This window comes from Pinus tabuliformis, chromosome 7, assembly GCF_031772625.1.
Source record: "Pinus tabuliformis cultivar Carrire ecotype Pingquan chromosome 7, CPIR1, whole genome shotgun sequence".
NCBI classification, from domain to species: domain Eukaryota; kingdom Viridiplantae; phylum Streptophyta; class Pinopsida; order Pinales; family Pinaceae; genus Pinus; species Pinus tabuliformis.
Window position 1 is genome coordinate 697471631 of NC_142293.1, and position 144179 is coordinate 697615809.

At 39.3% G+C, this 144179-nt stretch overlaps 2 protein-coding genes across 2 annotated transcripts; one reads left to right on the forward strand and one right to left on the reverse strand.

Moving 5' to 3' along the window:
- The first annotated feature begins 7888 nt into the window (after window positions 1–7888).
- On the forward strand, window positions 7889–119918 carry LOC149249418 (peroxidase 12-like). Its single transcript, XM_089452853.1, has 5 exons — window positions 7889–8224; window positions 117533–117784; window positions 117935–118129; window positions 119319–119490; window positions 119596–119918. The coding sequence occupies exons 1-5, from the start codon at window positions 7889–7891 to the stop codon at window positions 119916–119918; spliced, it is 1278 nt and encodes a 425-aa protein (XP_089308979.1).
- Window positions 119919–126419: 6501 nt separating this feature from the next.
- On the reverse strand, window positions 126420–127519 carry LOC149249419 (uncharacterized). Its single transcript, XM_089456245.1, has 2 exons — window positions 127333–127519; window positions 126420–127232 (listed from the first exon to the last, which is right to left on the reverse strand). Exons 1-2 carry the CDS (start codon window positions 127480–127482, stop codon window positions 126591–126593), a joined length of 792 nt encoding a protein of 263 aa, XP_089312371.1. The 5' UTR covers window positions 127483–127519; the 3' UTR covers window positions 126420–126590.
- Between the last annotated feature and the right edge of the window lie 16660 nt (window positions 127520–144179).

A 144179-nucleotide genomic window follows, 5' to 3' on the forward strand; every position in this document is an offset into this window, starting at 1 on the left:
AACTTCAATGTCCTACTTTTATTTCGAGGCATCCCGGGAGGTGAAGACAAATTTCGAAGTACATATACAATATCAGCATACCAAGGAGAAGAAATAAAGATGTCAAATACCTGTTGTACTGAATTCTCCTCATATTCATCGGACATGGCAGCTATCAAGTTGATGTCTAGGACATGTAGATTTGTTTCAGCCATCAATTTGGCAAGACCTTGCCCTTTGATCAGCTTAGTGCGTTTAATTTCCACATCATACTCTAATAATGCAGCAATCCACTTTCCCCGCCTTCCTTCCGGTTCTGTCTGTACCAACACATCCTTTACTGCCGCGTTAGGAACATAAGCTATAATGTGGGAATGCAATACATACACATGGAAATCCTTCAGGGCCTTCACAAGTGCAAGTGCTTGTTTTTCAATGATGTTATACTTTAATGCTCCATATCTAATAATACGGCTGAAAAAAGCAATGGGCTTCTCAACTCCATCTCTTTTTTGCATTAATACAGCTGCCAATGTGTGCTAAGAGGCAAATGAAAACAAAATAAAATCTTGTGTGTAATCCGGACAGATTAGAGTAGGGGCTGAAGATAAAACCAACTTTACCAAATTGAAAGATTTTACCGCCTCTTCGGTCCACTTGAGCTGGTTGTCCCTTTTCAGCATGTTTGTGATCTCTCTAAGGTGCTCAGCAAGATTCGGCATGAAGGGACGCAGAAAATTCAGCTTACCATTAAAAGACTGTATTTCTTTTTTGCTCCGGGGCTGCTCAAGTTGCTGAATAGCTTCAACACGTGCAGGATCTATACGGATGCCATCTTTGGAAATGATGTGACCCAAGAGCTTGCCTTCACTCATGGCGAAAAGACTCTTCTTTGGATTCAGTGAAATACCATATTTTCTGCACTTTTGAAAAACAATTTGCAAGTGATATAAATGTTCTTCATCAGATTTTGAAAATACAGTCAAATCATCAAGGTAAACAACTAAAAAGACATCTTTCTCATTGGCAAAGGCCATGTCCATTGCACGCTGAAAAGTAGCACCTGCATTTTTCAAACCAAATGGCATTTTTGAATAATGAAATGTTCCCCATGGAGTAGTGAATGCGGTTTTGTCACGGTCATCCTCATGCACCAAAATCTGATTGTATCCGGAATAGCCATCGAGTAGCGACATCCTTGATGCTCCAACTACTCGCTGCAATATATGATCCATTTTGGGTAGTGGATAATTGTCCTTTAAAGACACCTTATTCAAATTTCTAAAGTCAATGCATAAACGGATCTCACCGGTCTTCTTTCTTACGGGTACCAAATTGGATATCCAATCGGAAAATCTGATAGGTACTATGATTCCAAACTTGTACAACCTATTCACTTCTTTTTCTATCAATGGCAGCAATTTAGGATTGATTCTCCTCAACTTTTGGTGGAAAGGCTTTTGATTTGGCTTTATAGGAATAGTATGCTGAATGATACTAGTATCATATGTTTTCAGATCTGAATAATCCCATCCAAAGACATTAGAAAACGAAGACAACAATCTGACATACTCCTTCTTTACCTTCGGTGACAATGACTTAGATAACTTTACCATCTTAGGATTCTCAGCTGCTCCAATGTTTACCTCCTCAACACCTTCTTCAGTTGGTCTCAATGTTGACTTGCGGGCCACATCATCTTGATCAAACAGCTCTTCCAAAGGAATCAATCCTTTAGGAATAAAATTATCCTTAAGTTGCAGCACATCCATTTGATTTACCTCATCTAGTTCAGTATCTATGGAGATGTCCTTAAACTCACCTTCAATCTACAGAAAATCTTTGATTTCTTCATCATCCTGGAAGACTTGCCAACATCGTTGATTATCGAGAACTGTGGGGCGGTGTTTCACATAAATCTCAAATTTGTTGCTGGAATTCATTGGAATTTTTAAGTTACTTGTTGCCTTGGCCAATGCATCAGCAACACCATTTTGTATGCGGGGCACACATGTCAAAGTATGTTCAGAAAATAATTTCAAAATATCTAGGACAGCATTGTGATATGCTCTCATGCGAGGATGCTTGGCTTGAAACTCACCTTTAACTTGCTTTATCACCAACTCGGAGTCGCCATAGACTGCAATCTTCTTTGCTTTCAGCTTGCGAAGAATTTTAAGGCCAGCAATAAGAGTCTCATATTCTGCCTCATTGTTTGAACAATCAAATGCTAGTTTATAAGAGCACACTCTCACCTTGCTTGGGACTTTGTCTCAGGCAGAAAAGGGACTTCGAATCCACACACCAATACCAGCACCATTGTTGCCCACAGCACCATCGAAATCCATGGTCCAAAGACCATCTTCATCTTCCTCCAACTGCTGAAACTGTGTTGCCTCTGTTTTTTCTGTTTGCTCCCCCTTAGCTTTAGCTGTTTGCCTCATGGAAGCTGACTTTTCTTCTCTTTCCTTTTGCAGAACTTCTCTAAAATTTTCAGTAATCTCTGGTATATCCTCTGCCTGAACTAACTGACTATCTACCTCATTAAAATTATCAGCAAACAAAACAAACGACTCCAAATCTGTATGTACATAATTTACAGGATGATTTATTGGCTTTTCTTTGCTAGTTATCATGTATTTCATCTTTTGCTCCCGATATAATTTTCTCATTTGACCGAAGACTGGAATTGTAGCATAAGAAAAATCTAGCTGAAGTGTACCTTTCAACTTAGCTCCCCAAGATCTTGAAAGCAACATACCAAAACGCGGAGGAATATTCGCCACAACCACATCCATCAAGACATTTTTAGCTGGAATTTGATCTAAGCTTACCACCAAGTCCTTGATCAATCCAATACACTTTACCCGGCTGGAATCAAATGAATACAAATCATGATATCTTCTTGTGATGTCCAATCCCAGCCTTTCCATGATTGCTTTCGGCATTAAATTGTGCGAAGCACCCGAGTCAAACATAGCATTATGTAAAACATACTCGTGCAACCTCAAACTGATATAAAAGGGAGGAACATCATTTTCAGGAGACTCACCATTTAAAGCAGGCCCAAAAATTAATTCCGGCTGATCATCTTCTACATTTACCGTGTCAAGCATTGGATCAATATTCAGAATTTTGGAAATTTGACCTCGGTAGGTGGTGTTCTTCATGATTTTGGTCAATGGAATAGACATTTTCAGCTTTAAAATTTCATTCTCCAAACTAAATTCTAAAACCTTTTCACCTTCTTTGGCCGAAACTTCTCTTCTTTCAACTCTATCCTTCATTGTGCTTGGTGGCTGATTTACCTTATCCGCTGAAGATGATTGACTTGCTGGGGGATCAATTATATGTTTTCCTTTTGTCTGTGGGGAAGCTGAATCATTTTTTGCTGAAGTATCTTTCCTCCTCTAAATGGGATTTATGGGAACAGCTCGATTCCTTAATTGTCTCTGCTGAGCAGACAAAGCATTGAGATATCCTCTTTGGTATTCCTCCGATTCTTCCACGAGGGCTGCATCATTTGATAAGATATAATCCTCATCCTGATGTATGATGGAATTACTCACCAATTCTTCTTCTTCTGTAATATAAGTAGGCAAATCATCAGGAGTGAAAAAGTGATTTTCCTCTCCTATAGTATCACCTTCATCCTCGGATTCTTGGCTAACAAAATTCTGCTGAAGTGGAGGTTTTATTTGCTGCTGTACTGTTGTTTCTTGTGCCCTTGTTTCGCGCTGCTTAATTCTGTATTGTGGCTGCTGCGGACCTCGAAAATTAGCATTACGGATCTGCGGTTCCGGCTTGCTGAGATGAGTATTTTCAAGCAACCTTTCTACCCTTTCTACCTTGCGAAGGAGCTGATCTGATGTAGAAGCTTCTTCTTTGATTGTCACTCGCTTTTCGGCTTTCATCTTTGCTCTTTTATCATTCAAATTCGCTTCAACACTAACAACGATTTTCTGCATATCCTCCAAGGTAGGCGGATCTCTATCTCGCAATGAATAGGCCATCTCTGGATCAAAGCCATCCGGGAATTTGAGAAGTGCTGATTTTCTAGATGGTCTTAAATCATCTGGAATAGCATTGTAAACTGTGTTAAATCTGATAATGTAATCTTGGACAGACTCACCATGATTACGTTTGAGATTGTTGTACTCAGCATTGATCTGAAGTGGATCTTTTCTGATTTCCCATCGATCTAGAAACTACTTCTAAAGTTCTTCCAATGTGGGTATGCTTCTAGCTGTCAAACCTCTAAACCATTTTCTTACTTCTCCTCCGAATATTTGTACAAACAAACGCATAGTTACATCCTCTTCATCTATCTCATATAGATCAAAGAAAGTTGTCATCTTGTCTATATGCTGCTGAGCGGAAACACCCTGAGGAGTGCCATCAAACATGGGAATTTTACTCTGATAATCAGTTGGCATATCATGCAGATTTTGAGGAAGAGCAAGTGGTGCAAACCGGGCAGCCATTGCTTTAGGTAGATTGGGTCTAGGAGTAGCAGGTGGAGTAGGTGTAGCTGTAGTATGAGGGGTATAGGGAGGTGTAGGCAGAGGAGAAGCGATATGTGATGAGGAAGGAGAATTGACTGTGGATTCAGGATGTGTAACTATAGGGGATATAGAAATAAAAGGAGGATTGGTCTGTTCATGCAGAACTGAAGCCGTGATAGTAGATCCAATATTGCTAGATATAGTTTCGAGGAACTCAGCAAGATTAGTGACTTGGATATCTGTCTGAAGGTGTCTTAGGATGAAATTTTCAACCAATTTATTGTGTCTCTCGATTTCAAGGGCAGCAGCAAAATCAGGGTTGGGAACTAGAGAATCAAGTGCACTTTCAGATTTGGTTTTGAACAAGGACAACTCAAAACTCTCGTCAAAATCAATGTCTTCAAGATACTCAAAAACAGCTGGACATGAATGAGATTTGAATATATGATTAGAATCTGAAGCCAGTTTGGATATCAAGGAACAAATAACCAATCAGCCTGTGAAAACTCTCAACTAATCATCCAAAAGTTCAGAGTTTGCAAATGAACTGGGGTAAAATGCAATCGTATCTGTGTTTTTGATTACATTTCTCTATTCAAGCTGTTTCTTTGCCCCATGCAGCCTAGAAAAACCCCATTATTTATTAAAAACCCCTTTTAATCAGTTTACTAGCCTAAAATCAGTGTTCTTTATTGGTCATCTCAGCCCTTTGAAAACTTTTTGCCGAGATAGACCCAGAGAGAGCCCTCTCCTATCCTCGTAGGGCTAGCTACGAGGCTAAGTGGTTTGATGTTGCCTTGGATTTTTCCTTCCTCAGCCTGAGGCCAAATTCGAGCGCTAACATATTGGCGACCATACTGGGGAGAACATTCGACTTGTTGATTGTCTTGTCCCAGTACATGAAATCAAGTTGCAGATCTGATGCTGATGGTGGACAGTAGTCAGACACATATGCAGGCTGAACCATTCACCTGGCGACTCCAATTCGATCCAGACATTCCAGTGCTTGTTGATTCACTCATGCAATGGTGGGGTATGTGGCAAACCCTGCATGGCGAGAAGAAGTAAGAAATGAGTTAGCAGATTCTGAAATTGATGAAGATTTTTTCAGTGCCTTGCTTTATTGGTTGAAATCTCCAAAGTTCCCTTTTGAAACTAAAACTAGATTTTGTGAGTTAGTTGTTGAAAGAATCGAAAAGGAGATTCAATGTTTAGATGAGAAAATCCAGTCATATGATTTCCAAGACCCTAAAAAGTTCTTGGAAATCCTTCCTCCATCGAAACAAGAAATAGCAGACTTGCCTACAAATGTTTACATTGACAGTGTGCAGCTAGAAGCATGTATTGCAGAGTTGGGGCAGCCAACAGAGTCCGGCTTCCGCGATCCAATGGCAACATACATGGACACGTTTTTCAGTTTGATTGATAGATCAGGCTGTCTTGTACGTAACCAGGCTCATTACGTGCATGAAGGGCTGCCAGCAATTACATCTGTGTCCTGGCGGAAGCATTCTCGAGCGGCATCATTCTCAGGTTTACTTGAATGGTTGATCTGGCACTTCAGTATTACCTGATCTAGTGTTTTTACAGCAAAGTAGGGTAGATTTTGTAAATAAATAAGCAGCCAAAAGGCAGCATTTTGTTCCAGTTTCATTACAGTTTAGTTTGAAGTTTGCCGAATTAGTCTTTCAATCAATTCAGTCAGTTTCCAGTTAATAAGTTGAGTCTTCAGTTGTGTTGATTTGTTGAAATAATGGACTCCATTGCCCAATGGATGGAGGCACTGTCTGCTCTCCCAAAGTTCTGCGGTTCTTGGCACCTCCACGAAGCGGCAGCTGCCATCCCAATTGGAGCCAATGTTAGACTCCGTCTTGCTAGTCTGTTGTCTTGGAAAAGAGGAGTGCAACAAAATGTGCTTTAAAAGTTGTCTTGAAGATGATACAGAAAAAGACTCTGGTCAAGTAGTGAAGATTATGGAAGTGTAACACCAGATGTTTTCAATTATACAGCTCGTTCTCAAGAAATGAAGAAAAAGATGCAGGAAATGCTCTCTGAGATTAACAGAACTGGACTAATTGGTCAATCAGTGAATCTCTTAGCTTCAGGATCCCCTCTAACCTTGAGAAATAGCTCAAGGCATGGTTTACCTCAGGACACTGAGGAGAAGTATTCTTGCAGAAAAGTTCTTTTCCCGTGTTCCCCAGGTTCCTCAAGCATTGATGGTCTCAAAACTATCTCTGTAGGCTCTTTAGATAAATCAAGTACATTGGATTTTGGATCTTCAATACAACATGATTATGATAAGCATCTTTCTGGCTCCCCAAAATCCTTGGATGTTTCAGGCACTGTTTTTCCTCTGCTAGAGTCTGGCTCAGATGTAATAGAATGTCGAGACATGGTTATTCAAGAAGGAGCTAAAATTTCCCAGGAGGATAATCTTCTCAGTTCGGAACCTGCAAGTGAGAAAAATGGAATGACAAAGTTGAGCATTTCTGAAGAGGTGTTGGAAGATTTATCAGCAGAAAGTACTGATGATGTAGACTGTCTACTCCTGAATAAAAACAACTCACCGCAAGGGAAAGGGAAAAAACTTTGTCTTGTAGATGACACATGAGTGCTCGGATTTTTTCAGCTGTCTGCAGGCATGTGAATTATGAATGAATTGACAACTTCAGATATAAGTTGATTCCTCTAACTTTCCGGGTTTTGCTGAAATAATTGTGTATCATGTAAATCACTGGGTGAAAGCAAAACATGCTCTCTGAAAACTTCATCAAATCCAGAGGTGCGTGCTACCCATTGGGCAGGCGTGCTACCCACGCAGAGACAGGGGATTTTCTTGGGAAGCTGCTATAGAACGAGGCACATCAATGGATTTCATTAATTTGATTAGTATCGAAGGAGTTGCTACTTTGCCATACAAAAGGAAATCAGGATTTTTGCAATGTTTTGGAGACCTTTGATGAATCAAGAATGAGGGCGAGACTAAATCTTCTGTTCTACATTCATCTGCGGATGAGGTGAAAGATCAGAGGATCTTGAAAATCTACAATGCAAGGTTGATTTTGCTTGTAAGACAACACCAACATGTCAAACTCAAAATTCTTCGAGCCAACCCACATGCTTGTCGAATAAAAAATGGATAACGATGCTTTGGGGCACTTTGGTAGACTGAACTGTAGACAAGATATGAAGCCATCATATCAGAAATGTGTAGTTGGTAAATGGCTTGATAAACTGCCATCATTATTAGAAATGGTTCGATCTGCTTTTATTACAGAGGAAGCCGCTGAAGCTGAGGGAGCAGGGGCTATGGCTTCAATAACAACCCCTCGAAAAGTCACACACAAAAAAAAGAGCTATCGATTTCACCGGCTTCTTCAGGAGGTTTAGTCCATGAACAGATGAATGGCCAGGGAAAGTGCTACAAAGACAAATGTTATGAGGAGATCCGGAAATCTGTCGAAGCCCGCTCTGACAATTTGCTTTCTACGCTTGTTTTTGAGGATTTAAAGGCTGCACTAAAAGAGGCACGCGTGGTTGCAAAGGAGCTCGCTGATATCTATGACTTTGTGGCACTCTGTTTTCATCCAAGATATGAAATATTTCAACTTACAGTGCAGCTTTATACTGAGAGATTCATTCAAATGCTTAGGTTGCGAAGTGACAGAGCAAATGAGTTGTCGAACATTGAGATTTTGAAGGTAACAGGATGGGTTGTTGAGTACCAAGACCTCCTTGTAAGTTCGCTTATTCTCTGTGGCTCGCACTTGTAGCTTACACGCACCCTTCTTTGAGACTCGTTAAATTCTCAACGGCCCAGTGACGAATATCATAACTCTATTGCAAAATCTTGTGGCTCATAAACTTCACAGCAGAGAACAAGATGCGATTGCCTATGTTTATTTTTAGTAATGGGATTGACACCTGTAATGCCACCGCTTCATCAGTTTTCAACAGATTCGAGTAGAAGAAGGAGCGCTTTTCTATTTTCAGAAGAGCTGATTGTTTTTTAGTTTTATTTATTAATAATGATAAAAACAAATTCCTGGTCTTGGGGTCGATTTGTTTTCCCCCAGCGGAGTTTATTTCATATATTAAAAGAAAAAATCATTTGAAAAGGGAAAAAAAGAGAGTTCTGAGCGCTGGTGGAGGAGAGAGAACAGAGCTTTCATTGTACAGTCTTTGACAGAGATTTTAATGAAAATACACAGCTCTGGCTTCTGAGATTCCTGTGGTATGAGATTTAACATTTCTGTCCTCTTTTGTTTCATATGTAGCCTGTTATGTGTTCATGTCATTTCATGATCATTTCCATTTGAAAAAATGAAGTGTTAAGGTAGAATTCATATTTTGTATGCTTTGCCTTTAAGTTTGTTCATATTTAATGTTTTCCTCTATTTGACAAGGATTCATCCTCTATGCCCTTGTCAGATCCTCAGCAGTCTTGCCATTCCATTTAATCTCAATTTGATGTTAAAATTTCTTGCCTACCTTGCCTCAGGAGACAATCTGTGTTTTTAATTACATTTCTCTGTTCAAGTTGTTTCTTTGCCCCATGCAGCCCAGAAAAACCCCATTATTTATTAAAAACCCCTTTTAATCAGTTTACTAGCCTAAAATCAGTGTTCTTTATTAGTCATCTCAGCCCTTTGAAAACTTTTTGCCGAGATAGACCCGGAGAGAGCCCTCTCCTGTCCTTGTAGGGCTAGCTACGAGGCTAAGTGGTTTGATGTTGCCTTGGATTTTGCCTTCCTCAGCCTGAGGCCAAATTCGAGCGCTAACACGTACCCCACCACCTCACGGGCGTAGCATGCAGTACCCAATTCAAGGCCTGGAAATGTTGGCTTTTCAGCACCTCTCTCTCAAATCTATCCAAGAAGGCATCTACCTCACCTAACCCATCATAGGTAGGCAGATCTCGCACTTCCATTGGTACGCAATGCAATGATCTTGTCATCATATTACATTTTAATGTGGTTACCTCGTGTAACTTGTTCTACCATCGCTCTATCTCTTCATCCAAATCTGAAGTAGAGGAGCTTTCACGCTCTCATGAAATTCATCCATCTGCAGTGGGATTTACCTAGTCTTTCTCTCGCATGGTTATCTGGTAGATGTAGTCGAAATCGTTGTCACTTTCATAGTCGTGCATTGGCTCAGTGTAGCGTGATCCCTCAGTAGGGTCCAACAGTATTACTACGCACAGAGACTTCTTCTTGAAAATCATCTTGCACTTTTTCAAATTAATCACCCCATTCATGTCAGTGGCCCAATCAATTCCTAAGAGCGCGGGGTAGGGATTGCTATCATCAACAATATCTATCACTTCAAAGTTTGCTAGTGTGCTCGCTCCCTCAACATCCACAGTGATTCCCTATAATCACCCTAGGGGTATTATCTTTTTTTGATTCGCCATGCATAGTTGAATAGGATACCATTATAGCGTAGGCCTCCCCATGTGCTCCCATGTCTGCTTCGGTAGAACGTTCACGTCCGACCCTAAATCCAAAATTACTTGGTCCATCTCATATTCTCCAATCTGTGTGGTTAACCTCATTTCTCTTCCTGTTCTTGTATTGTGTTTTCCAATCTTTCGAACCATGTGTGGTTCTCCTTGCGCGGTCCCAACACATCTATTAATTAGTTCTTGGAATCCCTTTACACCGTTACTGTCACATAGTAGCTTGATGCACATTTCCAGGAACATTGTGAGCATCGATGGGTCCATCTCCGGCTCCGGTCTATCTTTGCTTCCTGAAGTGGAGGCATCAGCGAAGATCTTCTTAGCTTCCATAAAGGTTTCTCAAGCACGCTCCAAATTAAACTCTGCTTCCTTCGCCAAAGCTTTGCGAACCCAAGCACTATCTTCTAGCCATTTGCCTTTATCATCTCCTGTCATAATTCCACTTCGAAGCATAATGTTCACATTGGGGTCTTCCTCACGTGGCTCAGACCTCATCATCTGTATGTTGTGAGTCATGGGAGGTGGTAGCGCTCCCTTGTCATGAAGCCTAGCTATCAGCGTAGGACAATCCTTCCTCTCATGATCAAACAAGGTACAATACAAACATGATGGATGCATTGGATTTGTACAATCGCAGGCATAATGTCCTCGCCCTTCACAATTGTAGCATATCAGTTGTCTGCAACCTCTCCCCAGTCCTCCTCCACCTCGGCCTCATTTGCGCCCCTGGAACCTAGTTCGCACCATCCCTACACCCTAGGCTAGTGGCCATGTTTCAGCCTGAACCCTATAGGTGGGAGTTCTATCCATCATTAGCTCATAACTTCTACATGTGTGCTCATCGTGTCCCACTGATCTACAAAAATTACAGAACAATTGTTGCGATTTCTGCGTGTACTTTTGCAACAAATGGCAATTGTTTATAGCATTCTTTCCTCCTATTTGACAAATCGCGCACCACAGAGCAGGCACCGTGCTTGGTCCTACTTGTGCTTCCGGTCTTAATGGCATCGGTCCCCCTCCCGCAAGGTAATTTGTGAATACCAAGCAATGGTCTTTATCATGACCCTGACCTTTGCATTTCACACACCACACCTCTTCGCGTGCTTCTGGTCGGACTATTCTGTCCTGTTTTAGACTCTGCATCTCAAGGCATAAGTTTTTCAACTACGCATGGATCTGTTGAACTCCCAAGTTAGGATCCTGTATTGGGGTCTCATGCAACCTCATCGCGATCTCTAAAGCCTCTACCTGAGTTGTTAACCTTTGCTGTGATAGCGCATTCCTCAAATGCGGTGATAGTGATGCTACAAACCAACCGTGGTGTTGTCCATTCGTCAGAGTCATGTTAGCTTCACGAATCGTGCACTTCAGCCTTTAATCCAACTCCCAAGGAGTCTCGCTTGGTAGCATCATGATCTCTTTGAACCCAATGATCGACTGTGCTTCTGACTTCAACCTACTAAACTCCCTAGTTAGCGTAGCTTGGATAACCGCAATTCCTGCATTTGAATTATCACTTGAGTGCTTGATGTACCAAGTCAGCACGCGATCCTGCAGAGTGCTAACCAATGTCTCTTTCTTGATATTATCATCTATAACTCCCTGCGCTTCCCATATGGCTTTTACAACAAACCAAAACTGGTCTGGATCTTCATTTCCCACTCCCTTGAACACAGGCACCCTTATCGAGCTCGCCATATTAAAACGCGCTGGTGTCAGAGGTGGTACGGGTGAAGATGGAGGTGATGACGGTGAAACTAGTGGTGGTGTGGGTGGAGGTGGTATGCATGGAATCCTCTGCCTTATCAAATGGATCGCACTTTGTAGAGATACCTTCGTGAGCTCTTCCTCATCTCGCGGAGGTGAAATCAAAGGGCTATTCTCTAGTCCCTTACTACCTTCGTTCCTGTAGGTTTTTCCACTTCGCATAGCCCCAAACATCAATGTAGCTGCATAATCCTCTTTTCACACAATAACATTTTAATCCAAGTATTCAAGGACTTTACGTACTTACCTCACGGTCCTTTGAGGAAGCATTGTTCTACCTCACTATAGCTGACTGAAGTGTCTACTGTGAATTCATTGATAAATCCTCCTATAATCTGATCAAGCCAGTGATCAGCAGCACTCGTGACCTTATCTTCCGATGCTTCCAATCTGCGCACTAACTCTGGAGTCCACACAATAAGACCGTCAAGCTTCCACCTTCCTTGGCTATCTACTGGCTTTGCAATCCACTCATACAACTCATTAGGGAAATACGCGAAGAAAATTTCATGGATCTCTGTGTACATGTAGTAGTCTAACCACTCTTCCTTCGATAGTCATGGATTCCTGCTCTCCTGCAACGCGAATTCGTGAATTTTCCTATCTAACTAGCCTTCAATTTCATTCTTAATTGGATTCCAGTGATGTGACATCAGACATCTCTATGCAGATTCCGGTCCTGGCAATGGAACCATTTGTTGGCTTGATGGGGCCTGACCCAGGTTCAGAGTTAATTAGCCAAACAAATCCCTATACTATTGGCCCTTTCGGAAATATCCTGTGGGGTGTAAACTAAGGTCTCACCCGAAGCAGTATGGGGGGATGTTGGAACCAAGTTTCCGCACCCTTTAGATGTCTGAGGAGTCGACTTAGTCCAACTAGGAATGGCTTCACGCAGGTCACTTCATGCACTCTCCTTTCTTGCGAGACCTTCGTGCTCTGTTACGATCGCCTTCGCGCAACCCTAATTAGGGGCTGAGGTGATTTTGTGCTACCCAGGCAGCGATCTATGCTCTTTCCCTAAGTTCCACCATGGATCTTACTTATCTTCTTATAACTGTGATTTAACTTCACAAAAACAGATACCTAGCTTATACTCGCTTATTCAACACATTCATATAAGTTCGCACAGCAAATAAACATTAAACTTGCAATTCATATCCAATATATTTCAATGCGAAAAACAAGAAAAAAGGTACACAGAATGATAAGAACTTCTCTTTATTACTTCTTCAATCGGTGATAGACTCAACTCACCCTGTGCACTCAACTGCAGGAGTCTGCGCACTCAGTTGCGGACTATTAGGCCTCTACGCACTCAACTGTAGAGCCTTCTCCTACTCTACGACCCAAGACATGACCTTACACTTCTACTTAAACTCAATGCTTCATCTTCTGTTAGATTATTCGATTAGATGTCTCTACAACTTAGAGCCTCACTCTATTTACATAATTCCATGGTCTGCGAACCATGGGTAGAAATCTCAATCCGACATTACATTACAAAAGTAAGGGCGAACAACCTTATGACTCAATTACAACTTTGCGCTCCACACCCACAAATCACAGAGTCTTTACATCGGACTTAGTCAAATTGGGCTTTAAGCCCCAAAACTTGCCTTGGGGGATCCCGTGCCCAACAATACTAAAGCATAATAGGTAGCTTGATGTATTTTACCGCCACTAGGCCGAATATAATGTATGCAGTGAGTTTGGTGTTAAGGTTTATAGAGACACCCAAGGAGACACATTGGCAAGCAGCGGAAAGGATTTTAAGGTATGTCAATGGGACAAAACATTATGACATTTTGTACACAGCAACAACTAATTTCAGACTGGTTGGTTACACTCACAGTGATTGGGATGGAAGTGTCAATGACAAAAAGAGCATGTTAGGATATGTCTTCCATTTGGGTTCCAAAGCCATTTCATGGGCCTCCAAGAAGCAACCAATAGTGTCACTATCAACAGAAGAAGCTGAATATGTTGCAGCAACAACAACAGCATGTCAGGGAGTTTGGATGAGAAGGATGTTGAAGGATCTTCATCATGACCAAGAGGGAACGACAACTATTTTCTGCGACAACACCTCAGCAATTGCATTGTCAAAGAATTTTGTCTTTCACAAGAGGACCAAGCATATTGATGCTAAATATCATTTTATTATAGTGTTGATTAACACTAATGAAATTGTGTTGCAACACTGCAAGTCACAAGAAAAATTTGTTGATATCTTCACAAAACCATTGGCATGTGAAAGTTTTGTTTATCTCAGAAACTGTTTTGGAATTGTCAGTGACGAAAATTGTGATTAAGGCAGAGTGTTCAAAATATTAATCCCAACCACCGCGTTAAACACCCTGACAACAACCATACTTGTCAAAAGTATTTTTGCAGGTTGCGTCTCTGTTTGAATATGGAAGGATTGAAACTAGAATAGAAGTACTGCGCAAATCCTTCCGAAATGAAACAAATAATTTAATGCATTTAATGTATTTTGGTAATTAGATATGGGCAAGCATTCATTCTGCGACTATCGCCCACACTCCATAAACACCTACGCGATTCTGATCACACTCAACAACAACATCATATTAATTATTTTCTCTATCATGCATTAATGTAAAAATTGTATGTTGAGATAAATATGTATGTAAAAGTTATTTATGAGAGTAAGAGAGTTGGAGAGAAAGAGAGCGAGAGTCTCTGAGGAGAAAATGGTGGAGCAAATTTTGGTGGGCGCGTGAAAACAACAATTACTGTGTTTTACTATCTGCATGAAGTATAAATCATTGTAAACCTTTGTTTTACTTGGTGAATGAGCCGCAGTCTCATGTGAATGTATTTTTCATGATTTAGAATTCAATCCAAGGTTTTTATTGTGTTGCTCCAACCTTACTTTGTTTTACTCTCTGTTTTTTCCATGAGTGAATTCTGTAATTTTTAAGTCTCTGTAATAGTTGCGCCAAATCAGCTTCGTGAAGAGTCATAGAGTTGCGCGAAATCAGCTTCGCGAAGAGTCATAGAGCTGTGCGAAAGTAGCTTCACGAAAGTCATACCCCTATGCCTCTACGCATATTTTTTTAACACTGCACACATATTTCTAAGTCTATGTAATACTTGAAATTCTACTTGAAAAGATTGCTTTCCAATGGTTTACTCGAAAAAATTGAAAGGATTTCTTTGTTTTCCAATTGCTTACTCGAGAAGATCCACATATAAACTTGTGAATTAAATCCTGATCTTAATGAAGGAGACTAAGGTTCATGTGAATGTTTGCAGTAACAGTTCCCATGGAGTTCCTTGTGATTTTACAATTTTGTTTCACAATACAAGATCTTTTCTCTACTTTTAGCGAAATAAGCCATAAAGTAAGCAAAGAGAGTAAAATATCAATATTGTATTTCAAAAAATAAACAAAGCATATGCACTAAGAATTTTGGATAAATACAGTTCAAAACAAACAAATTTGATCCAGGTGTTCTGGAATAAGCCATAAAGTAATAGTCTAAAAACTGGCAAAGACTGTAAAATATCAATACTGCATTTCAAAACAAAACGAAAGCAAACGCACTGAGAATTTTGGATAAATACAGTTCAAAACAAACAAATTTGATCCAGGTATTCCGAAATATTCGCTTTAAATATTCAAACTCACATGCGACAGAAATAATTGAAATCTCTAGGTTGTTTTATCGAATTTGTTTCTTTAAATGAAAATGTATCATATGGAATGGAAATGATAGGCTTCACATGCTAGTAACATAACTGATTCACATTAATATATGTCAAGCATTACATAATTTATAAAATCTTGACGGAACAATTTCACTGCAAAGAAAAACAAGACAAGCGCAGGGAGAGTTTTAGGATTTGCAAGAGCCAGTGGGATAGTGACAGAACAGTTTCACTACAAAGAAAAACAAGACAAATGCAGGTAGAGTTTTGTGTAAGATTCAAATTCTTATTAAGATAAAAATTTCCACTGTTCACTCAATTTGTCAATTTAGAGGAAATTGTATCAGATAGAAAGAGAATTAATTGCTTTACATGCAGATTCACACAAATTTATGTTAAAAAGCACATAATATGCCGAATTCCTTGTCACTTCATAAATTTGTTCACCTTACAGCGTATTTTATCTACTTTTCGTGAATGAGGCATAAAATTATGGTTTAAAGACTAGCAAAGCTAGTAAAACAATATTCACTTCATAAATTTGCTCACCTTACAATGTATTTTATCTACTTTTTGCGAATGAGGCATAAAATTATGGTTTAAATACTAGCAAAGCTGGTAAGACAATATGTTCTTCACTGCAAAGAAAAACAACAATCAACTCTTCACTGCAAAGAACAACAAGACAAAGGCAGGGAGAGTTTTGTGTAAGATTCAAATTCACATGCTATTAAAATAATTGAAAATTTCTAGTTCCTTACTGAAATTGTTCATTCAAATTGTTAATTTAGATGAAAGTGTAGCTGATGCAAATAAAATTAGTTGTTGTACATGCAGATTCACACTCATTTATGTTAAGAAGCACATAATACCTTTTCAAAATTAGTGAAACAAAGCCAAATTCCTCTTTATTTTACAAATTTGCTTCACATTACATCATACCATTCCTACTTTTCACTTTTCATGCACCAAGCCATAAAAATCTTATTTAAAGATTACCAAATGCATTGCAAAACCAAATAAGGCAAACACAATGATAGTTTTGTGTAAATACTTTGCAATAAAACAAACTTTATACAACTGTCAAATATTCACTTCTATTAAAATTCAAATTTAGTTAAATTTAACATATTGATTGTTAGAGCCTAAATCTACCTCAAGCTGAGAAAGGTAGGATCCAGGGCCAACATCAAACCATGCTTAACCTAGTAGCTAGCCCTACCAGGTCGGGAGAGGGCTCTCTTTGGGTAAATCTTAGCAAAATATGATCACTAAGGGCTCGAGATGACTGATATAACTACTGATCTTAGGCTAGGTATATGTGGAAAAGAGTTTGATTGAATAAAATGATGTTTTTGCTGGCTCAAATGGAAAAGTAGATTTTGGGTGCGGCGAATGAGGCTTAGTTTTGCGGAGATCTCAATGGGGCAATGTAGGCAACTGATTTTGGCACTTCAAATCGAATGAGGTGGAGGGATTAGATAGGTGAGGAGTTGAAGAGGGCAATAGAAACCATGGATCCTCTCCAAACAACTGAAAACATTAAGAAACTAATGCAAACCTCAAGTAGAGCACTGCAACTTCAATGGATTCTACTTACACTCTTGTTTGATTTAGTTAGGAAGAAACAAGATAGATAATGTCATACATAACACATAAACAAATACAAAAGAAAGCACTGTACCAAAACAAAATGCCAAAAGGATCCCAAAGAGTGCTGCGAACCCTGGTCTCAATTCCTTAGCCAAAATGTTGATATGAGTGTACAATGAAGCCCTTTGCTTTCTCAAGAGTCCAACCATGCTAATGACTGAAAAAATACATAGTATAGACAAACCATAGCTCATCCTAGCCTCTAGGGGTCGACACTAAGCATGTGAAAAAGTCAAACTAGCAAAAGACAGGCGAAAACAGAGAATTCCTGGTCAAACTGGGCCAAATTTCCTCTATGCGTCGCGCCTGATTCTCTATGTGTAGTGCTTGTTTGGAATCACTTTTCGAGGCCTTACTTGTGCTAAAATTTGCTCCAAGTGTGCTTGTTGGAAAGGTCTGGCTGTCTACTTTCCAACCCAAGTGAATTTTTCAATTTGGCCTCCATTTGCCCCTCCAAAAGTCAGTTATCCCAACACTGCTTCCTCTGTGTCAAAATAGGGGCAGTGAGGTCATTTTTTGAGTGTTTTTGACCTTTTTGAGGGCTCAAAACCTATCCAAATTTCTTGGCCATTGGTAGGCAAAGATATTTTTCCATGCCAAATCCAAAAATGCTGAGTTTTTGTGATTTGGAGGCTCCTATCAAAAGCGAGCACCAGGTGGCGCGACGCATAGGGCAGAAAATCCTCTTTTTTGTGCCAAAAATTTCAAAAATGCAAAACATGCCCCAAATTTTTTGAAATTTGGGCTGAGTCTTCTCTATCAAGCATTGTTGGGCCAAGGAATCCTCAGCCAATATCTAAAGTCCTTCATGCTCCATTCGCCTCTTTGATGCCTTCTTCAATTTTGCCTTTAAGCTCCTGATCCTAGCTTCGCACACCATATTCCTTGACAAATAATGATATGCCATGTTTCTCAACATATTCTTCTCATTGATGGCCTTTTATAACCTCCTCTCCAAGTGGATATTTGCTCTTTCAAGCCATGACTCCTGATCAACATTAACCTCTTGCTCAAGTGAAGTGAGCTCCACCCCCCTCCTTTGGGCAGCTTGGTGATTCTCCCGAATGTTTTGCAACTCCATAATCACTTGCTGATCTTCAGGCTGCTTATTTCTTTGCTCCAGGTAATTTATTTTCCATTTATCCCTCTCCAAGTTGAGGGACAAGGCATTGATGCCTGCCTGCTTCTCTTAGATGATTTCTTTGAGATTTGTGCTTTGCAGGCCCACATCAGTATCATCACCATCAATGAGAATGAAATCAGTCTCCTGCTCACTTGATGGTCCTTCCTCCTGTAATGGCCTCTTACCTTTTTTCTAAACCTGTTGTGCTGATGATGGAAGTGAGACCCCTTCCACCCCGGGTGGAGATAATACTTGCTTAGCAGCTGCGAACAACTGTCTAGTGCCCTTCTGATAAGTGATAAACACCGGCATACTAGCAATTTGTGTCTCATGAACCTCATGCTGATATTAAGGTCCACCTGTCTCGTGTAAGGTCTCTGAAGGTCCCTGAGGAGCTGTGAAAAACTCACGAGAAATGAAGTCCTGCCAAGTGATGCCCTGTAAGCCAAGCTGATGGATGACCACAATTTTAATGAGAGCAAAATGATATAGACTGTTGAACTGCTATTGAGGATTTTTGTGTTGTACTAGGGTGGTCATCTTCTCAATGATTTGGCACATGAAGTATGGGAGGTTCATCATCCTCACCCTGGTAAAATGCATCAACAACTTGATATGATAAGCATATAAACAGGAAAATCGACCCTCACAGCTAAAATACTTCATTATCAATTTCATCAAAGGAGCATAATAATCTTTGAGGTACCGGAAAGGAAACACACTGCTGAGTTGTCTCAAATAACTGGGCTTGACGTATGGTTCATAATGCTGCCTCTTGTTCCATTGCTCTCCAATGTTAGGAATACCAGTTGCTAGTGAAATAGATTCTGGTGTTAATGTGAATGTGACACCGGCTAGAGTGGCTTGACCATCATGTAAATGAAGCAAAAACAAACGAGCCAACTCATGATGAAATTGAATTCTAGCAACCATCTCACAAAATTCATAGCAGGACTGGTGTTGGAAACAAGTGATGGCAAGAGGGTAGGCCTCTAACTCAGCAAGAGTGGTTGGTTCTTCTCAAATATGTCTGCCACCTTTGTGAGGCCTCCTGCGTGCATGTACCTCTGTAGGTGAGTCACTATGTGTCTCCTCTTCATAAGCATATGAGGGATCAGATTCCATCTCTGCTAGGTGGATGAGCTGTCTTGATGAGAAGTAGGTGATTTATGATGTTTTTTTTACTTTTGCCACCAAGGGAAAAGTGATATGAGGGACTGTAGAGGGAGGGAAAAATGAGGGATTTAGGGACTATTGGGACAGGGTTTAGTTAAGGGAACAGGGAATTAGAGAGTAATTTGGGAGCTTTTGGTATAGGACTAGGGTTTGGGAATTTGTATTTGGGATTTTGGGAAATGGGAATTGGGGTAGGAATAGATGATGTTTTAGGAATGTGTGAATTTAGGGAATAGGGGAATCAGGGAAAATGAGTGAGGGAGTGGAAAGGTGAGGGAATAACAAGATTGACTTGGCAGCCAAAACAACAGTTCAAACCCTAGGCAGCAGTTTCCTTTGAGAGATTTCAAGAGATAGGGTTTGATTTCTTTTTAAACAATCACCATAAGACAACCACCATAAATTGCATAAAAAATTGTTTCACTAGCAGTGATAAAGGCTCAACCTACTTGCACAAATGAAGATCCAAGCATTTTGGGCAATTTGGAATGAGTTGTTGAAGATTTTGGGCTTGCCGGCTCTATGCACCGCGCCTCAAACCCAACGCGTTGCGCCCTGTGTATGCGCCACGCCTGTTCAGTTTAACACTGGAAATCATGGCCCAATGCGCCGTGCCTCTGTGTTGGGGCAATTTTTCACTGATTTCTCTTTCTTGCTCTAAAACACGGCTTTTCTTTGCTTCCAACTTTGTATTTGAGTGCAAATGAGCTTTTCAATTTGAAGAAATAACTTATATACATGGAGCCTTTAATTTTTATTTCACAAATACCCACTTTCATAATGTTTGGAATTTGACTTTATTTTTTAACTCTGTTTTTGAGCTTTCTCACTTTATTTAAGCTTGTGATGAACTAAATGACTTATGTTTTGTTTTCTTTGCAGGGGATTGGAGCTACTGAGGCTAGGAAAGTGACCAGGGTTATAGATGAAGTGATTTACATATGAAGGAAATAAAATTACATGAATTTGTACAATAAAATCTAAAGATACCCTGTTTTTCCTCAAAACAGAGTTTTGAGGGAAAACACATCTCTGAACACTGGATCACGAAATTTATTGATGCTGGAACATCCTCATGTACCTGCTGGTTATTATTGGACTTTTTGAAACCCTTTTTGATGAAACCCTAATGAAACCCTAAACCTAAATGACAATGAAACTCTAGAAAAGACTTCTGCAATCTATAAGACAAAAAGGTGACTGTATACAATTTTTGATGAATAAACATGAGCCAGCGGGTAAATGACATGAGGGAAACTGTAGGAGAAGCCACTACCATCAGATGATCCATGCGCCTAATGGAATGCAACTGACTGGGCGGGACACCTAATATGCAATGCAACAAGAGGATTTCATCTCTGACGAAGGGATGAAGATACCGACACTAACATTGGATCCAATGGGGATGGTAGCTCCTTGGAGGTGCCAAGAACTATAGATCTCTGGGAAAGCAGGCAGTGCCTTCGTCCATTGGGCTATGGAGTCAATAACTTCGACAAACCGAAACCAAAATCTTGACTCAATGACTCAATTTCAGGACTGAATGTGACTCACAATTGACTCATTTTTAAGACTGAAATTGACTGAAAGGCCTAACTCTATTAAACCAAACCAAAACTGAAATCAAGCCTCAGCTTTATAGCCTTCACCTCAGGCCCCAAATTGAAGAATGAAAATAGTACACACTTGCAATGGAATTTAAACAAATCAAAATATACAATGATGAGTAGGACAACCGAAAACATTTCACAAATAATACCATTTGAGGAGCTGACCATTGACTGGCCCACCAAGATAGTCTTCACCATTTGTTTCTTGCAAAAGAAAATCATTCTGGCCCCGATTTGCAGCGATCTTGTACGGTCCTTTCCAAATATTTTCAAATTTTCCATGTTTACCTTTCTCTTCATTCCTTGCATCCCATTTCAGCACTATGTCTCCTATTTCAAAGCTGTCTGCCTTTGCCTTTCGATCACATATCCTCTTAATTCTCTCCTGTAGCTTGAAAGTGTTCTGAAATACCCCCTCTCTAGTTTGCTACAAATGAATCATTTGATTGATCCTCTACTGCAAACTATCATCTTCGCTGTTGGATTCTTGCAAAATTTTGACCACCGGGACTGCCAGAGAGGTTGGGAAGACTGTGTCCACACTGTACACAAGCTCAAAAGGAGACATGCCTATAGATTTCTTTTGACTTACCTTGTCTGCCCAAAGTTCATTGACCAGCTTTTTGTGCCAACTTTTCTTGTTAGTTTCTAGCAGCTTTTTGATAATGTTGAAAAGGGATTTATTTGAGGATTCCGCCAATCCATTGCCTTGTGGGTAATAGGCAGTCGAGTGCCCCAAAGTGATTTGATACTTATGACAAAATTCAATCATTCCTTTTTATTTGAAGGTTGTTGCATTGTCAGTGATCAACTTATTTGGACAGCCAAAACGAGACAAAATGTTGGTTTCGGGAAATGAGATAATTACCGAATCAGTAGCCTGCCTCATAGGAATTGCCTTAATCCTTTTGGTGAAATAATTCGTCACTGTGAGGATCCACTTATGCTACGCTGAAAAAGAAGGATGGATATCAGCAATGAAATCCAAACCCCACTACTGAAATGGAGCACTTACTTCAATGGGCTTGAGTGGTAAAGGCTGCAACTTCCTCTTACCTTGAAAAATCTGACATTCGTGGCAGTTGGCCACTGTTTTGTACACATCAACAAAAAGAGTTGGCCAATAATACCCCGCTCTCAATATTTTATTGGCCAACTCTTCCATAACCTGTTTTGCCTCTTCTTCCACTAAACAATCGAGCAAGACACCACTGACGTCTTTCCAATAAAGTGCACCATTCATAATACAAAACTTTGCAGCCTTCAATTTCAGTTTCCTACTTTTGTTCTTAGCCATTTCAGGTGGTGATGACAAATTTTGGAGTACATAAACAATGTCCGAATATCAAGGAGAAAGAAGGAAAATTTCTGATACCTGAGAGGGCAGATTGTCTTCATCTTCCTCAGACATAACATCAATTAGATTAATGTCCAATGCATGCAAATTTAACTAAGCCATTAGTTTAGCCAGCCCCTGTCCTTTAATGAGCTTCGTCGGTTTGATTTCCACATCATACTCCAGCAAGGCAGCAATCCATTTGCCTCTTCTTCCTTTCGGATCTGTTTGCACTAAGACATCCTTAATAGCAGCATTAGGGACATAAGCAAGGATGTGAGAATGAAAAATATAAACCCGAAAATCTTTCAATGCTTTTACCAAAGCAAGGGCCTATTTTTCAATTATATTGTACTTCAATGCTGCATCCCTTATGGTTCTGTTGAAAAATGCAATTGGTTTCTCAAGTTGGTCTCTTTTCTGCATCAAGACCGCTGCCATAGTATGATCCGAGGCAAATGAAAACAAAATAAAATCCTGAGTATAGTCCAGGCTTATCAAAACCAGAGCTGAAGAAAGAGCTAATTTCACCAAATTGAAAGATTTAACTGCTTCCTCAGTCCATCTTACTGCACTATCTTTTTTGAGCATGTTTGTGATTTCTCTTAAATTTTCTACAAGATTGGGCACAAAGCGATGTAAGAAATTTATCTTACCATTGAAGGATGGATTTCTTTCTTACTTCATGGGAAATCAATCTTTTGAATGGCCTCCACCCAAGCTGGATCAATGCAGATGCCCTCCTTTGAGATAATATGCCCAAGAAGCTTGCCTTCATCCATGGCAAACAAACTTTTCTTTGGATTAAGAGAGATGCCATAGTTCCTACGCTGCAGAAACACAATATTCAAATGATAAAGGTGATCTTCATCTAAATTAGAGAAAACAATCAACTCATCAAGATAAACAACTAGAAAGACATCTTTTTCATTAGCAAATGCGATATCCATCGCTCGCTGAAAGCTTGCACTATCATTTTTCCATCCAAAAGGCATCTTCGCATAATGAAAAGTTCCCCATGGAGTGGTGAACGATGTTTTGTCTCTATCATCCTCATGGACCAAAATTTGGTTATAACACGAATAACCATCAAGTAGCGACATGCAAGATGCTCCAACTACTCTCTGAAGTATGTGATCCATATTAGGCAATGGATAGTTGTCTTTCAAGGATACTTTGTTCAGATTTCTAAAATCAATGCATAACCGGATCTCACCTATTTTCTTGCGGACAGGCACCAAGTTTGAAATCCAATCTAAAAATCTTATGGGGACTACAATACCAACTTTATACAACCAATTCACTTCCTTCTCGATTGAGGGTAGCAACTTCGGATTTATTCTTCTTAGCTTCTGACGAAAAGGCTTTTGATTTGGCTTGATCAGAATGACATGTTGAATTATGCTTGTATCATATGCCTTCAAATCTGAATAATCCCAAGCAAATACATTTGTAAAAGAGGATAACAAACTAATATACTTTGATTTTACCCGTGGAGGCAAAGCCTTTGATAATTTTACCATCTTAGGATTTTCAGCTGATCCAATGTTCACATCCTCAACTCCTTTCTCAGTTGGCAGCAAACTCAGTTTTTGAGCCACATCATCCTGATCGAACAGCTCCTCTAAAGGTATTAGACCTTTAGGAATGATGTTGTCTTTGAGCTGCAAAACTTCCATTTTATTGACTTCTATATCCGCTTCACCATCATCGTACTCCACATCAATAGAAGTGTCTTTGAACTTACCTTTGTTTTGCAGAAATTCATCGATATCATCATCATCTTGAAACACTTGCCAATACCTTTGATTGTCGGGGATAGTTGGGCGATGCTTCACGTGAATCTCAATCTTCTTATTTGAATTCATCAGAATTTTCAAATTACTTGCTGCTGTTGCAAGTGAATCTGCAATGACATTTTGAGCACGGGGGACACATGTTAAAGTATAATCAGAAAATACTTTCAAGATATCCAACACCGCATTGCGGTAGGCCCGCATTTGAGGATGCTTAACTTGGTATTCCCCTTTCACCTGCTTGATAACTAACTCAGAGTCGCCATACATTGATATCCTTTTAGCATTCAGTTTTCTAAGAACTTTCAAACCATCAATTAAAGCTTCATATTCAGCCTCATTATTTGAACAGTCAAAAGCTAGTTTATAAGAACAGACCCTTACATTGCTTGGCACTTTGTTTGGGGCAAAAACAGGGTTGCGTATCAAAATGCTAATTCTAGCACCTTCTCTTCCTGCTGCGCCATCAAAATCCATGCTCCATAGGCCTGCTTCATCCTCTTCCAGATGTTGAAATTTTGTTTGTTCTCCTTACTGTCCATTAATATGTTGCTGCTGTTGGAACGCTGCTTACTCAGCGGTACTGTCAAGTCTTTGCCTTTCTTGCTTTAATACTTCTCTGAAATTTTCAGTGATCTCGGGAATGTCTTCTACTTCAACTACTTGGCTATTTACATCATTAAAGCTATCTGAATACAAAACAAATGATTCTAAATCAGTATGTACATAGTTGATTGGATGATTTACTGGCTTCTCCTTGCTAGTAATCATGTACTTCATTTTTTGTTCCCGGTATAGTTTCCTCATCTAACCAAACATGGGAATGGTAGCATAGGAGAAATCAAGCTGCATTGTCCCTTTAATCTTTGCTCCCCAAGATCTGGAAAGAAGCATGCCAAATCTAGGAAGTATATCTGCCACAACCACGTCCATCAAAGAATTTTTAGCTAGAATCTGATCCAAACTGACCACCAAATCCTTGATAAGACCAATGCACCTTACTCTACCAGAATCAAAAGAGTAAAGGTCATGATATTTTCTAGTGATATCCAATCCCAATTTCTCCATGATAGCCTTAGGCATGAGATTATGAGAGGCTCTGGAATCAAACATAGCATTATGTAACACAAAGTCATGCACCCTGAGACTGATATAAAAAGGAGTGAAATCAATATCTTGAGACTGACCTTCCAATGCTGGCCCAAAAATCAACTTGGGACTATCATCCTCCATGTTCACCATGTCGGATGATGGATCTAAATTCAAAATTTTAGACACCTGACCTTTATAATTGTTGTTCTTCATCAACTCAGTCAAAGGAATGGATATTTTTAATTTAGCAATTTCATTTTCTAAGTTAAAAAATATAACTTTTTCTACCTCTTTCGCTAAAACATCCTTCTTTTCCATTTTCTCCTTTGACACATTTGGCTGATTGGGTCTTTCACTCGCTGATGGCATTTTGTTGGTGTTAGGATAAGCTGTCTCTTTTCCCTTTTTCTGCACATTGGGAGGATCATTCTTTGACGCTGTTGTAGCCTTCCTTTTCTTAATTAGATTTACGGGCACATCTCTACTTCAGAGTGAATATTGTCACTGCTGAGCTGACAAAGCATTCATGCATCCTCTTTGGTATTCATCGGACTCTTCCTCAAGAGCTGAATTCTCGGAGTACTCTTCATCTTCAGTGATGAAAATTGGCATATCATCGGGCGTAAAGAAATGATTCTTTTCTCCGATTACATTCTCCTCCTCATCTGATTCCAGACCATGTACAAAATTTTGCTGCAAGGGTGTCTTCACCTGCTGTTGTGCTGCTTGATCTTGTGCTCGCTGCTTTCTTTGTTTTATCCTAAATTGCGGCTATTGCTGGCCACAGAAGTTAGGATTTTTGACTTATGGTTCAAATTTGTCAATTGTCAATCTGTCAAACATCTTCTCCATCTTCCGAAGCACTTGATCTGAAGTAGAAACCTCTTCCTTTATTGTCACCTTCTTTTTAGCCTTTGCTCTAGCTCTCTTGGCAAGGAGATTAGCTTCAACGTTGACTGCAATTTCCTGCATGTCTTCCAAAGTAGCCGGATCTCTCTCTCTTAATTGATAGGCCATATCAGTATCAAAACCGTCTAGAAACTTAATCAAGGCCAGCCCCATAGGTGGCTTTATATGATAAAGAATTGCATTGTAAACTGAATTGAATCTAATACAGTAATCTTGAACAGACTCACCAACATTTCGCTTGATGTTCTCATATTCGGAAAGGATTTGAAGAGGATTTTTCTTCACTTCCCAGCAATCCAAGAATTGTCTTCGCAGATTAGCCAATGTAGTGATACTTGTAGCCGGCAAAGCTTTGAACCATTTCCTCACTTCACCAGCAAAGGTTTGTACAAACAATCTCATGGTCACATTTTCTGCATCAATCTCATTGAGTTCAAAGAAATTTGTCATCCTGTCCACATGTTGCTGAGCTGTAACACTTTGAGGAGTGTCGTCAAACAATGGAATTTTGCTTTGATAATTGGTGGGCATATCATCTAAATTTTGAGGCAGCATAAGGGGTGAAAAACAAGCAGCCATTACTCTTGGTGAATTCGGTCTGGGAGATGTTGGGGGAGTGGGTGCAGCTGATGTATGGGGAATATGAGGTGTGTGTGGAGGCGAAGAAATTTTGGATGCTTGAGGAGTAGAAGGAGTAGACGGAGGTGATACTACTACAGACTTTTGATCAGAGATAGTAGGCTGCACAGGGATGGTGGGAATGAAAGGCGGTTCGGTGGGAATTTTTGAGCTAGATGCAATTGCGGATGACCCAAGGGTTGCAGAAGTAGTCTCTAAGAAATCAGCAATATTAGAAGCCACAATTGAAGTCTGGAGCTGATTCAAGATATAATCGTCAATGGATTTATTGGCCCTTTCAGTTTCAAGATTTCTAACAAACTCTGGATTTAAGGCAGTTGAAGCAACAGTGCTTTCAGATTTGGTTTCAAACAAAGACAACTCGAACTGTTCATCAAACTCAAGATCTTCAAGATACTCAAAACCAATAGGACATGAATGAGATTTGAACACGGGAATCACAGAACTTTCTTGGTGAAGGATTCTCGGAATAAGATTGGGATTTTCGTACACATGAGGAGGATCTGGATCTGGATTAGCTCTGGTATATCTTCTGGAAGCCAGTGTGCTATTATTTCCAAGAAATCAAATGGACATTAACAACTTGTTCAGTCTATCAAATTCTAAACTTATCATCCAAAAGCTTAGAATTATGAGATGTACTAGGGTGATTATCAAGTTAGATATTTCATTTATAAGACTAGACCAGAGATTGACTGAAGTAGCTTTTATCTACTTGCGCTAATGCAAAGCAAAAGCGTTTCGAAGGCTACCTGGCTAATCTTCAAACTCCATCTGTAGTTTATAAAATGAAGAACACTAACAAACAAACAATATTTCCCCAGTGGAGTCGCCACTATGTTATAGCCTAAACCTACCTCAGGCTGAGAAAGGTAGGATCCAGGGCCAACATCAAACCATGCTTAACCTGGTAGCTAGCCCTACCAGGTCGGGAGAGGGCCCTCTCCAGGTCAATCTCAGCAAAATATGATCACTAAGGGCTTGAGATGACTGATATAACTACTAATATTAGGCTAGGTATATGTGGAAAAGAGTTTGATTGAATAAAATGATGTTTTTGCTGGCTCAAATGGAAAAGAAAATTTTGGGTGTAGGGAATGAGGCTCAGTTTTGCAGAGATCTCAATGGGGCAAGGTAGGAAACTTATTTTGGCACTTCAAATTGAATGAGGTGGAGGGATTAGACAAGTGAGGAGTTGAATATGGCAAGAGAAACCATGGATCCTCTCCAAACAACTAAAAACATCAAGAAACTAAAGCAAACCTCAAGTAGAGCACTGCAATTTCAATGGATTCTACTTACACTCTTGTTTGATTTAGTTAGGAAGAAACAAGATAGATAATGTCATACATAACACATAAAAAAATACATAAGAAAGCACTGTACCAAAACAAAATGCCATAGGGATCTGAAAGAGTGCTGCAAACCCTGGTCTCAATTCCTTAGCCAAAATGCTTATATGAGTGTACAATGAAGCCCTTTGCTTTCTCAAGAGTCCAACCATGCTAATGACTAAAAAACTACATAATATAGAAAAACCATAGCTCATCCTAGCCTCTAGGGGTCGAACTCACATGTTTAGGAGCTATTTCAACTAATTCTAAACTAAGAACTAGAAATTAGGCAACAGAACAACATGCCTCTAGAAAGAAGGGAACTGATTCATTCTGTTTCAAACAACTTTTTAATAAATGAATCTACTTCCATAAGTGAAAGTTTGACATATTTACATCATGATCCATCAATTTATATTAAATTACATCACAAATTTGACACTAAGCATGTGAAAAAGTCAAACTGGCAAAAGACAGGTGAAAAACAGAGCATTCCCGGTCAAACTGGGCCAAATTTCCTCTATGCACGGCGCCTGATTCTCTATGCATAACACCTATTTGGACTCACTTTTGGAGGCCTTCCCAGTGTCCAAATTTGCTCCAAGTGTGCTTGTTAGAAAGGTATACCTATCTACTTTCCAACCCAGGTGGAATATTTCAATTTGGCCTCCATTTTCCCTTCCAAAAGTCAGTTCTCCCAACACTACTTCCTGTGTGTCAAAATAGGGGCAGTGAGGTCATTTTTTGAGTGTTTTTGACCCTTTTGAGGGCTCAAAACATGTCAAAATTTCTTGGCCATTGGTAGGCAAGCATATTTTTCCATGCCAAATCCAAAAATGCTTAGATTTTGTGATTTGGAGGCTCCTATCAAAAGCGAGTGCCAAGTGGCACGGCGCATAGGGCAGAAAATCCTCTTTTTTGTGCCAAAAATTTCAAAAATGCAAAAAGTGCCCCAAATTTTTTGAAATTTAGGCTGAGTCTTCTCTATCAAGAATTTTTTTGGGCCAAGGAAGCCTCAGCCAATATCTAAAGTCCTTCATGCTCCCTTCGCCTCTTTGATGCCTTCTTCAATTTTTCCTTTAAGCTCCTGATTCTAGCTTGGCACACCATATTCCTTGACAAATAATGATATGCCATGTTTCTCAACATATTATTCTCATTGATGGCCTTTTCTAACCTCCTCTCCAAGTGGATATTGGCTCTTTCAAGCCATGACTCCTGATCGGCATTAACCTCTTGTTCAAGTGAAGTGAGCTCCACCCCCCTCCTTTGGGCAGCTTGGCGATTCTCCCGAATGTTTTGCAACTCCATAATCACTTGCTGATCTTCAAGCTACTTATTTCTTTACTCCAGGTAATTTATTTTCCATTTATCCCTCTCCAAGTTGAGGGACAAGGCATTGATGTCCGCCTGCTTCTCTTGGATGATTTCTTTGAGATTTATGCTTTGCGGGCCCACATTGGTATCATCACCCTCAATGAGAATGAAATCAGTCTCCCACTAACCTGATAGTCCTTCATCCTGTGATGGCCTCTTGCCTTTGTCCTGAACCTATTGTGTTGATGATGGAAGCGAGACCCCTTCCACCCCGGGTGGAGATAATACTCGCTTAGTTGCTGCGAACAACCGTCTAGTGCCCTTCTGATAAGTGATAAACACCGGCATACTAGCGGTTTGTGTCTCATGACCCTCATGCTGATATGAAGGTCCACCTGTCTCATGTAAAGTCTCTGAAGGTCCCTGAGGAGCTGTGAAAAACTCACGAGAAATGAAGTCCTCCCAAGTGATGCCCTGTAAGCCAAGTTGATGGATGACCACAATTTTAATGAGAGAAAAATGATATATACTGTTGAACTGCTGCTGAGGAGTCTTGTGCTATACTAGGGTGGTCATCTTCTCAATGTTTCGGCACATGAAGTAGGGTAGGTTCATCATCCTCACCCTAGTAAAATGTATCAGCAACCTAATATGATAAGCATATAAACAGGAAAACCGGCCCTCACAGCTGAAATACTTCATTATCAATTTCATCAAAGGAGCATAAGAATCTTTGAGGTACTGGAAAGGAAACACTCTGCTGAGTTGTCTCAAATAACCGGGCTTGATGTATGGTTCATAATGCTACCTGTCAATTTGCTACCTCTTGTTCCATTGCTCTCCAATGTTAGGAATACCAGATGCTAATGAAATAGATTCTGGTGTTAATGTGAATGTGACACCGGCTAGAGTGGCTTGACCATCATGTAAATGAAGCACAAACAAACAAGCCAACTCATGATGAAACTGAATTCTAGCAACCGTCTCACAAAATTCATAGGAGGATTGGCGTTGGAAACAAGTGATGGCAAGAGGGCAGGCCTATAACTCAGCAAGAGTGGTTGGTTCTTCTCGAATATGTTTGCCACTTCTATGAGGCCTCCTGGGTGCATTTACCTCTGTAGGTGAGTCACTGTGTGTCTCCCCTTCATAAGCAAATGAGGGATCAGATTCCATCTTTGCTAGGTGGATGAGCTGTCTTGATGAGAAGTAGGTGATTTATGATGTTTTTTTGACTTCTTCCACCAAGGGAAAAGTGATATGAGGGACCGTAGAGGGATGGAAAAATGAGGGATTTAGGGACTGTTGGGACATGGTTTTGTTAAGGGAACAGGGGATTAGAGAGTAATTTGGGAGCTTTTGGTATGGGACTAGGGTTTGGGAATTTGTATTTGGGATTTTTGGAAATGGGAATTGGGGTAGGAATAGATGATGTTTTAGGAATGTGTGAATTTATGGAATAGGGGAATCAGGGAAAATGAGTGAGGAGTGGAAAGGTGAGGGAATAACAAGATTGACTCAGCATCCAAAACAACAGTTCAAACCCTAGGCAGTAGTTTCCTTTCAGAGATTTCAAGAGATAGGGTTTGATTTATTTTTAAACCATCACCATAATACAACCACCATAAATTGAATAAAAAATTGTTTCACTAGCAGTGATAAAGGCTCAACCTACTTGCAAAAATGAAGATCCAAGCGTTTTGGGAAATTTGGAATGAGTTTTTGAAGTTTTCGGGCTTTCCGGCTCTATGCGTCGTGCCTCAAACCCAATGCACCACGCCCATTCAGTTTAACACTGGAAATCGTGCCCCAATGCGCCGCGCCTGCTATGTGCATCGTGCCACCTGCCCAGTGCACCGCACCTCTGCCTTTGGGCAATTTTTCACCGATTTCTCTTGCTTGCTCTAAAACATGGCTTTGCTTTGCTTCCAACTTTGTCTTTGAGTGTAAATGAGCTTTTCAATTTGAAGAAATAACTTATATACATGGAGCCTTTAATTTTTATTTCACAAATACCCACTTTCATAATGTTTGGAATTTGACTTTATTTTTTAACTCTGTTTTTGAGCTTTCTCACTTTATTTAAGCTTGTGATGAATTGAATGACTTATGTTTTGTTTGCTTTGCAGGGGATTGGAGCTACTAAGGCTAGGAAAGTGACCAGGGTTACAGATGAAGTGATTTACATATGAAGGAAATAAAATTACATGAATTTGTACAATAAAATCTAAAGATACCCTGTTTTTCCTCAAAACAGAGTTTTGAGGAAAAACACATCTCTGAACACTTGATCATGAAATTTATTGATGTTGGAACCTCCTCATGTGCCTGCTGGTTATTATTGGACTTTTTGAAACCCTTTTTGATGAAACCCTAATGAAACCCTAGACCTAAATGACAATGAAACCCTATAAAAGACTTCTGCACTCTATAAGGAAAAAAGGTGATTGTATACAATTTTTGATGAATAAACATGAGCCAGCAGGTAAATGAGATGACGAAAATTGTAGGAGAAGCCACTACCGTCAGATGATCCATGCGCCTAATGGAATGCAGCTGACTGGGCAGGACACATAATATGCAATGCAACAAGAGGATTTCATCTCTGACGGAGGGATGAAGATATCGATACTAACATTGACAAGGTGACAAAAGTATATGAGAATTTTCACTTTTTTGGTTTTTTTTTTAGCGAATCTATATATTTATTCAGACAATTTAGATGAAAATATAGAGCTTCGATACAATGATTTCTTTTTTCTTTACATGCAATTAGGAAAACGCCATGGAGGATTCAAGAAGCACATAATTTCATGAAGTTGTGTATTTACCGTGTTAAAGATGACAACACATGGCCAAATCAATCCATGTAAAGCTAAAATCACTCAAAATTTCTCCATCAAGCCTCATCTGAATTTCAACGCCAAGACGCATTGCTCTCCATTAAAATCAAGAACAGACAACTAAAAAAAGCATATGCAAAAGTCTGCCATGCCATTTGACAGGCTTCTTCATCGGTTCATGTACCTTTCTGCGTAATTTCGTTGGCCATTGTTGTCAATCGAAATCATTCACCAACACCATTCCATCGTCCTTGTGTTGCTTATTTTCAATATATGTAATTTTATGAGATCAAGTTCATCAATTTTTAAGCTGAAAGGTGTTTTCTTTCCGGGCTTGGGGTGAGCAGACATGGTTCACCCTAGCCAATCACCGCAATCCATTTTTGTCATTCCCTCTGGTAAAAATATGACACATGGCTAACACCTGACACATTCAAATGAGCCATTCTCACCCAGCCAAGCCATTTATAACTCTATCCTCCCCCCTAGCCCCTCTGTTGGTAATGGCTTCATTCTCCATTTTCATTCTATATTCACTTATCATCGTGTAGCACTCTCCGTCTCTCCATTTTATTAATGCACACCACCCTCTGCTCTGGATGCACTAAAACATCTCACCACGTGATTCAAACTCCACTCTAGAGGTCTTGAATTTGGCAGAGAAAGCCAAAATGCAGACAAAAGGTATTGTTATTTATCTACAAATCTACAGTCATCATGTTCGTCTTTGTTTTTTCCAATGGTATCAGCCCACGGGAGAAACTTTGGCTCCAACGTTAAGACCTTTCTCTGGTGGCTAAACTTGGACCCGATTCAATTATTATCATAATTCTCCTAAGGAGGAGTTGAACCCATGTGGCTGGGCCTTTATGACGGCCTCAACGTGTAGAAAATCTGTGATAGGTTAACCCGATAATGCAATATAAATCAAAGCAGAATATTATAACCTACTTCGACTATCAATTTATAGAAGCTTGAAGATTGAGCTAAACAATATTACTAGAAGAAGAAGAATCAATGGCACAATACACATGAAAATACTTTGGGGAAAGTCCTCAGATAAAAACCCCACACTATTGTATTATTATACATGGTGGAGATATATAGGAATTATACAAAGCCTTAGCTCTCGCAGCTAGCCAGCTCTCAATACAATCCTCACAGATGCTCACAAGCAATCTTGGCTTCTCTCCAGCCTTCCTCTCTGCCCTCCAAGCTCCTACTTCCTTGTGTTGTTCCTTGTGGATGATTTTATTATTACCAAGTGGAAAAACAAGCCTTCAAAACTGCGCAATTCTCAAGGATGAATCCTTGACTTCATGCATGAGTTTTCTCCATGAGAAAACACATGCAACTGATAGTACACCATCCTTGAACGTTAATCTCAACTGGGTCTTTCTCATAATAGACATGCATGAGTTTCTGATGAGGGAATCTTCAGTTAACTGGAGTAGCACTAGTTGAGTGCATTAATGCATCAACTGACTGTTAACTTACTATTAGTTCCTCAAACCGTTTGGAACTAATTTAACTGGACTTAACTCAATAAACTAAGTTAACTAATTACAACTCAAATATAACTCAATCTTATCCCCTTAATGTTGACAATAATACTGAGAGGGGGGGTGAATCAGTATTATCTAATTCTTTTAACAAATCTTCCTTATTTGTTCTTTGAATTATTTTTGCATGTCAGTACCATAAAATAATGAGCATGAACAAAGAAAACAGATAGTCACACCAAAGAACACAAGATGTAAGGTGGAAACCCAATGTGGGTGAAAACCACCTGCTGCAATATGTCTCTATCTTCTTTCAAATTAGAAACTTCTCTTACAATGGTTTTGTACTGGTGCAGTCCTTTACCAGTACGCAGGCTGCAACCTGCGGAGAGCTACAACTCTCTCTCTCTCTCTTGTTTTCCAGTCTCTCCTGGAAGGGAGCTACAACCCCCTACTTCTTTTCATAAAGCATCAAATGATCATCAAGTACATAAAAGTTACAGACCACTACAGTTATCAGATCAGCAATAACAGAACTAACCCAGAACACCTTATCAACAGAAAAATTCAGTCAACAGAACATTTTAAGACAGATACGCAGTTTTTCCCTTCTGTGGCCTGCGTCGCTACGCAGTTCACCTTCTGCTTTCCTACGTATACCCGCAGGGATCCTTCTGCCGAACTGCGTGCCCACGCACTGTTCCTTGAACCGCGCTGCGTACTATTATTGCAGGGACGCACCGAGAGATATTATCGCGTCGCGTACTGTTACTGCACGGACGCACCTGAAAATACTATCGCGCCGCGTAATTTTACTGCATGGACGCACCTGAACCTTAGTCGCTCTGCGTACCCACGCAGTTCTCCTTCTTCTGCTCTGCGTACCGACGCAGGTCTCCTTCTTCTGCTCTGCGTACTGACGCAGGTCTCCTTCTTCTGCTCTGCGTCCCCACGCAGATCTCCTGTTTCTGCACTGCGTACCCACACAGCTCTTCTGTTAAACACCTGTGTCCTTCTGATTAGGGCCGAATAGGCAGTCTACCAGAATGGCACAGTTGCTCAGATCTGATCATGCGCTCGAGAGATCACCCTTCACAGATTCGCCTTCAACTTCCCTTTCATATAGATCAAGCTTTTAAGACCATAACCCAATATTTCAGATCTAAAGATATTCAATTGCAAAAGATGCTTAGCCAAGTGATCTCATTTGCTTTATATAGGCAAGCTCCTCCTCAAATCATGGAACAATACCACGAGCCGACACCATAATAACACAATACCGTCGGCTAGATACCAAGAGTAAAACATAAGAAACCCCCACGTGTGCTTTTCTCTGCCTTGAAATGTGTGCACTGGGGTACGCACCTCCTGAACGGCTGGCCTGCGTATCTGGACGCGGTCCCTGCATGGTGTACCTGTGGGTACGCACCTTCTGAACTGATTTCCTGCGTACTTCTTAATTTTCAACAAATTGAGAGCCTGCCACGGGAGTTGCCATCAAGTACAACATCTGTAACATATAGCCATACTAGAAACATAATGCCAACAATCTCCCCCTTTGGACTTGATGGCAACCTCACAAACTTCAGCTTCATTCTCCCCCTTTGACATCAAGGGCAAAGGGGTATGCTCCCCCTAAGGACATGCTCCCCCTGAATATGAACCAGATCTGTAACAAAGAACCATAATCCTTCATGAAAGAGATAGAGACATATTGCAGCTATTTCCAAGATCTCCTTCTGACCATCCTCCATAATGCCAACAATGCATTATATGCTCCCCCTGAACCTGTACCATCAATCAGAAAAGGTTCAACAATAAGATGATGCATCAACAACCCCCAGCTTTTGCCTGAGGTATTCAAAAGTGTCCCTGGGCAATGGTTTGGTGAGAATATCAGCAACTTGTTCCTTAGAAGGAACATACTCCAACTTGACCTTCTGTTCAAGTACTTGTTCCCGGAGAAAATGGTACTTGATTGGTATGTGCTTGGTTTTTGAATGCATAACTGGATTCTTTGAGATGCTGATTGCACTTGTGTTATCACATAAGATGGGGATAGGTGGTGTACAAGTGATTTGAAAATCCTGCAAAGTCTGCATCATCCAAAGGAGTTGAGTGCAACAAGATGCAGCAGCAACATATTCCGCTTCAGCTGTAGACAAGGCAATCGAACTCTGTTTCTTGCTGAACCAAGATACCAGTCTGGAACCCATAAAGAACGCACCACCAGTTGTGCTTTTTCTGTCATCCACGCTTCCGGCCCAATCTGCATCTGTATAAGCATGAAGTGTAAGATCTGTATCTCTAGGATACCATAAGCCATAATTTTGAGTCCCTTGAAGATATTTGAAAATTCTCTTCACTGCCTGAAGATGAGTCTCCTTCGGATTTGCCTGAAATTTTCCAACTATTCCAACTGCATGCATGATGTCTGGTCGGGTACCTGTCAAATAAAGTAAACTTCCAATCATAGATCTGTAGGTTGGTTGATGTACTGCTGCAGATTCATCATTTGCACTGAGGCTACATCCTGTGACCATGGGTGTACATACTGGTTTTGCATCTTCCATACCATATTTCTTCAAAATCTGTTTGAGATACTTGGTTTGAGATAAAAAGATTCCTCCTTCTTTTTGTTGGATTTGCAAACCAAGGAAATACGTCAGTTCTCCTAGCAAAGACATTTCAAATTCTTTCTGCATGACCGAGGCAAAGCTTTGACTCATAGCTTCTTCATTGCTCCCAAAAATAATGTCATCTACATACACAACAAGTATTAGCAATTTGTCATTTTCAACTTTTATATAAAGATTGCTATCTGCTGATCCTTTTGAGAAACCTTGTTGATGAAGATATTTGTCCAAATGGTAGTACCAAGCCCTTGGAGCTTGTTTGAGACCATAGAGAGCCTTTTTCAATCTGCATACAAGATTTGGATCATTTCCAAGAATGAACCCATCTGGTTGTTCAATGTATACTTCTTCTTCCAAGTCTCCATTCAGAAAGGCTGATTTCACGTCCATTTGAAATACTTTGAAGTTTTGAAAACTTGAGAGAGCAAGGAACATTCGGATGGCCTCAAGTCTTGCAACAGGAGCAAAGGTTTCTTCAAAGTCTATTCCTTCTTGCTGCGCATACCCTTTACAAACAAGTCTGGCTTTGTTTCTAATTACTTCTCCATTTTCATTCAATTTGTTTTTGAAGACCCATTTTGTTCCGATAACATTCTTATCCTTTGGTCTAGGAACCAGCTCCCAAGTGTTGTTCTTTTCGATTTGCTCAAGTTCTTCATCCATTGCTTTCACCCAACATTCATCTTTGCATGCCTCTTTCACATTTTGTGGTTCAGTGGAGGAGAGTAATGCCAAATAGCTTGAGGCTTCTGCAACTGTTCTTCTTGTTTGTACACCTGCTTCTTTCTGCCCCACAATCTGAGATTCTGGATGATTCTTCTGAACATATCTGGATGGGGTTTTATCTTCTATTCTTGTCTGCTCCTCTGGTTCTTCTTGAGGTTCTTCTTCTTCATCATTCTGTCTTTGAGGGTAGCCTTCATCTTCTTCGATGTCTTCATGATGTACTTGCCTAGGAATGTATCCCTTCTCATCAACCACTACATCAATGCTGTCAACAATTCTACCAAGTCTTTTATTGTAGCATTTGTATGCTTTGCTATGTGGAGAGTAACCAAGAAGAATGCCTTCATCTGCTCTAGGTTCAAGTTTTCCAAGCTGCTCATCAGTATTCTTGATATAGCATTTGCTCCCAAAGATTTTGAAGTGCTTTACCGAAGGAGTCTTACCACTCTAGAGCTCATGAGGAGTTTGAGTGCTGTTCACCCGGACATTTGTTTTGTTGAGAATAACAACCGCAGCATGTGCAGCTTCACCCCAGAAAGTTGCGGGAGTTCCTGATTCATCAAGCATAGCACGAGCCATTTGTTGGACTGTTCTGTTCATTCTTTCCACAACTCCATTTTGCTGAGGAGTTCTAGCTGTAGAGAATTCTCTTCTTATCCCATGTTCTTCACAGAAATCGAAAAATTCGTTTGAGGTAAACTCCCCACCTCTATCGGATCTGAGGCACTTAATTTTGTGACCTGATTCATTTTCAACCAAGGCTTTGAAGGATTTGAATTTTTTGAATGCTTCATCTTTGTGCTTCATAAGTCCTAGCCAGACAAACCTGGAGAAATCGTCAATGAATAATATCAAGTATTCTTCTCCTCTAGGTGTTCTTTTCCTGAATGGACCGCATGTATCTGTATGAACTAGCTCAAGAGGCATGCTAGCTGATCCTTCCTTCTCTGGAAAGTTAGTTCTGGTTTGTTTTCCAAACTGACATGATTTGCATATGGTGTTGTCAGAAATTTTGATATCTGGAAGATCACGAACTGCCTGATATTTGCATGCTTTCCTTATTTGTGAAAAGCTTAGATGCCCCAACCTCCGATGCCATAACCAGTGCTCATCATCCTTGCTCAGATAGCATTGTTGTTGTCCTTCTTCAAATATGTACAGATTATTTGGAGTTCTTTTACCTTTGATCACTGTTTTACCTGTATCAAGATCACGAACAAGACATCCATTTGATCTGAATATAACCTCGGTTCTTTGATCACACATCTGGCTGACACTTAGAAGATTATGCTTCAAACCATCAACATACAAAACATTTCCAGCCTTGACCTTTTCTTTTAACTGAGCAATGCCCTTTCCTTTTATAGTTGCAGGAGTATCATTTCCAAAAGAGACTTTCTTTCCCTTTTCTAGAGCAGAATAAGACTCAAGTTTTTCTTTATCACCTGTCATATGCTTCGAACATCCACTGTCAATGAACCATAGATTTTCCTGTCCCTCTGCATAAAAAGCTATCCCACATCTTTCTGTTTGAGGTTCCTTTATTCTCCATGTTTTGGTGCTTGAGGCTTGTTCCTTTTTCTGCTGAAACCTGCTTCTGCATTCAGAGTCTTCATGACCAAAGTTATTGCAAATAGAACATTCAACTTCATTTTCAAGAACCGAAAAGTTGTTATAGGTCCTTTTTGTAATCCCTGTCATACTTCTTTGTTTTTGAGCTTCCCTAGTCATGATCGTTTTAAATGAAACACATTGAGCTGCTTTGTGACCAAAGTTATGGCAAGAAAAGCATTGTCCATTGAAGAAACTTCTACGGTTATCGAATCTACCAGCCAACTGATTGTAATTTCTATTTTCATCTATTCTTGAACCAAATTGAGAAGATTTTACCTGTGGCTGGTTGTAGCTTTTGTTCACCCTTAAGATGGATTGCCCCTGATAGTTTCTGTTTGTAATTCGTCCCTGCTTTACCTGATGATCTTCATTGTTCTTTTGCTCATTTCTTCTTGCTGCATCAAGATAACTTTTTGAGGTGGATGCTTGAGAAGTTTCTCCATTATAGCCCAGACTTGTCTTGTTTAGTGGAGACCGCTGCACATTGATAATCTCATCCAGAGTTTCAGATCCTTTGACAAACTTGAGATTAATAGCTTTTGTTTTCTCAATCTCTTTTCTAAGACCAACAATTTCACCTTCTAATTTTTCAAGATGTTTTTCCTTCTCATCAATTTGAAATTGTAGAGTATCAATGATCATGTTCTTTTCTTCTATACATCTCTTGAGTCTAGTAATTTCATCATAAAGGTTATCCACATCTATAGCATCCATATAATCATCATCTTCAAATGCCATTAACAACTTATATTCATTACCTTGTTCACTTTCATCACTGTTTGATAGACCATCACTATCTTCATGAGTGTAGTAGCTTTTCTTATTTGCGTTCTGTTTCTTGTTCCATCTAGCAGGTTCCTTTCCTTTATCCTTATAAGGACATTTTACAGCATAATGACCTACTCTTCCACAAGCAAAGCATTTAAAAGGTAACTTACCTCTGAACCTTCCAGAACCCCTTTGAAGATTTCTGACGAAATTTGATTCTTCTTCCTCTTCTTCTGGGACGTGGCTTGCTTCATAATAATCTCCTTTGCCTGATGCCTTGAAAGCAACTTCTCTTCTGTCTGATGGACCTCCCTTTCTCATTTCATAAGCAGTTAGAATCCCATGTAGCTAAGACATAGTAAGAATTCGTAGATTTTCCTTTTCTTCTATTGCAGATACTTTAGATTCAAACTTGGGGGACAATGATCTTAGGACTTTTTCAACCACAATAGCCTCTTTTATTTCTTCACCCAAATTTTTCATACAATTAACAACCTCATCTACCTGAAGAAAATAGTTAGCCACACTTTCATCATTATACATTTTGAGAGTCTCATACTGAATTCTGAGAGTTTGAAGTTTAGCACGCTTTACCTGTTCGTCTCCTTCATAGCTCGTGACAATTTTGTCCCATATTTCTTTTGCGGATTTATAGTGCATTACCTTCATGAATTCTGATTGAGATATACATCCTAATAGAGTACTGACTGCTTTCGCATTTGTTTCATACTTCTTTTTCTCGGCTGCATCTGTAGGAGTAGCTGAAGGGAAAGCATAGCCTATCTCTACGATGTCCCAAACTTCTGTACCAAGAGATTGAAGATAGGCAGTAACTCTTACCTTCCAATAATTGAAGTTTGTCCCATCAAAAACCGGTGGCCTGATTGATGCTTCTCTCTCGTAGTTGCTCATGATGAACGATCTACCTTCAAGCGATCAAGCTTCTCTGAAGGCCCTGCTCTGATACCAATTGTTGACAATAATACTGAGAGGGGGGGTGAATCAGTATTATCTAATTCTTTTAACAAATCTTCCTTATTTGTTCTTTGAATTATTTTTGCATGTCAGTACCATAAAATAATGAGCATGAACAAAGAAAACAGATAGTCACACCAAAAAACACAAGATGTAAGGTGGAAACCCAATGTGGGTGAAAACCACCTGCTGTAATATGTCTCTATCTTCTTTCAAATTAGAAACTTCTCTTACAATGGTTTTGTACTGGTGCAGTCCTTTACCAGTACGCAGGCTATAACCTGCGGAGAGCTACAACTCTCTCTCTCTCTTGTTTTCCAGTCTCTCTTGGAAGGGAGCTACAACCCCCTACTTCTTTTCATAAAGCATCAAATGATCATCAAGTACATAAAAGTTACAGACCACTACAGTTATCAGATCAACAATAACAGAACTAACCCAGAACACCTTATCAACAGAAAAATTCAGTCAACAGAACATTTTAAGACAGATACGCAGTTTTTCCCTTCTGTGGCCTGCGTCGCTACGCAGTTCACCTTCTGCTTTCCTGCGTATACCCGCAGGGATCCTTCTGTCGAACTGCGTGCCCACGCACTGTTCCTTGAACCGCACTGCGTACTATTACTGCAGGGACGCACCCAGAGATATTATCGCGCCATGTACTGTTACTGCGCGGACGCACCTGAAAATACTATCGCGCCGCGTACTTTTACTGCACGGACGCACCTGAACCTTAGTCGCTCTGCGTACCCATGCAGTTCTCCTTCTTCTGCTCTGCGTACCGACGCAGGTCTCCTTCTTCTGCTCTGCGTACCGATGCAGGTCTCCTTCTTCTGCTCTGCGTCCCCACGCAGATCTCCTGTTTCTGCACTGCGTACCCACGCAGCTCTTCTGTTAAACACCTGCGTCCTTCTGATTAGGGCCGAATAGGCAGTCTACCAGAATGGCACAGTTGCTCAGATCTGATCATGCGCTCGAGAGATCACCCTTCACAGATTCGCCTTCAACTTCCCTTTCATATAGATCAAGATTTTAAGACCATAACCCAATATTTCAAATCTAAAGATATTCAATTGCAAAAGATGCTTAGCCAAGTGATCTCCTTTGCTTTATATAGGCAAGCTCCTCCTCAAATCATGGAACAATACCATGAGCCGACACCATAATAACACAATACCGTCGGCTAGATACCAAGAGTAAAACATAAGAAACCCCCACGTGTGCTTTTCTCTGCCTTGAAATGTGTGCACTGGGGTACGCACCTCCTGAACGGCTGGCCTACATATCTGGACGCGGTCCCTGCATGGTGTACCTGCGGGTACGCACCTTCTGAACTGATTTCCTGCGTACTTCTTAATTTTCAACAAATTGAGAGCCTGCCACGGGAGTTGCCATCAAGTACAACATCTGTAACATATAGCCATACCAGAAACATAATGCCAACACTTAATTTAAGGGATAACTCTTTCATGACTTTAGAAAGACTTCTAATTTGAATTTCTCCAACTAATTAATTTAAAATAAATTAATTAATTATTTCCAAGTAGCTGTTAAGACTAAATTCGATTTTAATTCACAATTTAATTCAAGGACAAATTGAATTGGAATATTCTTGTTGCCATATTTCAACACTCCCTCTCAAAAAGAAAGGGATTATTTGCCACCCTGATCCTATCTCTATGGAACTCGAATTTACACTTTGACAATGCCTTTGTCAAAATGTCAACATCTTGCTCCTCTATTGAAAATATTGCCGCAACATGATCCTCTCGACCTGTGAAAAGCCACGGGCAAAAAATCTTGTCTTATGCTTCTCCACACTACCATTAGCAACTTTACCCTGTAAAGCCAACGGGAACTGACAACTGACTTGTTCTCTAGTCTCAGAACCACGTCCCAAACACTGTAACGAACTATGGAGTCATACTCCTCCACCATAGCATCAACCCAAATTGGCTATTGCATTGCTTCCTCAAAGGAAGATGGCTCCGTCTCAACACACTCCCCAGCAAGGGCCATGTATCCAGTGTACCTCTCAAGTTACCACCTCTGTCTATGCTGACAAGATGGTACTCCCACATTCTCTCTTGCATCCTCCAACAATCTGTCAGCTTCTCTTGTGTGCTTCCATCCATATCTAGAAGACCTACTTGAGTGGATGTCTCCACTCCTGGAACTTCTGCATGCGGTTGCTCCACATTAGTTTGAGGCTCCTCCTCTTAGGAACTGTTAGCGTTCGAATTCGCCTCAGGCTGAGGAAGGCAAAACTCGAGGCCACATCAAACCACGCTCAGCCTCATAGCTAGCCCTACGAGGATAGGAGAGGGCTCTCTCCGGTCAATCTTGGCAAAAGGTAATCAAAGAGGCTCGAGATGACTGAATTGATGACTAATTTTAGGCTAGGTATGAAGTATGAGGACTATGGAATTTATTTTTTGAAGTTTTGTTGAATTCAAGGGAAAGGTAATTTTGGGTGCGAGGATGAGGCACAGCTTTTGCAGAGGTCTACTTGGGGCAAGATAGGCGATTGTTTTGATGCCTTTAAAGTGAGTGAATGAATAGTCCTGACAGGTGAGGAGCTAAGGAGAGCAAGGAAGTCTCAAGGATTCTCCTTAAACTGAAGAAAACATGGAAAATTAAACAAATTTAAAGGCAGAGCATAGAAAATTTATGGATTCTACCTTAACACTTCATTTGTTCAATTGCAGAAGACGAGAGAGGGAAAATGATACACATAACAAACTTACAAGTACTGAAAGAAGCACACCATCAAGACATAAAGCCACAAGAATTCCAAATAGTGCTGCAAAACCCTGGTCTTCCATTTGCCAAAATGCTGAAGTAAAATGTACAATAAAGTCCCAAAGCCTCTTTCCCAAAGAGTCCAACCCTGAAAATGACTAAGAAAATACATAATATAGGCAAGCTAACACATTCCCTTGCCTCTAGGGGTCGATCTCATCATCCTAGGAGCTGTTTCAACCAATTCTAAACAAAGCACTACAATCTAGGCAGTCAAAACAACTTGCCTCTATAAGCTAGGAAACCAATTCATTCATTAAATTTTTGCTATTTTATGAATGAATCATCTAGAATAGGTAAATAAGTGTCAATTCAACATAAATTTACATTAATTACATCAAGGAGGGTGAAAAATCCCATCACAAGTCAAAACTGGTCAAACTGGCTTCGTTTCCTGAGCTGAAGATGAAAATTTTGCAAAAAATCCTGATGCGTAGCGCGCCTGAGCCCTATGCGTAGTGTGCCTTTCCACCTGCTTTTGGGGCACTTCCCGGCATCCAAATTGAGCTCAGGTTGGCTTGTTGGAAAACCCTGGATGTCTACTTCCAACCCAAGTGGAATTTTCCAATTTGATGTCCATTTGCCCCTTCAAAAGTGCATTCTCCCAAGGCTGCTACCTGTGTGTCCAAAAAGGGGCAATGAGGTCATTTTTTGCATGTTTTTTGACCTTTTGGGGACCCAAACCTTGATGAAATGCCTTGGAAGTGGCTGAGCAGGTGTATTTCATCATGAAAAATCCAAAAATGTAAACATTTCGTGATTTGGACCTCCCAATTTTAAGGGTAGTGCGCGGCGCGCTACGCGTTGAGCCCAAAAACCTATTTTTTACACAAAAATTTCAAAATTGACAAAATTTTCCCCAAACTTGTTGAAATTTGGGCTGGGGGTCCCCAATCAAGTACTATTCGCATTCAAAGAGGCTTTGGCCAAAATCCGGAGTCTATCCTCCCTTTTTCGACGTTTTAGTGTCCTTCTGGTGCATGCAGTTTCAGTTGTAAAGTCACTGTCTATCCGCCTTCATGGTGTTTCAAAGTCTGTTTGACTTTCAATGAGATGAAGAATGAGAGTTTGGCGCAATTTCCAAATATGTCACATGTGTATCCAAGTATCATAGGAAAGCCACAATGAGAATAGTTTTTTCAAATGAGTTTGCATGAAAAAACAGTCATTGCTTTGATTATGAAGGAATTTGACAAGTGTGTAGAAAAGAGGTGGAAATGACAATGGCCATAACACTGACAGCAGGGATGTAATGGGAAAAAGAGAGTGTGAGGCTAAGGTTAACAATGAGCATGGAAACCACTGAAAATAGATGACATAGGCATATATTAACCCACATAGTCCCTAATATTTGTTTCAAACCCTAAGAAGTGAATTTGGAAATAAACATAGGGTTTTACATTTCACACTTGTTTCTCCACTTCAAAACACCATAATCATGTCTAAAATTCACTGAGAAAACATAAAGAACCTACTTGCAAGAAGTTGGAGGCAATTTGGCATGAATCTGGATGAAGGAGCAAAAACTTTTACCCAATGCATAGCGCACACCTGAATGCGTAGCGCCTGTGTATTTTTACACTCGCCAGTGAGGCCCAGTGCGTAGCGCCCACCTCAGTGCGTAGCACCGTTTCCAGGAGGCTTTTGGAGGCCTTCCTGGTGTCCAAATCAGGCGCAGAATAGCTCGTTGGAAATGGATTTGAGTCTACTTTCCAACCCAAGTGGAATTTTTCAATTTGGAGTTCATTTGCCTTACCAAAAATTAAATCTCTCAAGACTGGTCAAAATGTGCCAAATGAGGCTGCCTCAAGGCAGAGTGCTGTTGTAGTCAACTTTTGAATGCCTTTCTCAACTCCAAATTGAGCTCATGATAGCTCATTGGAAATATATTTGTGTCTAGTTATCCTTTGACTCATCAAGAAATTTATTTAGCCAACCAAGCTAGTAGAAAAACGGATTTTCCCAAGGTCACTTCAGAGGTGCATCAATTCTCCCGAGGCGATTGTATTTTTGACATTCTCTAAAACCATGACACCTGTATAAAAATTGAAGGAGGTTTTTATTCCTCAGCATGTTTTGGATAAAATCCTCTCTCATTTTTCCAAAATTCATCTTGGATTTCTCAGAAACATCATTTGAGTAAAACCTACCCCGATGTGAGGAACAAGGGATTTTGTCGAAATGAAGCGAAATGAAGGGGATAAGGGGCTTCTAAATTCTTGGGTAAATTTTTGGAAGTAGGGAGGGATGTTAGGAAGTAGGGGAAAGTGGAATCGTGGAGATCGAGTGAGGGGAAGGGGTACAAAAAGGCAAAACACAGGCCCAACCTAGAAAATTGCCAGGTTGTAGCAAGAAACTAGGGTTTGTGCGAAAATGAGGAATTTGGCGGATCTAAGGGATGGGAAGTATTTAAGAAGGTACATGAAGGATAGGGGAAGGTGTATGAACATTTGGATACAATTTTTGCTAATGATTTGACCATTTAAGAGAAATTTCCTTCAAAACCCTAGGAGAGGGAAATGAACCTTGCCTAGGCGCAACTGAAGCATGAACAAGGTGTAAAATGACCTAATGGAACCTGACATGATGATAAAAACCCTCTGAATGATGATAGACTAAGCTGAATAGTGACATAGACTGACATTTTGGAACTTTGAAAAGAGTGAAATCAAACCCTAGACCTAATGCCTAGTGACCAAATTTTGCTTGAAGACTCACTGAAATGACAAAATTTGACCTTGACACTCTGAGACCACTTTGTAAGAGCATATTTGATCACTGGAGGAAGGCTGGAAAGACTGACACTAACATTGGCTCCAATGGGGATGGTGGCTCCTTGGAGATGCCAAGAACGACAGATCTCTGGGGGAGGAGACCAGTGCTTTCATCCATTGGGCGATGGAGTCATTATTTTGAACGGATAACACAAAACCTTTGACACATTTTTTGAATAAAAACTTGACTGAAAACTGACTAAAACTTAACTGAAACTTGACCCAAACCGACTCGATGGCAAACTGAAATAACTTGAAAAAACTGACTCAACAGACCAAACACAAATGACTCATGACTGACTTAAAACAATACTTTACAAAGCTTTTGGAAAAACGACAGCAATCCATCAAGATTTGGAATCATGATGACAACCACCTGCATACTAATGAAATATGTACAATCATGTATAATTGGCTTTCCAATGTAACCAATCAAGTAGATGGCTTCTTGACTGATTTCCCTGATCAGATCTGTTGGTCAACAATACAAACTGATAACTGGGCATCCAAAAACATAGCTGACCATGATTTCCTTCATCACTGAACACTGCAATAATCACTTTCACTGCTGACTGTAACAAATATGCCATTGGATCTTGAAAAACATGGAGATTTACCTCCTGTTGAAGAAACAAGTCTTTCTCTTTTGATTCTGATCTGTCTTTATCATGTACTTCAGTAAAGGTATGCTCCTGGGCTTCAAAAAACTTTGAACAGGTAGATGAGCAGATCTCCTCTTGTAAAAACATTTCAACACATGAAACATATGAAGAATCTGAAAGGTAATCCTGTATGCTCTGATCTTCTGTAGTCTGACAATATGGTAGGTCATCTTCATATGATATCACAACCAAATTATCAAGTTCCTTATTACATTCTTCAATCATAAGGAAAGAAACTTCAGCTGATTCTTGAAGTGCAAAATCGACATTTCTATCATCTACCATAAATTCATCCAAAGGAACTGTTTCACTTACTTGAATGAAGATCTCATCTTGCTTTTCATGAACATCTGAATCCAAAACTCTGTCTATGATCTCAACAGCAGAGCTCTCTTTGATGGGCTTGAGCACAAGATATGCTTGGTCATTACAATTTGAATCTAGTTCTGAAATAGCTGACTTGACTGCATCACATTCTGAAATTGAATCTTGACTACCCTGCACGCTGTCTTCTTCTGTGGGCAGATCTGAAACGACACTTTCTCTTTCCTTATTTTCAACCATATGGAAATCTTCAGCCTGCTGATCTTGACAAGTATCCTCTAAGATTTCTGTGTGCTGCTGAAACGGATTTTCATACAGGGCTTCCATGATCTCTTCATCCATGAAATTATCATCTTCATAAAACTTCTCAAGGCTTTCAATAAAACTATAAGCATGCTTGCAACAGTCTTGAACTAAATTTAATGATGGATAAGAGTCCATATATCTTTCAATGAACATAGCATGAAAATCCTTTAAACAGTAAATACAAGCAGGCGGCAAACTTTCATACCAAGATTGGGCTTTACCTTCCAGAGTGGCCAAGAATATCTTCATCAAGCAATCTTCAGGAAAATCAACCTTCAGCTTGCGAATATCCATGTGAAATCTAACTAGATGTAGAGCAGCGTCCTTCCTACCATCATCTTTAAATGTAGGCAAATTCCTTGACTAATCCACCTTCGGAATTTTATTTGGAAAACCTGGGATGTGATCTCGGCTCATAGGAGCATATCTTCTTGCAACCCGATCCATCTTGAAAAGCTCAAAGCTACTGATCTTCCTGCAGTAAAGTCACCATGAAGCATTGATCTCTGGATTTTTCAGTGAATGAAGTCGCCAGGTGAATGATTTCAACCTTCTTATGCCTGATCGTTGTCCACCATCAACAATCAGATTTGAACTTGATACATGTACTGGGGCAATTAACAAGTTAAATGTCACGGTTACAAGCTAGACCGGAGATTGACTGAAGCAGCGTTTATCTACTTCCGCTAATTAAAAGCAAAAGCGTTTCGAAGGCTACCTGGCATAACTTCAGGGTCTGTCTGTAGCTTATAAAACAAATGACATCAACAAGAAAACCATTTTCTTCCCCAGTATGGTCGCCACTATGTTAGCGTTCAAATTCGCCTCAAGCTGAGGAAGGCAAAACTCGAGGCCACATCAAACCACGCTCAGCCTCATAGCTAGCCCTACGAGGACAGGAGAGGGCTCTCTCCGGTCATTCTCGGCAAAAGGTAATCAAACAGGCTTGAGATGACTAAATTGATGACTAATTTTAGGCTAGGTATGAAGTATGAGGACTATGGAATTTATTTTTTGAAGTTTTGTTGAATTCAAGGGAAAGGCAATTTTGGGTGCGGGGATGAGGCACAACTTTTGCAGAGGTCTACTTGGGGCAAGATAGGCGATTGTTTTGATGCCTCAAAACTGAGTGAAGGAATAGTCCTGACAGGTGAGGAGCTAAGGAGAGCAAGGAAGTCTCAAGGATTCTCCTTAAACTGAAGAAAACATGGAAAATTAAACAAATTTAAAGGCAGAGCATAATAAATTTATGGATTCTACCTTAACACTTCATTTGTTCAATTGCAGAAGACGAGAGAGGTAAAATGATACACATAAAAAACTTGCAAGTACTTAAAGAAGCACACCATCAAGACATAAAGCCACAAGAATTCCAAATAGTGCTGCAAAACCCTGGTCTTCCCTTTGCCAAAATGCTGAAGTAAAATGTACAATAAAGTCTCAAAGCCTCTTCCCCAAAGAGTCCAACCCTGAAAATGACTAAGAAAATACATAATATAGGCAAGCTAACACATTCCCTTGCCTCTAGGGGTCGAGCTCATCATCCTAGGAGCTGTTTCAACCAATTCTAAACAAAGCACTACAATCTAGGCAGTCAAAACAACTTGCCTCTATAAGCTAGGAAACCAATTCATTCATTAAATTTTTGCTATTTTATGAATGAATCATCTAGAATAGGTAAATAAGTGTCAAGTCAACATAAAGTTACATTAATTACATCAAGGAGGGTGAAAAATCCCATCACAAGTCGAAACTGGTCAAACTGGCTTCGTTTCCTGAGCTGAAGATGAAAATTTTGCAAAAAATCCTGATGCGTAGCGCGCCTGAGCCCTATGCATAGCGCGCCTTTCCACCTGCTTTCGAGGCACTTCCTGGCATCCAAATTGATCTCAGGTTGGCTTGTTGGAAAGCCCTGGATGTCTACTTTCCAACCCAAGTGGAATTTTCCAATTTGATGTCCATTTTCCCTCCAAAAGTGCATTCTCCCAAGGCTGCTACCTGTGTGTCCAAAAAGGGGCAGTGAGGTCATTTTTTGCATGTTTTTTGACCTTTTGGGGACCCAAACCTTGATGAAATGCCTTGGCAGTGGCTGAGCAGGTGTATTTCATCATGAAAAATCCAAAAATGCAAACCTTTCATGATTTGGACCTCCCAATTTTAAGGGTAGCGCGCGGCGCGCTACGCGTTGAGCCCAAAAACCTGTTTTTTACACAAAAATTTCAAAATTGACAAAATTTTCCCCAAACTTGTTGAAATTTGGGCTGGGGGTCCCCAATCAAGTACTATGCTCAGTCAAAGAGGCTTCGGCCAAAATCTGGAGTCTATCCTCCCTTTTTCGACGTTTTAGTGTCCTTCTGGTGCATGCAGTTTCAGTTGTAAAGTCACTGTCTATCCGCCTTCATGGTGTTTCAAAGTCTGTTTGACTTTCAATGAGATGAAGAATGAGAGTTTGGCGCAATTTCCAAATATGTCACATGTGTATCCAAGTATCATAGGAAAGCCACAATGAGAATAGTTTTGTCAAATGAGTTTGCATGAAAAAACAGTCATTGCTTTGATTATGAAGGAATTTGACAAGTGTGTAGAAAAGAGGTGGAAATGACAATGGCCATAACACTGACAGCAGGGATGTAATGGGAAAAAGAGAGTGTGAGGCTAAGGTTAACAATGAGCATGGACACCACTGAAAATAGATGACATAGGCATATATTAACCCACACAGTCCCTAATATTTGTTTCAAACCCTAAGAAGTGAATTTGGAAATAAACATAGGGTTTTACATTTCACACTTGTTTCTCCACTTCAAAACACCATAATCATGTCTAAAATTCACTGAGAAAACATAAAGAACCTACTTGCAAGCAGTTGGAGGCAATTTGGCATGAATCTGGATGAAGGAGCAAAAAATTTTACCCAATGCGTAGCGCACACCTGAATGCGTAGCGCCTGTGTATTTTTACACTAGCCAGTGAGGCCCAGTGCGTAGCGCCCACCTCAGTGCATAGCACCTTTTGCAGGAGGCTTTTGGAGGCCTTCCCGGTGTCCAAATCAGGCGCAGGATAGCTCGTTGGAAAGGGATTTGAGTCTAATTTCTAACCCAGGTGGAATTTTTCAATTTTGAGTTCACTTTCCTTGTCAAAAATCAAATCGCCCAAGACTGGTCAAAATGTGCCAAATGAGGCTGCCTCAAGGCAGAGTGCTGTTGTAGTCAACTTTTGAATGCCATTCTCAACTCCAAATTGAGCTCATGATAGCTCATTGGAAAGATATTTGTGTCTAGTTATCCTTTGACTCACCAGGAAATTTATTTGGCCAACCAAGCTAGGAGAAAACCTGATTTTCCCAAGGTCACTTCAGAGGTGCATCAATTCTCCCGAGGCGATTGTATTTTTGACATTTCTCTAAAACCATGACACCTGTTTAAAAAGTGAAGGAGGTTTTTCTTCTTTGGCATGTTGTGGACAAAACCTCTCTCATTTTTCCCAAATTCATCTTGGATTTCTCAGAAACGTCATTTGAGTAAAACCTACCCCGATGTGAGGAACAAGGGATTTTGTCGAAATGAAGGGGATAAGGGGCTTCTAAATTCTTGGGGAAATTTTTGGAAGTAGGGAGGGGTATTAGGAAGTAGGGGAAAATGGAATCATGGAGATCAAGTGAGGGGAAGGGGTCCAAAAGGGCAAAACACAGGCCCAACCTAGAAAATTGCCAAGTTGTAGCAAGAAACTAGAGTTTGTGCGAAAATGAGGAATTCGGCGGATCTAAGGGATGGGAGGTATTTAAGAAGGTACATGAAGGATAGGGGAAGGTGTATGAACATCTGGATACAAGTTTTGCTAATTATTTGACCATTTAAGAGAAATTTCCTTCAAAACCCTAGGAGAGGGAAATGAACCTTGCCTAGGCGCAACTGAAGCATGAAGAAGGTGTAAAATGACCCAATGGAACCTGACATGATGATAAAAACCCTCTGAATGATGATAGACTCAGCTGAATAGTGACATAGACTGACATTTGGGAACTTTGAAAAGAGTGAAATCAAACCCTAGACCTAATGCCTAGTGACCAAATTTTGCTTGAAGACTCACTGAAATGACAAAATTTGACCTTGACACTCTGAGACCACTTTGATCACTGGAGGAAGGCTGGAAAGACTGACACTAACAGGAACCAACAATTCCTCCATAGCTTGTAGTTGGAGCTCCCTCTTAAGGGAAACTCGCATGGCCTTCTGCTCATCAAACTTGAGATCTCTGCAAACCACTGTCCTCTGACTGGTAGGCAACTACACCCGATAGTTGTGAGGTGTATCAGTGTACCCCACAAATATCCCCAACTCTGCTGTTGGCTCAACCTTCTTCCATGCATCCTTTGTCACATGGAAATATACCGATGAGCCAAAGATCCTGAAGTGACCCACATCTAGTCTCTTACTGGAGAAAGCTTCCTCTAGTGTCTTCATCCCAGGTATGTGATGCGGGCTTCTATTCTACAAATAGACAACTATGTTGCATGACTTAACCCACAAGTGAAGCAGTAAGCCTTGGTCATGCAGCATTACCCATGCTACCCCTACAATAGTTTTATTCTTCCTCTCAGCCACCCCATTTTGCAATGGGTTATGAGGTGTCGTCAACTCTCGTTTAATTCCTTCCACTGCACAAAATTCCTTAAACTCTTCAGAGACATATTCTCCACCGTTGTGGCTTCTCAAGGCCTTGATCTTCTTCCCTGGCTCTTTCTCGACCAAAGCTTTGAACTCACAAAACTTTGTGAAAGTTTGGTTCTTGTTATGCATGAAATAAATCCATCATTTACAAGAATAGTCATCAATGAAAATCACATAATACCTTTTCTTTGCTGTTGATGTCATCGAGAATGGTCCACACAAATGAGTATGAACTCGCTCTAAGATATCCTCTGCTCGGCTATCTCGACCATGAAAGGAAGACTTGGTGTACTTTCCCAAGGTACAACCTTTGCATGTGTCGACTTGCTCAAGTTTACCTTTGGGAAGTCCTGTAGATATATTCTACATTATCTTCAAAGCCCCATGATGCAAATGGCCCAACCTCCTGTGCCACAACTCGCCAATGTCTTACCTTTGCACCAATTCTTCTTTCGTACTCAATGTTACACAATAATCTACCTCTAGTTTATAGAGATTCTTCACCCGAATCCCTATCCTCTTGGTCTAACCCATGGCTATGAACGCCTTTCCTTTACTGAAGACAACATCGTAGCCTTTGTCCTCCAACATCGTGATCGATACCAAGTTCTTCTTCAATCTAGACACATACATCACATCTGTTAGGTGAGAGGAGCTCCATGCCCCCTCTGAAAAGCAACCGTGCCCACTCTTGAATCATTATACCTTCAGTTGTCACCCATCTCTAAGCGCATCTTGAGGTCTTTCTCCTCCAAGGCACTAAATAAATTGTTATCATCGGTCATGTGGAATGATGCTCCACTGTCAAGATACTAGACACAACCCATCATCGATGACACCATGCATGCGATGAGGGTAATGTCCATTTCAAACTGAGAGGCTAATGCCTCACCTTCTGATCCTTCTGAGGATCCCTTCTTAGACTTCTTCGATGGGTAATTAATCGAATAATGTCCCATCTTGTGACAATTAAAGCATCTTACTTTAGAAATGTCACCCTTCTTCCCTCCATGAGAATAATTTTATTTGAAATGGGAAGCCCTCCCCTTCCCTTTCCTTGCCTTACTTGCTAAGGCCAAATTTCTTCATCATCATTCTTGAATGAAGAACCATCTCGTGTGCTCCTCCTGATCACCTCCTGCATAAGATCCGACCATAGTCGTTCTCAATCCGATAGTTTCTCCCTTCCATTCACAGAGTCCTGGTAGCTATTCCAACTCTTTGGAAGGCCAAGGAGAGTGAGGCTCACCATATCATCATTAGCAGTAGTTATTCCCACACTTCCAAGCTCATCTTTGTAGCTGGTGAGCTTGTTTAGATACGTGGAAATAGTATCACCCTTCTCCATCTTGATTCTTCGAAGCTTATCCTTGAGCACCAATTTCCTTTGGTCGCTATTGTTCTAGTAGAGATCATTCAATGTCTTCCACATTGAAAATGGATCATCCTTCCCATGGAGACTCGAAACAATATGGTGTCGAACTCCCTCAAGGATGATCTTTCTCGCCTTCGCCACACACTTCTTCCACTCAGCCAACTCTTGTGCATTAGTTGAAGCTAGCTTTGGGATTTCTTGATCAATGAATTCCTTCAAGCCATTGTCTTCTAATACAGCCTCCATTCTATCTTTCCATGCTATGTAATTCGAGCTACTTTCCAAGGCATACTCGAGTCTCAAGCCATAGAATTCCATTGGCCAACTATTGGGCCTAAGAATTATCTTTAAAATACATCCACTTTCACTCCATTCAACATCCACTTTCTCTCCATTCACACATTTTCTCACCTCTATTCCACCACCATGTCATCACATTAGCTTCACTTTCATCATTATATGGGTTATCCTTGTGTTTTCCAAAACATTATTAATTCTTAGTATTTTTAAGTGAATTTGTGGTTAAACTTTAGAAAATAATCTCCATATACTTATACCTAACAATTAGAATGATTTTGTTGACATATGTAGCTACAAAGGAAGCTTCGAAGGCATCTTTATGTGGCACTCTATGTTCAAATTCGAATTTGAGGAGATCATGGACCTCATGGAGGAGATCATGGAGGATAGGGTTATGTGTCACCATTGGCTGAGAGATATGTGGATTTGAATTGGGAATAGTGGATCGACATTTATGGGTTTGTTATCATAACTTTTGTATAAATAGGAGTGTTATCTCCTTCATTTGTAACCTTGAAATTTAGAATTTAGAACCTTAGGATCTTATAAGTTGTAATGAGAAGTTAGAATTTGGAATCATTGTAATGGAGATTTTAGAGCCTCTTGGAATGTAGAACTTGTAATTGCAATTTGCAGTTGATGATAAATAAAATGGAGCTTCTTTGATCTTCTACATTTGGCTTCTCTTTTGATGTGCTTGTGAATCCTTGGAAGGGCCCCCATTGTCTAGCAAGTACACTTTCATTTTGGTAAGCATTCATTTTATGTTTGTTTGTAAATTTCATTAGGTTCATATGTTTGAGATATTAATGAATGACCTTTCGTAAGAAAGTATTAATGTTTCTTTCAATGAATCTGATTTGTTATTTAATGTTTGATTTCATTAGTTTAAATAGTTTGTTGATTAAGATGATTAGAAATATTAATGAACACTCTCCTATAAGGGAGCTTTAATATTTCTTACACTTGTCACAATTTCTTTAGATTTCATTTTGTTCAACGAATAGACAGGTGATGGAGATCCCAATGAAAGACCTCCTGTAAGGGAGCTTTGGCATTTCTTCACCTAGCTTAGTTTAGTTTGTCTCTAAGTCCATATATATTGGATGATCCTCGAAGTTTACTTGCTCAGATTGATAGTAAATGAAACTCTAATTTTCATCCGCATTTTATACCAAACCTTTTGGCACTGTTGCAGGGGAGGATGATTTGGAGATAGACTTAGGAAGTTATTTTTATTTCAATTCATTTTTATGGACTAACTTGTGAAACCTGGTGACAACAGGATCTTCATAAAGGAGTTCAAGTTTGAGCTTTTTGATTTTTTTTTACCTAGGAAATAAAAAAAATCTTTCAAGATTAAGGTAGAATAGATTAGAAAAAATAAAATGAAATGTTGTAGAGTTTTCCTTTAGTTTTGTTTTCAAAAGATAAAAATAATAAAAAAAATCATCCACATTTCTCATAAATAAATTTAGGTAAGGCCCACTTCATCCACACTATCAAAAAATAAAAATAAAAACAAATCAATAGGTTAGTATGCTCTCTTCCTACGCTTCGACCGATCAAGAAGATTAGAAAATCTCTTCATTTATTTTCAAAATTAAATAAAAATCTCTTGCTAAGAATTTGCAAAAATCATTACTGCCATTAAAGGTTCCTGCCTGTTGGAGTTTGGAACAGTAAGGGAATTATGGATTATATAGGTCTCGAAATCTGTGTGGATTTGAAGTCTGCCAAAGATTTGAATTTTGAGTAATGAGTATTAGAAATCATAAATTGATCGTTGTGAACTGCTATTAAATATTATCAATAGTTACACTGTGGCATAATTTATGAATGATTATTGTGGACTGGTTTTCTGAACTATCAAAATTCAGTGAATGTAGTTTAGCATTGTTATCAGAGTAGTGCCTTTACAGTTGCATAGAAAATACAGAACTTACAGTATGAATAAACATTGCAGTATTGATTGAGTAAGTTAGGGAAAAATTTCACAGCTCTATTACATACTCTTTGGTTCTAAGGAAGCAGCTGATGGAGTACTCCTAAATTATATGTAGATTAATGTCGTCTTTGGAGTGAGTTTCGAAGTCTGCGAGAATATTGTCGAGAATGTATTGGAAAATCATCAAAACTGTTGGTCAACAACTAGATGGGGATAAAAAAATCAGCCCAATCTAATCGATGAGAACTAATGCACAAGTATGTAGTGAAACTAATCTTGCACAACTTCACATCTGAAATTCAACTACATCTGCCAAGCAAAGCGCATGTTCAAAACATGATTCATCTTTCCAATACTCGCCTTACCTATTTATTGCCTTCGCATCTGATTAAGGATTACCCATTTAAGGAACTTGATATGACAACTACGCCACAAGATGTTCCTGATAAATTTGACAGAAATACACAACCAGAACGTTCTCTAGTCAACTCCAACCTTAACACTACCAAGAACAACATTGTCAGAAGATGGAGCAGTTTTGAGACATCATTTTGAAACATGTTTTGTGATCAAACCAAAACAAATATGGAAAAACAAAGACATTGGTCTTTTCCATAACAAAATTAGTTACATAACCCAAAAAACGTTTCCTTGGATTCCAAAAGTTTTGAGAGGAAATCACGGTTCTTCATGACCCTATTTTGGTGACTGCGTGAAGAAAAAACGGTTTTCCATTTGGTTCAGTAAAAAAGAACCATGTGAGTTTGAAGTATTAACCTCTGTTGCTTTCTCCAAACAAATACAGTTGACCGAAAATGGATTGAGGAAGAAATAATGAGGAAGCCAATATGGAAGAATATCGAATTATGTAGCCAACGTTTTTACCATCATCAATAGCGATTGTGGCTTATCATTTTGTCAATGGTTGAAAGGCTGGGTTGGAAACTTTCCTGTTTCCTGCAACCTCAATGGACACTCTGTCCTGGATCATGTACAAGGCTTGATGCAGAGAAGGATACCAAGTTATCCACCTGAATTCACGGAGAGAGAAGGAACTGATAAGGTCCTGAAAAGTTGGGTGTTGAGAGTTCCTGCTCATGTTTTGGGTTCGATGGGTTCCAAATTTTTGCTTTCGGCCATCATCGCCATTGTCGTCTTCTTGTTTGTTGTAGGTGAAGGTGAAGTAAACATGGTGTTTTACAAGTCACCAAGGGGGCGGGCAGTTAGTGAGAATATTGGCATTGAGAGACAAGATGTATCCATCATGAGAAACAAGATCTTAATTCCTGGCTAGAACTCTCGACTCTGGTGTTTTCTGTTTATGGACATCTTCTTGTCGCGAAACTTATATCCTGCTCAGCTGGTGGCACAAGTTCACTAGTGGCATGAATCCATCTAACTGACAACCACAATTTGAGCAATTTTAGTGATTTTATCATGCAAATTTTGTGGCACAATTTGAGGGATTTGATGATTGCATGCAAATTTTGTGAAGCTACTAATTAGAAAAGATATCGATCTTGGCATCTACTGCATGAACCTATAGTTGCAACATGCTTCAACCTTTGTTGTAATATTTAAAATATTTGAGTGGCTCCACGCACAATAAATTCCTAATCCTCAGAATAACTGAGATCTGAGTTTCCAAGCAAATTTCCTGTTGCTGCCCACTAAGCGCATAGCCTCCTGAGGCAACATCAACCTCAACCAAACTACAAGAAATACCACGCTGGAAGTTAACCTGAAGTAATAAGAAAGCATGTCAGATAATTACGAAGGGGTATGAGCTCGTGAGGTCATTTACCAGCAGAAGGGAGCTGCATAGTGAGGTATGTTTCAATGTAATGTAGAGGAGTGTGGGATTTGAGCAGTCGTAAGTCACCATTGAATGGTTATTAGTAGATATGTTTCCTAGAACTTGAGCGAAAATCCTACCATTCTGTTGGGCAGCGGATCCCCCCATAGTATGTTTTTGGGGCTTGAAGCCCAAGTTTTGGTCAAAGTGTAATGTAAAGACCCCACGAAATGCGGGCACAGAGCACGAGAGTCTAGGGTTGTCCACCCTAAGATAACGTAATTTAATGTAAAGTGTGTCAGCCTACCCATGGTACGCGGACCATGGGATTATATAAATCGAGCGAGGGTCTAAGGGTAAAGTCAGTCTTAGTTTTGAGAAGTATGAGATAGATGTGAAGGCATGGTTAGAAGATAGAAGTGAAATCTGAAGGTATAGGGTCGTAGTAGTAGGAAGAGGCTCTGCAACTGAGTGCATAGAGGCCTAGTAGAGTCCGTAACTAAGTGCGCGGACCCCTACAGCTGAGTGCGCAGGGTGGAGTCAGGTCTATAATTAAACTTCAGTATTAATAAAGATAATATTGACTCAGAATATTGTGCATCTGCTTGTAGATTTGTATTTCTATGTTCTGGTTATTCTTTATGCATTTATATTATTTTCAAGTACATGTGCTAATTTGAAAATTGGACAAGTAATAAGAATATTGGGTTCACAAAAACTAAGCTAAGCACTAATATAATAGTAAGGATCGAATCGGATCGGAACAATATGGAGGTGTGCGCGGGTTGCGAAGAATAGGAAACTGTGTGGAGCAGTGCAGCGCGCAGATTAGGATCGCAAACCTCCAGAACCCTCATCAAGACATCCCTATGGTGCGAAAACCTGGTTCGAGCACCCTCCCATACTACTTCGAGTGAGACCTGAGTCCGCTCTCCGTGGACTATTGCCGAAATGGCCAGTAGTACCAGAATTCTCTTGGCTAAACTCACTGTTGAACCTGGGTCAGGCCCCATGTAGCTAACAAATGGTTCTGTTGTCGGGACCAGGATCTGATTACGGGAACTCTGATGTCCTGCCACTGGAACCCAACAAAGAAGGAAATTGAAGAGTGGTTGGAAGAAAAGATTCATGAGTTCGTGACGCAAGAAAACATAAATCTAGAGGTATCCAAGAAAAGGTGGCTGGATCACTATGTGTATACAGAAATCCATGAGATCTTCTTCGCATCCTTTCCTTCTGAACTGTATGAGTGGATTGTGTGGTTAGCCGATAGCCAGGGAAGGTGTAAGCTCAACCAACCGATAGTGTGGACTCCAGAATTAGTGCGCAGACTAGAGGCATCAGAAGATAATATTGCGCGAGCTATGGCCCATTGGCTCGACCAAAAAATAGGGGGATTTATCACTAAGTTTGCGATAGACACGACCGTGAGCTATAGTGAAGCAGAACGGCATTTTCTTAAGGGACCGCGAGGTAAGTACATTAAATCTTTGAATACTTGGATTAAGATGTTGTTATGTAAAAAGCAGGTTATGTGAATACATTAATGTTTGGAACGACACGGAGCGGAAATATCTACAAAGGTAGTGAGGGATTAGGAAATAGTCCCTTAATTTCACCTTCGCAAGAGAGTGAGGAAGAGCTCACTCGGGTCTCTTCGAGAAGTGCAGTCAGTTTGATAAGGCAGCACATTCTACAATTACCACCCCCACCCACGCCACCACCTGCTTCACCTCCCTCACCTCAATCTCCACACACTCCACCTCCACCACCCCCACAGTTCAGCATGGCGAGCACAATCAAGTTACTTGTATTCAGAGGAGTAGGGAATGAGGATCCATACCAGTTCTAGTTTGTGGTAAGAGAAGTATGGGAAGCACAAGGGGTCACAGACGACAACATTAAGAAGGCTACATTGGTGAGCGCAGTGCAGGATCACGGGTTGACATGGTATATCAAGCACTCCAATGACCACTCAAATGCAGGAATAGCAGAGATCCAGAATGCGCTAAAGAGAGAGTTTAGCTGGCCGAAATTAGAGACACAATCAATCATTAGATTTAAAGAGATTGCGATGCTTCCAGGCGAGACCCCTTGGGATCCGGATCAGCGGCTGAAGAGTACGATCTACGAGGCTAATATGATGCTCATGGATGCACAACATCACGCATGGTTAATGGCATCTCTGACATCGCACCTGAGGACGGTGCTGTCACAACAGAAACTTTCTACCCAGGCCGAAGCATTGGAAATGGTGATGAGGTTGCATGAGACACCGATACAGGATCCAGGGTTGGGAGTTCATCAAATCCACATGCAACTACAGAATATCTACCTGGAAATGCAGAGATTGAAGCAGGAGAGGGCACTGCAGCCAGAGGTGCGCGAGGAAGTGTGGTGCATAAAATGCAAAGGCCAGGGCCATGAAAGGATCACTATCCAGTATTCGCGAACTATTTGGTAGGAGGGGGGCCAATGCCATTGATACCATAGGCACAACTAGGGCCAAGTGCGACACCCACTCTATGGTGCATGATCTGTCAGATAGGAGGAAAACACATGACAAATAATTGTCATTTGTTGCAAAAGTATATGCAGACTCCCAAACAATTTTTTTGTAATTTCTGTACGTCAGTAGGCCACAACGAGCATACTTGTCGCAGCTACGAGCTAATGATGGACCAAACCCCAGCATATAGGATGCAGAGAGAAACGTAAGCCCTCGACCCAGCTGTGGGGATGGCGCATGTTGGATTTCAAGGGTGAGGTCGAGGACGAGGAGGAATGGGACCAGGAAGGGGTCGCAACCAATTAATTTGTTACAATTGAGGAGGACCAAGGCACTACGCCCGCAATTGTACCAACTCGACGAGAGTATCATGTTCACACTGTGCTCAGTTTGATCATGAAATGGTAGATTGTCCTACGTTGATCACACAAATGTGCGAGAAAGGGGTACTCCAACCTACTTCAACTCAAAATATTCAAATGATGAGGTATGAACCGCGTGAAGAGGACCCAAATGTGAACATAGTGCTCAGAAGTTGTGCGACCATGAGGGAGGATAAGGGGAAGCAGCCCGAGGAAGATACATGGGTTCGCAAGGCTCCTACAAAGGAACCTGAGTTTGACTTAGAACGCGCAAAGGAGATGTTCATGGAAGCTAAGAAGAGCTTCGTGGAAGCCTCCACTTTAGGTAGTAAGGATCAACCAGAGCCAGGGATGGATCCTTCTATGCTTACTACCTTTTTGGAGACATGCATGAAATTGTTGCATGATAATAAGGCAGTTAAGGGACTATAGGAGTTGATCACTAGGTGCGCAGGGTCAGGGGAACCGCGCATAGTTCAGAAATTGGGAAAGCATGCATTACGCACCGGGAGGGAAATGAGATTGACGACGCAGATTGGCGAATATGAAATGGATCAGGTAATCCTAGACCTAGGTTCAGATGTGAATGTGTTACCAAAGCAGACATGGGAATGCATGGGCAGGCCCACGTTACAGTGGTCCCCTATTCAATTACGAATGGCGAACCAACAGAAGATTTTTCCCATGGGGAGGTTGCAAGGGGTAACAGTTGATATTGAAGGCGCGAGCATGCAGACGAACTTTGAAGTAATAGAGATTGTTGATTACAGCAATCCTTATCCTGGATTGCTAGGAATAGACTGGGCCACTGATATGAATGGAGTCATCAACCTGAAGAAGCAGAAGATGATATTCGAGAAAAGTCCCTTTGCGTAGTCATTCCGCTAGACCCAACCGAAGGAGCATGCTACACTGAACCAGTGCATGATGATGAAAGCGACGATGAGATGGACTGTATTTACCAGATAACCATACGAGATTAGAAGTGGGTGAACTCGACTGTAGATGGGAGAATCTCATGGGAGCGCAACAGTTCCTGTACTTCGGACTCAGACGAAGAAGTAGAACACTGGCAGAACCAGTTGCACGAAGTGACAACGCTGAATTGCAATATGATGATTAGATCACTACATTGTGTGACGACATAGGCAAGGGAACTACCAACATATGATGGAGTAACAACGGTGGATGAATTCCTGGACAAATTTGAAAGTGCAGTACTGAAACAGCAGTGGTACGGTGCACTGGAATGGGCGCTGCACGCAACACCCACACGATGGTGGATTAGACATCACAAGACCATTGGAAACTGGCACAAATGTAGAAGATGAATGCGCTTGCGGTTTGGAAGTCCCTAGCGTCAAACAAGAACTAGGCAACCAGGACAGAGTAGCTTGCATGCCCACCTATGTCGATGGGTGCAAACTTGTGCTGTGCAAGCACATCCCAGACTAAGGATCGAAAATCAGAACCAAATGCAACAAGAGGAAAAGCAACGCACACCACAAATATTCCACGACGGAGCATTCAAAAAGCTATGCGGAATCATGAACAGAGCTCACCAAGCGAGACAAACTGATTGGGACCTGTGCGTACCAGCGGTTCGACAGGCCTATAGGGCCATAAGCAAAAAACAGAGCGCAGAAATGACCCCAACACTGACAAGAAGAGATGAAACCATAAGAGTAGAGAAGAATCCCCATACCACAACTCCTGTAGTTGGGATAGTACGCAAGGACCTAGGTAAAGGAATCATGCAGTTACAGGAAGCCATTTGGAGAGGGATCTTGAAACTTTGCGAACTCAATGAAGATTGGGTATGACTGAGAAAGAAGAGAATGACATTGGACAAAGAAATCAGCAAACTAGAAACCAAAGTCACACAAGCATGCTGTGCCAAAAAACTAAGCACGATGGGACAAGGTCTAGCCAGCCATACTACTGCATTAGAAGAAGTTGTGACCCTGCTACCATGGTTGCGACCGCACCTTACTAGACAAAGTAAACAGGGGAGCGTACCATACAAAGAAGAGTGCAATGCACTGACAGACGCAAGGGTAATTGAGGGGTGCCTACGGCCTGGGCTAGCAGGAAAATTGAAGCCTCACACCAGTGGTGTGACCACCTGACTATCCGTAGGAAGCACAGTCTCAGCGCTCCAAGCAGTTGAAAGAGAGTGTGGGACTATAAAAGAGTCTGTATGGGAGATGCACGGGACGGAGGTTACATGTAGGAATGGGACGTCACAGGAGTCACAACTGAGCATAAGGGGTTGCGCTGTTGTGCGGGAAGGCTAGGAGGTGACCATTGGTGTCACTGCTCATGACAAGAGGTCCTCAGGGCAACAGACTGGGGAAGTAGATAGGGAGGAGGACCACGCAAACCCCAGTATGACATCAACACAACTCAAGTGACTACGAAACCTAGAGAAAACAACCCCCAGGAAGAAAGGGAAAACCATAAAGATGTCCATCAACCCGATCACACTCACAGGAGGTGATCTAGTGGATATCAGCACAACGATTCGGGAAGTTGTGGAGGAGGTGCTCCAGGGATTGCGGATGGAGCAGAGCACTATTTTGGGGGCGCTTAGTGCACAACTATAAGGTTTATAGGTACAACACCCCCAAACAAGCACAGCTGGATGGACTTCGCGCAAAGAGCACCACACCAGCAAAGTGACTCAAGGACGAGTCACAATGATTGTGTTGGGGGCCTGTTGCATAGCAGATCCCCCCATAGTATGTTTTTGGGGCTCGAAGACTGAATTTTGGTCAACGTTTAATGTAAAGATCTCGCGAAATGTGGGCGCGGAGCGCGAGAGTCTAGGGTTGTCCATCCTAAGATAACGTAATTTAATGTAGTGTGTCGGCCTACCCATGGTCCACAAACCATGGGACTGTATAAATAGAGCGAGGCTCTAAGGGTAAAGTCAGTCTTAGTTTTGAGAAGTATGAGATAGATGCGAAGGCATGGTTAGAAGATAGAAGTGAAATCTGAAGTGTATTGGATCATAGTGGTAGGAAGAGGCTCTGCAGTTGAGTGCACAAAGGCCTAGTAGAGGCCGCAGCTGAGTGTGCAGACCCCTGCAGCTGAGTGCGCAGACCCCTGCAGCTGAGTGCACAGGGTGGAGTCGGGTCTGTAACTGAACTTGAGTATTACTAAAGATAAGATTGACTCAGAATATTGTTCATCTTCTTGTAGATATGTATTTCTATGTTCTGATTATTCTTTATGCATTTATATTATTTTCAAGTACGTGCGCTATTCTGAAAGTTGAACAAGTAATAAGAATATTGGGTCCGCACAAACTAAGCTAAGCACTAATATAATAGTAAGGATTGGATCAGATCGGAACAATACAAAGGTGCGTGCGGGTTGCGAAGAATAGGAAGTTGCATGGAGCGGTGCAACGCACAGATTAGGATCATGAACCTCCAAAACCCTCATCAAGACATCCCTAGTGTGTGGAAACCTGGTTCCAACACCTTCCCATACTACTTCGGGTGAGACTTCAGTCTGCACTCTGCGGACTGTTGCCAAAAGGGCCAGTAGTACCGGGATTTGCTTGGCTAAACTCACTGTTGAACCTGGGTTAGGCCCACGTAGCCAACACATTCGGCTAGATGCTCGGCCAAGGACAATTTGATTTTATTATGTTTCTCTAGTTTTTTTTTAATAAACATACAAAATAAATTTTAGATTCAAATTTAAGTGTTTTTAATATAAAAATAAACCATTAAAATATAAAAAATAAACAAAAATACAAAATAAATTTTTGTGACATTTATAACAATACAATACATATTTAAAATTTAAAATTTAGTTAATAAAAATTCAAAGCAATTAAAAAAAATCAAACAATTAAAAAATCAAATAAAAAAAGCAGACTATCAAAAAATAAAAAATAAATAATCAAAAATCAAAATCAAAAAATCAAAATAATTAAAAAAACATTTGGAGGATTATGCTTAGAGTTGGCATTAAAATCTATACTTTTATTCTTCTTGTACACTTTTATGTAACGTACTAATCTACAGGACACAACAAATCTTTAATGCCAAGCTTTTTGATAACAAACAGGGAGCAGATGACACATTCCATGAGTCATCTGACACAAACAGGGGGTGGAATTTTTTTTATGGATATTTATTAAAAATGGATTGTTATCAACATCAGGAATTGGACTAAAATTATGCTTTTTATTATCCATAATCCATCTCATTTGGCATTAATTTTTGCATAAGAATCATCAAGGAATTGGCCATTCCTTGTTGAACACACTAACATTTTTTTTATGCCAAGTTTTATTTGCTGATTTCGGATGATCGACTAATCATTAAGGAAACTAATTGTGCACACAATTGGTCTTCAAAAGACTAATTTCATGAGAAATTCTAAAGAACAAATCCATGAACAAAAATGAAATTTCCAGAAAATTACAAGTTCTTGCAACTTCCTGTAATAGCTTAATGATTTGACATGTTGCATGACAGATTAGCAAATACGAAGATCTGGGGTTTGTTCCTAAATGTTCAAGGATGATGAAATACCTATCCACTTTTGAATTCGAAGTCTACAGGTGGCTAGTCAACACTGGTCAAACTTAGCTATTTTAGCAGAAATTCCAGAATTAATGAGAAAATTTCCTATTTTTGAGATTTTGCACGCCATAATTCACTTTTTCCCAGCAAGATTCATTATCCATTTCCCATTACCAACCTTCACTTCATTACATTTTCATCAAACCTAACCCACCAATAAAAGCAATGAAGCTCATTTACAAGCTTTTTGTTCCACTTTGGCACAACACATTGTCAGTTTCCTATTCATTGTCAGTTTCCTTTTTCCTACCCCTGCAAATAAAACCTTGCTTCCATACACCATTGAGTCCATAGTCCTTGAGTCTAAATATTTTTCTAAAAACACCTTGAAGCTTGCATGCCTTAAGGGCAAGCTATCATGCCGATAAACAAGGGAATACATCAATGTCCCTTGTTCGTCGGATCTTCTGAGTATTCGACAACAACAAATTCATTCATACTTAGAAAGATGTGTTCGAGGCATCTTGACTCTCATCCACATCAAAGATGGGAGATCTCGTGTTGACTAGTGGCATCCATCAATGGCCACTAAGTTAAAAATTTCTTGTTATGTTCGACACCGAAACATTTATTCACATGACAAAAATTGTGCCAATGAGATTTGAAGACATGAAGACCAATCATTTTGTAGCAGAGGAAGTAGAATTACTTTCATTACTTTTTCATTCTTTGATGTAAATGACTTGAGGACAAGTCAATAAATAAGGCTGGGGGGAGAGTGTAAATTCTAAATTTTATATACCTTCCAAGCCTTATACATTTCCAGCCACATTCAGCAGCAAATTCCCAACATTCAATAGAAGATCCAGCAATAGATGCAACAACAATAAAAGATTCACTTTTTCGACTTCATCCACCATTTTCATAGCCAAGTGAAGAAGACTATGATCATAATTTTGTAGCCACACATGCACAACTCTCATCCATTTTTGAAAGGGTAAGTTGAGGTATGATATTTTCTAACTTTTAACCATTTAATTCCTTGAAAGCTAGAATGATAATTTTTGGAAAAACTTCCTTTCCTCATTTCATAAAATTGCCAAAACCATCAGTTTAGGGGGGGGGGGGGATACATTTACATTCATAATTTGTCACATTCATATTTTTCCATATTCATATCTTACATTCTAAAACCCACATATATTACATGAGCATATAAATGGCTTTGTAAAAAGTACTTAAAATCTAATTGGATGCTACGCAATCATGGTTGTTACACAAGAACCAACCATGATGCATTCCAACAAAATACTTTGCATTAAAAATCAAATTATCATTATGCAAAGTTCATACATTAAAACTGAATGCAACAAACAAAACATGGTTGAAACACAAGAACCAACCAAGTTGCAATTTATCAAAAACACTTTGCAAAAGTTAAATAAATGATATCATGCAAAGTTTAAGCCAAAGCTCAAGTATCAAAAAGTAATGTAATAGATTGCATGAGAACATGAAATACCTTTAGTTTGGGGGTATGTTGGGCCTAAGAATTATCCTTAAAATACATCCACTTTCACTCCATTCAACATCCACTTTCTCTCCATTCACACATTTTCTCACCTCTATTCCACCACCATGTCATCACATTAGCTTCACTTTCATCATTATATGGGTTATCCTTGTGTTTTCCAAAACATTATTAATTCTTAGTATTTTTAAGTGAATTTGTGGTTAAACTTTAGAAAATAATCTCCATATACTTATACCTAACAATTAGAATGAGTTTGTTGACATGTGTAGGTACAAAGGAAGCTTCCAAGGCATCTTTATGTGGCGCTCTATGTTCAAATTCGAATTTGAGGAGATGATGGACCTCATGGAGGAGATCATGGAGGATAGCATTATGTGTCACCATTGGCTGAGAGATATGTGGATTTGAAGAGGGACCACATTTATGAGTTTGTTATCATAACTTTTGTATAAATAGGAGTGTTATCTCCTTCATTTGTAACTTTGAAATTTAGAATTTAGAATTGAGAAGTTAGAATTTAGAACCTTAGGATCTTATAAGTTGTAATGAGAAGTTAGAATTTGGAATCATTATAATGGAGATTTTAGAGCCTCTTGGGATGTAGAACTTGTAGTTGCAATTTGCAATTGATGATAAACAAAATGAAGCTTCTTTGATCTTCTACATTTGGCTTCTCTTTTGATGTGTTTATGAATCCTTGGAAGGGCCCCCATTGTCTAGCAAGTACACTTTTGTTTTGGTAAGCTTTCATTTTATGTTTGTTTGTAAATTTCATTAGGTTCATATGTTTGAGATATTAACGAATGACCTTCCGTAAGAAAGTATTAATGTTTATTTCAATGACTCTGATTTGTTATTTAATGTTTGATTTCATTAGTTTAAATAGTTTGTTGACTAAGATGATTAAAAATATTAATGAACACTCTCCTGTAAGGGAGCTTTAATATTTCTTACACTTGTCACAATGTCTTTAGATTTCATTTTGTTAAACGACTAGATAGGTGTTGGAGATCCCAATGAAAGACCTCCTATAAGGGAGATTTTGCATTTCTTCACCTAGCTTAGTTTAGTTTGTCTCTAAGTCCATATATATTGGATGATCCTCGAAGTTTACTTACCCGGATTGATAGTAAATGAAACTCTAATTTGCATTCGCATTTTAGACCAAACACCAACCTTCAAGTATGATATGAATTCAATTTGCACCTGCAACCCCAAACTTCAAACTTCGAATTCTCTTCTCAGTATACTATTCACTGCTCTGATACCATGTAGAAAATCTGTGATAGGTTAACCCAATAATGCAATATAAATCAAAGCAAAATACTATAACCCACTTCTACTATCAATTTGCAGAAGCTTAAAGATCGAGTTGAACAATATAACAAGAAGAAGAATAATCAATGGCACAATACACAAGAAAATACTTTGGGGAAAGTCCTCAGATAAAAACCCCACACTATTGTATTATCATACATGGTGGAAATACATAGGAATTATACAAAGCCTTAGCTCTCACAGCTAGTGAGCTGTCAGTACAATCCTCACAGATGCTCATAAGCAATCTTGGCTTCTCTCCAACCTTCCTCTCTTCCCTCCAATCTCCTATTTCCTTGTGCTATTCCTTGTGGATGATTTTTCTATTACCAAGTGGAAAAAATCGCCTTCAAAATTGCGCAATCCTCAAGGATGAATCCTTGACTGCATGCATGAGTTTTCTTAATGAGAAAACACATGCAACTGATAGTACATTTTCCTTGAACATTAATCTCAACTACGTCTTTCTCAAAATATACATGCATGAGTTTCTGATGAGGGAATCTTCAGTTAACTGGAGTAACACTAGTTGAGTGCATTAATGCATCAACTGACTATTAAATCACTATTAGTTCTATAGAAATTCTCACTGTAGATTAAACTGATTATGCAATGTACTAAAGCAAAATACTTGATCTACTTCTACTATCAAACTTTGCGGAAGCTTAATCGATTTTGAGGAAGGTCAAATAGAACACATATAACAGAGATGAAGATTCAATCACACATGAAACACAGAAGAATACTTTTGGGAAAGCCTCAGATCAAAACCCGCTATTTGTATTATCATAAAGGTGGAAATATCTCAGGATTACATAAATATTTAGCTCTCAAGCTATCCATCTCTTAGTACAATCCCTCACTAATGCTCATAGACAGAATAGAAAACACATGCCTTCCTTCAGTCCTCCAAGCCTCTTATTTCCTTGTGCAGTTTCTCCTGGGTCCTCTCGCTGCCACCTGTGTGAACTCACCTCTCACACAACTCACCAAACTTAGAAATAACTACGAATCTCCAAGGAATGAATTCCTTCTGCATGCAAGAGATATCCTCAATGGAATATTCCTGCAACTGATAGTACATTGTCCCATCATCTGATCTCAACTGGGTCTCTGACTGAACTGACATGCATGAGTTATTTATGAGAGAATATTCAGTTATCTGAAGTGCAGCAGTTACATGCATGCATGCATTAACTAACTGAACTCACAATCAATTCCACAAACTGTTGGAACTAATCTAATTGGACTTAACTCAGTTAACTGAGCTAACTAATTACAACTCAAAGTACAACTCATCCTGATCACTTTAATTAAGGGATAACTTCCTCAATCAAAGGGAAAATTGTTGCATGTCTTCACGTAGACTTCATGTTTGGTTTTCTCCAACTAATTAACTCAAGATGAATTAATTATTTATTTTTCAAACAGCTGCTAAGATCAAATTTTAATTTTAATTCTCAATTTTAGTTCAGGGACTAACTAAAATTGGAATGTATCCCGAAATGCTATTTATAGCAATGTTATTTTTAGCACTTCTATATTTAGCATTTCTTGTTGCTATTTTCAAAACTCCCTCTCAACAAGAAAGGGATTATTTTTCACCCCAATCCTGTCTCTATGGAACTCGAACATGCATTTTGACAATGCCTTAGTCAAAATATCTGCATCCTGTTCATCAGTCGAAACATACAATAGCAACATGATCCTCTTCAACACACAGTCTCAAAGATGATGATACCAGATATCGATGTGCATGGACCTGTCATGAAATACTGGATTCTCATAGAGTTTGATACAAGTTTGATTATCACAATAAATCACAGTTGGATCCATCCTCCGACCAAATAATCCAACTAGAATTTTTTGCATCCAAATGGCCTTACATGCTACCTGACTAGAAGCCATGTATTCAACCTCTACTGAGCTAAGTGCAACTTACTTCTATTTCCTGTTGTATCAAGAAACTGTAGCTGAACCAAGGTTGAAAATTCCTCCTAATGTGCTCTTCCTGTCTGATGGACTCCCTGCCCAATCTGCATCTGTGAAGCCCTAAAGCTTCACTCCCTCTGTCCGCCTCTACCACAATCCATACTGAGATGTGCCTCTGAGGTATATCAGCACATGCTTCACTACCTTCCAAAACAATTTGGTTGGCTAAACCATAGCTTGACTCAGCTGGTTCATTGCAAAGCATAAATCTAGTCGTGTGTTCACTAAATACATCAATGAACCCACAAGCTGCCAATAAACAGTAGCAGCTACTACCTCACCTGAAGTAGCATCCTCCTTCCTCTAGTTACTAGCTAGAGGAGTCTGCATGGGCTTGCACTTCTCCATGTGGAATCGCCTGAATATCTCATTGGCCTACTTTCCCTGAGACACAAACACTTCCCTATCCTTCTGCCACACTTCCATGCCTAGAAAGTAGTGCATAAGACCCATGTCTTTCATCTCAAACTCTCTTGCAAGGTCCTCCTTGCAAGACCGAATCAATTGATCATCACTTGTCAATATCATTTCATCAACATAAAGAACAATGATCAATGGCTTACCTTCTACCATGATGTGGTAAAGGTTCAAATCTGCTTCACTCTTTATGAAGCCCAACCCAGTGAAATAATTGTCAATCCTAGTGTACCAAGCACAAGGTGCTTGCTTCAGCCCGTACAAAGCTCTCTTGAGTCGGCACACATGTGACTCATGATCGAAGGTCTCAAATCCTTCCGGCTTCTCTTTGTACACCTCTTCTTCAATCTTGCCATTGAGGAACACAGTCTTCACATCCATCTGATGGATCTTCCAACCCATCTACGCTGATAGTGCCAACATCGATTTGATAGATGAATACCTTGCTACAGGAGCAAAATTCTCATCATAGTCAATCCCCTCGGCCTATGAGAAACCACGGGAAAAAAACCTTGCCTTATGTTTCTCAACACTACCATCAGCTGCTTTCTTTACCTTATAAATCCATCGGGAACTCACCACTAACTTGTCCTTCGGTCTTGGGACAACATCCCAAACATATTTCCAAACAATGGAGTCGTACTCCTCCACCATTTCATCAACCCAGACCAGTTGCTACACTGCTTCCTCGAATGAAGAAGGTTCGGTCTCTACACACTCCCCAACTAGGGCCATGTAACCAGTGTACCACTCGGGTGATCTCCTTTGTCTGCGCTGAGAGGATGGTTGTCCCACATTCTCTCTCACATCCATCACCAATCTATCAACTTCCCTTGAGCGTTTCCACCCATCTCTGGAATACTCTACATGAGTGGATGTCTCCACTTCCGGATCCTCTGCATGTGGCTACTCCGCATAAGTATGAGGCTCCTCCTCCTTACAAACTAAAATTTCCTCCTCTGCATGCAACTTGAACTCCCTCTCAAGTGACACTCGCATGGCTTTCTGCTCGTCAAACTTTAGATATCTGCGTACCACTGTCCTCTGACTAGTATGCAAGAACACTCAATAGTTGTGAGGTGTATCAGTGTACCCCACAAGTATCCCCAACTTAGCTATTGGATCTAGCATCTTCCAGGCATCTTTGGTCACATGGCCATAAAACGATGATCGAAATATCCTGAAGTAAGTGACTCACATCTGGTTTCTTCCCGGAGAAGGCCTCCATTGGTGTCTTCATCCCCAATATATGATGAAAACTTCTATTCTACAAGTATACTGTTGTATTGCATGCCTCATCCCACAAATCAAGTGGTAGGCTTTGGTCATGCAACATCGCTCGAGCTGCTCCCACAATCGATCTATTCTTCCTTTCAGCCACCCCATTTTGTTGTGGGTTATGGGGTGCCATCAACTCCCATTTAATTCCTTTTGCTACACATAAGTCCTTAAACTATTGGGAGACATAATCTCCACTATTGTCGCTTTGTAAGGCCCTTATTTTCTTTCCATATTCTTTCTCTGCCAAGGCTTCAAACTCACAAAATCTTGAGAAGGTTTGATCCTTCTTCTGCATAAATTAGATCTAACATCTATGAGAAAAATCATCAATAAAAATAGCATAGTACCTTTTTTTAGCAGTGGAGGCTCTAGAGAATGGTCCACACACATTTGTATGAACACGCTCCAGGATTGCTCCAGATCTACTGTCTCGATCCTGAAAGGAAGATTTTGCATACTTACCCAAGGTACAACCTTTGCACGTATCCATTTGCTCCAGTTTTCCTTTGGGAAGTCCAGTAGAGATCTGTTTCATGATCTTCAAGGCCCCATGGTGCAAGTGGCCCAATCTTCTATGCCATAGCTTGCTAACATCTTGGCTCTGCACTAACTCTGCTTTGGAATTCAATGCAACACAGTCATCTACCTCCAGCTTGTAGAGATTCTTTACTCAAATCCCAATCCTCTTGGTTTGTCCAGTGTCGGTATGCCTTAGGAATGCCTTTCCTTTGCTAAAGACTACATCATAGCCTTTGTCTTCCAACATAGCGATGGACACAATATTCTTCTTCAGACCATGCACATACTTTACATCAGTCAGGGTGAGAGGAGCTCCATGTTCCCTTTGAAACACAACTGTACCTTCACCTGAAACACGATACTTTTTGTCATCGCCCAACTCGATGCGCATCTGGAGGTCCTTATCCTCCAAGGTACTGAAAATATTCTTATTGCCGGTCATGTCGAATGAAGCTCCACTATCCAGGTACCAAAACACACCCCACCATCGATGAAACCATACATGTGATGAGGCTGGAATCCAATTTGAACTATGAGGCTAGTGCCTCACCATTTGATCCCTTTGAAGATCCCTTCTTGGATTTCTTCTATGGACAATTCGTAGCATAATGGCCCACCTCATGACAATGAAATCATCTCACTTTCGATTTTTCAATCTTCTTCCCACCATGGGAAGAACTGGATTTGGAATGGGACGCCTTCCATTTCCTTTCCTCACCTTACTCGCTAAGGCTAGATATTCTTCATCATCTTTCTTTGATGAAGATCCATCTTTGGTACTTCTTCTTATCTCCTCCTACATCAGATCCGACCAAAGTCATTCCCAATCTGGCAATTTCTCTCTTCCATTTACCATGTCTTGGTAGCTATCCCAGCTCTTAGGAAGAACGGGGAGAGCAAGACTCACCATGTCATCATCAACTGTCATGATTCCTACACTTCCAAGCTCATCCCTACAGGTGGTGAGCTTGTTCATATATGTAGAGATCGTGTCGCCCTTTTCACACTTGATTTTTTGAATCTTGTATTTCAGCGCCAACTTCCTCTAATCGTTGATGTTCTCATATAGAACCTTGAATATTTTCCACATTAAAATAGTGTCTCCTTCCCATGGAGACTCGAGACAATGTGGTCTAGAACTCCCTCCAGAAGAATTCTCCTCTCTCTAGCCACACATCTCTTCCATTTCGCCAATTCTTGGGCATTAGTAGTTGCTAGCTTAGGGACTTCTTGATCAATGAATTCCTTCAAACTATTTTCCTCTAGTACGACTTCCATGTGATCCTTCCAGGCTATATAATTCAAGCTGCCATCAAGGGCATACTCGAGTCTCAAACCATTGAATGCCATTGGTGAAATTTGAGACGTGATAAGAATTCGAATTCTATAATCAAGAAATTTAAACTTTGTACTTCTCCCTTGTTTGTATACTATTCTTCTCTTTGATCACCTTTGCTCTAATACCATGTAGAAATTCTCACTATATATTAAACTGATTATGCAATGTACTAAAGCAAAATAATTGATCTACTTCTACTATCAAACTTTGCGGAAGCTTAATCGATTTTGAGCAAGATCAAATAGAACACATATAATAGAGAAGAAGATTCAATCACACATGAAACACAGAAGAATACTCTTGGGAAAGCCTCAGCTAAAAACCCCACTATTTGTATTATCATACAAGTGGAAATATCTCAGGATTAACAAAGCTTTAACTCTCAAGCTATCCAGCTCTCAGTACAATCCCTTAGTGCTGCTCATAGATAGAATAGACAACACTTATGCCTTCCTTCAATCCTCCAAGCCTCCTATTTCCTTGCCCAGTTTCTCCTGGGTCCTCTCGCTGCCACCTATGTGAATTCACTTCTCAAACAACTCACCAAACTCAGAAATAACTGCGCAATCTCCAAGGAATGAATTCCTTCTGCATGCAAGAGATATCCTCAATGGAATATTCCTGCAACAGATAGTACATTGTCCCATCATATGATCTCAACTGGGTCTCTTACTGAACTGACATGCATGAGCTATTTATGAGAGAATATACAGTTATTTGAAGTGCAGTAGTTACATGCATGTATGCATTAACTAACTGAACTCACAATCAGTTCCACAAACTGTTGGAACTAATCCAACTAGACTTAGCTCAGTTAACTGAGCTAACTAATTACAAATCAAAGTACAACTCATCCTAATCACTTTAATTAAGGGATAACTTCCTCAATCAAAGGGAAAATTGTTGCATGTCTTCACATAGACTTCATGTTTGATTTTCTCCAACTAATTAACTCAAGATGAATTAATTAGTTATTTTTCAAACAACTACTAAGATCAAATTCGAATTTTAATTCTCAATTTTAGTTCAGGGACTAACTAAAATTGGAATGTATCCCGAAATGCTATTTTTAGCACTTCTATATTTAGCATTTCTTGTTGGTATTTTCAAAACTCCCTCTCAAAAATAAAGGGATTATCTATCACCCCAATCATGTCTCCGTGGAACTCAAACTTGCATTTTGACAATGCCTTAGTCAAAATATCTGCATCATGTTCCTCGATTGAAACATACAACAAACAACATGAACCTCTTCACCACATAGTCTTGAAGATGATGATACCGGATATCGATGTGCTTGGACTTGTCATGAAATACTGGATTCTCAGAGAGTTTGATACAACTCTGATTATTGCAACAAATCACAGTTGGATCCATCCTCTGACCAAACAATCCAACTAGAAATTTTTGCATCCAAATGGCCTCACATACTGCCTGATTGGCAGCCATGTATTCAACCTTTGCTGAGCTAAGTGCAACTTACCTCTGTTTCTGTTGTACCAAGAAACTACAGCTGAAGGTTGAAAATTCCTCCTGAAGTGCTCTTCCAGTCTGATGGACTCCCTGCCCAATCTACATCTGTGAAGCCCTAAAGCTTCACTCCCTCTGTCTGTCTGTACCACAATCCATACCGATATGTACCTTTGAGGTATCTCAGTACATGATTTGTTGCCTTCCAAAATAGCTTGGTAGGTTTAACCATAGCTTGACTTAGCTGGTTCACCGTAAAGCACAAATCTAGTCGTGTGTTCACTAAATACATCAATGAACCCACAAGTTGCTAATAAACATTAGAAGTTAATACCTCACCTGAAGCAGCATCCTCCTTCCTCCAGTTACCAGCTAGAGGAGTCTGCATGGGCTTGCACTTCTCTAGGGGTGATTTTAGGGGCGAATGTTCGCCCTTTGGCGAAATTAAGGGGTTTTAAATTTTTAGTGGGCGATTATTTTGTATCATAGTACACTTTTACAAATCACCTCAAATAGCCCACCTTCTTTTAAGGGAGAGGGTAAAAAAGGTAAATTTAGCCCTTGAAATTAGGAGTTACAACCTTCCATTCGCCCATTTTCAAGAATAGGTTTTATTTAAGTGAATCCTATGGGCCAAAGGCCCAAATACCATATTTATAAAAGAGGTATGGTAAATTAATAAAAATATAAATAAATGAGAAGTATGGTAAATAAATAAATAAAAATTATATTTACTCCATAAGTTACCTTATATACATGCAAGGGTGTAAACAAATAAAAATATAAGTAAAGTGGAGGTATGGTAAATAAATAAAATGTTTTTTTATACTTACTCAAAAGGTATGGTAAATAAATAAAAATATAAATAAACTAGACGCATGGTAAATAAATAAAACCTCTTTTTATATTTAGTCCATAACCCTCGTTCTATTTATGAAAGCTCAAGAAAGAGGTTTTATTTAAGTGAATCCTATGGGCCAAATACCATATTTGTAAAAGAGGTATGGTAAATTAATAAAAATATAAATAAACGAGAGGTATGGTAAACAAATAAAACATTTTTTTATATTTACTCCATAAGTCACCTTATATTTACGAACACTCAAAAAATGCGTTATATTTAGGTGAAACCTATGGGCAAAATACTATGGGACAAATACCATGGACTAGATTGTTATTAATACCATGCAAAAAAACATTATTAACCCTAGTATTAGTATTAATAAAAATAAAAATGGCACATGGTATTGACCCATGGTATTCACCAAAATGGCACATGGTATTGACCCATGGTATTCACCTGGAATGTAGCCTATTTAAATGGGGGAATTAAACCAGCATAGATCCATATTTACTCTGGATCTACTAACCCCCGAAAGGTATCAAATATCAAATATCGGTAATTTTGATTTCAAAAGATATTTTAAAGAAATGTAATGATTTCATTTGTGTATTCAATAAACACAAGATTTTATAATTGAGTAAAATATTCGCCATGCCTGGTGAGAGATTCGCCAAAAAATTATATATACATATCATATTATTGATAAAATCGCCTTCCATTTTTCCTATATACCATGGAGATTCGCCCATTTATTATACATGTAAATTTAGGGGGGCTTCTTAAAATTTTCCCTGCACTTCTCCTTGTGGAATCGCATCAGTATCTCATTGGCATACTTGCCTTGAGACAAAAACACTTCCCCATCCTTCTGCCACACTTCCATGCCTAGAAAGTAGTGCATAAGACCAATGTCTTTCATCTTGAACTCTCTTGCAAGGTCCTCCTTGCAAGATCGGATCAACTGATCATCACCTATCAATATCAGATCATCAACATAAAGAACAATTATCAATGGCTTAACTTCTACCATGATGTGGTAAAGGTTCGCATCTACTTCACTCTTTGTGAAGCCCAACCCAGTGAAATAGTTGTTGATCCTAGTGTACCAAGCACGAGATGCTTGCTTCAACCCATACAAAGCTCTCTTGAGTTGAAACACATGCGAATCACAATTGAAGGTCTCAAATCCTTCCTGTTGCTCTATGTACACCTCTTCCTCAATCTTGCCATTGAGGAACACAGTGTTCACATCCATCTGATGGATCTTCCAACCCATCTATGCTGATAGTGCCAACATCGATCTGATAGATGAGTACCTTGCTATAGGAGCAAAAGTCTCATCATATTTGATCCCCTCACCCTATGAGAAAACACGGGAAACAAACCTTGTCTTATGTTTCTCAACACTACCATCAGCTGCTTGCTTTACCTTGTAAAGCCATCGGGAACTCACCACTGACTTATCCTCTGGTCTTGGGACAACATCCCAAACACAGTTATGAATGATGGAGTCATACTCCTCCACCATTGCATCAACCCAGACTAGTTGTTGCATTGCTTCCTCGAATGAAGAAAGTTCGGTCTCTACATGCTCCCCAACCAGGGCCATGTAACTAGTGTACCGCTTGGATGATCTCTTCTCTCTGCGCTGAGAGGATGGTTGTCCCACATTCTCTTTCCCATGAATCACCAATTTGTTAGCTTCTCTTGAGAATTTCCACCCATCTCTGGAAGACTCTGCATGAGTGGATGTCTCCACTCCAGGATCCTCTACATGCGGCTGCTCTGCATCAGTATAAGGCTCCTCCTCCTTAGGAACTAAAAGTTTCTCCTCTGCATGCAACTCGAGCTCCCTCTCAAGTGACACTCGCATGGCTTTCTTCTCATTGAACTTCAAATCTCTGCATACCACTATCCTCCGACTGATAGGCAAGAACACCTGATAGTTGTGTGGTGTATTAGTGTACCCCGTAAGTATCCCCAACTAAGCTGTTGGATCTAGCTTCTTTCAGGAATCTTTGGTCACATGGCAATAAACTGATGATCCAAATATCCTGAAGTGACTCACATATGGTCTCTTCCCGGAGAAGGCCTCCATTAGTGTCTTCATCCCCAATATATGATGTGGACTTCTATTCTGCAAGTATATTGTTGTGTTGCATGCCTCAGCCCACAAATGAAATGGTAGGCTTCGGTCATGCAATATCGCTCAAGCTGCTCCCACAATCAATCTGTTCTTCCTTTTGGCCACCCCATTCTGCTGTGGGTTATGGGGTGCTGTCAACTCCCGTTTAATTCCTTCTGCTATGCAGAAGTCCTTAAACTATTGGGAGACATACTACTTCGCAAGGCCCTTATTTTCTTTCCAGATTCTTTCTCTGCCAAGGCTTTGAACTCACAAAACCTTGAGAAGGTTTGATCCTTCTTCTGCATAAAGTAGATCCAACATCTACGAGAAAAATCATCAATAAAAATAACATAGTACCTTTGTTTAGCGGTGGAGGCTGTAGAGAATAGTCCACACACATCTGTATGAACTCGCTCTAGGATTGCTCCAGCTCTACTGTCTCGATCCTAAAAGGAAGATTTTTCATACTTACCCAAGGTAAAACTTTTGCATGTATCCATTTGCTCTAGTTTTCCCTTGGGAAGTCGAGTAGAGATCTATTTCATGATCTTCAAGGCCCCATGGTGCAAGTGGCCCAATATTCTATGCCATAGCTCGCCAACATCTTGGCTCTGCACCAACTCTGCTTTGGAACTCAATGCAGCACAGTCGTCTACCTCCATCTTGTAGAGATTCTTTACTCGAATCCAAATCCTTTTGGTTTGTCCAATGTCGATATGCCTCAGGAATGCCTTTCATTTGCTAAATACTACATCATAGTCTTTGTCTTCCAGCATAGCGATGAACACAAGATTCTTCTTCAAACTAGGCACATACTTTACATCAGTTAGGGTGAGAGGAGCTCCATGCTCCCTCTAAAACACAACCGTACCTTCACCTGAAACATGGTACTTTCCATCATCACCCATCTTGATGCGCATCTTGAGGTCCTTCTCCTCCAAGGTACTGAAAAGATACTTGTAGCCGGTCATGTAGAATGAAGCTCCATTGTCTATGTACCAAACACACCCCACCATCAATGAAAACATACATGCGATGAGGGTGAAATCCAATTCGAACTATGAGGCTAGTGCCTCAACATCTGATCCCTTCGAGGATCCCTTCTTGGATTTCTTCTGTGGACAATTCGTAGCATAATGGCCCATGTCATGACAATGAAAGAATCTCACTTTTGATTTGTCAATATTCTTCCCACCATGGGAAGAACTGGATTTGGAATGGGACGCCTTCCCTTTCCCTTTCCTCACCTTGCTCACTAAGGCTAGATTTTCTTCATCATCTTGCTTTGATGAAGATCCATCTATGGTACTTCTTCTTATCTCCTCCTGCATCAGATCCGACCAAAGTCGTTCCCAATCTGGCAATTTCTCTCTTCCATTTACCGAGTCTTGGTAGCTATGCCAGCTCTTAGGAAGACCAAGGAGAGCAAGACTCACCATGTCATCATCAACTGTCGTGATCCCTACACTTCCAAGCTCATCCCTGCACGTGGTGAGCTTGTTCAGATATGTAGAGATCGTGTCACCCTTTTCACACTTGATTTTCCAAAGCTTGTCTTTCAGGGCCAGCTTCCTTTGATCGTTGTTGGTCTGATATAGATCCTTGAATGTTTTCCACATTGAAAATGGTGTCTCATTCCCATGGAGACTCGAGACAATGTGGTCTCGAACTCCCCCCAGAAGAATTCTCCTCTCTCTAGCCACACATTTCTTCCATTCCACCAATTCTTGGGCATTAGCAGCTGCTGGCTTGGGGACTTCTTGATCAATGAAGTCCTTCAAACCATTTTCCTCTAATACAGATTTCATGTGATCCTTCCAGGCTATATAATTCGAGTTGCCATCAAGGGCAAACTCAAATCTCAAACCGTTGAATGTCATTGGTGAAATTTGAGATGTGATAAGAATTTGAATTCTATAATCAGGAACTTTAAAATTTGAACTTCTCCCTTGTTTGTATATTGTTCTTCGCTTTGATCACCTTTGCTCTGATACCATGTAGAAATTCTCATTGTAGATTAAACTGATTATGCAATGTACTAAAGCAAAATACTTGATCTACTTCTACTATCAAAATTTTGTGGAAGCTTAATCGATTTTGACAAGATCAAATAGAAAACATATAACAAAGAAGAAGACACATGAAACAAAGAAGAATACTCTGGGGAAAGCCTTAGCTAAAAACCCCGCTATCTTTATTATCATACAAGTGGAAATATCTCAGGAATACACAAAGCTTTAGCTCTTAAGCTATCCAGCTCTCAGTACAATCCCTCAATGCTGCTCATAGACAGAATAGACAACACATATGCCTTCCTTCAATCCTCCAAGCCTCTTATTTCCTTATGTAGTTTCTCATGGGTCCTTTGGCTGCCACCTGTGTGAATTCACCTCTCACACAACTCACCAAACTCAAAAATAACTGCACAATCTCCAAGGAATGAATTCCTTCTGCATGCAAGAGATATCCTCAATGGAATATTCCTTCAACTGATAGTACACTGTCCCATCATCTAATCTCAACTGGGCCTCTGACTGAACTAACATGCATGAGTTATTTATGAGAGAATATTCAATTATCTGAAGTGCAATAGTTACATGCATGCATGCATTAACTAACTAAACTCACAATCAGTGCCACAAACTATTGGAACTAATCTAACTAGACTTAACTCAGTTAACTGAGCTAACTAATTACAACTCAAGGTACAACTCTTCCTGATCACTTTAATTAAGGGATAACGCCCTCAATCAAAGGGAAAATTGTTGCATGTCTTCACATAGACTTCATGTTTGATTTTCTCCAACTAATTAACTCAAGATGAATTAATTAATTATTTTTCAAACAGCTGCTAAGATCAAATTCAAACTTTAATTCTCAATTTTAGTTTAGGGACTAACTAAAATTGGAATGTATCCTGAAATGCTATTTATAGCAATGCTATTTTTAGCACTTCTATATTTAGCATTTCTTCTTGCTATTTTTAACAAGTTCCTCAAATAGTTTGGAACTAATTTAACTGGACTTAACTCAGTAAACTTAGTTAACTAATTACAACTCAAATATAACTCAATCTTATCTCCTTAATTTAAGGGATAACTCTTGCATGACTTCAGAAATACTTCTAACTTGAATTTCTCCAACTAATTAATTTAAAATAAATTAATTAATTATTTCCAAGTAGCTGTTAAGACTAAATTTGATTTTAATTCACAATTTAATTCAAGGACAAATTAAATTGGAATATTCTTATGCCATATTTCAACACAATATTCTCTATTCTCTTTGTGTTGACTGGCCTCTCCTCTCACATCAAGAGGGCATGCTTTTCCCTGCATGCATTTTATGTTTCCTTTTTGTGGTCGGGTGTGGGCTAGGATTGGATTCCTTATACTTTCTTACAGGGTTGAGCAGACCGAGCACCGCCTGAAACCCACCACCAGATAGGAGGAAGAGATAAGTATTCTGATGAAGGGCAACGTCATTGTAGTGTTCTGGGTTCGGGATTGGTTTCTGGTTACTATTAATGTATTCTGGTTACAACATTCAGAGAAGTGATTGTTTGATTTAGTTTTGGTTAGTGCAAGGGAGATTGATTGATGCAGATATATTTTGATGTTTGATTGATGCTATTGATGGATCCAGTCTGAAAATTTATGAAACGTGGTCCCTAGAAGAAAAGAGAAGGTTGTAGCCTTCTATAGGCCAGCACCTATGTACTAGCACATCAGCTAGTACAAGAGCTAAGGGGGTTGTAGCTCTCTTCCAGGAGAATCTGGAGAATGAGAGAAGGTTGTAGCCTTCTACAGGTAGAAGCCTACGTACTGGTATAAGTCTACACTAATATAGAAACATTGTAAAAAGAAGTTTCTTATTAAAAGAAGATAGAGATGAATTGCAACAGGTGGTTTTCAACCACATTGGGTTTCCACCTTATATCTTGTGTTCTTGTGTGTGACTATCTGCTCTGTTTTACTGTACCTGATTACTGTATATATGGTTCTGATGCACAGATTAATGATCAACATCTAAAGAATAAATTAAATTATAAGTCTGCAAGCTATACGCTAGTTTCGTTAACTACAATTGTGTATATACATAGCTTTCACTAATTGCAGTAGCATATACAAATCTGATTGTGAAATGAAAAATAATTGACTTGCTAATACTGATTCACCCCCCCTCTCAATTATTTTCAACACCAGGGTAGCAAGACTCAGATCTATAGTGCTCAGGAGGCATAGACAGATTGATTTGAACTTAAATAGGAATGCAACAAATTATAGATATAACCATAAATACAGAGATGCAACATAAATAACAATTCATTACATTAATAGAAAAATATTGAACGATGCTTACAAACAAAATGGAAATAAACTAGCTCAAGCGAAGCTAGCTTATCTCTGAGAAGAGATGTGGTGGCTACATGCCTCTGAACCGTGTTAAAATGAAGCTCAAGGGCCTATTTATTATTAAACAACAAGAGAAAACCCTAAACAACCAAAACCCTAACTCCAGGAGATGTAACACCAAGCGTTTGTGGGTCCTGTTGGGAAGCCAACTTCACGGGGCCATAACTTGGTCATATTATCTTTGTTTGGTGCATATGATACTTATTGGAAAGGTCTCTCTGAGTACTACCAGATTTGCGACATACCCCTTCCTATGAATACGGGCCTGCAGCGGACCTCAAAAAAACGTTGTTGATGGGGTCAAAACTACTTCAGAACTTAAGGACCTAAAAAACTGCTAAAAATAATAAATGATGAAATAAACAAGGAAATAGATAAAACCGATTGAAGGTCTAGGTGGAATATGTGGGTGGCCACCGATATCCACCTGGATCATTCCTCCTCCCTTAGGAATCAATGGTCCCCATTGCATGCAAAGCCTCCATGAGGTGAGGAAATTTTTGTTGAACCTGGTCCCTAGTGAACCACTTGCCCTGGTGAAGGAGTTGGCCTGATTTAACAAATCGATATAGATGGATCCGTTGTTGTCTATTTTTTGTGTGTGTATCCATGATTTGATCAGCTTTAGCCTGTTCCATGTAATCCTGGTTCAAATTTGTTGGTGTGAGTTGTCCTGTAATGTCGGATGTGTCTAGCAAGGGTGGAAAGTATGGTCGAAGGCAGTCTACATTGAACACTAGGTGCAGACCAAGGGACGGTGAAATGCATAGCTCGAAGGAATTTTCCCCCACAACCTTGGTGATGGTATATGGCCCATATTGGAGTGGGAAAAGCTTGTGGTGGGGTCCAGCAAGGTGCTCCTTCTACAAATGTAGCCAAAATTTGTCGCCCACCTAGAACTTGTGCAGAACCTGATGTTGATCATGGCATTTCTTGTACTTAGCATTAGCTCTATCTAGTATATCATGGACTGTTACATAGAATTTTGTCACTATCACTATACTCCCCATTCCTTGATCCTGGAGGACCTCTACAGTGAAACCCGTATGCTTTGCCTTCATGGAGAAACTCCCATTATGTCCCTCTCCATGAGCAGATCATTTCCCTTTTGCACCATTTCTCATGAAACTTCTATTTTGCCCAGTTTACAAGACCAGTGCCAATGACCTTTGTCTTCCCCACACAGATGTGCAGATATTAGCACTATTCCTCATGCCGATCAGTGCAATTGAGCTATGTTCCAGTCATGCTAGTCTTGTTATGGAAGGTTTTTTAAATTAGAGCCAAAGCTTCCAACTCTAGAAGCTCCGTAATGGAAGCCTGGTAAATGGTTTGGCCGGATGGGGCCGAGGATGATAGTTTGGGCTCCTTTCCCCTATAATGATGGAACTACCTCAAGAGATAAGTCCTTCTCCCATGAGATGAGGATCCATCTCTCATCCATATTTTCTATATAAACCTCCCTTCTTCCCAAGCATAAGCTAGTTAGAGTTTTGGCTGAGTGTGGGTATACTATTTTGATTAGACAAGCAAGCTATTACTAGTTGTAGCCATCTAGTTGTGCGAGGGAGAAGTTTTTTTGGTTTGGAGTGAAGTCTAAAGGGAAGAGCCTTTGAACTATTATTGTTTGAAGCCATCATGGAATTCTAATAGAAGTGTGTGGGAACCCAGTCTTGTTAGAGGAAGACTGTGATGTCAAGACGAATGGTTGTAATCTCTCTTTGATATTAATATATGCAACTATCGATTGATTTCCTACATGTTTTGTAATATTACATATCCATGTCTTAATGCTTCTTGACTCATTAAGTAGGTTGAATTACAATTTGTCTATTATTATGTTTGCGTGTTGTTGTTGTTTACTTGTTTCAGGAGCTCGAAGAAGGAAGTGAGAGATTGCTAGAGCGAGCAAGCGAGGACATCATCAAACAGGATAAACAACCAAGAGGTAAGCCCTCTTGATTGATTCTAACCTAACGAAATCTTCCATAGACCGTATTTGTTGTGGCTAGACACATTATCGGGCTAGAGGAATCCGTTCATGTGTGCACTTATAATTTTACTTCACCACAAATTGGCAACTCCACTGGGGAGATCCCATATTTTGTTTGTTTCAGATTTCATGATTTCGTGAGAACTTTTCTAGTTTCACGTTTTCCATTTGGTTTTGTTTCTTTTATCCTACTTACTGGCCTAAGTCTAAAGCTCATTGTAGGAGATCTGGTCCCTATTTTGATTTTTTATTTTTCTTTCCTTAGTTACCTTAGCCAGCGCATTTAATCCGCTGATAATCACGCTGACCAGTGCGAATTGCGGAGGAACAATCGTGCCGACCAACCTCTAGTGCTTGTTTTCACTTAGGCAGTCACATCGATGCTTGTAAGTGAGGATTAGGTCTTGACCCCAATCTTGGCCAGTGTGTTTTTCTCTTGTGTTTTGACACCGTAAGCCTTTTAGACCATCTTCTCCCTGACCAGAGAGCTTCATTTAGCTTGGTTTGTGTGCTTGCTTGGTTTAGCCTACCCTCTAATGCATTAAGTATGGCCCTGTGTGAAGTTCTTTTATATTTTTTCCTTCAATCCCTCGATTAGTGCTAGTTGTCAGTTAGGCAGCCGCGCCAATAAGCCATCAACGCTAGTTTTAGTACTGGTCAGTCGTGCCGGTCGTGCCAATCGGTGATAGTTGTAGTACTGTTCAGTAGCGACGGTCTCTGAGTTAAGAAAAAATCAGAATTTCTCCCATTCTAGTGCCAGTGTGTCTTGACCCTCAAACTCTCATCTTCCTCCCAAAAGTGACTAGGACACTTTTTTTTCAATTGAATGAGTGAAAGAGTCTCATTTTTTATCTTATTTTGAGTGTCTCTTTTCTCTTTCCAAGCATATATTACATTGGTTGGTTTGTCCATTGAAGCATTAATGTCTTTGGTTTGTTCGATTCAAGGAAGAAATTTCTTTTAGTTTCATTTATAATGCTTTGGATTTGATTGATGCTTGTTTGTTTGGAATTGTGAAAGTTTTCATTAAAGTGATTTATGTGAAAGATTCATTTTGCATTTTATGAAAAGAGGAACATCATTCTAGTTCACTTAAGCAAAAATATTGCAATAGTGGCATCGTTAAGAAGCTAGAATTGCATCATCATAAGCATTGGAAATGAAATGGAACTTATTTTGTTGTTAAGGGAAGATTACGTGCATTTAGGACACGTATTAGTGAAAGTTTTCATTCTTTCGTTGTTGCATTGATTGTTTGCTCTCTATCCCTCAATTAGTGTTAACTTTCATCGAAGACAAAGATCTCTTTTCTCATATAGCTGCATGTAGGAATTTTTTCATATGACTGTGGTAGGGCCTTGTAATTGAGACCTAATTCAAGATCAACCGTTAAAATTTACTGAATTAACCTAAGGAAGAATTGAAACTTAATGCTCATATTTAGAGGTCTAGGCTAGAGACGTGTTCTGACATCTTAAAACCTAGTAGCTATTGTTCGCTTCGGCACTAGACAGTGCTAGTACGGATTTGTGCTCCCCGTACCGTTGAGTATATAATGGGAGACCCCACTAGGCTGCAATCCTTTATCCATAGGAAGTCGAGTCTGACGCCTTGTAAACGTGATACACTGAACACAGCATTCGTGGGTATTGCATGCCCATACTTCTCAGTTTGTCAGGAGGTATTATGCAATTCACGGTTACCTGGTAATCCTTTATGCCTTAAGTACCCTGAGTAGTCATTTTTGATCTTTACTAACTCTTTAAATTTGAAAATATCATCGAGAACTTGTCCTTTCGAGCTCGTTAAATCCAAAAGCGATAGAGTCACCTTTTGTCCTTTTCTCAACCCTTAAAATATGAAAAGGCAAAGTTTTGTTTCAGTGTCTTAAAATTAACTGCCCACAAAATATTCCTAGTTAAAGTTATCTTCCTTAGTGTTTATTTAAAAGTCAATTCCAGTGGCAACATTCCCAGAGTCTACCAGTCAAGGGATCCCCTCGAATGGGAATCCTGGCCCTTTTCCTTATTTTGGAAATGCTGGTGCTCCTTATATGGCAACGTTGTCCCTCCCTATGTTAACCATTGGTTTACCTGTGTCGTTATTTTCGACCTCGGCGATCCCGAGTGTCCCAACTCCTGCCCCGCCATCTCCTTCATTTGAATCACATCATTTTGACTCTAAGGTTGACCTCTCCCCTTCTTCCCCTGTTTCTTCCTCTTCCTCTTCTACTTCGCCTTGTGAAAGTTTCAAATCAAGTAACCAGGAGGCTAAGAATAAGAAGAAGAAGACGAAGAAGAATAAGTCAGATAAGTGAGAGGCCAACCGTGCGGCTATTACTCCAAATGCACCTCCTGTAGAAAAACCTTCTGATCCTCCATGAAAGGTCAAATTCCCTTACAGGCTATGTAAGGGTGACCATCTCCTTTGAGACTATCTTGGCATCCCCAAAGTCTTAGAGGTATGGTCTCAAAATATGGATCGACCATCGCCATCGACCTCTAGAGATCATGTCGATGTTGCACCCTCGATTAGCGATGGTAAGAAGAAAGGGAAGATTAGATTCCACTGTAGGTTATGTGAAAGAGAGAATCTTCTTCACCTTTGTCCTCTTATGGATAAAGCTTCCAAAGTTTTGGAAATCCTTGCAGCTCCTCAACCCCAACTTCCTGTTGGTTATCACAAGCTTTCTTTTGACCCTCTCTCGGTTCGTAAAGAGATTGACTTAGATTCATATCCTGCCCGTGTTGTTCTTCCTAAGTGAGACTCTCTTGTGTCTATTCCTGACCAACCATTGGTCAAAAAGAGTGTTGACTTGGTTTCGCCACCAGTTGCTCACTCTGTTCCGGAAGAGAGTAGTGATCATACTGCTCATGTTCTTCTCGTCTCCTCAGATTCTCATGAATCGAAGAGTGACCCTCCCATACTGGTTCTTCAGGAGAGTCCTTCTCATATTCCTATACAACATGGGGGAAATCATATGATACCCCCACCAAGTAGTTTTGTCATCTCTTTCGATTGGGGTCCATTGACTACTTTCCGCTTCCCATCTTATGTGCCTTTCCAGATTACAGTACAAGCCTATAATATGGTAGTACCTGGCACTATATTAGATTAAGGTGTGTCTGTTAGCATCATGTCTTCTACTACTTGGCAAGCTTTGGGTTCCCCACAGCTTGTGCCTGTCACCCAGAATCTGTTGGCTTTCAACGGAGGAACCAGTCAACCCTTAGGGATCCTTCTGAAGTTACCTATTACTTTGGGAGGAAATACTGTCTATATAGACATGATGGTAGTCCAAGGTCCCTTAGATTTCAATCTTCTCCTTGGACGTGACTATGTTTATATCATGGGAGCTCTTGTTTCTTCGCTTTTCCGTGTGGTTTGTTTTCTACACGAAGGGAGAATTGTGACTATTGATCAACTGTCATTCATTGGTCACCAGGAACCTCTTTTACAACCATCCTCCCCTATTGGCTCTTGTTTGCAAGCAGCACCTTCCTTGCCACAGGTAAATTATGTGGCTACCTGTTCCATCTCCACGTCTATTGATGATCACACAGATGGTATAGTACATTATGTACTTGGGGAATTGGGACCCGATCTATATTTGGTACCAAATGACATGTATTCCTCCCAAAGTGTGGTTCTTCCATCTAGTGAAGACCTCTTGGGAGCCATGTTCTCGTATGTTTCATGAACAGATACATGAGAACAGTTCTTGGTCTTGTGTCAACCTTGTTAAAAAATGAAGCATGGGGTCATGAGGATGGTTCCTTGTCTTGTGTCAACCTCGTTAACAAATGAACAAGGGATGAGCATAGTTCCTTGTATTGCAGCAAGCTCGTTAAAAAATGAATCAAGATGTTTGAGGATAGTTTGTTCCTATATCAACCTCGTTAAAAAATGAAACAACTCCCTTTTCCGAATCGAGTCTTTGATTAAGATCTCGTAAAATCCCAGTCAAGTCTTTCCAAGATCTCAGAAGTGAACTTTCATTTCGTCCACCTAGTTGATTGAAGTGAAGCTTGGGGGGCATGTACCTCAATTGAATCATTATTCTGGGGCATACAAACTTATAGCAAGCATAGTTTTTCATTTCAAGCTTGTGTAAACATGAAACCGAATCCAAGCAGAGTTATCCATGGTTCAAGCTTATGTCAAAATGAACCCATGCTCGGTTTACATCTTGCGATTGCGTTTTTATCTGCTAAGTTCTTCTAGATGAGCCTTGGTTGTTTCATTCCATCACCACCATCTCTTTGGCCGATCATATGCTTTCACTTGGTTGTTTTTCCTTTCCTGAGAGACTGTAGCGATGAGTGGTTTTATTAGCCATCCTCTTGACCATTACATGTTTTAAGTACTTCCACCATTTTCGGAAACTATTTGCTACCCTTTATACCACTCGTTCCTCCAAGATGAGTCACCTTTAAGCTCTTTTCTTACTCGTAAGAAATGAAAATATCGTCGAGTATTTTTCCCTTTTGACTTTTTAAAGAAAATAAAATGGGGGAGGTCCACTTTTAGCTCTTTTCTGACCCTTTAAAATTGAAAAGATGGTTGAACCCTTGTCATTTCAAACTCATTAATGGATGCGAAACATCGTGTGCCCAGTATAAGTTTACCCCTTTTTTGGGCTGGGATGCACTATTTATGAAAAAGTTACTCCTTGACTAAAATGGTCAAGTCGTTCTCTCAAGTATTGTTTTCTACCTTTTCTAGCTTGAGAGACACAAATGTCCAAAAGGGTACCATGTGGAGTTTTATTTTACGTGTCTTTTTCAAACTATCTAAACATGAAAAAGATACCGAGTTACACCTTTGTCGGACTCATTAAACTATTAAACGACATTGGATTCGTCGCCATGACGAACATGAGCTTCTCCTTCCTAGGGCTCGTTAAACTTACTAAGTCAGATTCGTCGAAAGGATGAACTTACAGTGCAAGTATATGCTATCCCCTTCAAGCTTGCGATTAAAAAATAATTGGGGTACTCGCCAAAAATGGTGGGGGGAAATTTGGAAATCTATCAATCGTGTCAGTAGCTCACTCTTGAACATGACACTCTTTGCTTCGTGTCGGGTTGGGACATCCTCCTTTGTATCATTGACCTTCATGGGTTTGGGCCATTCAATTTTGCTTTCCATTTGATCTCTACCACGTCATCATGACCACTGATCCCATGGATCCAAAGGCTGCCAAACTTCTAGTTGTGTCACTGATATGTTCAAGAGTTGTCCTTCTAAAGTTAAACTTACCTCTGATTCTCTGTATCGTCAAAAATCTTTTTGCATCCTCTCGTCTCGCATTGATGATGTGGGATACATTATGACCCTCCTTTGACACGATCGCTTTCTATCAACTTCAACTCATCATCCGGGAAGTTGACCGAGAGACTCCCTTCTAGTACCTTAGAGCTTGCATGCCTTAATGGAAAGTTCTTCGCACTCGACGACAAGTTCACATCATTTGCTTTCGATCGAGTGATTTCATGGGTGTTCGACTTCAGTTCCTGTATTCACATTTCGTGAATTGTGTTGATAGTACCTTGAGGGACATTCTCATTTTTGGTGGTTTCTCTCATGCTTGTTAATAGTTTACATCATTCACTGGTAATCAAGCGACTTTCTAGCATGTTAGGCATCAACACATCCATTCACATGCTAGGATCTGTACTTTGATCGGGTCGTGTTGGAGCGCAAGACCCTGGACTCAGATCACAAAGAGTCTAGGTTACGAATTGGTGTGACATGGTTATGATGATATGCATGTCTCTTTCAGATGGCTAGCTATGACCAAATCATGAGTTATCATATATGATCATTCTCATTATTGGATGGTTGTGACCATACCTCGGTTTCATTATGATACTCTTTGACAGATGGCTACATCCATACCTGGATCCATTTACATGATCATTCTTTGGATGGTTGAGTCCATGCCACGATTCATGTATCATTTGATAGAGATCTCATTTTATGTATATATATTTGTACTTGCTTGCAAGTTTTCTGATGGCAGACCAGTTCCCCGCACTGATTTATAAAGCATTTCATCCCTAACACCGATTCGGCCTTCACGCTTTTGGGGGCTTCTGTTACACAAAATTTTGTCACTGTCCATGTACTCCCTGTTCCTTGATCCTAGGGGACCTCTACAATGAACCCCGCATGCTTTGCCTTCATGGAGAAACTCCCATTATGTCCCTCTCCATGAACAGATCATTTCCCTTTTGCACCATTTCCCCTAAAACTTCTCTTTTGCCCAGTTTACAAGACCGACGCCAATGACCTTTGTCTTCCCCACATCGATGTGCAGAGGTTAGCACTATTCCCCACGCCAATCGATGTGACTGAGATGTGTTCCAATCGCGCAGGTCCTGTTATGGAAAGTTTGTTAAATTAGAGTTGAAGCTTCAAGCTCTAGAAGCTCCGTAATGGAAGTCTGGTAAATGGTTTGGATGGATGGGGTCGAGGATGACAGTTTGGGCTCCTTTCCCCTATAATGATGGAACTACCTCAAGAGATAATTCCTTCTCCCATGAGAAGAGGATCCAACTCTCATCCATATTTCCTATATAAACCTCCCTTCTTCCCAAGCACAAGCTAGTTAGAGTTTTGGCTGAGTGTGAGTATACTATTTTGATTAGACAAACAAGCTATTACTAGTTGTCGCCATCTAATTGTGTGAGGGAGAAGTGTGTTTGGTTTGGAGTGAAGTCTAAAGGGAAGAGCCTTTAAACTATTATTTTTTGAAGCCATCATGGAATGCTAGAAGAAGTGTGTGGGAACTCGGGCTTGTCAGAGGAAGACTGCGACATCAAGACAAATGGTTGTAATCTCTCTTTGATATTAATATATGCAACTATCGATTTATTTACTACATGTTTTGTAATATTACATATCCATGTCTTAATGCTTCTTGACTCATTAAGTAGGTTGAATTACAATTTTTCTATTATTATGTTTGTGTGTTGTTGTTGCTCACTTGTTTCAGGAGCTCGAAGAAGGAAGCAAGAGATTGTTGGAGTGAGCAAGCAAGGACGTCGTCAAATAGGATAAGAGACCAAGAGGTATGGCCTCTTGATTGATTCTAACCTAAGGAAATCTTCCATAGAATGTATCTATTGTGGTTAGACCCATTTTAGCCTCTAGAGGAATTCGTTCGTGTCCGCACTTATAATTTTACTTCACCACATGGACCTGTTGGTGGATGTGCTGAATGTGGTCAATGAATATGTTAGCCCTGTCAGCTTCAAACTAGACATGAGCCAAATGTGCCTCATTAGATTCAAATGGTATGGCCACATCGATGGGACATAATGGCTAGAATCCTAGCCGTATCGAAAAGGGATTGTGGCCTGTTGAGCTGTGGAGAGCTCTATTGTATCTGTGATGGACATAAGGGAGGATTTCATCCCACGTTGGTGGATTCTTCAATTTGTACATGCACAGAATGTGTATGATCATCCTGTTGATGACCCCTGTTTGGCCATCAGTTTGGGGATGGAAAGTCATGGACTTAATAAGTTTGGTATCCAAGATCGACCAGAGGCTTGACCAAAATGCACTTAGGTATTCGTTGTCCTGATCTGAGACAATGGACTTTGGAATCCTGAAGTGTACCCACACTCACTCAAAGAAGAGTTTAGTAGTGGCCTCCACTGTGATACTCTTCTTGCAAGGCGCCATAATGACCATCTTAGAGAATCTATCTATGACCACAAAAACGAAGTCGTTGTCGTGCTTAGAAGAAGCAAGGCCCGACATGTAATCCATGGAGATGGATTCTCAAGGTTAACTAGGAGTAGGAAGAGGAGTATTTATGCCTTTCTTCTTGATGGTTGGTTTGGCAATGGCACAGGCAGTGCAGGATTTAATGTACCTCTCAACATACTGATGAAGGTTCGCCCAACAAAAATACTTATGCAATACTGCCATTGTTTTCTCTATCCCAAAATGCCTAGCACCCTGACTATAGTGCGGCTCCCAAATCATCTTGGCATGCTCGCTTGAAGGAACACATATGTGTCCTAGGTGGCATAACAATGCATCCTAAAGGTGAAAATTGGGAACTTCCCTAACTTCCAAGAGTGTCTGGTATGTGTTATCAAATTCTGGATCGCTCTTGTAAAGATGTGGCCACCCTGAAGTCTCATGCCCATATGAGTTGAGCACAGTGATCAGTGCCATCAATGGTGGTCGGCTAAGGCAATCTGCAACATTATTTGTGTTTCCCTTCTTGTACTTAATGTTCAAATGGAATTTTTGCAAGTATGTGGACCATTTATGATGGCGATCATTCTGCAACTTCCCTTGTGTTTGTATCAACTGTAGGGGTCTGTGGTCTATGTGGATGATTGTTTCTTTCCCCATAATTAATGCTTCCATTGATGGCAAGCCTTCACAATGGAATACATTTCTTTGTCAAAAGTGGGATACTTTCATGCTGTGTTTGAAAGTGTCTCACTGTGGTAAGCCACTGGATGGCTCTTCTGAGTAAGAACTACACCAATAGCGTAGTCGGAGGCGTCTGTCTCAATCTCAAATGGTTGTTGCAGGTCTGGTAATGTGAGAATTGGTGTAGAGAATAAGCAATGCTTCAACTCGGAAAACACATTCTGTTGGATTTATACCAAAAAAAAATTGCTTTCTCTTCACCCTTGGTGACTTTAATTAAAGGCCAAGTGATATGAGAGAACCCCAATACGAACTTGCAGTAGAAATTGGCAAAACCCAAAAGGTTGGGAAGCTCTGTTAGAGTGGTTGGTGCTGGCAAATCCCGAATGACTTGTATCTTGGCTAGGTCCACATGCACACCCTGGTCATCAATAATGTACCCCAGATATTGAATCTGGGTCATGCCAAAAGTGCATTTCTCCAAATTGGCACACATCTTGTGTTGTCGAAGGGTTTGAAGGACCTATCAAATAGGGTGGAGGTTCTCTTCCCAACTCTGGATGAAGATCAAGATGTCATCTAAATACAGCACCACGAATGCATTATTGAAGGTTCGCAAGATGTCGTCCATCAATCTCATGAAGATTGTGGGGGCATTCGTCAACCTAAAAGCCATGACCAACCATTTGAAAAGGCCCTCCTAGATTTGAAGGAAGTCTTCCACACATCAGAGGGTTTGATAGGCACCTCATGATAACCAACATTCAAGTCAACCTTGCTGAAATATTTGGCCCCCTTAAGCTACTCTAGAAGGCCGTTAATCCATGGGATTAGGTACCTATTCCAGACAGTGATCTTGTTCAATGCCCGATATTCAATATAGAGTCTCCAGGTTGCGTCCTTCTTCTGTACCAATACAATCGGGCTCCCACAAGGTGATGAGCTTGGCATGATGTACCCTTTTTGCAATAGCTCTTGAATCTACCACTTGATCTCATCATTCTCCAGAATAGAGCATTGATAGATCAGTACATTGGGTAGTGGTGTGCCTGGGGTTAGATCAATGGAGTGTTTGACCTAAAAATGTAGAGGTACCCCTGTAGGTGAGGCGAAAATGTCCCTATACTCCTCCATGACCTTGTCCATCTGATGTTGTTGTGCAAAGGAGCGTTGTCTGGAATTCGTGGCCATAACCTTCTTCTTGCCCTGAGGGTGAACCATAAGGAAAAGAAAATTCCTAGTCTAGGAAATGATCTTACAACATTCCTTTGCAGTGATCAAAGAGATGCGGTAGGTGAGGCTACCTTTGGTATCCTGTACAACTTATTTCCAAAAGTAACAATTACAGAGCAAGGTATAGACTCATATACAACATGCCTCTTCCATAAGTATGGTTGTCCTCATAATACATCACAAACTTTAAGAGGATCAAAATCACACACTACCTTATATGTGAAAGGCTTGATGTTGTAGGGAAGGACACTGTTGGCTGACGTGGAGATCTCACCCTTGATGAAGCCACCCAATGGTGTATAGTTTTGGATGTCCTATCATTGGTAGGCCTAGCCAATTCATGACCTCTGCTGAAATGAGGTTCTTTTGGCTCCCGTTGTCGACAATGAACTATAGCGGAGATCCCTTCACCCACAATGTGTGAGTGGAAGAGGCGTTCCCCCTCCTTTAGATCTTTAGTCTCATTCTTATGGATCTTGGTGGTGGCCACGGTGGAACTGGGATCCACGTCAATGATGTGCTTCCCTTTGTCATTCCCCTTGCTGGTTTCTGACTTAGAGTCAGAACATGAGTCTGATTTGAAATCCTTCAGCTCGACCACTAGTGACTGCTTGGCCTGACACTCACTTTTGTTGTGAGTGGAGCTCTTATGGAACACACACAAATTTCCCATGTCGTTCTTTGTCTTTAGGGTGTTGTTATTTGCTTGCAACTTTGGTGGGTTGCCCTGGGTTGCCCCACCTTGGATTTTGCCTTTTCTCTATAGTTTGGTGGCGGATTTTCCTTGCATCAGATTCATAGATCCGATGTATCACTTCTTCTGTTTAAACTTTTTCTCAATATTGACAGCGTATCGGTACAGTGTGCCGAGTAAGGAAATCTCTAGGAGCTCCATCTCATCCTGGATGTACCTGTGTAGAAAGTCATGGTACTTGAGTACTAAATGACACTTAGATTATTTGATACCCAGCTTCATGTAAAGAGTATGAAAAACATTTGTGAACTCCTACACATCTTGGTCCCTTCCCTGCTGTAGCATGATCCACTTTATGTATTTATCTTCATAGCTACCGACAGGGTAATATTGTCCCTTGATGGCATCTTGGAAAGAATCCCAAGTGGTTGCAGCTGAAAACAGTGAGGATTCACTCTTGTCCTTTTGTTCACAGTAAGTTTCCCACCAGTCCTTGACGTGTAGGGTGGCTTTGAGAAGTGAAAAAGTAATATTTTCTTGAATGGAAAAGTCATGAACTGAAAAAATATCCTTCCAATAGATTTAACCATTTATCTATGGCGTTTGCATCTATTTGGCACTCAAATAGGGGAATATCAAAGTTAACTTGTACCTTAAAACGAGTGGTTTCTCGATGAATTGTGTCTCCTGTGGGTAGCCATTGACGGATCTAGGCAAATTTATCCAATATCCCGTTCCTCTATCGCTCGAGGGCTTCTCAAAAAAAAATTGAAAGGATATCCTACCCCCTCATCTTTATTTTCTTCTGCCATGGGAGGCCATCGAGGTTTGTGAGGTTGATCTTGCAAATGGTTCAACGAGATCAAGCCCCAACTCCTTATACCCTGACCTCGTTGGGGACATGCAAAGAAAAATAGAGAAAGAGAAGACCACTTTGATACCACTAATACAAACTTAAACAAGAACACAAAAAATGACAAATATAACCATAAATACAAAGATGCAGCAAAAGTAACTCTTCATTTCATTAATAGAAAAATATTGAACTATGCTTACAAAGAGAATGGAAATAAACTATCTCGATTAATGGTAGCTTATCTCTAAGAAGAGATGTGGTGGCTACATGCCTCTGAAGTGTGTTACAATGAGGCTTAAGGGCCTATTTATTATTGAACAACAAGACAAAACCCTAACCCCAGGAGATGTAACCCGAAGCGTTTGTGGGCCCCATTAGCGTTAGTTGGGCAACCAACTTCCTGGGGTCGTAAATTGGTCATATTATCTCCATTTGGTGCATATAAGACCTTGTTGGAAAGTTCTCTCCGAGTACTACAAGATTTGTGACAAGCCCCAACTTATGGTTGTGGGCCTACAATAGACCTCAAAAAACGTTGTTTAGGGGGCAAAACTACTCCGAAAGTTCAAGACCCAAAAAACTACTAAAAATAGTAAAAGATGAAATAAAATAGGAAACACATGAAACCGACTGGAAGTCTATGTGGAATAGGTGGGTGGACACCAGTATCTACCTAGATCATAGTTGGGGATGTTGATCATAGCATGCCTCATATTTATGCAGTTGTGGAAAACAAACAGGAAGATTACCAGGCATCCATTATTAAGATGGAAGGTAAGATTTGTGATCAAGTTGTTTTAATTTTGATTGACCATGGATCAAATTATATATATGGTAATCCTGACCTGGTGGATAACTGTGGTTTGAGAAAATAAGTGCATGCAGAGTCTTGGTTGGTGCAATTGGCTAGATGTACTAAGAAGAGAGTTCATCGTTGGGTAAGGGCTTGTGCATTTGAGTTCAATGGTATGCCTACATCAGCACATCTAAATTTGCTTCCACTGGGATTATATAGTATGATTTTGGGTATGGATTGGTTGTACCTCCATGAGACCAAAGTAGATTATTATGACAAGGCTATTGAGTGCCTGGATGATAATGGAGAAAAGAGAAACTTGCAAGGAAAGAGGAAGCCTACATGAGTGAGGATGATTACAACTATGCAGGCTAAGTGCAGTCGCAGGAAGGGGTTCATACTATTTTTAGTTTATATTTCTAGTGATAAGGATGAGGATGTTGAGGATGTGGAAATCCTCAAGAGGTACCCTGTATTGCAGTAGTTTCAAGATGTATTTCCAGTAGATGTTTTAGAGTTGCCTCCCCACAAGGAAGTGGAATTTTCTATTGAGTTGGTACCAGGTGCAGCACCAGCATCAAAGGAACCTTACAGGATGAACACTCTAGAGTTGGTGGAATTGAAGTTGCAGTTGAAGGAAATGTTTGATAAGGGATACATTAGACCAAGTGTATCACCTTAGGGTGAATTGGTATTGTTCGTGATGAAGAGGGATGGTACTCTCAGGTTGTGCATTGATTATAGGTAGTTTAATAAGGTGACCATAAAGAATAGGTATCCATTCCCAAGGATTGACGACTTGTTTAACCAGTTGAAGGGAGAATAAGTGTTCTCAAAGATTGATTTGAGATCAGGATATCATCAGCTATGCATCAAAGAAGAGGACATCTACAAGACTATCTTCCAGACCAAGTATGGGCATTATGAGTTTGTCATGTTTTATTTTAGTTTGACTAATTCTCTAGCTACTTTCATGTGCTCAATTAACAATGTGTTGTGTCCTTATCTAGACAAGTTTGTGATTGTATTCATTGATGATATATTGATATCTTTTAAGAATGAGGAAGAGTGTGTAGAACACTTAGCAACAATATTGATATTGCTAAGAGAGCATCAGTTGTATGCCAATCTTAGTAAATGTGGCTTCTTTCAGACTGAGGTACATTACTTGGGACATGTTGTTTCCAAGGGGGGCATAGCAATGGACCCAAAAAATATAAGAGATATCATGGAGTGGGAAGATCCTAAGAATGTGGAAGAGGTCAGATCATTCATGGGGTTAGTAGGTTACTACAAGAGGTTCATTAGGATTTTCTCATAGATTTCCTATCCTATTACATCATTGCAAAGGAAAGGAAATAAATTTGAATGGATAGAGGAATGTACAGCAAGTTTTGAGCAAGTGAAGCAATTGCTTACAAATTCTCTAGTGTTAAATATTGGACATCTAGATAAAGAGTTCGTGGTGTTTACAAATTCTTGCAAGAGAGGACTTGGTGGAGTCATGATGCATGAGGTACATGTGGTGTGCTATGAGTCAAGGAATTTGAATGAGCACAAGAAGAACTACGCGACTCATGATCTTGAGTTGGCAGCTATTATTCACACCTTGTAGATGTGGAGGCATTATCTTCTTAGCTAGATATTTATTTTGATGAATGAACATAGTGGACTGAGGTATCCATTTGACCATCCTAATTTGAATTCTAGGAAAGCTATCTAGTAGGCTACCCTCAGTGAGTTTGACTTTGAGATCAAATACATTAAAGTAAAGGAGAACATGGTTGTAGATGCTCTTAACAAAAGAGTATAGGAAAATTACATAGTGTCTATGATCTCATATGGGACAGATTTACAAGATCGGATCTTATAGTCGGGACAACAGGATGACAAGTACAAGGATCTTAGACATAGGTTACAGTAGGGTACATGTGAACAGGATGTGGACTATCATCTCATGACAAATGGCTTGGTGAGATTTAGGGACAAGATATATGTGCTAGATGACAATGAGCTCAAGAAGATTATATTGAGGGAGTTTCACGTCAAGCCATATTCAGGTCACCTGTGATATCAAAAGACATTAAAAATCACGAATAAGTTCTACTATTGGCTGAATTTGAACAAGGAAGTGGCAGAATTTTTTGCTAGATGTTTGGAATTTCAATAGGTGAAAGTTGAGTGTAAGCACCCAACTGGATTGTACACCATATTCCAATTCCAGAGTGGAAATGGGAGATCTTTAACATGGATTTCATTACATATTTTTCAAGGACATCGAAGTACATGATTCTATAATAGTTGTGGTTAATAAGTTGAGCAAGGTATCTCACTTCATTCCATTGAAGACTATTTATTCAGCTAGTGAGGTAGCATAGGTCTTCATTAAGGAGATAGTGAGGTTGCATGGTGTTCCGAAGAAGATTATGTCATACATAGATGACAAGTTCACTTCCAGGTTTTTGAAGGAGTTATTTACAGGTTTGGGTATACAATTGGCCTTCAGTAAAACTTATCATCCACAGACAAATGAACAAATAGAAAGGGTCAAGAAGATACTAGAGGATATATTGAGCATCTATGTCATGCATTAGTAGAGGAGGCGGGAGGTGTATCTTCCACTGGTTGAGTTTCCTTACAACAATGAATATTAGGAATCATTGAGGATGAGTCCACTTGAGGAAATATATGGGAAAATATGTAATATTACCATGAGCTGGAGTGATCTAGTGAACGGGGTACTTATAGGACCTAAAATGTTGCCAGAGATGGAACAAGAAATGTAGTTTATCAAGAAGAATTTAAAGGCAGTAGAGGATAGACAAAAGAGTTATGCAGATCATCACAGGGCATTTAAGGAGTTTTAGGTTGGGGAGCATGTGTACTTGCACATCAAGCCCAAGAAGATCTCCTTGAGGATTGTATCATGTGGCAAGATGGAACCTCGGTATTGCGGGCCTTTCAAGATCCTTGAGAGGGTTGGACTAGAGGCCTATAGACTCACGTTGTCTTCAACAATGAAAGTCGATGATGTTTTCCATGTTTCATTGCTTAAAATATATGTGAAATATGTTGGTCATGTTATTGATTGGTTTGTACTGCAGGTGGAGCCAGAAGGAGAATTCCAGTTGGAACCTTAGTGCATATTGCAGCGGAAATAGCTCATGTTCATAAATAGAGAAATTGAGTAAGTTAAATTGTAGTGGAAGCACTTTGGGCCTGAGGAAGCTACATGTGAGATGGTTGATCAGATGTGGGTTATGTATCCTTCATTATTTTCCAGTGGAGGAAAATGAGTTTTGGTATATGTACATATTTATGTATGGTTGTTATTGTAAATATACTGCAATGAGATATGCTATAAAGCTCCAATAAGTGATATGGTTGTCATGTTCTCATGTTCTCATGATGGTTTTTCTTTTCCGTAGTTTGTTCATTGTAAATATTGCAATCGAGCTAAGTTATAAATCTCCATGGGAAGTACATTTTTATTTTCAATGGTTTTTTGGTCATAGGTGTCATAAAACAAGGATAATGTTACCCTAAGGGGGAGGGTTTTGTAACAACCCTAGGTTAAAATTTCATGTAATAAAGTTAATAAAGGAAAAATAAGACCAAGGTCATGGGACATGTATTCAAGGCTAAAATTTGGGCAAAACCTCATAGTAGGAATCACTACTTGTTTATTATGGCCAAGGGGAAATTGGAAAGGATTTGAAAAGGAAAAAAGGTATTATTGGCATTTATTTTATGAAAATAAAGGAAATTAGGCATGATGCCTCGACACATTAGCTGCAATTTCATCTATTAGGCCATAGATACATTGTACATTTAGTGATTAACCAAAACATGATGAGAGCCATACATTTCCATTGTTATAAAACTCATTCATAACCAACATATAAACACCAAAATATAAAGGATATAACAACCATATAAACCACATATATACAAGTATATTTACCCAACATATAAACAAGTATATTTACCCAAGGAGAAAAAGAGATCTTATTAATTATTGCATAGGTCGACCAAGTATGGGACTTCCATGAACCACCTGACCATAGACTAGGATAAACAAAATATTTTTTTCATATTTTCACCCCTGTGCCATATTCCAAACATGAATATGGGATATCATTAAACAAATCCATCAAAACTGAACCAGGGCTTCCAGAGGTCAAGCCACCTAAACCCTCAAATAGTGATTCCACCTCATGGTCAGACATCACTAACCATCACCAGATTGGTCTCTACCCAAGTTGTCCAATGCTCTAGAGAATTTGTTTCAACTCAGCTTCCAAGACTAGTAACTCAACCCACAAGTGTCGTCAGGCTTCTAGAGTGTTTGTCCAACTAAGGTTTACAGGACTAGTAGCTCAACCCACCAAGGGCTTCAAGAGTGTTTTTCCAACGAAGGCTTCTAGAACTAGTAAATCAACCCAAGCTGTTACAGGGCTTCCACAGTGTTTGTCCAACCAAGGCTTCGAGGACTAGTAACTCAACCCAAGTTGTTACAGGGTTTCCAAAGTGTTTTTCCAACCAAGGCTTCCAAGAACTAATAACTCAACCCACAGCCATAGGCACAAGAAAACCAACTAGAAAACAAAAGTAAAACCCACAACACCATGGTTATCCAAGGAATGGAAAGGCTAGGAAAATCCACTGTCAATCGAGGCAATCTACCATGCCAATGACATATCATGACAAATAAACCACATGCATATGCCATGCATTCCAAAACTAGTGAGGAAAACATACATGAAACTCGGTACCTGTAAGAAAAGCGTGTTGTAGCTGCTGAAATTGATGTCCTCTTGCGCATTCCTGCTCTTCCTTTGCCTTCTTCCTCCAAGAATCCATGTATGCCACACTCTCCAAGAGTGCTCCAAGAAAACTCTAAGTGTCCAAGAGTATGAGAGAGAGAATATAATGAGAGCTCCAAAACTAAACTGAAAGAAGGTTGCACTAACCAAGCCTACCCATTGATCCTTAGAAGCATTTTTATCAATGAGACCTCTATTTTCTTCATTTCCATTATTTCATTCATTTTCCTCCTCCCATGCAACCTGTGACCTTTCACCTTCCTTTTCTCCTAATTTCCATTATTTTCATAAATAAATGCCACTAAAAGCCATTTTTCCTTTCTAAAACCTTTGCCATTTCCTTTGCCAATTTCCTTAGCCATAATAAACCGAAGTGAACACCTGCTAGGATGTTTTTCCCATCATTCAACTTGGAATATGTGTCCCATGACTATGGTCTTATATATTTTTACATGGATTTTTAACCAGGGTTATTACAGAACCATCCCCCTTGGGTGAACACCATCCTCGATGTCCAACAACACCCACAACCAGCAAGGTTGATGTAAGCACAACATAATACCCATTGAGCTTTATAACACAGCTTGTTGCAGTATTTACAATGACATCCTGCTAAAAACATAACAACATACCGCTTAATGGAGCTTGATAACGCAACTCATTACGATATTTATAATAACGACCACGTATACTCATGCACATTTTCTACAACCAGAAAATAACCATACTGTCTATGGAGCTTTACAAATCTAGCTCGATACAATATTTAGAATAATGTATATACATATGCACATTTTCTCAACTAGAAAATAAAACGATATGATGTCTAAATCTGTAACAAGGGAATCTAGAGGCTCACACATCTGCCCTCAAATTAATACCAAGATTCACCTCCTTCCCAAGAAGTTCAGAATCCACTGCAAGGTCAAATCTGCATCCAATGTCCAATGTTATAATCCTGCACTACTTTTCCTCTCAATGAACAGTTATCGGCTCATTGTTCCAAGACACACTCCCATTATGCATTTGATTCCATCTAACAATGCTAATGACCAAAAAAATATTATCCGCGACCTTCCCTTCTTTGCTACATAGTCCCTCGGGCAATCCAGTCACCCCCTTCCGTGTAGTCACACACCTTCCAAGTTTCACTGGCACCCCCATCTCGATCAATCCATCCCTCGGAAAGGTTTTCTCGTATCAAAAGGTCCGAAAACCAAGGCATATCCCTAGCTTAAAACCATCATAACGGTCATAGCATGCTCATGAAAATCAATGGATACTATTAGGTAGCAATGTCCCACAATGACCCTGCTCTTGAATGCTTCACCAACATACTACTGCCTGTTCCAATTCCTTTTGTTGTTGCTACTAATGCTTGCCATTAGTTTCGACCACCCAACTGGGCATTTCATGCTTTCCTGTACCAATCACATAATTTCCATTAGATTCAAAATAAATTGAAATAACTTCAAATCATACCTCATTGGTGGCCCGTCAACAAGGTACACTTGCAATTATGTTCGCTTCCTATCAAAACAAGTCAAACTAGCATCTTTGACAAAATCATCATGTATAAACATATCACATTAGGTTAGCTCAAAACACAACCATCATAAATCAAAATCATAAATCACATGTAACCATCATAAACCATAATCATAGATCACATGTAATCATCATAGACCGGAATCAAAAATCACATGCATAATAAAACTGAAATAAAACACTAATACTTATCTTTTAATCAATCCTTAGCTTCTACCTTTTTCCTTATTCTGTACACACACTAGATCGGTTTCCACACCTGAAAAACAACCAGTTCCTTCTCTTCAGCCATGTACACATACACATAGTGTACATCTCACACATGATATACAACACCATGAAATACATGCACCTACACCTAACATAAAACTCATACACCTACACCCAGTGTACAACACAACACATACATACACCTACACCCAGTGTACAACACAACACATACATACACCTACACCCGGTGTACGACACAAAACAATACATACATACACCTACACCCAATGTATGACACAACACATATACATACACAAAGTACAACACAATGAATACACATGTCACGATACCACGACTACGCGATGCACATACACAGTAAAGCATGCCCACAACACATCATGTATGACATGCATACAATACCTGATCTAGGTGGATATTGGTGGCCACCCACCAATTCCACTTGGACCCCCACCATTGTTTTTTTCAGTTTCCTTAATTGTAGCAAAATTTACTATTTTTAGTAGTTTTTTAGGTCCTAAATTTCCGGAGCCTTTTTGAGGCCCTAAACGAAGTTTTTTTGGCAATCTACCGTGAGCAATTTTCTAACTAAAATCATCTTTTCTGTCATAGTCCTTGGAGAGATATTTCGAATGGATTATCATGTGCATCAAATGGAGATAATATGACCAAGTTGCGACCTCGGGAAGTTGGCTGTCCAACTCACCCCAACGGGGCCCATAATCTCTTGGTGTTACATCTCCTCAGGTTAGGGTTTTGGTTGTTTAGGGTTTTCTCTTATTGTTCAATAATAAAAATGCCATTGAGCCTCATTGTAATGCAGTTCAGAGGCATGTAGCTGCCACATCTCTTCTCAGAGATAAGTGATGAGCCCCAAAAATGAGTAACTTATTGGGCTCATTTTGCCTATTGTTCTCCATAAATCCACCATTTTTCATAGTTTATGCATGTTTTTTTAGTATATTTATGTTAGTTGAACGAATGAGGATAGTCACTTGACCAAGAAGGCTAACACGTGGTTATTGCAGATTTTTGGACAAATTTTGGACCAAGGCCAAGCATTTATGAGCCAGATGACAGCCAAGCATGAAGGAACAAGGGTGAGGATTCATAGGAAGGGTGTCTCCTGCACTAAATGGCCCCTTCCTTGAATTCTCCACCCTCAGCTCGGAGTTCAGCAGGCCACCGAAAAGGATTCCCAAAGGCAGCCGAGCAGTTTTGTGTAAAGTGTCTGATCACTGGCAGTTCAAGCAGTCGAGCCCCTCGAGTTAAGGAGGGCTGTTGGAGACCCTCGTAGTGCATAAATAGGAAGGCTTCCAGCCTTCGTAGGTTACTTTTTGGAACAGTTGTATTCTGCACTATAGTGCTGCTAGTTTCTCAGCTCATTTTGTAGCTTCTGCTGTACAACTTTCTTTGTGACATGGTTATTTTTGAATAATGGAAAGCAGTTTCATTTGGCATCAGTTCTGAGCTTTTCTTAGGAGCCTGCAGCTCTTGGGGTTGGGCCCAACCCAAGTGCCAAGGCCTCCTTCATGTACTGTTATATGTTTTTAATGTTTTTGCAAAATACTTCTGTTAAGTAGATTACAGTCTTGCTTGGTTACCTAGATCATTGTTGATGATTAGAAAGGATTTTCATGTTCAGATTGATTTGATAGGTTAATAATAGAGAAGATATTCAGAAAAAGGCCATCAAGCACCCCTGATCTCACCTCTCCCTCTGTGGAACCATGAGCTGAGACCAAGGTGTCCTTGCTGCCCCCAAAAACACTGTCTTTGCTTCATCATGCAATTGTTAGTGTTGAATTCTCATTTGCAGAAGTTGATACTAGTTGTGGTTACATGTTCAGGTTCATGATTACTTAGTTTGCATAGCTATTTCACATGATTTCGTTGCAATAAACTTCTGTTCATTCTCTTTGCTGATATTTAGGTCAGATTAGGTTAAAGTAGCTAGGTCTTTGGTTTTTCCGAGTCCTTGTTTGAATAGTTTGGAAAATAACTTGTAGAGCACCTGTAATACCTCTTTGCCTACCCCTACTCCCTCAATACCGCCTGCTCCGCCCTCCAACTCTGATTCTTGCCTCGCATTTGCCACGTTCCCTCACTTTGACCTAATTGCCATATTTTTGTGCAACATTGCTCTAACCCTCCTTGAACAAATCCAGCCATCCTTATCACTCACCCGCTTCGTTCGCCAAGTCCTAGACCTCATCACACCCTCATCTCACCTCCATACCCACTTCTCCACCTTTTTTCACCATCAGCCCTTCAAAACTCCCTTTCGGAACATCCTGTAGAAACATCTTGTAGAAGCCACAGAACATCCTGTAGAACCCCTGCAGACTTCCTGTAGAAGCTCACGAAAGTGGTTTCTTGAGATCCGAGCACTGTGAAACTCTCTGGAAGGGTGCTAGGGACCCCTTAGGCCCTCTTCTAACCTTCCCAACCTCCTACAAGCACCTACTCCATTTCCTTTCGCCAATCAACCTCTGCACAATCAAAAACAGTTAAGGCACATGCAAAATAATTCTGATAAATTGCTCAAAAATGCAAAAAGATGTTTTCTTCATATTTCTCTTTAGAAGTAGCTTAGTCACATGCATTTTACCTTTTTAGAAGTCAATGGCATCCATTTCTGTAGCTTTCATCCTTTTACTTGCATCAGTAGGGTTAGTCGGTAGAACTAGGGTTTGCGTTCCTTTTTCACTTTCAGCTTCTTTCTGCAAGTAGACTAGCTTCCTTTGAGTTAGCTTTCATCCATCACTATTAAAAGCTTCTTCTGAGAGCTCATAGAAGTTGGCTTAAGTTCCTAGCGGACTTGTGCCAGTTGATCCAGTGACAGCTGCGGCAAGAGCTAGTACTTGTGCATATAGCACCGTCGCTTCCAAGTTTGCTACGAACTACCGGGTTGATAAAAGTAAAGAAGGGAGTCCCAGGAGTTGTAGCATTATTGATGCAATACTGGAGCCCACCAATAAGCTACCATCGCCTGAGCTAGCCTTCTTTCCATTCGGTTTGTAAGCATATTTCAGTATTTGATATTAATGAAATGAAGTGTTATTTCTACTCCATCTTCGGATTTATGGTTATATCTGTAATTTGTTGCGTTCCTGTTTAAATCTGAATCAGTGGTATCAGAGCGGTCTGCTCTTTCTCTGTTTTTCTTTGCATGTCCCCAACGAGGTCGGGATATAAGGAGTTAGGGCTTGAACTGGTCGAACCTTTGTAAGACCAACCTCACAAATCCTGACCACCTCCCATGGCAGATGAAAAGAAAGACGAGGGGGCAAGAGATCCTATCAAAATCTTACTCGAGGAAGCCCTCGAGCGACAAAGGAACGTGATGATGGATAGCTTTGCCTGGATCCTTCATTGACTACCCAGGGGCGACGCATCTACTTCTAGCAGCTACTCTAGAAGCACCACACCCTTTAAGGTACAAGTTAACTTTGACATTCCCATATTTGAGGGTTAGATAGATGCAGATACTATAGATAAATGGTTAAATCTACTAGAAGGATATTTTTCCGTTCATGATTTTTCCAGCCGGGAAAGGATCACCTTTGGACTTCACAAAGCAACCCCCCAAGTCAAGGACTAGTGGGAAACCTACTGTGACCAGAAGGATGAAAGTACAAACTCATTGTTTTCAAACACACCCACTTGAAACTCGTTCTTGGATGTCATCAAGGAACAATACTACCCTATTAGGAGCTATGAGGATAAATACATAAAGTGGACAATGCTGTGACAGGGAAGGGACCAAGATGTGCCAGAGTTTACCAAGGTTTTTCATACCCTTCGCTCGGAATTGGGTATCAAGGATTCTGAGAAGCATTTGGTTCTCAAGTACTTCGGTTGCCTACACAGGTACATCTAGGACAAGATGGAATTCTTGGACATCTCCTCGCTCGGACAGCATACCGATATGCAGTCAAGATCGAGCAAAATTTTAAACAAAAGAAGCGAGACTTTGGATCTGTGAATCCGAAGCAAGGGAAAGGTGCCCCAAAACCGCAGAACAAAGGACAAAGCCAAGGCAAGGTAGCCCAGCACAACCCACCAAAGCCACAAGCAAAGAACAATGTCGCGAAGCCAAATAAGGACAAGGGAAAGTGGTGTGTATTCCATAAGATCTCCACTCATAACACAAGTGAGTGTCGAGCCAAGCAGTCATTGGTGGCTGAGCTAAAGGCTTCAGAATCATATGCACGTTACGACTTTGAGTCAGAATCTAACAAGGGGAATGACAAAGGGAACCAAATTAATGATGTAGAGCCCAACACCACCATTTCCACCACAAAGATCCAGAAGGAGGAACCCGAAGATCCAGAGGAGGAGGATCGCCTCTTCCACTCCCAGATGTGGGTAAAGGATTCCCCATTATAGTTCATTGTCAATAGCAGGAGCCAAAAGAACCTCATTTCGGTAGAGGCCGTGAAGCAGCTGGGATTACCGACCACAGCACGTCCACAACCGTACACCATAGCATGGCTTCACCAAGGATGGGATCTTTGCGTGAGCCAGCAGTGCCGCCTTCCATACAACATCAAGCCCTTCACGAATGAGGTATTATGTGACATTGCCCCCTTGATGTTTGTGATGTATTATCAGGCCAACCATACTTATGGAAGTGACATGATATGTATGAGTCAAGGCCTCGTGTTGTTATTTTTACTTTGGGAAATAAATTGTACAGGATATTAGAGGTAGCACTACACAACACCATCTATTTAGTTACTGCAAAACAATGGAGTAAGCTCATTTCCAAAAATGGGAAATTTGTTTTCCTGGTGATACACCCTCAGGGAAAGAAGAAGATGATGGCCACGACCTCTAGACAGGGCCCCTCCACACAGAAATAATAGATGGACAAGGTCATGGAGGAGTATGAGGACATATTCACCTCCCCCACAAGGGTGCCTCTGCACTGTCAGGTCAAGCACACCATTGTTCTGACCCCAGGTATGTTGCTTCCCCATGGACCAATCTATCATCGCTCCATTCTGGAGAATGACGAAATCAAGAGGAAGATTCAGGATCTGTTGTAGAATGGTCACATCCATCCGAGTTCATCACCCTATGGGAGCCCAATCATGTTGGTACAGAAGAAGGATGGGACATGGAGACTCTGTATTGACTACCGGGTGCTGAACAAGATCACTTTCCATAATAGGTACCCGATCCCATGGCTTAATGACCTTCTGGACTGATTGAAGGGGGGAAAATATTTCAGCAAGATCAACTTGAAGTCCGACTATCACCAGGTACCAATCGAACCCTCTGATGTCTGGAAGACTACCTTCAAAGCCAAGGATGGCATTTTCGAATGGTTCGTTATGCCTTTTGGGTTGACGAATGCTCCTGCAACCTTCATGAGGCTAATGGATGACATATTGTGGACATTAACTATCTCATTTATAGTGGTATACTTGGATGACATCCTGATCTTCAGCTAGAGTTGGGAAGAGCACCTCCACCACATCCGACAAGTTCTCAAAACACTGCGGCAACAAAAGCTGTGTGCCAATTTGGAGAAATGTATTTTTGGCATGACCCAGGTTCAGTATTTGGGATACATTATTGATGAACGAGGGGTGCATGTGGATCTAGCCAAGATCCAAGTCATTTGGGATTATCCAGCCGCAACCACTCTGAGAGAGCTCCGTAGCTTTCTGGGTCTTGCCAATTTCTATCGCAGGTTCGTGTTGGGATTCTCTAATATCACTTGGCCCTTGAGTCAAGTCACCAAGGGAGGAGTGAAAGCAAAATTATTTTGGTTTGAATCTCAACAGAAGACATTTGAAGAGTTGAAACATTGCATCTGCTCTGCACCAGTGCTCACTTTACCAGACTTGCAACAACCATTTGAGATTGAGACAGATGCCTCTTACTATGCTATTAGGGCAGTCCTTCCTCAACAAGGGCATCCAGTGGCATATCACAGTGAGACACTTTCAGACATAGTCCAGAAAGATCCCACTTATGACAAAGAGATGTATTTCATTATGCAGTCTTCCGACAATGGAAGCATTACATTTTGGGGAAGGAAATGGTCATCCACACAGACCACCGATCGCTAATTCATAAAGATGCAAGCAAAGTTGCAAAATGATCGCCATCAAAATTCATCCACATACCTACAGCAGTTTCATTTAAATATCAAGTCTAAGAAGGGTAGCACCAATAATGTTGCAGACTACCTCAACCGACCACCGATCATGGCGTTAACCACTGTGCTCAACTCTTGTGCGCGCGAGACTTCTGATTGGCCACTTCTCTACAAAAGCGACCCAAATTTTGGCCACACATACCAGAGGCTCTTGGAGGGTCAAAAAGTTCCATATTATCACCTCTAGGATGCCCTTCTATGCTACCTGGTACACCTTTGTGTTCCTTCAAGTGACCGAGCCAAGATGATTTGGGAAGCAAATGACAGTCGAGTTGTTGGGCATATTAGGGTTGAGAAAACAGTGGCAATAATGTAAAAGTATTTCTACTAGCTGAATCTTTGACAGGATGTCGGGAAGTGCATTAGATCCTGCACTGTCTACACCATTGCCAAACTGACCATCAAGAAGCAAGGCCTCTATACTCCACTGCCTACCCCTAGTCGACCTTGGGAATCCATCTCCATGGATTACATGTCGGGCCTTCCTTCTACTAAGCATGGAAATGACTATGTTTTTGTGGTCGTCAACAAATTCTCAAAGATGGCCATTCTGGCGGCCTATAAGAAGAATATCACAACAGAAGCCACTGCTAAACTCTTCTTTGAACGAGTGTGGGTACACTTTGGGATCCCACAGTCTATCATCTCAAATCAAGACTATAGGTTCCTCAGTACATTTTGGTCCAGTCTCTGGTCGATGCTGAACACCAAGCTCACTAAGTCCATAGCTTTCCATCCCCAAACTGATGGCCAAACAGAGGTCATCAACAAGATGATTGTACACATTCTGCACATGTACAACTCAAGGAATCCACACACATGGGATGAGAGCCTTCCCTATGTCCAACATAGCTATATCTGAGCTCTCCACAGCTCCACTAAACACATCCCTTTACAGGTGGGCTTAGGATTCTAGCCACTATGTCCCATTGATGTGGCCATACCATTTGCAGCTACTCAGGTAGATTTGGCTCATGTCCAGTCAGAAGTCAATAAGGAAAACAACTTCATTGAGCACATCCAACATATCTGCCAGCAGGTCCATGACATTCTGGAGAAACATAATGCCAAGTATAAGTAGCAACATGATCAACATCAAGTGCCACGCAAGTTTTGGGTGGGCGACAAAGTTTGGTTTCATTTGCAGAAGGAATGCCTTACCGGAGCCTATCGTAAACTCAAACCATTCTGATATGGTCCTTACACCATTACCAAGGTTGTAGGAAACAATGCATTTGATCTTAGCATTCCCCCATTCCTTGGCCTGCACCTAGTGTTCAATTTGGACCACCTTCGACCATACTTCCCACCATTGTTGGACACATCAGACATTGTAGAACAACTCACACCTACAGAGTTAAATCTAGATTGCATGGAGAAAGCCACAACTGATCGGATCATGGACACGCAGATCAAGAACACTCACCAGCAGAAGATCCAACTGTATTGAGTTGTCAAAGCAGGCCAACTCCTTCACCAGGGCAAGTGGCTCACTAGGGACCAAGTTTAGCAAAAGTTTCCTCATCTCATGGAGGAACTCAACGCAATGGGGACCATTGCTTCCTAAGGGGGGAGGAATGATCCAGGTGGATATTGGTGGCCACCCACCAATTCCACTTGGACTCCCACCATTGTTTCTTTCAGTTTTTCAGTTTCCTTAATGTAGCACAGTTTACTATTTTAACAGTTTTTTAGGTCCTAAACTTTCGGAGCCACTTTGAGGCTGTAAACAACATTTTTTTGGAAATCTATCGCCAGTGACTTTCTACCTAAAATTGTCTTTAACATCATAGTCCTCAGAGAGATCTTTCCAACGGATTATCATGTGCGTCAAATGGAGATAACTTGACCAATTCGCGACCCTGGGAAGTTGGTTGTCCAACTCACCCCAACGGGCCCATAAACTCTTGGTGTTACATCTCCTCGGGTTAGGGTTTTGGTTGTTTAGGGTTTTCTCTTATTGTTCAATAATAAAAAGGCCATTGAGCCTCATTGTAACATAATTTAGAAGCATGTATCTGCCACATCTCTTCTCAGAGATAATCTACCATCACCCGAGCTAGTCTTATTTCCATTTTGTTTGTAAGCATATTTCAGTATTTGATATTAATGAAATGAAGTGTTATTTCTACTGCATCTTTGTATTTATGGTTATATCTTTAATTTGTCGCATTCCTGTTTAACTCCGGATCAATACCACATGTACATCAGTACCATATGTACAACATGTACACATTACCACTTGTACACAACATCACATGTACACGACACCACATGCACAACGTGCATACAACGCCACATGTACACCGCCCCACATGTACAATGTGTACACAATGCCATATGTACATAGCACCACATGGATGACATATACACGACACCACATGTACACAACGCCACATGCATCACATGTACACAACACCACCTGCACACAACACCACATGTACAATGTGTATACAATACCACATGCACACAACACCACATGTACAACTACACACACAACACCATATGTACATAACACCACATGCACAACATGCACACAACACCATATGTACATAGCACTACATATACGACATGTACATAGCATCGTATGTACACAGCATCACATATCCAACATGCACACATCACCATATGCACACAACACCTCATATCCATCATATGCACAGTATAATATGTACACAACATCGCAGATCCAACATGTTCATAGCACCATCTATACCCAACACTTCATATGCAATATTCACACAACACTATCTATACCACCCTGTAAATAACATTGCATAAACAACATGAACAAAGTTACTGATCAAACGAGAACTATTACTGATTAATGGAAAAACCTGTGAGCAATTTTTGAAACTGACGTTTCGGACTAGCAAGGTGAGTCCATCATTAGGGTAATGAGATCTGTATTTTGAGAAGAGAGAGTCAAGAAATGAGAACCTATTAATAGAAGGATGGATAGATAACCTAGGGTTGGAGAGGTCGGCTTGATTTTCCTCAATTTATTAATAAATGGATAAAAATAATTTTAGTTTTGTTTTAAATTATATTTTAATTCAATTTTATTTTTTTTTTTAATTTAATTTAATTTAATTTTATTTTAAAGTTTATTTTATTTTTTTTAAATTTTAAAACTATATTAAAAATACAATTAAATTACCTAAATTAATTTAACCTACATTAAAAATAAAATTAATTTAAACTAAATTTAAAATAAAATCAATTTAATTAATTAATTAATTAATTTAAATTTTAAATTTAGTTTAAATTTTAATTAATTAATTAGTTGAATTTAGTTATTAATCTATGCATTTATATATACATATATAAATTTATATATATATATATATATATATATATATATATATATATATATATATATATATATATATATATATATATATATATATATATATATATATATATATATTTTAATTTATTTAATTAATGAGCTGTAAATGGTGTCCTAAGGATGAATTTGAGGAAATTAGAGTTACTTTAATTTGTTCAGCAAGGGTTTCCAGGTATTACTTAGTTTAAGGCCATCATCCCTATTCATATTATTAGAAGATTTTTCAATTTCAATTGCCTCTTTAATTCTTCTTTTTAAATAGTGTTCTTCCTTGTGGATTAATTTAGCTTGTTCCATGCATATATAGTGAGAGGAAGAACTAGCGTGCTCTGCAAGGCCTGATTTGTCAGACCTGTTTCTAGTAATATCACTAATGTGCTCTTTTAGTCTTACTCCAAAGGATCTCCCTGTTTCCCCTATATAAACTTTACCGCATGAACAGGGAATTGAATAAACGCCTTTGTGACTTTTTGGGTCGATTGCATCTTTTGCAGATTCAAGCATGTTTTTTATGGTGTTAGGGGGGGTGAAAGCTACCATAATGTTGTGCTTAGCGAGAACTTTGGCAATTTTATCAGTGGTACCTTTGATATAGGGAAGGGATATTCTAGGGTTTTCCAACGATTTCTTTTTGTTTTGTTTATTGGTTAAGGAATCTTTAATAATTTTGCTGATGGTGTGATGTTGATAGCCATTGTTTACAAAAACTTCATGGAGATGGACAAGTTCTTCATCTAGATGTTCTGGGTCGGAGATTCTAGAGGCTCTGGTGGTTAGGGTTTTGATGACACCCATTTTTTGCTTAGGATGGTGGTGGGAGTTTGCATGAAGATATTTGTCAGTGTGTGTTTGCTTCCTGAAGACCTGGTGGCTTAGCTTGCCATCTTTCTTGGTGAGGAGGACATCTAAGAAGGGGAGCTGGTTGTCTTGCTCAATTTCAATGGTGAATTTTATGTGGTGGGAGAGGCTATTTAAATGGGATAAGAATTCCTTGAGCCTATCCAAGCCATGGCCCCATTTGGCAAAAATATCATCTACAAAACGCTTCCATTCTTCGGGTGTAAAGGGGAAAGACTTAAGGGCCATTTGCTCAAAGTGTTCCATGTAAAGATTGGCAATCAATGGAGATAATGGGGAGCCCATTGCAACACCATGAGTTTGCTCATAAATTTTACCTTTAAAACTGAAGTATGAAGATTTAAGGCAAATGCTTATAAGTTCCACTGTTTCTAAGTCTGTAATGTTCTTTAATACTTCTAAGGCTTCATCTACTGGAATCATGGTGTAGAGAGACACTACGTCAAAGCTAACCATTAGGTCATTGTCATTAAATTCTAGGCTTTTGATCCATTCTATGAAGGAAGAGGAATCTTTGATGTACGAGGGAGTGTTCCCAGCTAAAGGTCTGAGTTTGCTTGCTAGATATTTAGCTAACCAATAAGTGGGGGATCCTATAGTGTTCACTATAGGTCTTAATGGAACACCAGATTTATGGATTTTCGGCACTCCATAAATTCTAGGGATGATGGCATTATTAGGGATTAATTTTTTCTTAATGGAGGTATCAAGGGAGGAGTTTTTAATTTTGTCACTTACTTGGCGAAGAATTTTGCTGCTAGGGTCTTTGTTTAGAACTCTGTAACAGCCACTGTTTACCAAGTGTTCTTCCATTTTGTGCTCATAGTCAGTCCTATTCATGATGACAGTGGCATTACCTTTGTCGGCTTTTAAGATTATAATGTTTTTGTTATTTTTGATGTTTTTTAGGGCTATGGCTTCTTCTTTGGATATATTGCTGGGGGGAGGTCTGGCATTTCTAAGAATTCTGGAAACATCTTGCCTTATTTCCTCTGCTTTGTTTTGGTCAGTGTTTTTTATACTGACTTCAATGTTACTTATGATGTCATATATAGGAATTTTGGCTGGGGATATTGCAAAGTTTAAGCCTTTTTCAAGAAGCAGTTTTAGGTTGTCATCTAACACTAGCTGAGAGAGGTTTACTACAGTAGAATTTTTGCTGAGGAGGTGAAGAGAATTAGAGGAGTTAATACTATGGCCACAGTCCACTGCGTGAAAGGCTTTCTTATTTAGCTGAGATGAGTTAATAGAAGGTGCGCTGGAATTATAATGGTCTGCTACATCTTTTACTGTTTCAACAAATTCCAACGATTCTTTGTTCGGCAGATGTTCACTATTGTGCTGCGTGGAGGCCAGATCCTTCTGCGTGGAGACTAGTTCACAAGTCAACTGCGTTTTGTTCGGTAGATGTTGAATATTGTGCTGCGTGGAGGCCAGATCCTTCTGCGTGGAGATTGGTTCCCAAGTCAACTGCGTGGGAACAATATTCTTTATCTGCGTAGGAACATGATTTACAACGTGGTTAATTTGCGCTAGTTCTTCAGACTTTGAGGATGATTGATCTGCGTGAAATTCTTTACGATGCTTCTGCGTGCCTGATACAGGTTGACCAGCGTGATTTTCCTTAGGGTTCATATCATTCACCTGCGTAGGTATATTAAGAAGCTTCTGTGTATTTTTAAAGGAAGGATTACTGCTTAGGTTCATATTTTTGTTGGGACCCAACACATTGCTAGATGCGTAAATATACAGCGCGCTGCTGGATGTGCTCATCTCCTGGTTTGATTTTAGGTGCAGAACTTTGTTTCCTTCATGGGTGCGAGAACTGGGAAGGGCGCTAGGTACTTGGTGATAAGGGGAATGAACAGAATTGTAAATGGGGTTTAAGTTTCTTAGCGAATTTAGTTTTCTGGTCTTATTGGCAAGAGTAAAATTGAGAAATTTCTCAGCTTTGCCGTAAGTGAGGGCGTCTAGATTTCGCCAGAGATCAGAGCTAAGAGTTGAAGACAGTAAGAGGTGTAAACCCAGAAGATTTTTAGAGGTTTTAATTAACTGAAATCTAGCAAATTTAATTTCATGTTTTATGAGGGTTTTGCTGAGATTATTAAACAGAGAAATGTTATGACCACGGTTAAGAGGATGGCTGCATTTAGCGAACTTCGGAGTGAGGTTTTCATCTCTGCATTGTTTTAGAAATATGAGATTGGATAGGATTCTGGCTCTTGACATTCTCATTTTCTCAAAATTAAGAGCATTGTTCTGCATGTCCCTTCCATGGTGGGACTTAATGGTGTTGAAGAGAGATTCCATACAGGCTGGAAGAGTATTTTTGATTAATGGAAAAACCTGTGAGCAATTTTTGAAACCAACGTTTCGGACTAGCAAGGTGAGTCCATCATCAGGGTAATGAGATCTGTATTTTGAGAAGAGAGAGTCAAGAAATGAGAACCTATTAATAGAAGGATGGATAGATAACCTAGGGTTGGAGAGGTCGGCTTGATTTTCCTCAATTTATTAATAAATGGATAAAAATAATTTTAATTTTGTTTTAAATTATATTTTAATTCAATTTATTTATTTATTTATTTATTTATTTATTTTTTTTATTTTTTATTTTTATTTTTTTTTATAGTTTAAATTTTTTCCTTTTAAATTTTAAAACTATATTAAAAATACAATTAAATTACCTAAATTAATTTAACCTACATTAAAAATAAAATTAATTTAAACTAAATTTAAAATAAAATCAATTTAATTAATTAATTAATTAATTTAAATTTTAAATTTAGTTTAAATTTTAATTAATTAATTTGTTGAATTTCGTTATTAATCTATGCATTTATATATACATATATAAATTTATATATATATGTATATATATTTTAATTTATTTAATTAATGAGCGGTAAATGGTGTCCTAAGGATGAATTTGAGGGAATTAGAGTTACTTTAATTTGTTCAGCAAGGGTTTCCAGGTATTACTTAGTTTAAGGCCATCATCCCTATTCATATTATTAGAAGATTTTTCAATTTCAATTGCCTCTTTAATTCTTCTTTTTAAATAGTGTTCTTCCTTGTGGATTAATTTAGTTTGTTCCATGCATATATAGTGAGAGGAAGAAATAGCGTGCTCTGCAAGGCCTGATTTGTCAGACCTGTTTCTAGTAATATCACTAATGTGCTCTTTTAGTCTTACTCCAAAGGATCTCCCTGTTTCCCCTATATAAACTTTACCGCATGAACAGGGAATTGAATAAACGTCTTTGTGACTTTTTGGGTCGATTGCATCTTTTGCAGATTCAAGCATGTTTTTTATGGTGTTAGGGGGGGTGAAAGCTACCATAATGTTGTGCTTAGCGAGAAATTTGGCAATTTTATCAGTGGTACCTTTGATATAGGGAAGGGATATTCTAGGGTTTTCCAACGATTTCTTTTTGTTTTGTTTATTGGTTAAGGAATCTTTAATAATTTTGCTGATGGTGTGATGTTGATAGCCATTGTTTACAAAAACTTCATGGAGACAATAAGTCTAACCAAAAAACCCCGAAAAACATGGGAAAATAGCCTAAAAACGAAAAGTGTTGACGCTTGAATAACCCTTTTTTTCGGGGTAAATTTTCAACCATTTTTAAAAATGGAAGTAAAAGCCATTTTTTTGTGCAAAAAACACCCTAAAAATGAAAAGTGTTGATGCTGGAATAACGACTTTTTTTTCGGGGTAAATTGTCAACAATTTTAATAATTACGTTAAAGATAAAATATCATGACTCTGAAAAACCTTAAAATTCCTACTATACGCATGACATTAAAGATAAATTATCACACCTCCTTAAAATTCCAACGATTTTTAGGCATGGTATTGAAGATAAAATATCATGTCTCTAAAAATCCTTAAAATTCGAAGGATGACATTAAGATAACATATCACCTCTATGAAAAGCCTTAAAATTCCAACAATTTTCAGCCATGGTGTTAATATTATTTTAAAAAATTATTACCATTTAATTTATATTAATTTATTTTTGTTTTAAGTTTATCATATTTAGGCCGATAGGCCTTTCTATGCATCAACAATGGTCAACACTTTTACCCTGCTCCGTCGGATCAGGTGAGACACTTTCAACCGTTGATTTGAAGTGTGACTGCTTTTTCCAAATATCGGTTGAGTTGTCTTACTGCTTTTTCCCATTCTTTTAAATTGATTTACTGCTTTTTTCCATTCTTTTATGTCACTCTTGAAGATATTTTCACTGTGTTTTCCCTACCAGTTGTTGTCGCTGTTCTTATTCCCTGGCATTTGGCAAGCACTGTTCTTCTTCCTTGGCTTTTGGTTTTGCTCTGCAAACTCCTCTATCGATAGTAAGCTCATAGCGGGTTCCAATGAGCTCTTCAACTTGGAAATCCAAAGTAAACGCATCCGCTTTGACACCATATCCCCTCAAAGGCTGATTATTTTTCAGGGTTCATTTAATAGGTATATTTTCTGCGTTAACAGGGTTTTCTTTTGATGGTCCTCTTTTCTGTTTCAGCGAAATACAATATGAGTCTGTTCTCTGTATTTTACTCATTATTTCCTTGCGCATTCTACTGTTTTACTGGTCTGGATGGGCTTTCCTGGACATTCTACAATGACAGCTGTCCCGGGTTGGAGTCAATTGTGAAATCTACTCTTCAACCGCTGTTGAAACAAAATATCTCTCAGGCGCCAGGGTTGTTGCGACTCCTTTTCCAGGACTACTTCGTGCAGGTAATGTGGACATGTACATACCTCTATATGATATTTGTTTTAACATTTTTAACGAGAGGATTTGGTTTCTCTACTTGTAAAAAGACTTCATCCGTCGTTCTATTTCCTACAACATCATATTTGTCTTAACATTATTGAACCTTCTGTCAGGGATGTGACGCATTGGTCTTGCTAAACGGGACGTCTAGTGACCCGAGCGAGCAGCAAGCTACTCCAAACCTAACTCTCAGAGCCATGACGCTTGAGATCGTGAACAAAATCAAAGAAGCAGTAGAAGCCAAATGCAGCAGAGTAGTTTCTTGCGCTGATATCTTGGCTTTAGCAGCATCCTACGCAGTGTATATGGTGCGTATTTGAACTCATAACTTGAATCTGTGTAAAAGTTCTTAGACATTGTTAAAGAATAATCTCTTCTGTTGAGGTAGTAAGATGGTTTTGTCAGCAGGATCAATTTTTAAAAAGATATTATTAAACATGGTCAGTTAGGATATTTTAGAAAATTTGCAAGTTTTAAATAGAAAGGATTAATATCAGAGAGGTTTTAAATAGAAAGGATTAATTTTATAGAGCTTTATATTATTCTTGAGAAAGAATGATATGAGAAAGACGGGCAATGTACCAAAATTTTATGAAGCGTTATCCCTCATTCCTGGTGTGCCGCTCTGTAAATCCTTTCAGATTCATGTATGGATCCGTAATCAGATTTTGGAAGATTGGTTGCATTAAGTTAATGATTGGTTAGATGAGAATAGATTGGTTGCATTAAGTTAATGATTGGTTAGATGAGAATAAAGTGATATTTAATAGTTAAAATGAAAAAACATCTAGTCAATCCTTAATTTAATGTATGGTACTTAATATTTACCAAAAATACAATTAGCTAAATACTCTTCTAACTCCTTTACCCTATATGATACTACATAAAATATAAATAAATAAAAAAATGTAAAACAGTAATTTGGATAAATCTAACTTAATCCCATTTTCATTAGGATTTATCTATTTCAATGAATCTATAGTATTTCAATGAATCTTTGCTACTCTAGTCAGCTTTCAGTGAATCTTTGCTACTCTAGTCAACTTCGGTAGGTGGTGTGGTGTGGTGTGGTGGGGTGGTATGGTCGGTTTTCTTCCTCTCCACCTGATTCGAATCTGTGTTATAACATGTTATAGTATTTCAATGAATCTATGCTCCTCTAGTCAACTACGGTAGGTGGTGTGGCGGTATGGTCGGCTGTCTTCCTCTACGGTAGGTGGTGTGGTGGTATGGTCGGTTGTTATAACATGTTTTTGTGTATTTGTGTATGTAATAACATGTTTTTGTGTATTTGCGTATGTAAGAGGATTATTACTACGATTCCTCCAAATAAAAGGTAGATGTTGTTCATGAAAAAAACCTATGCTAATGTCATAATTAAACCCTTGAATCTATGAATGCAATTAGTTTTCTCCATCCCACCATTGGTGGCTCTCACGTTTAAAACAGTAAGTAGATATGATCTAACCATGGCTGTGTTTCTGTTGCCACAAATAGGCTGGAGGACCGGAGTTTCTAGTACCACTGGGCCGTAGAGACAGCCTAACCTTTGCTAATCAAACGGTGACTTTGGCCAGTATACCAAGTCCGGCTTCAAATGTGACTGTATTGATGACCATCTTCACTGAAAACGGTTTCGATAATTTCACGGAACTTGTAGCGCTGTCAGGTCGGTTTTCAATGCTAAGACCCATGATTTATAATAAATTATAAATTCAATCCATTCCTTGACTCTATTCTGGTGATCATGCTATATGAATTTATAAATATTCAGGTGCGCACACCTTCGGTATTGGTCACTGCTCGGCCTTCGTGGACAGGCTTTATCCAACGCAGGATCCCACCCTCAACGCTACATTCGCAAAGGAACTTGACGAGATATGTCCCACAAACTCCACCGTCAACACGACAAACCTAGACATACTCACTCCAAATGTATTCGACGAAAAGTATTACGTTGATCTGCAGAACGGAGAAGGTCTCTTTACATCAGATGAAGATCTCTACAACGACAACCACACGCCACAAATTTTTAAGGGTTTTGCAGTGAACGAGACTATTTCTTTGAACAAATTCTGTGAACAATTTCTCTTCTAGAGAAATTCAACAATTCTAATTTAATAATCCTATCGGCCTCTCTTTGTACCTTTTGGGACAATTGTTAGTAATAACAATTTATTAAATATAATGTCTTTTTTACATAATGTATTGAAGTCACTGGATAGGAAACACTTCAGTTATGATGAATGAACAACTTTACAAAACAAATGAATTTATATGTGATTTTGGAGTTATTGATGTGCTCTGCATTAAAACATTTGTTTTTTGGGAAATTTGTGTAAATAATTTATGTTTAAATAATTTTAAGATTTTGATATTTGCAAATTGTTTTTTAAAAACTATATTTCATTATTGAGAAATATATATATATATATATATATATATATATATATATATATATATATATATATATATATATATATATATATATATATATATATATTATTTTCGTATGTAATAATAATGATGATGATTATTACTAACGTCCTCTAAGACAAATGCAGTTTATCGGACCTTGACAAAAGAAATAGAAAAATAATCTAATTGAGAATCTTCAAAATCTTGTTTCTATGATTAAAAAGAAGGGAAAGAAGAGCTCCAAAATCACTATAGTTGGTTGACTTAATAATCAAATTAAGGCTTTTGTGATCCATATCAAGTTTTTGAGACAAGTTTTCGACGATAATCACATCAAAATTCATTTTTCGACGCATTTCGAACCATCAAGTGTGGGAATTGTGAGTGAATGTGGGTAAGAGAAGGTCAGTCTGAAAGGAAGTGTTTTTCATCTTCCACCCTCTTAGTAGATGTACGCAATAAGTGTTAGGTGTGTATCGCAAATATAGGTATACACACAAATCACAACTCTTATCCATACATTTTGCCTTCAACAAATCACATTAGTTGCCTCTCTGTCTAAACATTCTCTGGCATAGGTATAATTATTGGGCTCTGTCACATAGCGGCACTCTTCAAAACACCAGCGACCAATAAAAAATGAAGATATCTAAATTGACCTCGATCCATAAATGCAACACACTAGCACTCTGCAATTTCATCACACTCTAGTGGACATATATGGTGAATGCATACATTCTCTATCAATCCACACTGGTATATACTTTTGGCTCAATTGCCCTACATTATAAACTATGGACCAATCCACACAATAACCATCTAACAATAATTCCCAAAAATCAAATTTGGACCAACTCGATGTGATTATGACAATCCATTACTTCTGGTGACTAGATCCATGAATACCAATTCAATCAATTATCTAGGTCCACTCACACTGGAGGACCAAAACAAGGTGAAGACCACTTTAATCAAATGTTCCATTCAATATTTTAGGAAATTTGTTGAGTTTGTGCCCATGGTTTTCTATTCTCACCTACAAGAGAGTGTTAGGGGAATTAGCTTATGATACTGAGGTGATTGTTGCAGGAACCTAAAAACATGACTATGACAATAGGTTAGTGCCACTAGGTGACCATTGTACAATCGAGATAGTGTTGTAACACTTGGAAAACCAAACTCTCTCTAACCTGGATCTACTTCTAACTTTACCACAACATCATTTCACCCCTCTGCAACAAGTGCACACCTATAGAACCTCTGTGTACCTTTGTAACACTTCTAATCATCATCACAAGCTAATTAACCTGTTAACATCAATGCCCAACTAGTTGGTTAGTTCCATGGTTGACATCAATACCAACACCATGCTGCCAATAGAATGTTAGTAAACTATGAAATATTCTCACATCAAAGGTACACATCGACATGTACAAATCCAAAATGGCCTTTACTTTTTAAAGATCCATCTTCAGGCCTTGCTTAGAAATTACAACCCCAAGTGTCCTAACTCCTTTGGAAACTTGCACTTTTTTAAATTTATTAGTAGTTTTTCTTCCCTCCACCATTGTAACACCTTTCTCACATGATCCTACTGTTCCTCCTTTCTCTTACAAAAATTAGAATGTCATCCAGGTATACAATGACAAACTTTCCCATCGATGGTTTCAAGACTTCATTCATAAGTCTCATGAATGTGCTAGGAGCATTGGTTCACCCAAATGGCATGACTATCCATTCAAACAATCCATCCTTTGTCTTAAATGACGTCTTTTATTCATCACATTCCATTATACAAATATGATGATATCCAATCTTCAAATTGATCTTTGAAAAATACTTAGCTCCACACAAACAATCCATGAGTTCATCCTTTCATGGTAAAGGAAATTTATACTTGATAGTGATATTGTTGAGAGCTCATGAATGTATAGGCATTCACCACTCACCTCCCTTCTTAGGTTCTAATAATGTTGGTGTAGCACAATGACTTAAGGTCCCTCAAATGAATCCTTTATCAAGCAATTCTTATACTTGCCTATTCACTTCACTTTATGCTAGAGTTTAGGTTGAATTGACCTTGATATCAAGTTAATATGATGTGATATACTTCTCATGGGAATTAAACCTATTGGAAAACCATTCATATCAATCTCCTTAATTTATTTCAATAAATGTTGAATCTCTAGTGGTATAAAGTCCAATTTTCCACATTCTTGAATTTGTTTTCGCATCACGGCCAAACATTAGTGAACCTTTTTCTGTTCCTTCAAACATACCTTAGTTGAACACAACATAATTCATGTGATACTAATTCTAACATCTTGGTTGCTACTACTTCCTTTTGTTTTCAAATTGCATTTTTGATCATTGGTTCCAATGTATATTATTGTCTAGCCTTTTTGAACTCATAAGTATTCCTCCTACCATCATAGAAAACATTTCTATCAAATAGCCACTGTCTTCCAAGAAGTACATGACATGCATCCTTCTCTACTATATTATATATGACTTGTTAATTGAAGCTTCTAATTAAAAAATTTAACAAGCACTTATCTATCACAGTCACTTGTTATCCCTTTCGTAACCATGAAACCTAATACATATTAGAATGGGGAATATGTTTTAATTTTAGTTTCTTTATGACTTTTTTGGATACCAAGGTTTTTATACTTCCATCTATTATGACTAGATTAAAACATTTTTCCTAAACTTTATTTTTAGACTTAAAAAAATTCCTTCTCTATTTAGGTTCTTCAATTGTCTTCATATTAGGTTTAAGCAATATTATCCATTACATTAAGTTCTCAACTTGTTCTTACTAAAGGACCATTTCATTTTCACCAATAGAGGTTTCTTCATTTTCCTAGTTGTCTTGTGCTTGGGCATCACTTATTCTTCCTCCATTATGCTTTTCCAGGCATTCAAATGCCTTAAGGTGGCTTTATGCTCCTCTACTCCACGTTCGTTGCAAGTAATATTTTACTTACTTTTTACTCTTTTGAATCCTTTGCCTCTTCTAGTGCCATTTCTTCCTTTATTACTTTGGTTACTTTTGGATTCATTTTCCTTTTCATTGGCTCTAACAATACTCATTCCTCCCCTACTTCTGGGTCCTTTTCCTTGAAATTTGTTTTGTGCTTTTTTGTTAATCTTTTCTTCCATCTTTAAGGAAACAAGCTTCATTTACATTTTGAAATAAATTTGTGCTCATCTCATCTTGAATTTTATATTTTAATCCATTCACATATTTCAACACTCTTTGGTATCTTGGTTATTTGGCCCTTGATCTAAGTTACAGTTTTAAAAATTCCTCAATGTACTCCCTAACAATAAACTCTTTCTACCTAAAGTTCTATGATCAAATGTACATGTTATGTTGGTAATTAACTCATAGGAATTTCTCCTTGTTTTTTTCTTCATCTTCCTCAAGGATCTAATCTTCTTTTGTTAGTTATCTGCCATGTCCATTTGTAGCATTTCCCACTAACATGCAATATTCCCTTTTAACTTTTTCATTAAAAATTCAACGTGTTTGGGCTCCTAAATATTCTTGTACTCAAGGTACCTTTCAAACTTCCCTATCCAATTAATAAGAATCTTGGCCTTCATACTACGATCATAACATGAAACTTCCACCTTTTTGTTACTTATGCCCTTCAAAAAGGATATCCTTCTTCAACATTTATCTCTTCTTTAATCTCATCCTTTGGCTCTGAGTGTGCTTTTAGCATTCCCAAGTCTTACATTTTCCAAATCTTCTATTTTTGTTCTCAATTCCTCCAACTCTTGATTCCTTGCACCTCCTTGCACTATTCCTTCTCTAGATGGTGGCATTTCTACCAGTTTTCTAGTGGCCCTCAACCTGACTAACATTCACATATCTTACCCGAGATTAGTTTCTCACGACTTGCCTTCTAGCAATTGCATTGAACTGTTGGACAATGGGTTCAATGCTCTTTGTGTGTTTTGTGACGTAGACTAACCGCCTCTCATGGACCTTAACTCTGGCAATTGTAGCAGAGACTAAATCTTGCGGTTTTTGGTCTAATGGCAATCGTGATTCCAACAAGTGGTATCAAAGTGATAGGTCTCGAGTTTGAAACTCTCCCATCTCACGCTAGGGGGGGGATTGTTGGACATTAGGTTCAACGCTCCCCGTGTATTTCGCGACATAGACTAACCACCTCTCATGGATCCTAACTCTGGTGATTGTAACAGAGACTAAAGCCTGCGATTTTTGGTCTAATGGAAATTGTGATTCCAACATGAACAACCCCTTTTAAGTCCTTCTACAACCATGCCTTATATAAGCACTAACAACAAACCATATGAGAAACTTAATCTAAATCTAATACCATTAGACACACATAACCATACATTATCACTTTGTGAATGAGCTTATAATGAATGGTTAAATTGAATTAAAGATCCATAGACCCGCTCATTATCACTTTGTGAATGAGCTTATAATGAATGGTTAAATTGAATTAAAGATCCATAGACCCACTCATTAACTTACAAATTTGTGTTCACTAAAAAGCTCTCAAAGGATAACTTTGAAAACCAAATACAAATGTTAAGACTTAATAACTAGGGAGATTAGAGATAAACATATACATTCATTTTCATTATATTAAATTTCAAAATTATACTAAATTTAGATAAAATATATAGTTTGCTTTGTGTAATGATAATTTCAGTATTCTAGAGATGTTTTGATATAACTTCAAAGTAAAAAAATGTTTTGATATAACATCAAAGTAAAAAAAATAAAAAGTTAAAAATATATGAAAGCAAAATATATATTACGGACAACATTAAAACAATGTTTTAAGACTCCGACTCCGACTCCGACTCGGCCGAGGATCGACTCCGACTCCGACTCCGAAACGGTAATGACTCGGCCGGCTCGATTTCAATGACTCGGTCGTTGTAAAAAATACATTAAATATTTATTTTTTTTATAAAAAAACATAATTTTAAAGATTTTAAACATAATTTTAGAGATTTTCATTCATGTTTCCAAACACACCTACAACTCGAGTCCTTGCTGGCTGTGAGACTGAGGATGGTGGATTGGGATCTGCATTCAACTGAACAACATGTTCAAGTTCAATTGATGTCTCGATATCTAAATCTAAATCAAGATCCTCATCAAGATCAAACTCTGCTGGACGACTCTCCACTACCCAATCTCATGTTGGATCAATGTCTTCCAACACAATGGGATCTGAATCAGGTCTTTTGTTCAGCAAATGGTTTCGTCTGAGCCGGAGGTTGTATTGGACATAAACTAGATCATTTAACCGTTTTTTATCCAAACAGTTTCTCTTCTTTGTGTTACTTGGGAGCGGGAGCAAAAATGGGAGCGGGAGCGACATTTTCAGAAGCTCATGGTTTGGGAGCGAATCCCAGAGGAGTTCGACAACCAATGTCACTAACATCAAGGTACATAGAAGGATTGGTGCTCTTGATTAAATAAGAGTTCCATACCCTAATACATGACAAAATTCAATGGAAACATTGCAATCCTCCAATCCTGAAATCCTGAAAAACTGATAAGTCTGCTGGATTTTGAATGAAATCTAAAATTCTACTTTCTCCATATGAAATCCAATGAGGCCGAAACCACTCTCAAACATCCTGAGTCATTTCATGGTAATGTTAAAAATTTAAGTAAAAGGATGAAAATGAAGATGAAAGAGAATGTCACTTTTACTTTAAGAATTTAACATTACCATGAAATTTCAATAGCATATCAATAGTAGAGAGCATTTGAGTGTGTTAAATAGGGTTTGGGAGGGGGAATGGACCCCAAATAACATTTAGCAAATTCATATAACACCTTGGAGTCCAAACCAATCAGAAATCACCTTAAAAATCCATTAAAAAAATATTAAATTGTTGTTTAACGTGTTTTGGGCCAGCTTTTTTGTGATAACAGAAACGGCCGAGTTGGCCGAGTCAGCCATGACTCGGCGAAACGTACCGTTTCAAAGGCCGAGTCATCGCTGAGAGTATCGGCTCGGATCAACTCGACCGTTTCGGTATCGAAACGGCCGTTTTTTAAACAATGCATTAAAATGATCACCACATTAAACTTTTTTTTTTTTTATAAAACCTCGCCTAAAAAAAATAAAAAAATAAAAAAAATTGCGATTGCGCTAAAACAATTCGTAGGGTAATTTTATTTTTATTGGAAATTTCATCTCTTAAGTAATGATATGAAACAAAACTACATATGTATCACAACTCCGATCTCCCAACTTCACATATATCACAAACGCAGGTCAAACTTGGTAGGGGCAAAAACAAACCGAACACAAAAATGATGAGAAGTATTTGGCTTCAAAGGGCCAAAGTGCCTACGAGCAGGTACAATGGCATTTTGCAGGTGTAAATCTTGTTTTCATCACCCCACGCCTCCCTAAACCTTCTCAATACCTTTTCATTCAGAAGCTCCACGCCTTTTTCTCTCGCTGTGACCACCGTAGGGGAAGAATTGTACGATAGCAAGAATTTTTCAAACGACAGCTCTATCTCCATCTCCATTTCCAAGGGATTACCTTCGCTGCCCTCTCCATTTTCTAGCACCGGCTCGAAGGGGAACGGCAGCTTCCTGTATCCATCTAACAGATACTCAAGTTTTGGTTGCCGGTAAGGCATGCTTGACTCCAGCAAATCAGCACCCACTGCATCGACAGCAGGACTGACGCTGCCCCTTTTATAAGTCCACACCGCTATCACGCCCCCTGGTTTGCGCAGGACGCGTTTAACTTGAGAGTAAAAGGTGTCGAGGTCGAACCAGTGGACTGCCGTGGCCACCGTCACCAGATCCACCGATCCCTCTTCCCCCACGATTGAAAACAGCTCTTCATCCATCATGATGGGCGCAGTGACAGCATACGTCACTTTCGGATGCTTCCGCGCCAAAGCCAGCTGCTCCTTGCTTCTGTCTGTGGCAATCACCCGATCGTAATGCTCTGCAATCTACGCTCAGATAATTTCAGGTAATGATCTCATAATTTCATGTGAAACCTGACAATTACTAGAGTGAAATGAAATGAAAGAAGAAGGTAAGAGAGGTTACAGAAAGAGAAGCTTGGCCATTGCCTGCACCCACGTCCCAAGCCAGTTGGTGATTGGCAGTAAGAGATGCCAACATGGAAAACAATGAAGCAGGATAAGCAGGCCTGCTCTCTAAGTACTCCTTTGCTTGTTTATCAAACGGCCCCGCCATCTCCTCCACTGTATTTTCACGCAGTCGCAGCTACAAAAGGGTCTCGGTCGTGATCACCAATGATTTATGTAATTTTTTATTGCGTGCGGTGCAAGTAATGTCCCTTATCTTCATATGTAAATATTTTCAATATTCAACTAAGAATTTAAATGCATGCTTCCCTGTAAAGCAATCATTGTTATTGGTCCAAAGAAACTCCGGATCGTTGATTAAAATGTAGTCGTGTTTGAATAGGCCAGACCTCATGCTCAAATAGCTAGTTTTGAAGAATATGCAATGTGTCTTTTTAATGGTTTTTTCAAACATGGTTTGGCGATCACACAATATTATTCACCTAGATAGTATTTCTAAAATCCCTAATCTTAATTTTTTTATGCAAAATTCACACAAACTTATTACATAATGCTATTGTTTCATTGAATTCGTATATACATTTTTCCTCTCCTTTTTACTTTATGGATGAACAATTTGCCATATACATTTCATTTATGTCCAATTTTGTTATTAATATGAGTTATATGGGAAACACATAGAATGGTAAACTACTTATTAGGTTATTAGGATATATATCATTTATATAAATTTATTGAGATCTTAATTGTTAATATGTAGGAGAGTATCTTTAATGAATTAGTGTTTGGTTAATATTTCATTTTAGTTTATTAAAAAAATTACTAATTTTTTCTTGTTTATTGTTATCTCATAGTGTTATACAGAATATACGATTGCGGACATAAGTATTTTTCCTAGACCTAGTGGCTTGGTCTAAAACAACAGAAATCAAAGACAATGAATTTTTCCTTAGAGGAATTGGAGAATGGAAAGATGCTTACTTGTGATTCGTCACAAGCTCTTCTCTCCTCTTGGCTTGTTAGCTCCAACTATAGCTCTGATCACTATAATTAGAACCTGCACAAACAAACAACACAAGCCAAAGATCTATGACATCTATGTAGCATTATCCAATTATTTTATTGAATAGATCAACATAGCATTGAAACACATGTTCATAAACATAACATAACACATGTAAGAAAACAATATACTCTTTGTATTAATATGAAAGGGAGAGAGTTTACAACCAAAAGTGGAAGTTGATCGTGTAAAGGCCCTCCCAAGCTGACTTGTCCTTCCTTGCCACAATGTACACCTCAAAGCCACCCTAATGAATGGGAATGATAACTCTCTTATGATCAAAGTAGCAACATAAGGGTATGATTAGACTACACCTCAAATCCACCCTAATGCATGGGAATGATAACTCACTTATGATCAAAGCAGCAGCATAAGGGTATGATTAGTCTCCAAAAGCCAACCTCTAGCTTGTGGATGGCAGTAAATATATAGGAGAGGATCGTAGTTTACGAATTCTGATCAATTTACCAATCAAGGCTTGAAATCCACTCTTGATGAGAGGATGAGCTCAAGGGATAAGAGGTGAAATATCCAAGGTAAGATGAGATATGATTTGAAGTTCTTATCCAAAATAAACGGTTGTTACAACTCCTGAAAGCTTCGGGATTCATTTATTTTTCCTGAATTTCTAGAATCAGTGCACCCCCAACAAGGGAAAACCTATTGTGATCAGAGTATGCGCATACTTGAAAAACTTGTTGGTGAACGCGGGTCCCTAAAGGGCCAGGGTGTGTTGGCCCTTAAAAGTACTAGAATGAAGCAGTCAAGGTCGGAAACTCAGGGATTTGAGAGAGTCATGCTTAGGGCATTGTGTAGAGATAATGACAAGGTGTTCATGGATGTTTATTGATCTAGTTTGTATGCCTATTGACTAGTTGTGACAAAATGGCCTATAACAGATTGCCCCCTAAAGTGCAAAGTCAGAAAAAGTGGTTGATGACTGAAGTGTTTTACCTTATGACAATTTTGGAACAAGAACAACTGTAATGGTTTGCAAATTTCTGTAGTGTGGTTTTTGTGCGTTTGGATTCAGATATTCCACAGTCTTCATTTTCATGTTGTCTACGTTTCAAGTCTAGATCAAGACTCATCCTCGGGACTAATTTACAAAGAAGAGAAGTGTGAGCAATAAATATGATCTAGATTGATGTCAAGTTGGGGAGCTGACCAACTTAGGATGAAAGAAACCATATTTTTATTATTATAGTTCATTATTCTTATTTTGTTATTTAATAAATTATTTATTTATTTTAATTCTTTCTATGCTTTTCTATTTTAGTTTAATAATGATTTATGAAATTTAATTATTGTTAATAAATTTTAATGTGAGTTATATTATATTTAATATTATAAAAAAAAATTATTACTACTTTTATGTTTTTTAATTTATTTTAATGATTCTTTAACAAATTACATTTTAATTTTATTATTACTTTAATTAAATTAAATTTCTTTGTTTAATGTTTATAGGAGTTAATACATTGCTACATTTTTGCTTAGACTTTAGTTTTATTTAAGCCTATGTTAATTAGTTTGTTGCTAATATAATGTTATTTAAAAAGGTTAATATAATGCTATTTATTTATTGCTAATGAATTATTTATTTTAATCTACCTTAAATGATTTATGGTATAATGTTTTTTTATTATTGTTAATATATTCCAATATGAGTTTTATTATTTATTCATATAATTCATGATACTATTAATTTCATTGTTACCTTTATGTTTAAAGAATTGCAATGAGATTTTTTATTCTTTTATAAAAAAAAAATTATTTTAGTTAAATTATAATTTCTAATGCTTAGATTTCTAATTTATATAAGTCTATGCTATTAGTTTATTCCAATATATTCACATATGAAACTTAATTATACTTAATGTTAATTCATGCTATTAGCTTATATAAGTATTATTTCTAAATAAAGTTTAATATTATTTTTATTTATATTTTTAGGGTTAGGAGAGGGGTGGAGCTTGTAACCAAGGATTGGTTCCAAAGAAGAGAGGGTTTCAAAAGTGGTTAAAATTCATAAGGGGGGGATCATGAGAGGTTGATACGGAAATTATTAGGAGAGGGGAATGTGTTATAGGAGATACTTGTGAGGGGTAGCGGCCAACATTATATAGTATAGACTTATATGATCAAGAAGACATTACATGTACAACACTATTACATGTAATTGTACAATGATCAAGAAAACATGTCCATTGATTGCAAAGGGTGGACCCATGATTGGATGACTATCTAGATGATCATAGCCATCATGCATTGTGATACTGTATTAATCCTGAAATCATAGCCCAGATGAATGGAACTAGATTCAGGGTCTTATATCTTGTTCACTTAATCGTCCAATGTATGAGTCTAGCCATGCGAATAGAGGAGTTGGAGTTGAACATGGTGGACACCATCTGATTACAGCCAATGATGTCAGTCATTAACAGACGGGAGATAAACCACCGATGATGTTAATGGCTCTCAAGGTACTGCAATACAATTCGTATGGTGTGAATGAATTATTTGAAGTCGAACACCACACAGTATCTGTCGGTCAAAATCCAATGATCTAAACTTGTCACTGAGAGCGAGGAAACTTGTCATTGATGTATGCAAGCCCTAAGGTGCTGAAGGAAGAGTTTCTAAGTCAACTTCTTGGATAATGAGCTAATGTTAAGAGGAAGCGACCTGTCACAGGAGGGCCTTGATGTATCCCCCATCAATGACATGAAACAGGTATCATGATTCAAGACAAGATGAATTTCATGTGGAACTAGTTCAGGAATGAAAAACATGGGATGAAGTCTTAAGAGTATCATACCAGATATTTACTAAATGACTTCTCTTGAAAACATCGACGAAATTGAATGGAGTTGGCAGCATTGACCCAAAATCGAAAATGAAGGCTCTGAAATGGTATGATGAACCAAAAGACAAGCATATTTCCCAACCCAACAACCACGGAGATGAAGTGGAAGAGTGTCATGTTCAAGAGTGACTCACTACCATAATAGGTGGAGTATCCTATTTTCCCAATTTCCCCAACCATTGTTGGTTAGTACCTCTTTATTTTTTAACAAGCTTGAGGAGGATAACATATGCTTGATATGTAAGTTCATCCTTTGGATGAATCCCTCTGAGTATGTTTAATGAACCCTGAGAAGGAGTGGTTCGGTCCCTTCATGTTCAACTAATCCATCGTTTTTTGATGTTTTAACGAGTCTAGCGAAGGTTTAACTCGACATCTTTTTCATGTTTAGAGAGTTTGAAAAAGAGGCGAAAAAGAAAACTCCAAAGGTTCATTTTCGTAAATAGTCTCTTGAGTTTGAAAAGGCAGAAAATGATACTCAGGAGAACCTCTTAGCCATGTTCGACTAAGGTATTCATTTTTCGTAGTTAGTTTATCTCAGCCCAAAAAAGGGTTAAACTTATACTGAGTAGATGTATTTTCATCTAATTTAATGGGTTCAAAAATAGAAGTGCTCGACAGTCTTTTCATGTTTAGAGACTCTGAAAAGAGCTAAAAGACGACTATACGGGGTTCATTTTTCGTATGTTTACAAATCTTGAAAAAGTGATAAAAGTATGCACCTTGATCAAAATGACTTGTTTCAATCCAAACATCGTCAAATCCATTAAAACAGTTGTCATACTACTCAAAACACCAATAAAAGATTAAAAATACTCATTTCATGATAAAACCTAGTCATATTTAGGTTAAAACATTATTAAATTAATGATGAAAATGACCATAAAATAGGCAAAAGGTAACTCATTTTTACCATTTCACATTTATCTCTTAGAGAGTGAGTTCTGAGTGTTTTTTCCCTCAATCTTTTGTAGTTGATTGCGACCAATCCATTGTATCATTTCAAGTGCCATTACTTCCAAGTAGGAGCTAGAACCTTTCTCTTCCTTTTCATGGTTCCATTTTGTGATTTCATTCACATTTTTCAAGGTTTTGAGGCCCCTAGGGATCTAATTCTTCGCCCTAGGTCCAACACACCCCTAGAAGGTTGAAAGGTGCATTGATCAAGAGGGAAATACACTAGGGGAAGTAATACAACACACTTTCTTCCCTTAGGAGAGTGTGTTGGGCACAATCCCCAAATTTGTTTTGCTTGTTTACCTCAATTTTTCATTGGTTTTTTGCATGAAATTCATCCTAATGATTCTCCTTGTGATGTTGCGGTGTCTATTAGAATAAAATGGCCTTAATATGGAGGGAAAGAGAACATGGAGAACAATATTTGACTACAAGTAATGATCCTGCCACGATCCAGGGTTTAAGAGATTGTCGGTTCTTAAAATTCTTCTGCCTTCTTTGTATGAGGCAAAAAATAGAGTTATTAAGGTATATTTTTCGTGCATGGGATGTTCAAGCACAAGTATTCAGACTTGGTGCACATACAATGGAAATAAAGGTAGATGATATATATTTCTTGACTGGTATGTCAAAGTGAGGTGCACCTGTCTCTTTGTCTGGTTCAAGGAGTAGTGGATAAATAGTCAAAGGTTATGCCAGTGTACATTATCGACCGAGATCCCAACCAACTAAGGATGGAAAAATTAACATCAAGGATGTAGTATGTTTTCCTTTAAGATTAATTATATTCATTATTGTCAGATTGGCCGACAGTGCATCTCTTCATATGGCGAATAAGTCACAAATGCATTACACTCTAGAATGTCTAGAGTCGACAATATTCAACTAGAGTGAAGAGGTATTGGTAAACATGAAAGACCAGCTGACTAAAGCAAAATATGGATGGTGAAAAACTCTGGCTATGGTTTGATTCTGATTTATTTTTCTTTAGAGAGGATTCCATTGCTTAGGACACAACATATCACGCATGACCCCGTAGATCTAAGAGTCCCACGGATGCGGAGATATGTGGATCTCATGTCTAGGCATGTAGGTCCTTCGTCGATGAGCTTCACAGCTATCTTCTTCAGCTGGTTGTGCATGCAACTCATTATGATATAGTATTATCCATACGTAGGGATGGATTTCCGTAGAGACTTGGACCTCATGCTCCTTGATGGTGAGTGATGGGATGCCATAAGTAAAACATTTTGACCATTTTTTGTATTTTTAAGTTTTACAATTTTTTGTATTTTTATGTTTTACAATTTTTTGTGATTTTTTATGCATCTGAGACTAAACTACTTGTTTTTACACATGCATATATTGGACCCGTTTGACCAATGGGATCTTCTTATCTTCATCATGCAGGAGACCCACAACAGGCACCAACAACAGTACGAGTTGCTACAAAAGGATGAGAGGTACTACAAGATCTTAATGTGGTCGAGACCCTAACAGAGTTGAGCGTCATATGGAGGGGTTGACCCATGGTATAACTGAGATTATGGTCAATAAGCTCCCTATGAGACTGCAACGACACACTATCAATGTGCGTGGTTGTATCACTAGGCTATTTTGCAAGATGGCTCACACAGAGGCGTGCTACCATGAGCACTATGATTAGTCTACTAGGAGGCTTATAGCCATATTTTGACTGCATGTATATTTTAGGCCATGTGGCCACATGTGTTTCGGGCATAAATTTTGAAAAACCAAAACATTGATATATATATATATATATATATATATATATATATATATATATATATATATATATATATATATATATATATAGTGTTTCTTATGGTTCTATTATTTTGTTTCAACATGATGTGATGTGTATTGAATTAATTTACATGTGTCGCAAATGTCTATCTAAAATGTCATTAACAAGTGCATTTGTCAATGTAATAGCATAAGCCAACACTACATGTACAATGATCAAGAAGACATGTTCATTGATGACAAATGGTGGACCCATGATTGGATGACTATCTATATGATCATAGAGATCATGCATTGTGATATTGTATTAATCTTGAAATCGCAGCCCGGATGAATGGAACTAGATTCGGGGTCTTATTTCTTGTTCACTTAATCATCCAACGTATGAGTCTAGCCATGCAATTAAAGGAGTTGGAGTTGAAAATGGTGGACACCATCTGATTACGGCCAATGATGTAAGTCATTAACAGACGTGAGAGAAACCACTGATGATGTTAATGGCTCTCAAGGTACTGTAGTACAATTTGTATGGTGTGAATGAATGATTTGAAGTCGAACAACACACTAAATCTATCGGTCGAAGGCCAATGATCTAAACTTGTCGCCGAGAGTGAGGAAACTTGTCATTGATGTATGCAAGCCCTAAGGTGCCGAAGGAAGATTTTCTAAGTCAACTTCTTGGATAATGAGTTGATGTTGAGAGGAAGCGACCTGTCGCAGGAGGGCCTTGATGTATCCCCCATCAACGACATGAAACAGGTATCATGATTCAAGAGAGGATGAATTTGATGTGGAACTAGTTCAGGAACAACAAACATGGAATGAAGGCTTAAGAGTATCATACCAGATATTTACTAAATGAATTCTCCTGAAAACCTTGACGAAATTGAATGGAGTTGGCAGCATTGACCCAAAATCGAAAATGAAGGCTCTGAAATGGTATGATGAACCAAAATACAAGCATATTTCCCAACCCAACAACCACGGAGATGAAGTGGAAGAGTGTTATGTTCAAGAGCGACTCACTACCATAATAGGTGGAGTATCCTATTTTCCCAATTTCCCCAACCATTGTTGGTCAGTACCTCTTTATTTTTTAACAAGCTTGAGGAGGATAACATATGCTTGATATGTAAGTTCATCCTTTGGATGAATCCCTTCGAGTATGTTTAACGAACCTGTTGTGGCCAGCAACACCCCCCCCTTGTTCATTTAAGTGTTGTCCAAAATACTAAATGAATGGGGATCCTTAGTTAAATTTTAGAAAAAAAGCAAGAGTTTCCTTTCTTCAAAATAAGGTTACCATAGTAAGCTTAGAAAGGTCTTTTGAATATTTTTTAAACTAAGTCTATGATAAGGGAAATATCTTTAAAGCCGCATTGCAAAAAAGATAGGAAATGCCTCCATTTCTCTATAATATCGGTATGCGCAAGACTCTCGTGTTAAGCATAATATCGCATCACAATAAAGTAATACTCATAAGGAAAAAAACTGCAAGATTTACTAATCTGTGATAACACCGATCGCAAGATCGCATATCGCAGAAATGAGCTGACAAGATTCGGCAAACATTAAACTCCTGCGACCTGCGATGTTGCGATCGTTGTGATATTATATTCGTATGTTTGCGTGATCTGCGATGGTGCGATTTGTGATGGCGCGATCTACGATGTTACGTAAGCAAATCATAAATCACTTCATCATGAATTCTTCGGGCACGCTATTCAAAGAAAAGCCACTTACCATAATCTGACTCAAGATCATGCGCTTTTAATGATAGTAAAGGAATTAGTTGTCAGCTATTAAATGAAATAAAGACGCGTGCTTTTGTAAAGAATTACTTCACGTAAGGTGGCATATTTGATATATCTGTTGCATTTAAAACTCTCCCATCACCTTTCTTGATCAGTCATTTCCATTTCACTCGTAAGCTGCAGGAACGAAGAGCTAAAGACGATTCAAAGCCAAACGCAGGAAGAGATGGGAAAGAAAAATAAAGCTCAACGTTCTGAGGCGAAGGAAAAGAAGAAGGAGATGGCACCTTTGTATACAGACACAGCCTGTAACAGAGACGCAGGGATATCGACATGGGAAAGCATGTACAGACTGCTTGAAGAAGAGAATCCCAGAATAATGAAGGTTGCTGCGGTCGCGGGCTCACAACGCTCTTCCGAGGCGTCCTTAGAGGAGCTAGCATGTTCATTTCTTCACCGAATAGCAGCAAGGCCCAAAATTCTACCATATACGAATATGATCAAGTGGATACTTGACAATGCAAAGATGAACAATAGACAATTCAAGATTCAAGGACATGGGCTCATCGGATCATTCGCTGCACAAGATTTAAAGCTTATGTATCATCTTCCTGAACCGCAGGCGACTTACAATGCACAATTCGTTAAGAAATTTGTGGCAGAGAACCCAAACCTAGCAGAGACCACCAAAGATTGGTCCAGAAAAGAGGAGCCGCTCAAAAAAGACAAAAACGGTATGTACAGCACTGGTTCCCTCACCTCTCCATATTGTTTTGCTGCGGCCATGCTTTGTAGATTATTTGGGATGCCGGATATCAATAAGTTTTCGTCTGAATGGCTACCATTAATAGATGCTGCCACAAATGCCGATGTTATGGATTGGGCCAAGATCTTTTCTGATAATCTATACACGGCTGTTATCAATTACCGGTCTAAAAGATCCTTGTCTCAAAGGATCTATCCTCCTTTTTATCTGTCCGCATATGTTATGGATTCTATTTGTTATGTGTCTAAATTTCCCACTATGGGTTGGAAATGGACTACCCAGGACCCATTACCTATCCATGTTTATCATAAGATGTTATGGGATTCTCAGTTCGTCCCACACTTCTACCAGATTTGTCACGGGCTTATCTTACCCTTGTATAGAATGATGTATGATGAAGACCCCCCGAGGTGCTCACCCGAGGCACAGATAGATATCATCCCCATCGCAAGATGGTTCGGGGAAGAATGGTTCACCTATATTAGAGTGTTTGGAAGCACTGTACCTCCTCATGTCCTGCCTCTGTATATCCCCGATAAACTTTTGGCTCGGGAAATTGCATATCAAACCTGTTCAGAAGGCGGCCTGACCAAAGACCTAAAAGACAAAAAGAAGGCCATATGGCCTCAGTTTCCTGTAGCTTGTGGGGCCTTTTCATTGTTCGATGTAGGACACGCTTTCACCGAAGTGGAGAATGTGACGTGTCTACAATTATTTAAATTCCCAGCAAGGCCATTTGACCCAAATGAAGTTGCCCAAGATTTCACAATGAACGTCAAAATAAAAGTATTCGTTGGAAAGAAAGATTTGTTCGATGATTTATTTCAGAGTAAAAGCTCACTCCAGGAAATTTTGCGGGAAGCTCAGTCAAAGTTGTCTCCAGATGATCTCCAAAGATTCATGTTATACAGGGAAAGAGACTGTGTAAATGAGAATTTACACAGGGCCAATTTAATCGAAGAGACCACCCCGGGGTACCTACCAAATAAACTACGACTGGAAGCAGAAGGTGCAAGAAAAGGGAAAAGCGATCCAAGCATTAAACAGGTTAAATTGGGAGTGTTACTGGGCATACTTGGTCAAGCCGCATAGTCAATGGATGACTGTGAAATGCATCATAAACGCGGCCGAAAAAGTAGTGCCAGCTCTCATAGATTCTGTTTTCGTAGCCCAGCTCAGCGCAGAAGTTAGCCAGCCGACTCTCCTCAAGCCCATGATGAACGCTTGCAGCTTTAAAGACCAAATTCAGAAGTAGCCTTATTTTAGAATGTTGTTTTTTCTTTAAAATTAGATTAGAAAAAGGATGGTCATTTGAAAACCGCATCCTAAATTTTGTAAATACACTATTATTAGAATTAGGAAGTAGTATTTTAACCCTTCTCATGCATTTAGAAAAGGGTCCAGAAATTTGTCAAAAACTTGTCCTCGGAACATGCACTTCTGCACCCTCAGAGGAGGTTTTGATGGATGGATGGATCGAGATTTATTAATGTTTGCATTTGATGTCTGCTACTGATGTTTCACTTTTGTACTCTTAGTAGATGTTAGAACAAGTAGAGATAAATCGTTTTTGCTTGAAGCTTATGAGTAGGATTAGTCATAAATGGTACTTTTATCTCTTGGCCATTTCTGCTTATATTCTTAAAGTGATATACAGTTTTCAGTTGTTTATATGTTACTGCATGAATGTATGAGTTACCATTTGGCACTTCTGTATGGTGGAGCCATTTATTTATGTCTGATATATGAATAACTTATTATGCGATATGTTGTTCACAACTGTTTTGCCTAACTTTTTATGCAAAGTGGTTTATCTTAATTGATTTCTATTCTTATGATAGCTGAATGATCTTTATTACCAGTTATTGTTTGAAATCTCTTTAGATCGCATAATAGAAGAAATACACCCTGGGTTAGCGTAGATTAGATGTGTTGTTTCTCATTAGATTACAATAGCATAGAGTTAGTTTAAAAGTTTGAATTAAATTAGCTTTAAGTATTCTTAGATCAGCAACATCCAACTCTGCACACACACACATACACCCTTAGATTGGGAAACTGGTCCCATTATCCCCAGTCGGACCCGCTATACCAAACAGATAAGGAGCTGCCAACCAAGGTCCGAACCAGGTGGGTATCCCCCTTGTTGTCGACCCGATTTTCGGGGCTTCAACAGAACCCTGAGAAGGAGTGGTTCAGTCCCTTCATGTTCAACTAATCCATCATTGTTTGATGTTTAACGAGTCTAGCGAAGGTTTAACTCGACATATTTTTCATGTTTAGAGAGTTTGAAAAGGAGGCAAAAAAGAAAACTCCAAAGGTTCATTTTCGTACATAGTCTCTTGAGTCTAAAAAGGCAGAAAATAATACTCAAGAGAACCTCTTAGCCGTGTTCGACTAAGGTATTCATTTTTCGTAGTTAGTTTATCTCAACCCAGAAACGGGTTAAACTTATACTGAGTAGACGTATTTTCATCTAATTTAACGAGTTCGAAAATACAAGTGCTCGACATTCTTTTCATGTTTACGGAGTCTAAAAAGAGTTGAAAGACGACTATAGGGGGTTTGTTTTTTGTAGGTTTACAAAACCTGAAAAAGTGATAAAAGTATGATCCTGGATCAAAATACATGTTTCAATCCAAACATTGTTAAATCCATTAAAACAGTTGTCATACTGCTCAAAACACCAATAAAATATTAAAAATACTCGTTTCATGATAAAACTTAGTAATATTTAGGTTAAAACATTAATAAATTAATGATGAAAATGACCATAAAATAGGCAAAAGGTAACTCATTTTTACCATTTCACATTTACCTCTTGGAGAGTGAGTTCTAAGTGTTTTTTTCCCTCAATCTTTTGTAGTTGATTGTGACCAATCCAATGTATCATTTCAAGTGTCATTACTTCCAAGTAGGAGCTAGAACCTTTCTCTTCCTTTTCATGGTTCCATTTTGTGATTTCATGCACATTTTTCAAGGTTTTGAGGCCCCTAGGGATCTAATTCTTCACCCTAGGTCCAACGCACCCCTAGAAGGTTGAAAGGTGCATTGATCAAGAGGGAAATACACTGGGGGAAGCACTATAACACATTATCTTCCCTTAGGAGAGTGCGTTGGGCACAATCCCCAACTTTGTTTTGCTTGTTTGCCTCAAATTTTCATTGGTTTTTTGCATGAAATTCATCCTAATGATTCTCCTTGTGATGTTGCAGGTGTCTATTAGAATAAAATAGCCTTGATATGGAGGGAAAGAGAACATGAAGAACAAGATTTGACTACAAGTAATGATCCTACCACAATCCAGGGTTTAAGAGATTGTGGACTCTTAAAATTCTTCTGCCTTCTTGGTATGAGGCAGCAAATAGAGTTATTAAGGTATCTTTTTCATGCATGGGATGTTCAAGTGCAACTATTCAGACTTGGTGCACATACACTGGAAATAAAGCTAGAGGATATATATTTCTTCACTGGTATGTCAAAGCGAGGTGCCCCCATCTCTTTGTGTGGTTCAAGGAGTGGTGGATAAATATTCAAAGATTATGTCAGTATACATTATCAACCGAGATCCCAGCCAACTAAGGATGGAAAATTAACATCAAGGATGTAGTCTGTTTTCCTTTGAGAATAATTCTATTCATTATTATCATATTGGGCAGTATCTCTTCATGTGGCGAATAAGTCACATATGCATTACACTCTAGAATGTCTAGAGTCAACGATATTCAACTAGAGTGAAGAGGTATTGGTAAACATGAAAGACCAGTGGACTAAAGAAAAATATGGACGGTGAAAAAAATTGGCTATGGTTTGATTTTGATTTATTTTTCTTTAGAGACAATTCCATTGCTCAGGACACAACATATCACACTCGATCCCGTAGATCTAAGAGTCCCACGGATGTGGAGATATGTGGATCTCATGTCTAGGCATGTAGGTTCTTCGTCGATGAGCTTCACACCTATCTTCTTCAGCTGGTTGTGCATGCAACTCATTATGATATAATATTATCCATACGTAGGGATGGATTTCCGTAGTGACTTGGACCTCATGCTTCCTAACGGTGAGTGATGGGGTGCCATAGGTAAAACATTTTGACCATTCTTTGTATTTTTAAGTTTTACAATTTTCTGTGATTTTTTATGTATCCGAGACTAAACTACTGGTTTTTGCGCATGCACATATTGGACCCGTTTGACTAGTGGGATCTTCTTATCTTCATCATGCAGGAGACCCACAACAGGCACCAACAATAGTATAGGTTGTTACAAAAGGACGAGAGGTACTACAAGATCTCAATGTGGGCGGGACCCTAACAGAGCTTGAGCATCATATGGAGGGGTTGACCCATGGCATAATTGAGATTATGGTCAATAATCTCCCTATGAGATTGCAACGACACAGTATCAGCGTGCATGGCTGTATCATTCGGCTATTGTCCAAGTTGGCTCATGCAGAGGCGTGCTACCATGAGCACTATGATTAGTCTACTAGGAGGCTTATAGCCATATTTTAACGGCATGTATATTTTAGGCCATGTGGCCACATGTGTCTCGACATAAATTTTGTAAAACCAAAACATTGATATATATATATATATATATATATATATATATATCTATATATATATATATATATATATATATATAGATATCTTCAGTGTTTCTTATGGTTCTATTATTTTGTTTCAACATGATGTGATGTGTATTGAATTAATTTACATGTGTCACAAATGTCTATCTAAAACATCATTAACAAGTGCATCTCTCAATGTATTTAGATTTCTAGAAATATGTTGATACTCGATGAATCAAAATTTATTTCCAAAAGGCGAACCCTCATGAACATGCGAAACATAGTTGGACTTATAACTAAATAGACATTAGTCAATTGTAGTACTACAAGCTTTGAGTCGAGTCTTATAACTATACAACATATACCATGTGAAATAACATCAGCCAATAGTTCGATCACTACCGTGCTATACTCAGCGATGTTATTTGTAGAGCAATTGATACGAATGCCTTGTAAACTTACTAACTCACCGTTTGGAGCATATAAAGCCCAAGTTGTGGAAGAGAGGTTCTGAGTACTACGATTAGCAGCATCGACATAACCAAAGTATGGTTCAATGGATGCCAACATCTGCAAACCAAATGTAAATAGAATTAACAAAAACCTAGGAAGCTCTGAAGGAAACACACTCAATCACACCTCTATATAGTATGTACACTATGCACTACGCAAAAACTTAAGAATAATATTTCTTTAAGTACAACCCATTTCTAGGTTGCACCAAGGGAACCCCATCAAAATCAACAAGCTCGTAGGCCCCATTATCAAGAACACATTTGACAATATATGGACCCAACCACATCGGCTCGAACTTCCCTAATCCTAATTTATTGGACTTTGGATCATATAATAGAATAAGGTCTCCTTCCAAGAAGGCATGAGGCTTGACACTCTTATCATATTGCACCTTGATACGTTTCTTATGGGCTTCGTTAGCCATCGCGACATCACGCCAGGTTTCATCTAAGAACGTCAGATGTAAGAGACATTCCTCTTCCGCGGAAGTGGCAGGGAGGAGTTTAACAACATGTTTGAGGGATGGAATTTCACATTCAATTGGAATAATTGCTTCCAAACGATATAACAATTGGAATGGTGTAAATCAAGTAGCAGTCCTAACTGAATTTCAGCATGCCCACAAGGCCGCATAAATAATGAGATGTCAGTCTAGTTTATGGACCCCTATATGTTGAAGCCTTTTTTTTAGAACTTTATTAATTGCCTCAACTTGCCTATTTTCCTGAGGGTAGTAGGGGGTGGAACTTTCATGAGAATTAGTTCGGACATCATGTGACTGCGAAAATGTTTTCCATGGTCCATAACCACATTCTGTGGAACACCAAACCACGCAATGAAATTTTTGAAGAAAAATAAAGCAGTTGTTTCAGCGGTATTGTTATATGTAGGCATCGCCTCACCCCGTTTGGTAAAATAATCAACCGCTACGATGATATAGCCATGCCCCCTAGTTGAGTGAGGGTTACATGTCATGGAATCAATGCCCCATTTCGCAAAAGGACCAACGACGATAACAGGATACAAAGGAGCATGCGGAGCATGGACCTTTTGATAAAAAATTTGGCATAGGATGCAATCACGAAATATGGTGGGCCAAAAGTAACCAACACGTAGCATCTTCTATGTGGTGGCATATTGAAATAAATGACCACCACATTCCCCCGAATGTCATTCATTTAAGACTTTCTCAGCCTCCTCATGGGTGAGGCACCTTTGAAAAACCATATTGATATCACAGCGATACAGAGTGTCACTAATTATAATGTAATGTTTGGCTTGATATTAGATACATCACTAGTCGAAGCGAGAGGTATCAGACCGGAAAGTATGGGCCTAGATATATATGAGAATGTCTCCATACCAAGGGTCAGATGATAAGATCAGAAACACCGACTCATCTGGAATATAATCGCTATATGTCGTTTCAGTTTCAGAATTGGGAAGGTCACAAATTAACTAAGAAAATACTAAGGATTTTTTCAACTTTGATTTGGAAAATCACAAATCAAAATCTTATAGGATTACAATCCACTTAGAGTATTTACCCCCTAGTAACTTTCGTGAGAGGATGTACGTCATGGGGTTGTAATCTGAAACAACCATAATTTTGTGGAGCAAGATGTAATGACGAAATCTATGGACAACTTGAACAACTACCAAAGCTAACTTCTCGACATGGGTGTTCGTGACTTTGGTATCATTGAAATTCTGACACATAGGATGTTCAGTTCCTACATCATCCTTCTGAACCAATACCATAGAAATGGTAGTACTTGTAGCGGTGAGATACAATAAATAATCGCATTGGTAATCAAGGGGGTTTAACAAAGAGGCCCGAATCAACGCATATTTCAAGGAATTGAACACATTTTGAGCAACGTCGTCCTAATGGAAGGGGACCCATTTCTTTAGCGAGTGAGTAAATCCTTTGGTTAGTTCGGCATAATTGGGAATGAACCTCCAAAGAAAGTCAACCTTCCCTTGGAGTCGTTGAATCTGAAGGAGGGAAGAAGGAGAAAGTAGATCAATCATCGCCTGAACTTTCAAGGGATCAATTTGAATTCATTTTTTTGATACAAAAAATCCGAGAAGATGACCAGAGCTAACACAAAACACAAATTTGTGATGATTGAGTCAAATGTTATAATGTCTACATTGTAAAAATATGACCTTAAGATGCATCGAGTGATCAACCTGATGTCGTGAATGAGTAGGAAAATCATCCGAAAAAGGTTGCACAATATGTTTGATGTCATGGAAGGCATAATTCATTGCCCTTTGGAACATAGCCCGAATATTCTTTAATCCGAAAGGGAGTTTTTTATATGCAAATGTGCCCGAGGGACAAATGAATGCAGTTTTATGTTGGCTTGTCAGGAGAATGTTGTTGTGATTATAACCGAAGAAACCATCCATTAATGAAAATATCTCGCAACTAGCACAATCATCATTGATCTGGTCGATGAACCAGGTGGGATAGTTGTCCTTCAGACAAGCACAATTGATGTCCTGATAATCGACGCACACACAGATTGTTCCCTTCTTTTCATAACAGGAACAATATTAGACACCCAAT

Excerpts from the sequence above, each read along its gene's own strand:
- LOC149249418 (XM_089452853.1), top strand. The coding sequence starts at position 7,889 with ATGAATGGCCAGGGAAAGTGCTACAAAGACAAATGTTATGAGGAGATC. Across the intron at positions 117,785-117,934 it reads TCCAGGACTACTTCGTGCAG|GGATGTGACGCATTGGTCTT; the intron begins GTAATGTGGACA and ends ACCTTCTGTCAG. Across the intron at positions 119,491-119,595 it reads GGAACTTGTAGCGCTGTCAG|GTGCGCACACCTTCGGTATT; the intron begins GTCGGTTTTCAA and ends ATAAATATTCAG.
- LOC149249419 (XM_089456245.1), bottom strand. The coding sequence starts at position 127,482 with ATGGCGGGGCCGTTTGATAAACAAGCAAAGGAGTACTTAGAGAGCAGG. Across the intron at positions 127,233-127,332 it reads ATGGCCAAGCTTCTCTTTCT|ATTGCAGAGCATTACGATCG; the intron begins GTAACCTCTCTT and ends ATCTGAGCGTAG.